General features: G+C 44.0%; 1 protein-coding gene across 1 annotated transcript; it reads right to left on the bottom strand.

Moving 5' to 3' along the window:
- Positions 1 to 76,614: 76,614 nt before the first annotated feature.
- On the bottom strand, positions 76,615 to 142,817 carry st8sia1 (ST8 alpha-N-acetyl-neuraminide alpha-2,8-sialyltransferase 1). Its single transcript, XM_041201868.1, has 5 exons — positions 142,636 to 142,817; positions 117,582 to 117,726; positions 116,984 to 117,093; positions 88,635 to 88,727; positions 76,615 to 80,666 (listed from the first exon to the last, which is right to left on the bottom strand). The coding sequence occupies exons 1-5, from the start codon at positions 142,815 to 142,817 to the stop codon at positions 80,192 to 80,194; spliced, it is 1,005 nt and encodes a 334-aa protein (XP_041057802.1). The 3' UTR covers positions 76,615 to 80,191.
- Positions 142,818 to 144,179: the final 1,362 nt, after the last annotated feature.

Raw genomic sequence — 144,179 nt, 5'->3', positions numbered from 1 at the left:
AGACTCATATGCAGGGGTCTTGCAATGTTTTTATCCTTGTTGCCACTTTTATGTCTTGGGTAAATGAGTTCGATGGCCAGCCAAACTCTAACTGCACGCCTTCCTATGTACTCATCAATTGCTGCTTGTAATCAATAATGAGGAGAGACTGATGTAAGAATAAACACTGATGGTTTATTGAGACATGGGGCAGAGCACCAGATCATATGTGTTCACTCAGAAATCTCCAGAACTAGATTTACAGTTCCTAGTTGCTCATGTTATACTGTGATTTGTCAGTGCTGTCACATGAACAGGACACTTGCATTCTCTTAAAGGTACAGGGTACCTCACTTTACCAAACAAGGGCAGGCTTGTTGTAATCATATCCCATTTACTGACTCAGGACAACAACATACTGCCAAGGAGTCAGCAATATCTCAATGTTCATCACACTCGCCTTTGTGACAGAAAGTTGTAGGTTTAAATCCCAGTCCAGAGACTTGAGCACATTATCTATTCTGACACTCCATTGCAATACTGAATGCTGCACTGTTGAGGTGCTACCATTTGGATGAGACATTAAACTGGGCCTCATCTGTCTCCTCAGGTAGAAGTAAAAGATGCTATGGCCTTACGCAAAGAACATGTGAGTTATCTTCAGTATCCTGGTTTATACTTATCATGCTCTACAGAGAGCCAGCATGGACTCAATGGGCTGAATGGACTAATTCTGTGCTGTAAACAATTCTGACTCTATGGCTGGAATTTTACAATCCCATGGGGGCAGGATGGCAGCTGGGGGAGGGATGTAAGATTGGGTGCCATGGCAGTGATGTCATGCCCTCCACCTGCCCACCACCACTGATTTTTTATCAATGGCGGAGGAGGTATTAGGCAGCCCACTTTCCCTCAGGCCTATTGAGGCCCTTAAGTGGCCAATTCATGGCCCCAGCAAGATCCCAGACTTACCTTTAAGTCCAGACGCCATCGGCATCTCTTCAGAGTCCTATTTGACCCCGAGATAAGATAATGACCACACACCCACACCATCACAATAAGACCACCTGTTTTCACCTGAGTAACATTTCTGACTCCTGTCTCAGCTCAGCTGCTGCTGAAACACTCAGCCATAATTCACTACGTCTAGGTTTAACTATCCAAACACGCTGCGGTTTGGCATCCCGCATTCTAACACCCGTCACCTTGAAGCCATCCAAAACTCTGCTGCTTTTACCATTGCTCACACCAGGTCTCGTTCACGCATCACCCTTGAGCTCGCTGGCCTATATTGGCTCCCAGTCAAACAATGCTTCAATCTCAAAATTCTCATCCACATTTTTCAAATTCCATCTTGGCCTCGCCCCTCCCTATCTCCATAATCCACTCCAGTACCACAACCCTCCGAGATCTTTGTGCTCCTCCAATTGTGGTCTCTTGACCATCCCTGATTTTAATTGGTGGCCACCACCTAGACCCAAACACTGGAATTCCCTTCTTAAAACTCTTGGCCTCTCTAGTCCTTTCCTCCTTTATGACGCTCCTTGTAACCTAGTTTTTTGACAAGCTTTTGGTCATTTTATGTGGCTCAGTGGCAAATTTTCCAAATCATGCTCCTGTGAAATGTCTTGGGATGTTTCATTATGTTAAAGTCACTATATAAATTCAAGTTGTGTCAACTGGTGCATTCTCCATGGCAACACCTCTACCAATCAGAGTCCACTTGCCAAACAATCAGCACTCTCTTCTCATATAGTATAAATATGTTTCTTCTTGGACATTGGTCTTTTCTTGCAATTTGTCCTGATGAGTTCAAGATGAAAGGTTTCGACAAAGAGTGTCTCTTTTTTCAGCAATATTCAAGCCATGGCTGTTATTGAATCTACACTGCATATTGTCCAAAGTCAAAATAACCTTTCTGAGACGTGGTGGCTAGGACCAAACATACAGCCGCAAAATCCGAGTAGCCAGAATGTATCCATCTGTAGTATATTTGATGGAGTGCACTGGTGCAGAGTGGAATCACTATGAGTTTAGTGAGAAGGGAGTTAAATTTTAAAATTTAAAGATTAATCTTTTATAAAATCTAGTACTGCTTGCTTGCATTTTACTTAAATTTACTGTTTTAAGTTTTAAGTTTCTTAGAGGCTTGGGGGCAGGCTAATCGAGCAAATCAAGCACTCAGCTGAAAAGCAGGTGAGATCAGTAAATTAAGTAACTGGCGTAATGTGGTTCTGTAACTACCTGATTCATCTCAATCTCAGTAATATAAATAAGGTGGGGTTCAGTGCCCTGTCACGGAATGCACTGGTGCTGAGTGGAATCACTGTGAGTTTGGTGATGAGGGCAGGGAGGTGCTCCTTTCTTTTTCTTTCTGTATCTCCTGCAGCCTCCAGGAACTGAAAGGCTATAAGAGAGGGGTGATTTTTGAAGACATCCTAGAGTGACAGGGGAAAACATAAGTACATCAAGCGGGACCAGGAGACAGTGCAAGAGGAGTGGTGGCCTTAGTAAGTAGAATCTGCTGAGTAGTTCTACTGTCCAGTCTTTAAAGTAAAAATTGGTCTTCAATTTAGTTAAGTAGTATTTAAAGTATAAGAAGGAAAATATGATCCCTGGTATATATTTAATATTCTTTAAACTAGAGAATATAATAGTAAAGGGAGTAATTTAAGGGTAAGTCATGACAGAGCAGCTTGGCTAAGTGGAATGGCAGCATCGGCGGAGAGGAGCACTGTTAATGTTTTGAGTCCGCATGACTTCAACAGAACAAAGGAAAAATAGAAAAGGGGTGAAATATAAGCTGGTTTATATGAGAGACCAAACGCAGACTGGGTAACCACTTTGCAGAACACCTTCGGTCTGTCCGCAAGCATTATCCAGACCTTCCTGTCGCTTGCCATTTCAACACACCACCCTGCTCTCATGCCCACATGTCCGTCCTTGGCTTGCTGCATTGTTCCAGTGAAGCTCAACGCAAACTGGAGGAACAGCACCTGATCTTCCGACTAGTCATTTTACAGCCTTCCGGACTGAATATTGAGTTCAACAATTTTAGATCATGAACTCTCTCCTCCATCCCCACCCCCTTTACGATTTTCCCCCTCCTTTTTGTTTTTTCCAATAATTTATGTAGATTTTTCTTTTCCCACCTATTTCCATTATTTTTAAATGTATTTCCATCCATTGTTTTATCTCTACCTTTTAGCTTTTTTCGATTCCTTCACCCCACCCCACCCCCACTAGGGCTATCTGTACCTTGCTCGTCCTGCTTTCTACCCTTAATTAGCACGTTCCTTAGATAATATCACCACCTTCAACACCTCTTTGTCCTTTTGTCTGTGACATCTTTTGGTTCTCTCCACCTATCACCGGCCCTCTATCCAGCTCTTCTTTCCCCCCCCCCCACCTTAAACCAGCTTATATTTCACCCTTTTCTATTTTTCCTTAGTTCTGTTGAAGAGTCATGCGGACTTAAAACATTAACTGTGTTCCTCTCCACAGATGCTGCCAGACCTGCTGAGTTTTTCCAGGTATTTTTGTTTTGTTTTGGATTTCCAGCATCCGCAGTTTTTTGCTTTTATTTTGGCCATGTGGAATGCTCCTTCTGTGACATGCAGGGAGTCAACAACACTTTCAGTGTCCAGGGTGACCATGCGTGCAGCAAGTGTCTCCAAATGCAGTTACTCGATCTGCATTTCGGAGCTGGAGCTGCAGCTGGAGTCACTGTGGAGAATCCACAAGGCTAAGATCTTCATGGATAGCACATCCAGTGAGGTTGTCACACTGCAGGTAAAGAGTCTGCACAGACAGGCAGGGGATGGGTGACTGCCAGACAGAGTAAAAGCACTAAGCAGGTAGTGCAGGGGTCCCCTGGGTCCATCTCCCTCTCTAACAGATTTTCCAATTTGGATACTGCTGGGGGAGATGGTTTCTCAGGGAATGCAGCAAAAGACATGTCCGTGTCACCACGAGTGACTCAGCTGCACTGGGGGGAAGTGGGGGAGAAAGAGTGGAAGAACTATAGTGATAGGGAATTCTATCATCAGGGGAACAGATAGATATTTCTGTGGCCACAGACATTACACCAGGATGGTATTTTGTCTCCCTGGTGCTAGGGCCAAGGAATGTCACTGAGCAGCTGCAGGGCATTCTGGAGGGGAGGGTGAACAGTCAGAGATTGTGATCCATATCAGTACCAACAACATAGGTAAAAAGAGGGATGAGGTCCTATAAGGAGAATATAGGGAGCTAGGAAATAAATTTAAAAGCAGGATCTCAAAGGTAGTAATCTCAGGATTACTCCAAGTGCCACGTGCTAGCAAGATCAGGAATAGGGGAACAGACCAGATGAATGCGTGGCTGGAGAGAAGGTGCAGGAGGGAAGGATTTAGATTCCTGAGGCATTGGGACGGATTTGGGAGAAGATGGAACCTGTACACGCTGGACAGGTTGCACCCCAGCAGGACCAGGACCAATATCCTCACAGGGGTATTCACTAGTACTGTGGGGGAGCATTTAAACTAGAGTGGTAGAGGGATGGGAACCTGAGCAGGGAGACACAAGAGAGGGAAGCAAAGATAGAAATGAAAGATAAAAAAAGTAAAATCGAAAGTGGAAGGCAGAGGAAACAAGGGCCAGCAGCAAATAGGGCCATACCACAAAAAATGTATAAAACTTAAAAAGACAAGTCTAAAGGCATGTATTTGAATTCATGGAGCATTCGCAATAAGGTAGATGAACTAACAGCGCAAACAGATGTCACTGGGTATGATATGATTGTGATTACAGAGACATGGCTGCAGGGTGACCAATGCTGGGAACTGAATATCCAAGGGTATTCAATATTTATGAAGGACAGGCAAAAAGGAAAAGAAGGTGGGCTGACATTGTTGTTAAGGATGACATCAGTGCAATAGTGAGAAGGGATATTGGCTCAGAATCAGTCTGGGTGGAGCTAAGAAGTAACAAGGGGTGGAAAATATTAGTGGGAGTTGTCTATAGGCCTCCAAGCTGTAGCGGCAAGGTAGGGAATGGCATTAAACAGGAAATTAGAGATGAACATAACAAGGGTGCTACAGTAATCATAAATGACTTTAATCTACATATAGACTGGGCAAACCAAATTAGCATAAATACTATGGTGGATGAATTCCTGGCATATGTATGAAATGGTTTTTTAGACCAGTACATCAGGGAACCAACTAGGGAACAGGCCATCCTAGATTTGGTATTGTGCAATGAGGACGGATTAATTAATAATCTTGTTGTGCAGGGTCCTTAAGGGGAGAGTGACCGTAACATGTTAGAATTCTTCATTAGGATGGAAAGTGATTAATCCAATCCAAAACTAGGGTCCTAAATCTAAACAAAGGAAACTACGAAGGTGCGAGCTGTGAGCTGGCTATGATAGATTGCAGAACTTCATTTTAAAGCATGATGGTGGATCGGCAATGGCTGATACTTAAGGAACAAATGTATGCATTGTAACAGTTACACATTCCTTTCTGGTATAAAAACACAACAGGAAAAGTGGCCCAACCATGGCTAACAAAAGATATTAAGGATTGTATTAGATCCAAAGAGGAGTCATATAAAGTTGCTAGAAAAAATAGCAAGCCTGAGGATTGAGAGCAGTTTACAATTCAGCAAAGGAGGACATAGAAGTTGGTCAAGAGAGGAAAAATAGAGTGTGAGAGAATGAGAGTAAACTTGCAAGGAACACAAAAGCAAACTGTAAAAGCTTCTATAAGTACATAAAAAGAAAAAGATTTGTGAATAATGTAGGTTCCTTACAGTTCACAGCGTGAAAACAAATAATGGAGAACAAGGAAGAGTATTCACAGAAGAAGACACAAATAACTTCCCAGAAGTACAATGGAACCAAAGGTCTAGTGAGAAGGAGAAGTTGAAGGAAATTAGTATTAGTAAAAAAATAGTGCTGGAGAAATTAATGGGACTGAAAGCTGATATATCCCCAGGGGCTGAATCTACATCCCAGGGAAATAATGGATGCTTTGGTTGTCATCTTCCAAAATTCTGTAGATTCTGGAATAGTTCTGTCGATTGGAGGATGGCAAATGTAACCCCATTATTGAAAAATGGAGAGAGGGAGAAAACAGGGAATTACAGGCCAGTTAGCCTAGCATCAGTAGTAGGGAAAATGCTAGAGTCTATTTTGAAGGATGTGATAACAGGACACTTAAAAAATATCAACGGATTAGACAAAGTCAACATGGATTTATGAAATGGAAATCATGTTTGACAAAACTACTGGTGTTTTTTGAGGATGTAACTACTGAAATCAGCAGATGTGGTTTATTTGGACTTTCAGAAAGCTTTTGATAAATTCTGACATAAGAGGTTAGTGTGCAAAATTAAAGGGGTAATATGTTGGCATAGATTGAGAATTAGTTATCAGAGAGGAAATAGAGTAGGAATAAATGGGTCTTTTTCAGAGTGGCAGGCAGTGACTAGTGGGGTACTGCAGGGATCAGTGCTTGGGCCCCAGTGATTCACAATATATATCAATGATTTGGATGAGGGAACCAAAGTAATATTTCTAAGTTTGCTGATGACACAAAACTTGGTGGGAATGTGAGCAATGAGGAGGGTGTTAAGAGGCTTCAGGATGATTTAGATGGGTTGAGTGAGTGGGCAAATACATGGCAGATGCAGTATAACATGGATAAGTGTGAAGTTGTCCACTTCAATAGGAAAAACAGACTGATAGAGTATTACTTAAATGGCGATAGATTGGGAAATGTTGATGTTCAAAGGGACCTGGCTGTCCTCGTACACCAATCACTGAAAGCAAGCATGCAGGTGCAGCAAGCAGTTAGACAGGCAAATGGTATGTTGACCTTCATTGTGAAGGTCATTTGAGTACAGGAGCAAGGATGTCTTACTGCAGCTGTACAGGGCCTTGGTGAGACCACACCTGGAGTATTGTGTGCAGTTTTGGTCTCCTTACCTAAGAAAGGATATACTTGCCATACAACGAGTGCAGCAAAGGTTCACCAGACTGATTCCTGGGATGGCAGGATTGTCATATAAGGAGAGATTGGGTCGACTAGGCCTGTACTTACTAGAGTTTAGAAGAGTGAGAGGAGATCTCACTGAAATGTATAAAATTCTGACATGGTGTACAGGCTAGATGCAGGGATGATGTTTCCTCTGGCTGGGGGGTCTAGAACAATTGGTCACAGACTCAGGATACAAGGTAGGCCATTTAGGACTGAGAGGAGGAGAAACTTCTTCACTCAGAGGGTGGTGAACCTATGGAATTCTCTACCGTAGAGGGCTTTGGAGGCCAAGTCACTGAACATATTTAAGAAGGAAATAGATTTCTAGACTCTAAAGGAGTCAAGGGTATGGGGAGAGAGTGGGAGTACGGCATTGAGATAGATGGTCAGCCATAATCATATTAAATGGTGGGGCAGGCTTGAAGGGCCGAATGGCCTACTCCTGCTCCCATAATTCCAATGTTTTTTATTCTAGATGCTTCGTGCTTTTAATAATTTTCACACTTGGACTCCTAAATCTCCCTGCACCTCCATTGTTCTTCGCTTCTCACATTTAGAAAACACTCTGATCAATCTATCTTTGCCCAAATTAAATGATTTCACACTTTCCACTTTGAATTCTACCTGCCACAGTTTTGTCCACTTACTTAATCTACCAATGTTCCTTTTCACCTTCCTTCCTGTGCCACCTAGCTTAGCACAATCAGCAAACTTGGTTATCAGGCCCTCTGTCCTCCATCTATGTCATTGATGAGTACAATGAGAAACTGCGATCCCAGTATATAACCCTGGGGGACACCATAAGTCACATTCTGCCAATTGGAGTACATACCCACTAGCCCTACTCTACCTTCCCTCCCACCTCTCCCCATGTGAATAGGATAGTGTCGATCTTGCCAGGCCCTGCACAGCACCACAATTCTAAATTCTGACAGGAGAGGATAAGCTATTGTATGAATTTCTGTGTGTGTCTCCTCCATACAGACATCTTATTCATGGTTTAATTTCTCGCCAGAACTCCTATCATTTCTTCCTGCCTCTAGTCAACATAGTCACTTTAATGGTTGGAAAATTGGGCAGCCCTCAAAATGGATCTGCCAACCTCCATGACCTGATATCCTGATCTATTCTCCCATCGCATGAAGCTGGATGTCAGGTGTTCATTCATATCTACCCCATAGTTGCCAATCAAACATCTCCAATGGACTCATCACCCTGCCGCTGCTCTTAGTGGTTTAAGCAATGTGTAGCTGGGCCATGTGGACTAGGGATGTTCCAACCCTTTAACCCCTGGCTCTGTGTTGACTCAACTGTTCTCAGTTGAGGCACTAAAGTGGCTCAGCATTCGTGGTTAGGGAGGGCGACAGTCAACCAGTCCAATAGCCAATAGAAATGCCAGTCTGCAGAGAGGACCTAAACAATAACAGAACACTTACCATTGTCACACTGGCTCCCACAGTTACATAGTCTGCTACCACTCACTGTGATAATAGTCCTGAGCCAAGGTACTAAAAGGGGCCCCAGTGCCTGGGGAACCATACCCCACTCAAAGTTGGTTACAGGGAGAATTTTCTGTGCCCGCTGGTGTCGGACGATATGTGAGCAGACAATATGGTGGGAGGCCAAAAATCACAAAACCAGTTTGCAAACGTCCGCTTGGCCCATCGATGGCGGGCTGCGTTTCCTGCTGCCGCACATTGGGAGCTTCATTGTAATATATCTTTATATCATTACAAGCCCAGCTTGCCGGAATCATCCCCCACATCAAAGTTACCGCCCACGTCGGCAGGAAAACATGCCGGTGCAGAACACGTCTTAACAAGTGTGATGTGCAGAAGTCGGGACTTACCGCCAGGGCCTTGCTCATATCTCGGACATTCGAGGAGCAGAAGATGCTGGAGCACGACAACAACAGGACCCTGGAGGAATGTCCATCACATGCTGGGTGGATTCTGATGGACATGGCTCTGCTGCGAAGCAGCTCATGGGAGGTGGAAAATCATGGTTGTGGGTCTGCTTTGAGACTTCAGTGTCTTGGCCATGGTCTGTTACAGATGATCGTTGAGGGGGTGGAGAGGAAGATCCAGCTGTGAGTGGGGGGAGGAAGATGTACCGGGGGGTGGGAGAGGAAGATCTAGGTTCGAGTCAGGGGAGGAGGTGTACTGGAGGGGTGAAGTTGAGAAGGGGGAACGAAGGTGTCAGGGGGTGCAGGGGGCAGGGGTGAGGTTGGCAGAGGGGAGGGATTGGGGGGGGGAAGGTGGTAAAGGGGCGAATAGGAGCAACTGGGGAGATAGATGTAAGGGGAGGAGTCCTGAGAGGGGAGGGAGTAAGAGTGGAGGAAGGAGTTGGGAAAGTTGAAGGAGTCTGTGGGCAGGGGAGGGAGAAAAGAGTCTGGGGGCAAGGAGGAAGGGGTTCCAAGGAGGGCGGGGGAGGGGGCAGGAGTCTGGAGGGGCAGATGTCCAGGTGAACGTGCAAGAGAGGGGTCTGTAGAGTCGATGACTGCCTCCTGAGGAGCGAACTGAGGAGGGGCATGATAGGAGGGAATGGTGAGGTTGACCAAGTGAGGCGGTAGAGCAGTAGGGTGCGACAGTATTGGTAGAAGGGATGGCGAGGGTGATTGGTGTGGACTTGGAAGCAATCACAGAGCCTGGGGGTGGGAAGGACAAGGTTGGGGATGTTAATGTGGATGAGGGTGGAATTTCCAGGAAGGTAGGGAATGTGCACTGTTCACCTGGTCATTCCCAAAAGAAAAGGGTTGTGACTGGTAGGTGTTGGTGAAGAGGTGTAATCTGATGCTGGGGGAGTCAACAGTGATGGGGTAAAGGAGATAGGTGACTGGGGGAGGGGAAAGGATGGGGGACCTGAAGAAGAATGTTAAATGCACCATGCTTGCAAATCCTAAAGTGAAAGAAGCCTCGTGTAGGCCGGGCACAGGTGCTGCATGGGAGTGTGATCAGTGGGTGGGCAGAGATACAGGTTGGCTCAGATGGACAACTGAAAGAGAATCCCAGCAGGCAGCGTTGAAACTGCCCAGGGCATTGGGATGACTGTGATGGGGGTAGGATCCGTGTGCGCGGGAGAGTGCTTGCTTGAGGCTCCAAAAGGCCCTGCCACACACACACTTCTCCCTCCCTCATGGGCTGTCTGCAGGCAGCTGAACTGCTAGTGGAGGGGGGTTGGGGGTGAGGGCGTGATGGTGGGGGTGGTAGTGGGCGGGATGCAGGGGGATGACTCACGAAGCCTGTAAATGCAGCTGAAAAACACCATTGCACATTATTCAGTGAAAATAAATATATTTCAGATCGTAACATGTGTTCACTTGTGCAACCAACTATGATTAGAGTTTTATAACTTCTGAATGTCTGAGGCTGCTAGGTGCTGCCCTGACATCCACAGCAAGGGTGGATTGCGAGTGGTTGGCCCTGTTGCCTCTGATGACTTTGGCATGTGTCCTCTAGAGAGCTGAGGTCTTGGGGCCCCGGCTTGCTTTGGCTGTCCTCCTGTGGGCCAGCTGCTCCCTCTGAGGTGACAGAGGGTGAGGTTGAGGGGGTCACAGACAAAGGGGCCTCTGATTCCTGAGTGGATGCACCAGAAGTGTCCAGCTGCTGCTCCTCCTCCCTCCAGGTGCCCGAGGGCCCTGACCTGACTCCTTGACTGGAAAGAGCATTGGGAGGGATGTCGAGGTACCCCATTTTCCTCTTGCGTTGCAAATGCAGGATCTCATCCATGACTACCACAATGGAGTGCAAGTCTGAGCACATCTCCATGTTCTGCTAGACCAGGGTCTTTATGGTGTCCACCATCCTTCCTGTGGATACCTCCATACACAGACATGTGTGCACACCACTTCATCAGAGAGCAGGCGGACACACTCCTCTGACTTGGATGCCACTCTGAGAGCTTCCAACAGCTCTGTGTGATGTTCCCCCGCCTTCTGCTGACTCCACGATGGGTTGATAATATGGAAGGCCAAATTCAGAGGCTCATCATCTGACTCGGGCCTCACAGATGCATCTTCCCCAGCAGTCCTCCAAGTGCCAGGGAGCTTGGCTGAACCTGCCTCCTCCTCCTGCAGACACATGTCTGTGTGGTGACCACTAGACTGAGAACCTGAGCCTGCTCTAGATCTAGGTTCCACCGAGATGTGTGTCACTGCGCTGGTGGAGTGTGTGGGTAAGTGCTGTGACGGGTCTTCCAGGCTGCTTATTTCCAACTCTTCAATGGAGGAGGTGTCCCATTCACTAGAGGTGAGGGCCAGGATGGAGCTGAGGGACTGGCTGGCTGAGGGTGTTGGTCGCTTGGCAGAGCTCCATGTGAATCAAAGTAGAGATAAGTAGTGCATGGCAGCAGAGTCAAAAACGAGAGAGCACTCACGGTTGCATTGAGAGAGGATGATGAGTTGCAGGTGTTTGTCACCGACCTCAGTTTCCATAGGCACGGTCCACATCCTCACCAGTCAGCACAATGGCACACTCTTCAAAGTGAGTGAGGGGCCTAATGTGGGGCACTCCACCCCCAGTCTGGGAGCTCTTGCTGCTGTTGTGAGCCAGCTTCTCCTGCATGAAAATAGATGGAGAGAGTGTGAGCAGGACACATGGCACTGGGTGGAATGTTTGTGTGGTGAACAGAGCCATGGACAGGATGAGAACATGAGCTCCAGAGGATATGAGCCTGCTGGAGATGTGAGGGTGTCTGTGAGAGTTGTTGGTGTTGTCCCTTGAGGTGTGAGATCCCTGTGGGTGTGTGATGGGTTTGTGAGTGTGTGAGTTGATAATTGATGAGAAGAGTGATTTACCCTGATGGAACGGATGAGACCATTCATCCTATTTCAGCACTGGGTGGTTGTCCTCTTTTGCAGGACGTTGGGGTTGACCACCATTGCTGGCCTTCACCCAAAGCAGGGGGTAGAGGACATCACAGCGGGCCTCCACTACATCCAAAAGATGCTCATGAGATGCATCACTGAATCGGGGGCTGCAGTCTTCTTGACTTTTGGGGCTATATCTTCTGTGCCACAGTCCTGGGTTGGAAGCTGAGATGTGTTCACGTGCTGTACTTTAAATATGATGTCCGGTTTGTAGAAACGGTGAGGTGACGGTGTGGTGGGCGAATGAGAGCCCGCCCACCAGCAAAACAGCGTGTTTTCCAGGAATGCATGATTAATGAGGTAGGCTTGGGACGATACAGTGTGAAAAGTCGTCATTGCAGCCGACAGGTAAAATGTTCTTTTTCCCACCCACTATCGAGCCAAATGCAAATCTGGGATGATTCTGCCCTACGTCTTTAGGACTGGGATGTGAAGGAAAGGGATGAAAATGCTGCAATAGCTTGCTATATAACAGATGGTTGTAATATTGAAGCAATTAGAACTCTCAAAATACTGTAGGCGTTAATATGAGAGACAGCTTCCTGTGAAGAGATCGATTTGAGTTCCCAAAGCTTTGTTTTGGTTCTGTTGCTTCTTTTAATGAATGATTCCAAATAACAAACTAAAAAATAATAATAATTTCTTGCTCTTATGGGGATATAAATACAATTAAGTAGTATTCACTTCCAACTTATTAGATGTGTTTTCTTTGTGAGATGACATAACATTAATAGAAGCTTTTGAGCGTCAAACACAAAATGCCACACCAGAACGCCTAGCAACCATCATACCTTTTAACAACGCCACTGTATTTAATCATGAGATCAATGTTTTTGCATGTGGGTACATCTGTAACCAGCTAGGGCCATACTCACCAGATGTTGGATGCATCCTGAACAGATAGGTTTCAGCATGAGACCATGAGGAAATTATTATGGCACTTGGTGGCACCTTTCTGAGAAAAATTGCCAGGTAGTTCTGCTAATTATGTATCTTGCTTCTATTTTTTTAACTTATGGTACAGATGGAGGCCATTCAGCCCATTGTGACTTTGCCAGCTCTTTGAAAGAGCTGTCCAATTTATCCCCACACCCAAACTTTTGCCCCACAAAGAGGAATATCAATCCTCTTCAATTGCTTTCTGAAATTTCCCGTGGAATTTGTTTCCATCGTCCTTTCAGGTCCTTCCAGCCCATTTCAGGTCCTGACAGAAACTTGAATTTATATGGTGTCTTTAACATAGCAAAGCGTCTCACAGTGTTTCCAAGGAGTGTTAAACAAAATTTGATACTGAGCCCCATGAGGAGTATTAGGACCAGCGACCGAAATGTTGGCCAAAGAGGTAGATTTTAAGGAGTGTCTCAGAGGAGGCGAGAGAGGTAAAGAGGTGGAGAGCTTTAGGAAAGGAATTCCAGAGCTTATATATGCAGCCAAAGGCAGGGTCCCTAATGGTACTTAAAAAGAAGTGAGGATGGACAAGAGGCCAGAGTGGGGAGAGTTCCTGGGAGGCAGGGTCAACCAACAATATTGCAGGAATGCAGGTATATCTCAGGATTGTGGGGCTGGAGGGGCTTACAGAGATGATGAAAGGTGAGACAACGGAGGGATTTGAAAACAAGGATGAGAATTTTAACAATTGAGGCACTGCTGAACCAGGAGCCAGTGCAGGTCAGTGAGCACAATGAATAGGATTTGGTATGAGTTAGGATACGGGTGACAGATTTTGGGTGAGTTCTTAAGGAGAACAGAAGCTAGGAGGCTGGCCAGGATTGCATTGGAATAATCAAGTCTAGAGATCCAAAGGAATGATGGCTTCAGCATCAGATGAGCTGCAAAAGGACTGGAAATGGATTGTCATGGGGATCAAAGACAGTGTCTTTCTTGTGCTTCCTGCATCTCAATTTCTCCCAACAAACTTATTCCATGAATTGTAAGTTGTGCATTGGTGCCAAGTAACTCATGGTGTTATTCACCAGTGAACAGTCCCAGCTGGACTCTGGAGTCACAGTCACTGATGTGTCCAGAGAAGTGACTGATTTCTCCCATTGGCCTAATGTTCAAGTGGCTCCTAGTAGCAGAGTATTCCTTGTACACAACCAACACCTGTCTATTTGTCAGAGAAAACAATGACTTCAGTCTTCCCAATGTTTAATTAGAGTACTGGATGTTGGACAAGAATGTGACAAATCTGAGACAATATAGGGGTTGAGAGTTGGTGGTGAGATAGAGCTGGGTGTTGTCAGTGTGCATGTGGAACCAGTGCACGTGTGAAAAAACTTCTCCCGATTTCCACTCTACTCCCTTTGCCGATTATTTAAAATCTACAATCTCTGACCCTCTTGCCGAGGAAACAGTTTGTCCCTACTTGATCTATCACAAACCCCTCATAAGTTTGAATACATCTATCAAATCTCCATTGAATCTTCCCTGCTCTAAGGAGAGCAATCCCAACATCTCTGATCTCTCTCCTTAACCAAAGTTCCTTTTCTCTGGTATTATGCAGGTAAACTTCTCCTGGGCTCTCTTCAAGGCCCTAGCATCCTTCCTAAAGTGGTGTCCAGAACTGTACACAATACTCCAGCTGAAACCTAACCACAGATTTGTAAATGTTCATGACTTCCTTGTTTTTGTATTTAGTACCCCTATTTCAAAGACAAGTATTCTGTACACTTTCTTAACCAGCTTCCCCCAATCTTGCCACCTGACTTCAAGGACACCCCACAATTGAAGCCCTCTCCCTGGTATTGCAGCCTCAAGCAATGACCACTGCTGTTGTTGACGCTGCTGAGCTGCCAGCCCTCTGATTGGGCCAGTAGCTCTTGGGGGTGGGTCACAGCCCTTAATTGGATGGCAGCCCCGGCACTGGCCTCTCAATTGGCCACCACTATATGCCACCCCAGGTCCTGCCAATCACCCGAAGCAGAGTTTCCTCCCACTCTCGCCCCTGGCAGCTGTAGAGATGTAACAGCAATCAAATTTGTTTCGCCAAGCTTGCGAGCGCTGCCTGACAAATCAAAACTGGGCATAATATGGCCAAAAAAGATCCAACAGGCCTTGCAAATTCTGTGATCAGCACAGTGTGCGTTCTGTGAAGACCAGAAGTCAATCAATCTGGTGATAAGTGTTAAACTCTTGATAATCAGGAGGTGAAGGATGAAACCAGAGCCAATCTTTGCTCATTTTAGAGTTATTCACAGACTAAAATATTACAAATATATTCCTCCCAACCCAACCACACCCCAGTGTCAGGAAAGGTCTATTTATATTCTTGAGTAAATCAAATAAATTGACTAATTACCAACCCTTAAAGGGGTACTACAACTAAAACAAAAAATACAAAGGAATTATCAAAGTAAAATAATGTTCCCGGGGCTGATGATGTACTCCAGCCCCAATGCAGCAAAAAAATAGACTGACTGTTTCAATAAAATATGGAATGGATCGGTGGGAATTGACAGAAACAAGTAGCTGGTGCCCTCCGGCAGTGACAAAACATGAGGTAGCCTCCACACAAACCACAAAGACTCACAGCCCCATCACTTGAAATCTTCAAAACCCATCTTTAGATTATTTGCATTTAATAGCTTTCATTATCAGGGCTGCCATCTCAGCAGGTTATGTCTGGTTTAGCTAACACTACTAGGGGTGTAGTGCTGCCAGGGTGCACTGGAGTGCCACTCGGGCACCCCCTGTTCTGTTGAGCACCTGCCGATTCCTGAGCCCAAGGTCTGTACTGGTGTTGCCAGTTAAAGAATATGGAGGTTGCAGATCGGATCGGGACTTTGAAGGCCGGAAGCTACATTTCACAGCAGGCTACAGCAACTCTCAGGACTTTGACTCATGCACCAGATGGGATCTGACCAGTACATGCACAGTTTGTGTTTTATCATTCCTCGGGCTGAAGAACGGCCCTGTGTGCCTGTGCAGAAGAAGAGGGCTTAAAGAATTGAAACAGCACAAAACTGCAGGTCAGGTGACCTGAGCAGGAGCACCATTAGAGAGAAGGTGTCCCACAGTACAGGACACAGGAAGGGGGAGAGGGAAGATCCCAGAAGTAAAGTCCCAGGTAAGGGACAAAGATAGGGATCAGAGGTAGATCCCATTAAGTCAAGATAAATGATAGGAGCAGAGAAAAAGGCTCCAAGTTAAAGAGAGAGCTGTGGGGAGCAGACTTGAAGCAAAGTGGTCTTGAAAGTAGCCCTGAAGATCTGAGGAGGCAGCCAAAGATTAGCGATTCCTTACTAGTGTTCTTTAGAACAACGGTGTCCTGCTTGACACGGCTGAAGATCTGAAAGTGAGCTTGGAAGTGAAGCTTGAGTGTACATGGAGATCCAGAGGAACCACTGAAGGTGTGGTTAAAACCCTGGAGGTGAACAACGCGTCAAAACTATTTTCCATTTCTGGCGCTGTTGCATTGCATGGCAGTCATCACCTGTTTAGTGTCTATGTATTTTGTCGTTTTCCCCCAGCGGCCGGCTCTCAATGCCTCAAAGTGGCAGGTTAATGGCTTTTAAAACAGCCTAAAATCCACTTGCCTACTCAGTACTCACTGCCAGCCTGAAGGGAGAAAGGCCTCTAAGAATTGTTAACAGTTGCCCACAGGAAACAGGACAATTTGAAAGGGCAGAATTCTTCCGCCAGCGTGAGGGGGCAGGCCAGACACGCAGACATGTGAAATGAAGCATGATGATGTCAGGCGTGCGTCCCGACATCACCGTGCGTCATCGCAATATTTTGGAGGGCGAGTGCTATGAGTTCCGAGGCACGCCCTCCATTAATTAACGGGCCAGTTAAGGCCTTTGAGGCAGTAATTGACAACGATTTTTCGCAGCCTGTGCAATTTTCAGATTGTCGCATGGGCACAATGGGCAGGCGGGTAGGCCACATTTTTAAAACCCTCATCCACGGGTGGGATAAAAGGGGTGAGTGGGCTTACAACAATGTGAATTGTTCGTACTTTAGATTATAACTTACTGCTACTTGCTTGTGTGAACAGGACAACTTCAATTCTCTTCAGAGCAAGAAAGAACAGGCTTCAGCTGAGGACTCTGGAGGAATCATAACACTTGGCACTTTCCAGGTTTCAGACAGCCTTCTCTTACCCTGGGAATGGAGGTTGTGCTCTCGGCTGGAGGCACCTCCTCTGAGGAGAAAGAGAGGGCCAGAAGGGGGTGGAGGCCAGGAGTCCATATTCAGCATACAGGGGAGCCACCTGTGGGAGGACAGACGAAGGCACAAGAGCCATAAGGCCAACAAGTGCAAGGCGGAAGGGGCCGCAGAAGATGCCACTATCCTGCTGCCAGGGTGTACAGGCGGCAATGCAGTTACCTCAATATGTCTGAGGTGCAGTGCCGAAGGAGGCTCCACCTCTCAAGGGAGACAGTGACCGCCATTTGTCAGATGATCGGCCCTGAGATCAGCACCAATTGTGTGGGTGGACACCCCATGCCAGAGGCTCTGAAAGTCACGGTTGCCCTCAACTTCTATGTCTTCTGGTCTTTCCAGGCTTCAATGGGTGGTACTTGTCGAGTCTCCCAGTCAGCTGTTCACAATTGTGTCAAGCTGGTTACAGACGCTCCGTTCAGGCGTGCATTGAGTTTCATTCAATACCGCACGGACGAGGCCAGCCAGGCAGAGCGAGCCAGAGGCTTTGCAATGATTGCTAGGTTCCCCCATGTCCAGGGTGCAATAGACTGCACACATGTGGCCATCAAGGCACCAGTGGGTGAGCCGGGAGCATTCGTCAATGGGAAGGGCTTCCACTCCATGAACATGCAGATATTGTGTGACCACAGGATGGTGATTCTACAAGTCTGTGCAAGGTACCCAGGCAGCACCCATGACGCCTACATCCTGAGACACTCCCAGGTGCCGAGGCTCTTCAGTGCTCCAGCCCAGGTGGATGGATGGCTGCTGGGTGACAAGGGCTATCCCCTCAAAAGGTAGCTTATGATGCCTCTCTGCCATCCAAGAACAGAGGCCGAGCAGTGCTACAATGGGAGCCACGGCTCCACAAGGGCTGTCTTAGAGAGAACCATCAGCTTTCTCAAGATGCACTTCCGATGTCTGGACCATTCAGGGGGTGCACTCCAATACCCCCCCAGATTGTGTGGCACTGATAGTGGTTGCATGCTGCACTCTCCACAATATGGCGCTGGAAAGGGGGGATGCAGTGGAGGACGAAGATGTAGAAGCAGATGCTCTGGCTGCAGGCAATGAGTCCAGTAGTGAGTTTGAGGATGAACACACACAGGAGAATGCTGAGGGGATAGACGCTGACCCGGGGCAACCTCCAGGGAGACAGGGACACCCAAGAGGATTTGATCCAATGCTCCTTCAGCTAGCCTACCAAAGATGAACCACCAACACATGCCAGGGCTGCAGGCTCCATACCCGATACCCGACAGCAACATTTGCCTAGTCAGCAACATTGACTATGTGCCTTGTCAATAAAGCTCAATGACAAACAAGTTACTCATAATATCATGGGTTCCCCTTCACCTACTGAACTAATCAAGCACCCAGAAGCTTGTTGAGAATCAAAACATTTAATGATTGGCAACTTGGCAGACAGAAATCAAAGTACATTAAAAGGTGTTGAACAGCACACCCACTTAAAAACAACTGAAACAGGGAGCAAAAAAAAACCACCAGTGATAAGCCCATGGTGTGCCAAAGGTGATTTACATTTAAGATTGTGAGTGCTACGTCTAGGTGCTCCCCCTCGCTGGCTTTGGAGACAGCCTCTCACTCTGCTGTCCTGTTGGCCTTGATGACCTCGGCGGGCATCCTCTGGCCCTTGGAGCCTGTGCTGGCCCCACCTGGGAGGGAGCGGCCAGTGCCACAGCTGTCATCCAGCCACCGCCATACGGTCACTGGCAGAGGGGTGGAGGAGTGGCTGCCTTTATCCACAGTGCCCTGAGAGGAGCCCACAGAGATGATAGGCAGCTTGTGCGCCAACATGAGGTTGCTTTGGACCTCCCTGCTTGCCATTGATAGACAGGAACCTAGCTGGGATACTGGGTGCCCAATCCATCTCCCACATTGACACTGACCAGCTGAGGTCAATGCCACTATGCAGCCTTGCAGGTCCGAGCGAATCCCCAGGAAGCCCTGATTGTTCTCCTGGAGCTCCCTGTCCATGAGAGTCGTCACTCTCTCCATGGAGGAGGCAGTGCGCTCAGCCATGAGGGTCATTGCATTGCTCATGCTCTGCATGGACTCCTCCATCACGGAGACCATGGCACGCATACCCTCATGTATCTCTGCCAGATCCTCCCGCACACCCTGATGGACATCCAGCATCTGCTGCCTCACAGACGACTCCAAAGGCCCATCACCAGCTACCGACTGAGCATGTTCCTGGTGCCCAGGAGTACTCCCACTTCTGGCGCCCTGGGCACTCTCTGTCTCCGCCTGCACCTCAAGTGAGTGTGAAGTGCCATCACTGCTGGGCACTGACATACTAGCCAACGAAATTATCCCCACCAAAGTGCTGGTATCTGCAATGGTGCCTGCCTGGCTGAGAGGGTGTGACGCTGGTGCGTTTATATCTTCTGGGCCCTCAGGTTTCAGCGGCAGTCCCTCTGCTTCCTGAGTGTGGGCTCACTGGGCGTGGTGAGGCTGAAAGGAAGAACAAGGACATTTGATTAGTTGAAGTCATAACACTGCTAATGTGCATGCCTGGCACCTGGATCAGGATGCGCTCCTCCTTCCATTATCAATGGGCAACCCATGTTGGAGGCTGAATTCAATATACAATCAACAGTGGAATGGTTGTAATGACAGACATTGTGACGTCAGTGCACGGCACTCTTACCTCCCAGTGGCACCCCAACCTCACCGCGGCCGCTTGACCTGGGTGCATGGTGCCTCTCCAGCTCGAGAGCCTCCTGCTCGTATCTGGTGATGATGAGAAGTTGGGGCTGCCTCCACCAGTCCACAGTCAGTCGGCATTATTGAGGCTGCCTTGTCCACCCTGTACCTGCAGCACCACTGCAGCCTGGCCAACCCCACCTGCAGGGCTCATCTGATTCATGACCCTGGAGCCGCCAAACACACACTCCAAGCAGCCGGGCTGATCCCACTGCCCAGATGCTGCCTCCATCACATTTGCATGCGTACTCTAAGACCTTCCAAACCCACGAGCACTACCACCTATAAGGACAAGGGCAGCAGATAGATGGGTACACCGCCACCTGGAAGTGCCCCTCCAAGTCACTCACCATCCTGACTTTGAAATGTTTCAGTGTTCCAGCACTGTGGCTCGGTCAAAATCCTGGAGCTCACCCCCTAACACTATTGTGAGTGTTCCAGCACCACGTGCAGCGGATACAGAAGGCAGCTCAGCACCTGCCTCTCAGGGGCAACTAGGGATGGGCAATAAATGCTGGCCCAGCCAGCGAAGGCCACATCCCGTGAATGAATGAATATAAAAACAAAATTCTGAGTTGGGCGGCTGGCCGGGGTGGGAGGGCAACCTAACTGCTGCGGTAAGTGATCCATGCTAACACAGTAACCCTTCCCAATCGCAAGAGATCATGAAACCATTTGCAGCCCTGCACCCAGGTGCATCTCACCACATCGTGGGAGCTGGCCTATTCTACCACCTCCTCCCAGGCACGTTTTATTATGTGGGGGTGGAGGGCCTCCTCCTCCTGCCCCCGACACAAGGATCTCGCAGCGTGCTGCCAACTCCTCGAGGAGGGCAGCAAGGCACTCATCCACCTGCCCCGCCGACCTGCCCTCCCGCCCGGCCTGATCTCCGACAACGCTATCCGACATCCTCCTGTGCGACATGGGTGACAGCCTTTGGGAGGCTGCCTGCACCGTTTTTGAATAGGCTGCCGGGTCGGCCATTGGACCCAGTGGTCATTGGCCCCCCTGCTGCCGCCCGCCCCTTCCCACAGATCTCAGGAGCTGCAATTCACGCTGAGCGGGCCTTAATTGGTCCGCCCGCATAAAATGGCGGCGTGGAGCCGATCGCGGGCAGCCATAAGTAAAATCCTGGCCAAAATGTCTAAGCCAAGAACCTGCTGATTGTTTTTTCTTCCCTCAATTACACAATCAACCTTCAAACCCGCCTGGTAGCGACACAATGACCACAAAACAAAAAAGTGTAACCCTCCTCCTTTCATAGAGAAAATGAAGAAAGTAAAGAACATTCAAGTACTGTCATACTGAGTGACGATGGAGGGGAGAGCTCCAGTGCTTCAACTGCCTCAGAGTCAGAGTCAACATTGACCACACAGTGTACATTTGAAACTGAGCTTGATACAGCGACAGGTCTGTATCCCTGTACGGATGTGCGGACAGAGGACAAGGGGAAGTGGAAAAAAAAGACATATCCTTGATTAGGTCAGAAACAAGAAAAACTTGGGTGTAAAGTGTGTGCAGGTATTAGTAGCTTATCACTTTTCACGTCCAAGGGATTGAGACTTTCGAATGAATGGTTTGTGTACCAAGTGACATACAATGGATCCAGCTGGGATGCATGTTTAAAATCACTCAGAAAAAAATTGTAGAACACAAGCTTTCGAAAGCTCACATCAGTATGCAACATGTCGCTGAATAAGCAAGGAAGACCCACTTGGAAAAATTTGTGACAACCTGAACGCATCTCATCTGAAGGTGACTTGTGCAGTTTTCCGTTTCTGCGTTCTGCCCTGCTCAAAACAACAGACCTTACTCTGACCACTTTGGCTTGGCTGGAACTTCAAAGGGCAAATAGTGTTGACACAGGAATTGGATTGCATTCCTGCTACAATGCTACAGAAATTATTGACCCACATGAGGAAGAAAATTTGCCAGCAAATCAAAGTAATCAGGGTAATACTTTGATTCTTATTGATGAACCTACAAACCTAAGTGGCAAGACCTCTCTCGTAGTTTAACTGAAATGTGAAAGTGAAATAAGGTTGGTCCACACTTCATGTTTTTAAATCTGATTTGAACTTCCAGATCAAAAGCTGATACAATAGTTAAGTATTTTATTGAATATGACACTGGCATCTACCCGGCTATGTGGAAAATTGCCCAGGTCTGTCCCGTCCACAAAAAGCAGGACAAATCCAACCAATTACTGCCTCATCAGTCTACTCTTGGGGCAGGATTTTTCACTCAGTGTGTGGGCGCACGCCCGAGCGTAAAATAGCGAGCATCCCGACATCATCACACACATGCCCACCGAAAAAATATCATTCAGGTGCGAGAGTTGGCAGCGTGTCCACCAACAATTAAGAGGCCTATTAAGGCCATCATTAATGTATTAATGAACTTGGATTTTTCGCTGTCTGTCCAATGGTTATGGCTGGTGGATGGGCAAATCGGCCAGGCGGCCTTTGGATTTTTGAGGAAACGTCACCTAAGGGTGGGATAAGGATTCTGATATTAATTTTTAAAAAATAAAAATGCTTACACAGAATTTTTATAATCTATATGTTTAGGTGAGTGAGTCCAATGTGTGGACATTTTTTTTGCAATTTAATCGTTATTTGATGGTTTCAAATTCTTCATCTCCCTGAGGCAGCTCTCTGCCTTCAAGGAGCTTTCATTGAGCGCACCCCCGTGCTGACTTCAGCGCTTGCCCTCCTCCCGCCCCCACCCCGGCAGCGCTGAGCCTTTCAGCGCACATTTCACACTGGCTGGCCGTTATTTAGCTAGCCAGCATAAAATTGCAGTCGGGGGCCGATTGCAGCTCCCGGGCCCACACACCGCACCCGCCCAATGACCTCAAAATTCAGCCCCATCATTAGTAAATTGATGGAAGGGGTCATCAACAGTGCTATCAAGTGGCACTTGCTAAACAATAACCTGCTCACTGACACTCAACTTTGGTTCTGCCAGGGGCACCCAGCTCCTGACCTCAATAAAGCTTGTTTCAAACATGGACAAAAGAGTTGAATTCCCGAGGTGAGGTGAGAGTGGCTGCTCTTGACATCAAAGCATTTGACCGAGTGTGGCATCAAGGAGCCCTAGCTAAACTGGAGTCAATGGGAATCAGGGGGAAACCTCTCTGCTGATTGGAGTCATACCTAGCACAAAGGAAAATGATTGTTGGAGGTCAGTCATCTCAGTTCCAGGACATCACTGCGGGAGTTCCTCAGGGTAGTGTCCTCGGCCCAGCCATCTTCAGCTGCTTCATCAATGACCTTCCTTCCATCATAAAGTCAGAAGTGGGGATGTTTGCTTGTTATGATGCGGCAGATGATGTGTGCCAGGTGGGTCAAATCCACAAGGGAAACTTGATCATGCGGTCAGACAGGTTTGCAATGTGTATTTCATTTTGAGATGCGAGCCCTGAATTCAGAAGTCAACCAAAACTTGAGATTTTTTAGAAAACTAAATCAAACCTTTATTAACAAAGGAAAAGATTGCAAGCACATATATAGTAGAAATTTGTAGACTTATAATAATGCCAAAAACCCCTAATTAATCTGGCTTCCAGTTACACCCCCGTAACTGGAACAGCAACAGTAAAAAATTAGATTTAAACAGGTGCCAGAAAGTTACCACAATACCCTGGACAGTAGAATTCAAAATGGCCTTTCCCAGCTTCAGTTTCGGTAGACAGCAGGCTTAAGGCACAAATACTGGAGACTTTTCACAATTATGGTAGATCTTACAATGCCTTCTCTGAGACATAGCCTCTTCTCCCTTTTAATGTAAATCCCATTGTTCACTTTATCTTTGGAACTTTATTTTTCTCATAATCTAAGCCTTTTCATGTTGCTAATATTATCAGTAACCTTTGGGAAAAATAAACACACTGCTTGGCCTAGCTTCTCTGACTAGGTGTAACATCCTACCATCTCTTTGAAATTCAGTCTACCCTGATTTATCTAAAAATGCACATTCTCCTTACCTCACATTCTAACATTTCAGCCATGTTAAAGTTTTTAGCATTCCAAACCTAGCTTCCTTTTATGAGTCAAAGCCTCCAGACCAGCTGTCTCCAATTCAATTAAATCCCCCCTGCCCCCCCCCCACCCCCCCCCCCCCCCCACACACACACACACACACACACACACACATGCTATCCAAACCCCACCATTAACCTACTTTTATAATAAATTACGATAATATCATGAGAATTATTATACTTCTGTGATATTGCTGAGGATTGCATAATGTTCAACACCATTCACAACCTTCAGATACTGAAGCAGTTCATGTCCAAATGCAGCAAGACCTGGACAATATCCAGGCTTGGGCTGAGAAATGGCAAGTAACATTCACACATTCACGCCACACAAGTGTCAGGCAGTGAGCATCTCCAACAAAAGAGAATCTAACCATCGCTGAATCTCCCACTATCAACATCCTGGGGGTTACCATTTACCAGAAACTGAACTGGACTAGCTATATAAATAACGTGGCTACAAGAGCAGGTCAGAGGCTAGGAATCCTGTGATGAGTAACTCACCTCCTAACTCCTCAAAGGCTGTCCGCTATCTACAAGGCACTTGTCAGGGGTGTGATGGAATACTCGCCATTTGCCTGGATGAGTGTAGTTCCCACAGCACTCAAGAAGCTTGACACTGTACAGAACAAAGCAGCCTGCTTGATTGGCACCACATCCACAAACATTCACTCCCTCCACCACTGATGAGCAGTGGCAGCAGCCTTCACCAAGGCTCCTTAGGCAGCACCTTCCAAACACATGACCACTACCACCTAGAAGGAGAAGGACAGCAGATAGATGGGAACACCCACCACCTTGAAGTTCGCCTACAAGTCACTCACCATCCTGACTTGGAAATATATCGCCGTTCCTTCAATGTCACTGGTTCAAAATCCTGGAACTCTCTCCCTAACAGCACTGTGGGTGCACCTATATCAGGGGATTGAATGCTATGCTGGGTACCAAATCAAGTGCAGCACACAGACTTATAAAGCAATAACCAGATATTATTTGGCATTGCTTGAACCATAGATTAGAACTTGCAGTGGGCGACTGGTGACAGAGGTAGTGGGGTGAACCGTTTCCATTCCTTTATGGACAAATTATACACTCTGTATAACCTCTCAATCAGAGGCAACTGGCAGAATCTGCTGCTGAAAAAGAGCAACAAATTTCCAAAATAGGCCACGTTTAAGCATCAGGTGGGTAGCAAGTTCATTTCAAACAATGTTGATTGTGTGGCGCAACTACGAAACATTATGCGTTCATTTTGAATTGGCAATCAAAGATATAAAACAAGGTCTGATGATTGCACAATGTTCAGCATCCAGAGTGTTTTACCTTGTGTATTACCCCACCATTTATATTATATTATCTCTTTATATTGTTGCTCCCAAAGTACACCACTTTACATGTATTCATGTTAAATTGAAATTGCCATATGTCTGCCCTTTTCACCAATCAGTCCATGTCCTCCTGTTGAATTTTGTGTTTCCTGAAGTCAGCTACTAACCTCTTCGTTACTTACTATGCTGTCAAGTTTTGCTGCTGAAACTCTGCCAGAAGGTCAACATTCTCCCTACCTATAGTTCCAACATGGACCATGATTCTCAGCATGCCCTGAACACATCCAGTGAGGCAACACACCAATCAGCACTCAGACCTGCGGGTCGAGATCGCTGCCCCCCCACCCCTTGACTATCACCTCTCCTAAAACAGCTGCAATTTCTGCACTTTCTTTTGCTCTCCTGTAATTCTGACTGCATTCGCACAAGGCGTCATCAGCCTCCCTGTTATTCCACATTGAATACTGGTTTTTAAATAACAAAACACCTTCCTGTACGTACTGTCATGATGCCAGTCACCCTATAAGTACAAGCTTGAGCAGTTGGCAGCATTTCCTGCATATATGATTTTTTTCTGAGTATCAAACTCCAGGAGATTTCTACACTGTGAATGTATTTCCCTTAACCTGCCTGAGGATCAACAATTTGCTCTCCTCCCAATGTTTCTGTAGCTGCGAGATGACTCTACTGAAACCTCAGGCAGGATTTTGGGTTTTGGTTCAGAACTTCGATGTCAGGATCGAATGGGGGTCACAACCCCGCACTGTGTGGGAAACAGTCAGCCGGCATTTATTTTCCCCAGACAGTGGGCTCACTGTCCAATTAAGGACAGTAGGTGGTCTCTTGAAGCTGGAGGGCCAATAGGTGAGGGTGGGGGGCTTCTGGCATTGAAGCAGCAGCAGCCTGCAGTTCAAGTATGAGAGAGAGAGGGGACACCTCCATCTTGAAGCAACCTCTCTCCAACTTTTCCATAAAAAATGGAATTGGCAGACTCAGTGTTGTGGAAGTGAGGCTCTTACCTCTCCCCTGTCCTGGAGGCTGCCCTTGCAGGCAGCTGGCCTAGTACCTGATGCCACCAGGGGCCCGGAGACTGACAAGAAAATTCCAGTTGCCCTCTGACCTAAGGTCTTAAGCGACCTTCGAATACCCTTAATTGGTTACTTGCCACTTGGGGGCGGGTAACACTTCCACCCCCAATGTCATCCCTGGGAAAAAGGCCCAGGGACAAGATGGTGCCAGCAAACCAACATGAAATGCAAATTTTTGTGCCCACGCTCCCCTGCGCTCACCCCCATTGTGGCTTGAAATTCCTGCCACTGCTATGAACAAAACTCTCAGCTTCCTGTTGTTTTGTTAGCAGTCCCCCAAACTCTGAAACTCTTAAGCACAAACTTGAGCAGTTTACAGCACTTCCTGTATATGGTTTTCTGGGACCATTAAGAGTTCTGGAGATCCCACAAGGCACAAAATGTGAATGTGATGGGCCCCAGTTGTCCCATATGTTACCTAACATTTACTAAGACTTTTTTTTAAATCTTAAGACTATTGAACTGATTAGGTAACATTAAACCCACTACCTATTAAAACCACTACCACTACTCACAGAAGGCACTTTCCACTAAACACAGTAATAAACGTGTAAATTGATTCACATTGATTAGAAATAAAACATTTGATCCTTGCTTAGAATCAAGGGATTTCCCCTGATTTCACTTCCTGGTCAGTACATTACAGTATTGGCAATTCATAAGGCTTATCATAAGAACAGAAAGAGAGGAAAAAAAAGACAGAACTTACATTTACATAGCGCTTTTCACCACCTTCAGACATTCCAATCTTTTGAGCTAGGAAGTACTTTTGAAATGTAGTCACAGTTATAATGTAGGGAAATACACAGATTGTTTAGGGAGTTTTAAAAAGAATTATGAAGTTAAAGGTAGCACAACTCTACATCTGAGGGTGCGTAGTTTTAATTAAAGAGAAATTCAGAATGCCATTCGAATGGCTGAAATAACGCTGTGCTAGTCAAAGTAAGGTTACAAGACTGTAGGAAATGATAAAAACAAAAAACTGCGGATGCTGAAAATCCAAAACAAAAACAGAAATACCTGGAAAAACTCAGCAGGTCTGGCAATGTAGGAGATGATTCTTTGTTATAAAGAGGAGTAAGTGTTGTGCTTAGCGCTCATAATTTGGACAGAATGGAGGAAGTTTTGGGTCCAAACTGGCATCCATGCTGCAGATGCACTGTTCTGGTGCGGACCATACTGAACGCCATTTTGGTAAGGACAATAGGGTGGCACTGGGATCGTATGCTGAAAGTATGCAGAGTAGGTGGATTGGGGCATGAGTCATCATGAAACTGCATTGTGCTATCGCAACACTCTGTTAATGCCATCACTGCCTTTTTCGGCCTCAACAATCCAACTAACACCACAGCAGGAATGACCCCACCCACTAGCACTGTTTTAAGGGATTATCAACTACTTTCAGGTTAATTGCTGATTGATTTCTATTGTTTGCTGTTGTTAATAGAAGAGCTTGGTGCTTTCTATTACTATTTAAAGCTGGTGAAGTCTGCAGGAAGTGGTGTACCTCTGCAGGTGATAAGACGCTGAGGACAAGTGACCTGCAGACAAGGCAAGGAACAAGGGCTCAGAAGAAGAGTTGTACGGACTTGAAATGTTAACTCTGTTTCTCTCTCCACAAATGTTGCCAGGCCTGCTGAGTTTTCCAGCATTTTCTGTTTTTATTGTGGCACAGAGCTTTGTGTACAACTTGAAGATCATCCTCTCCAGATTTGAAGGCCAAATCCATTAGTATATCAATAAACCAAAGCTTTAAGAAGCAGCTGATGGCTTATATCTCAGCAGTGGAAGCTCAGATTGAAGACATGCAAGTCTATTTTGCTGCTGCATAGGTTTAGACTCCTGCCACCATAACTGCAGATACCAGTGTGCATAGGGGCTTGCAGGGCCTTACAGCAGTTCAGCAATTCCTCCTCCAACACATTGACGGGATTGCTGAGAAACTGGCCCAGGGAGTGACAATGACTCCATGAAGCACAAACCCGCTACCCTCTCTCAAGATGACAACATTCGTCCTCCCACCACTGCCACTCTGCCAGTGGCCTTGTTGTTGCCTGTCAGCCTGTCAGCAGACTGCTGCTGCTCATATTGAGATGGCCCAACCTGAAGTCAGGCCTTCTAGGCTCAGAGCTACACAAGGAGGCCCTGCAAGGCCATTGGCAATCTTCCCCCAGTGAATGTCAGGAGCCTTCCACCAGTCATGCTGCAGCTACTGGGGTAACACTGTGTAAGAACACTAGGACAGGGAAAGGCACATGGGACATGTAGGCACTAAGGGAATGCACAAGAATAATTTGTTGATTTTGTATGAAATATTAGGTGGTTTGATTGATAAAGTTGGTTTGGAATTTTTGTTTTGTCTTGGTTTTTATTTCAGCATTGTAGCCAAGAGATTGCTATGATGACCCGTAAAAAGGGAAGGTAAGATATGAGACTGTTGGCAAATGGGAAATTGGAATTGTGTTCACCTGTACTGCAGTCACACAAGCCGATCATGGACTGCCCGGCCAGGCAGACAATATGTTTGTTGCCTTCTCCCTCCCACCTCCAACACCTTCCCCTCCTCCTCAGCTGGCCATTGAATACCTGGTGGCAAAAGTCATGCCTGCTTGATGGCAAAATTGTGCTGCATGCAGTAGACTGTAGCAAACCTTGACATGCCCTCTGGTGAGTACTGCTGGGCTCCTCCAGAGTGGGCCAGGCAGTGGGAGCACTGCTTAAACACCTCAGTGGTCTGCTCAATGATATTCCATGTGGCAAATGGATTTCATTATACACATGTTACCCATGAATGAGTCCGTTTTTCATCAGAGCCATGAGTCAGATCATTATCAGATAGGGTTTGTAGAACCTGTTATGACCGATACAATTCATGAAGCGGAGTTATTTAAAAATCCCAACGGGAAACTTTAAATAACTGTCATAACGTATCATTTTAAGTGTTATGTTTGAGATGCGACTCTAAATTCAGGAATCAGACCACTAGTTCTCCAGGCTTTACATTAAACTAAATAAAACATTTTATTAATTTACACAGGTTAAAATGCATGTACACATGGCTATAAATTACTACTATCATAATTTTTAACAAATTCCCAAACTAATCTCCATTAAGGCAACAACAGACTTAACCAAACACCAGGCAAAGCATTTTCACTTTACGGATTCAAAATGAGGCTCTTTCACTGTGGATCCTGTGGAGCCAGTTGGAGGCTTACAGCTGCCTTTTTATCTTACATTGCCTCTGCTCTGCACACCCAAAAACTGCTGAAGTTATACCTACCACCACTGATTGAATTCAAATTCTCATTGTCTCACCAGCCTCTTTGAACTTCACCTTTTAATAATGAAACCCCTTTCATAGTCCAATTTTATTACTAATATAAACATATTGCTTGGTAGCTGCTGGAAAGGCGTCAGGTTTTCACCCCACTTCTTGAATGCTCTATTCAAAAATGCAAATGCACTCTACCCCTCTGTTTACATCTCAAACTAGGACATCAAAGCACCCAGACTAGCTGGCTTTAATCCAATTAAGACATACCAACAGACTAAACCTCTACTTTAAAATATTTTCCAAAATATTATGTACATTAATAGCTTCATGACAAACCACCTAGGGACAAAGCTATTTTAGATCCAGCATTGCACAATGAGGCGGGGCTAATTAACAAAACATCCCCGAGAGAGAAATGATCATAATACAATCAAATTCCATATTAAGTTTGAAAGTGACATAGTCCAATCACAAACAAGAATCTTGAACTAAAACAAAGTAAGTTGCACAGGTATGAGGGGATAGTTGGCTAAGATTGATTGGGTACATTGACTAAAAGGTATGGCAGCAAATGAACAGTGGGAAATATTTAAATGGCAAAGGACACATTTGCCTTTATTACAAGGGGATTGAAATACCAAGAATAAGAAGTCTTGTTAAAATTGTACGGAGCTTTGCTGAGGACATGTTTGGATTCCTTTGTACAGTTTTGATCTCCATATCTAAGGAAGGTTATATTTGCTTGGAGGCGGTACAGCGAAGGTTCACTAGATTGGTCCTTGGGATGAGTGGGTTGTCCTATGAGAGGAGATGCTGAGTAAATTGGTTCGATATCGAGTTTAAAAGAATCAGATGTGATCGCATTAAAGCATACAAGATTCTGAAAGGGCTTGGCAAGGTAGACACTAAGCAGGAATCTAGAACATATGTGCACAGTCTTAGGATAAGGGGTCGATCATTTAGGACTGAGATGAGGAGAAATTTCTTCACTCAAAGACTTGTGAATCTTCAGAACTTTCTTCCCCGGGTATTGTGGATGCTCCATCATTGAGTAAATTTAAGGCTGAGATAGATAGACTTTTGGTCTCTTGGGGAAACAAAAGCTATGGATAGTGGGCAGGAAAGTGAATTTGAAGCCAAAGAGCAGCCATGATTGTATTGAATGGCGGAGCAGGCTCGAGGGGCCATATGGTCTACTCCTGCTCCTATTTCTTCTGTCCTTACATCGCCCAGCAGGCACTCTCTAATTTGGTGTGGTGGCTCAAATGCAAAGGGTTCAGCGGACCACAGTGGAATGAAGGCAATATGACTGTTGCCAAGATACTGGACACTCACCTGCATTATGCACTGAGTATGCCTGCACACCAGCTGGATATTAAGGGAGTGAAATCCCTTTGCAGTTGCAGTACATCAGAATTTGCACACAGCTCCTGAAAAATGGCCTGTCTGCACTCAGTGTCACCCTGCACCTCCAATCCTCATGAAGCCATATGCTCACTCCACCTCCGTCAGCTCTCCTTGCATACAAAGCCCGGTGACAACAGCTGGTAAACTGCAGGGTGTTGTAATTACTGCCTGCTCCAGTCTTAAAGAAACCAGATGCTTAAAAGCTCAACGTCATGGTCACATTCACAAACAACAATAGTGTCCTCACCCTGCTTTAAGGTTATGGTTTGGGCTGCAACAAGTGGCCCATTATAGTGGATACCTCCTTGGTGAAGCGAAGATGATCCTTGCTGTGGTTGCTCCCTAAAGACCCTGGATGGATATGGACTCAAGCTGAGATCTTTTCTTCCCCTCCTCTAATACCTTCCTATTTGAACAGCATGCCCTTCTCTGTGTCACCTCTACTCATTCTCCTTGTCATGATGCAGAACACATGTAGGCCTTCACAAGTCTTTCTGTGTGTATGCCCATCAGTTTTTTCTGCACGTCATCCCATCAAAGTTCTCATCTGATTCCTCAACAGCGGAGCCCCTGTGCAACCTCACCCTTTGGCTAGCTGGCACCTGCACTACCCTTGTTCCTTGCCTTGGCTGCAGGCCACTCGTTCCCATTATCTCATCATCTACAGATCCCACCTCGAAGCTCCGCTCTAAAGTATGCATAGAGCCAGTATCTGAGCTGCTGCCTGTGAGAGCGAGTGACAGCATTTCTGATTTCTCACTGTCTTCCTGCTCTTTCACCACTGCCTGACCAGCTGGCAGGTGCTAGGTGTCTGAACGGGGAGTGGCACAAAGATTGGGACATTGTGAGGGGAAGGGGCAAAGCACAAGGTCCCTGTTTACATCATCTGCAGCTTTCGAATCAGAAGAAAGTGTGGGAAGAGGGGAATTGGGGTGTATCAGGATGGATTAGGCATGAGAATACCATCAGCTTCAATGGCTTCAGCACCAGTTCTGGCCATGGCCTCTGTCATGCCTGCTCCAATGGTAGTAAGTGCCTGACCCCCTCCAGTTAGCTTCTGCCACTTCCCATTATGTGCCATCTTGTCCTGTAGGAGAGAGGGAAAAATGCGTGTGGTGCAATGTTTTTGGGTGATGCTGCTGTCATGGATGAATAGCTACCAATGTGTGCAAGCTTTGAGTTATGGATGTGAGTTTTGCACGTGTGTGAGGGAATAATTTATATGAAAGATCTCCTTGCCTGTACGGACATCTCTCCTCCTCTGCACCTCCTCAACCAAGGCCTCTAGTTTCTCTAGGAAAATCTTGGAGCACATGCTCTGCCATATTTTGTCATCATCACTCAGTGTTGTTCTTGATCACACTCTCTTCTGCAAGCTTTTCCTGCAGCTGCTGCAACCAAAAGGCACTTCCCCTTTAAGATGTACAGTCTGACTTAAATAGTACAAACTAGCTTTGAGTGGTGTTAGCCTCTCCAATTTTGCAGCCCAGTTCACGCATCCAGCCACTCAACAGCATGCTTAGAACTGGTTGCTCGCAGCAAACAGTTAAAGAGGTCAGTTGCACAAAGTTTGCAGAAATAACTGGTGTGGATTAACCCTGCATCTTGACTCCTGCGCTCTTTTTTAAGCCTCATCCAATCTTGCAACAAAAAATCTAATACTAACACAAATAATGTGCTGTGCACAGTAGAAATAAAAGGCAGAGCCTTTCTACCCTAACAGGAAGAATTAAACTCAGCTGGATATGATGGTTCTGATATGTTTGTTCTAAAAGTTAAGGGAAGGTCTAAAAACATTTCCATCTTCGCATTTTCATTACAGAATTTCCCAGACTTCAACTGCGTTGTCAAAAGATAATCAGTAAAAATACTACTGGACACGAGTGGTGCAAAATCTTCACACCGAAATATTGTTTAATTGTTCATATTTTATATTAACAATTTAGACTTTGGAATCAAAAAATTTAAATTTGCAGATGGCATCAAATTGGTCATCGAGATAAACATTGAGGGGGCTGGAACAAATTACAAAAAGACTTTCATAAACTTGCAAGATGAACACATTATTAGAAAATGAATTTTAATATAAATAAATGTGAGGATTCATATTCTATTAAGAAAAATAAGGAGACTGCATATTATTTGGAAAATAAGAAGCTAAATGGGATTGATGAGCAAAGGGACCTGCGAGTACAAAACCCTAAAATAAGTGACAGGTTAATAAGGCCTTAAGCAAGCAAACCAAGTGCTAAGATTTATTTACAGAGGGCTAGAAGTAGAGGTTATACTAAACTTGTATCGGACTTTACACCACACTTGGAATATTGTGCGCAGCATTATAAAAAGAATATAGAGGCACTGGAGGGTGTCAAAAAGAAGATACGAGAAATGACAGGTCTCCTTTTCTTTGAAAGCAGAACATTAAGGGGTGACCCAAGAGAGATCTTTGAAAAGGTTTTGATAGAGTAGATAATGAAGCCATCAATATAAGATAGTCACCAAGAAATCAAATAGGGAATTCAGAAGAAACTTCTTTGTCCAGATAGTGGTGAAAATGTGGAGCTTGCACAGGGAGTAGTTGAAGCAAAAAGTTTTGAACGAGAACATAAGAAATAGGAGCAGTCCATTTGGCCCTTTGAGTATGCTCCGCTATTCGATAAGATCATGGCTGATTTGATTGTAGCCTTAACTCTACTTTCTTGCTGCCCCTCCCATAGCCATTGACTTCCTTGATGATCAAAACTCTGTCTAACTCTGCCAGGGATAGATAGATAGTGTTATGCTGATAGAGTTAGATGAAGAAGGATAGGAGGAGCTTATGTGGAGCTGCTAAATAAATACATGTATTGACTGTTTGGGTCCAAATGGCCTGTTTATGTGCTGTATAATCAATATAATTCTATGTATCTTTGTCCAATAGTGTAAATAATGTTATGTCCCCATAAAAAGGGCATCAAAGCCTTGAAAAGGGGATGAGGAGATTTACCGGTGTGGTACCAGGGATGAGGAATTTCAGTCATGTGGACTAGAGAAACCGGAATTATTCTCTTTAGAGAAGAGAAGGTTAAGGAGATATTTAATAGAGCTGTTCAAATGCATAAATGGCTTTGGTAGAGGAAATAAGGAGAAACTATCTCAACTAACAAGGGAGGGTCAGCAAACACAGGACACAGATTTAAGATAATTGGAAAAACTTATAGATGACGAGTATGCAACTTGCTTGTGAAGCAAGTTATTAGGATCTTGAATGCACTGTCTAAAAGGATGATGGAAGGAGATTTGATTAATAACTTGGAAAGGGTAATAGAATATATACTTGAAAAGGAAAAATAAATTGCAGGGCGATGGAGAAAGAGCAGGGAAGTGGGACTAATTGACTTGATCATCCAAAGAGCGGACATATGCAGAATAGGCTGATTGGCCTCCTTCTGTGTAATTCCAAGAAAAAGGCCTGAGATCCATATGCCCTTTCCCCATTTGTATGGAACTTATCCCCATGTACTAACCTCACCTGTATTTCCAATTTCTAGGGAAAGCAAAAAACAAAGGTCTTGCAACCAATTCAATAGTCATCGGCCAAAAGAAAATCTTCAATCACTCAGAGGCAAGCAGAGAGGTCCTTGCAGAACACAAAGTCACTAATTATTTTACAAAATGATTAACAGCACGCTTCAAAAATTGGGCACTCTCTTTAACTGTGAAGAGCCAGTGTTCACTACAGTCTCTTGGAATCATGTCACAGAGACCAATCAGCCAATGTGCTCATTTGCTTTATCCAATTTCCCTCACCATTTCACATTTTATACCAGTGTCCTCTAGTTCTATTCAACTCTATCATGTTGAAAATTCTATCAACTTGTATCATGCCAATGCATTTAACAATTTAAATACCCCTCCAAGCCTTCATCAAGTACATATTTATAAGACATCAAGCTTATCTTCATGGATCAAAAATCTCAGGGAAGAGATTATCCTTGGAAATTGATTTCAGCTTCACCTGCCATGAATGTGGCCTACAAACTAACCGCCACAGAAGAGATAAGTTTTAGTCAGTTTTAAGAACTCAATTGGAGCTAGGAGGGGAGACCATAACATTCCTGCTGGGCACTGTCAGTGGGTAGAAGGCCTGAAATTAGTTCTTCTAGAGTGCCTGTGACAACAGATAAGTTGTAGCAGCTTGCTAAGATTATTAAAATGAGGCCTGAGGCCCAATTCTGATCTAGATTTGGGTGTATGTTGTTGCCTTCATGCCTGAAGCCAAGGGCTGTGAAATTTCTTCCTGATTTTTTTCTTAAGAGATCTAAGTGTTTTAATCCTGGCCAAGGTTCTATTGAACCTTGACGAACCTGGGTGTGCAGACTTTTGGTCACTGAATCAGATGCTAACCATGGAAGGTCCAATGTTCCCACAATGCTGCTTGAGCTACCCATGATTCTTAGCACCAACTCCTTCTTGTTTTCCCACAATTCAATAGGATTGTAGCAATCGCAAATTTTAGGGCCAGTTCTTTACAGGGCCTGGCACTGAGACCCTGGTTATCCCTATTCATGACCAAAACCCATTGGAAAGCTATCTTGTTTAACACCACCCTTAAGAAGTCCTATCTCCATGGAAATGTGCCCCCCTCGTGGGTGAGGGTGATATGGAAAGTTTAATATTCAATGTAGTCACTGTGCCATTTGCACATCTGTAAACTTTTTCTTTTATATGGAGACATAGGTTACATTGGATTACATTGAATGTATGGCACCGAAACAGGCCATGCGGCCCAACCAGTCCATGCAATTCAGAGAAGGCTTACTTATAATACCTAGAATGGGTAGGTTGTCTTATCAGGAGAGGTTAGACAGGCTAGGCTTGTATCCACTGAAGTTTGGAAGAGTAAGAGGTCACTTGATTGAAACACATTAGATCCTGAGAGATCTTGACAGAGTGGGTGTGAAAAGGATGTTTCCTCTTGTGGGAGAATCTAGTACTAGGCGCCACTGCTTAAAAATAAGGGGTCACCCATTTAAGACAGAGATGAGGAGAAATTTTTATCTTTCAGGGGATGGAACTTGCTTCCTCAAAAGGCAGTGGAAGCAGAGTCTTTGAATATTTTTAAGGCAGAGCTAGATAGATTCTTGATAAGCAAGGGTGAAAGATTATCGGGGGTAGGTGGGAATGTGGAGTTGGGGTTACAATCAAATTAGCCATGATCTTATTGAATGGTGGAGCAGGCTCGAGGGGCTGAGTGGCCTACTCCTACTCCTAACTTGCATGTTTGTATGTTTGTAAGCTGCATGTTTAAGCTCCACGCAAGCCTCTTCCCTCATTTAAATCTATCTTTGTAACCCTCTATTCCCTTCTCCTTCAATTGCTTGTCTAGTTTCCCCTTTAAATTTGTCTATACTATTCACAAACCACTCCCTGTGGTAGTGCGTTCCACATCCTCACCACTCTCTGGCGAAGGAGTTTCTTCTGAATTCCCGATTGGGTTTCCTGGTGACTATTTTATATTGATGGCTTCTAGTTTTGCTCTTCCCCACAAGTGAAAACATTCTCAGTGTATCCATTCGATCAAAGCCTTTTGTAAATTTTAAGACATCTATTAGGTCACTTCTCAGCCTTCTATTTTTACAAGTGACCAAGCCTGTTAATCCTTTCCTGGTCTATATGCCCATGCATTTCTGGTACCATCCTTTAAATCTTCTCAAGTGCCTCTATTTTTTTATATAATACGGTGACCAGAACTGCATACATTTGTTTATCAGATTTTTTAAAATGCATTCCATTTTTCTTTCAATCATTCTCACTCAGTTCAATCCTACAGTTAACTGCTAGGAAAGTTCTTTTCAAATGTGTAAACAAAGGCTTTTAAAGGTATATACTATTATGTCAAAACTGGCTATGGTCCCTATTTTAAATATTATAATTTTATCCATTATAATCTTATCTGAAAGTTGTCATTAGTTACACATGCACATATGTGTGTGACTATCCAAATGATAGAGTGATGATAGGAAGATGTCATCAGACTTACTTCATATATTAACACCTTGGTAGCCTGAGCATCAAGAAGATGCTTGTGCTTCTGGCACTCAGCATTGCTAATACATGGAGAGGGTTTAAATATTAGGTAATATTAGTTTTGTCGAAGGGTCATGAGGACTCAAAACGTCAACTCTTTTCTTCTCCGCCGATGCTGCCAGACCTGCTGAGTTTTTCCAGGTAATTCTGTTTTTGTTTTAAATATTAGGTGACCAGATAATCAACTATGGTGTGCAGGGACACTCTTCAAAAATTTAAATGCAGGCAAAATGACATGTCACCCATGTACAGGGGGGTTTCTTCACTATTGCACTATACCACAGCAGGTGCTTCAGTGGGACTTTTCTTCCCCCTCTTTAAGCCTTGCTATCATTCTGGTGAACCTATGCTGTTCCCCTCCATGGCCAACGTATCCTCTCTGAGGTGTGGGACCCAGAACTGAATGCAGTCTTCTGATAAGGGTTTGATTAAGACTTCCACCAGGGGCACTATCTCATCACTTTTGATCTCCAACATTAGCTTTTTTGATTATTTTTGTACCCATGCATTGGCATATAGTGCCTTGTGTACCTGGATACCCAAATCTCTTTGCTTCTCTTTTGGTCTGTCGCTATTAAGAAAATATTCTGATTTTTCTTTCTCTGATTTAAAGAGGATGATGTCATACCTTCCCACACTGAACTCTTAACTGTTGCCGTTTTTCCCAGTTATTCTCTCTTTATAGATTCCTGCTACTTTCTACGCAAATTACCACCTAACTTAGTGACATCTGCAAACTTTATATATAACTATCTATTCCTTCATCCAATCAGTTGGTAATACAGAACTTGAATATTGCTGAAAAGGGAGACATGTTGCTGAAGCTTGTCATCTTACGCTCATCAGGACAACTGCAAGAATGCCAAATTTCAAATGCTCACAATTTATACTGCAGGAGAAAAGGGGTGCTGATTGGTTGGCAATTCAACTCTGATTGGCTGAGGTGTTGCCATGGAGAAAGTAATGGGGAACCACAGGCTGCCATGCTCCCAGGTAATTCAGAAAAGATGCGAGGCTTGAATGTCATTGCCAGAGATCATGAAATGATGAAAAGCTGAGGCCACAGTAGAGATCCCTGGGGAACCTCACTTGTCATATCCCACCAATCAAAATGTTCCCTTTATACCAGACGCAGGTTTTCCACGAGATAGCAGCTTCCTCCCACTCAATGGCACATTTTTTTCTGTAGTCTTCCAATGGACAGCTGACAATTTAACCTTCTGACTCAGCCAGCAGACTCATTAATCCATGATGTACATTGGATCCAATGGCATTTAATGGCCTATTGCCTGATTCAATCTATTTCTTTAAACCCCAAAAAGGTACTTAAAAGAATTGAAAGAAATTCAGGCAGTCTCCTGGTGATCAGGGTATCTTTTATGGCTATACAGCCAATGGAGTACTTTTAAAGTATAGTACCACTTCATTGTCAGGAATGCAGCTGCCAGTTTGCATTCAGCAAGGTCCCAAAATACCAATGAAATAAATGTCCAATTAATCTGCTTTAGGTGTCGTTCGAGGACATCAGGGAGAACTCTCCTGTTTTTCTTCGAATAGGGCCATGGGTACCTGAGAGGCAGACTGCTACTCTGTTTAACATCCCAGCTAAGAATCACCTCTGGCAATGCAGAACTCTATCAGTACTGCACTGGAGTGTGAGCGTAAGTTCGTGTGTGATCTCAAGCATCTGGGCTGGGGTTTGAACCCAAAACCATCTGACTCAGGGGTGACAGTGCTACCAACTGATCCAAGGCTGAATTATTTCGACATGTTTTATTAAAAAATGATTGCGCAGGGGGAGGGCAGACATTATCACACTGCGATACCTCCCCTGTTGTCCTTCTTTAAGCAGAAAAACATTCAAGCTAGTCTACTCTGGGTTCTGTTAACTGACTGAGTATTGCAGTTGGATCAGTTACACAAGCAAACTTAATTTAGGCTCCGGATTATAACGGAGTAAGAATGCCTGAGGGAGTTGACCAGATGTGATTACACCCCAAAAAGAAAGCACAGCTCCTAGAGATAGATTGAAGCTTTGGGGAGTGGGAGGGCTGCGGCAGGGAAGGAAAGATCAGGATGTGAGATTAGGGGTGGCAGGGGTTGACCAACCATGGCACTGACAAAAGGCCTTGGTCGACAGAAGGGCAATTGAAGGCTGCTTTGAGGAGCTGGGGGAAATCATTACAATCATTCCTGCTCCTCCTGGTCCGCAAGGAGTGCAGTAAAAATCTTCTGCAGACGGCAGCTTCCACCTTTATTTTGCTGCCAGTTTCTTGACCCCTGGGAAATTTGAGCAGCAACAGTTAAAATTTAAAGCAGGCTGCCATGTGCACAGAAGGAGTTTGATTTAAATGTTATAATGAAGTTGCCCCCTCTTCAGGACAGGAGTCTTGTGGAATTTGTTACCGCAGAGGGCTATAGAGGCTAGGTCGTTAAGTATATTCAAGGCTGAGATCGACAGGTTTTTAATCGGTAAGGATTATGGGGAAAAGGCAGGAAAGTGGAGTTGAGGATTATCAGATCAACCATGATCTCATTGATTGGCGGAGCAGACTCGATGGGCCAAATGGTCTACTTCTGCTCCTACGTCTTATGGTCTTATGGACCTTGGAAGGCATAAAGCAAAGAATCACCAGAATGATACCAGGACTTAAAGAAGTCCTTTGGGCACTTGAAAGGTGTCATTAAGTTGTTTTATGTTTACATGGGGGGTTGGTGGCATAGTGGCAATGTCCTTGGGCTAGTAATCCAAACAGCCAGCTAATGATCCAGGGATATGAGTTCAAATCCCACCAGGGCAGCTGGTGGAATTTGAATTCAGCCATTAAATCTAGAATATAAAGCTAGTCTCAGTAATGATGACTATGAAAATACGGTCAATTGTTGCAAAAACCCATCTGGCACTACCACTGTGCTAAATGGGATAGATTTAGAACAGATCTAACATACTGGGCATCCATGAGGTGCTGTGGGCCATCAGCAGAATTGTACTCAAACACAATCTGTAACCTCATGGCCTAGCATTTCCCCCACTCTACCATTACCATAAAGCCAGAGGATCATCCTGGTTCAATGAAGAGAGCAAGCCAGGACTAGCATCAGGCATACCTAAAAATGAGTTAGCAACCTGGTGAAGCTATAAAAACAGGACTACTTGCATGCCAAACAGCAGAAGCAGCAAGTGATAGACAGAGCTAAGCGATCCCACACCCAACGGATCAGATCTAAATTCTGCAGTCCTGCCACATCCAGTTGTGAATAGTGGTGGACAATTAAACAACTCACAAAGGGAGGTGGCTCCACAAATATCCCCATCCTCAATGATGGAGGAGCCCAGCACATCAGTGCAAAAGATAAGGCTGAAGAATTCGCAACAATCTTCAGCCAGAAATGCTGAGTGGATGATCCATCTCTGCCTCCTCCAGAGGTCCCCAGCATCACAGATGCCAGTCTTCAGCCAATTCGATTCACTGCATGTGATATCAAGAAACAGCTGAAGGCGCTGGATAAGACCATAAGACAAAGGAGCAGAAATTAGGCCATTCGGCCCATCGAGTCTGCTCTGCCATCCAATCATGGCTGATAAGTTTCTCCCATTCTCCCGCCTTCTCCCTGTAACCTTTGATCCCCTTACCAATCAAGAACCTATCTATCTCGGACTTAAATACACTCAATGACCTGGCCTCCACAGCCTTCTGTGGCAATGAATTCCATAGATTCACCACTCTCTGGCTAAAGAAGTTTCTCCTCATCTCTGTTCTAAAAGGTCTTCCCTTTACTCTGAGGCTGTGCCTTCGGGTCCTAGTCTCTGCTACTAATGGAAACATCTTCCCCACGTCCACTCTATCCAGGCCTTTCAGTATTCTGTAAGTTTCAATCAGATCCCCCCTCATCCTTCTAAACTGCATCGAGTATTGATCCAGAGTCCTCAAACGTTCCTCATATGTTCAGCCTTTCATTCCTGGGATTGTTCTCGTGAACCTCCTCTGGACCTTCTCCAGGGCCAGCACATCCTTCCTGAGATACAGGGCCCAAAATTGCTCACAATATTCTAAATGTGGTCTGACCAGAGCCTTATAAAGCCTCAGCAGCACATCCCTGCTTTTATATTCTAGTCTTCTCGAAATAAATGCCAACATTGCATTTGCCTTCCTAACTACCGACTCAACATGCAAGTTAACTTTAAGAGAATCCTAGACTAGGACTGCCATGTCCCTTTGCACTCCAGACTTCTGAATTCTCTCCCCATTTAGAAAATAGTCTATGCCTCTATTCTTCCTACCAAAGTGCATGATCTCACACTTCTCCACGTTGTATTCCATCTGCCACTTCTTTGCCCATTCTCCTAACCTGTCCAAATCCTTCTGCAGCTTCCCCAACTCCTCAATACTACCTGTCCCTCCACCTATCTTTGTATCATCTGCAAACTTAGCCAGGATGCCCTCAGTTCCTTCATCTAGATCATTAATGTATAAAGTGAAAAGTTGTGGTCCCAACACTGACCCCTGCAGAACTCCACTAGTCACCAGCCGCCATGCTGAGAAGGACCCCCTTATCCCCACTCTCTGCCTCCTGCCTGACAGCCAATCTTCTATCCATGCTAGTACCTTGTCTCTAACACCATGGGCTCTTATCTTACTGTGCGGCACCTTGTCAAAGGCCTTCTGGAAGTCCAAGTAGATAACATCCATTGGCTCTCCTTTGTCTAACCTACTCGTTACCTCCTCAAAGAATTCTAACAGATTTGTCAGGCATGACCTCCCCTTGATGAAACCATGCTGACTTTGCCCGATTTTACCATGCACTTCCAAGTATTCTGAAATCTCATCCTTAATAATGGACTCTAAAATCTTACCAACGACCGAGGTCAGGCTAATCGGCCTGTAATTCCCCGTCTTTTGCCTCACTCCTTTCTTAAATAGGGGGGTTACATTAGCGATTTTCCAGTCCTCTGGGACTCTCCCTGATTCCAGTGATTCCTGAAAGATCACCACTAATGCCTCCGCTATCTCTTCAGCTATCTACTTCAGAACTCTGGGGTGTAATCCATCTGGTCCAGGTGATTAATCTATCTTTAGACCTTTCAGTTTTCCTAGCACCTTCTCCTTGGTAATGGCCACCATACTCACCTCTGACCCTCGACTCTCTTGAACTTTGGAGATGTCACTCATGTCTTCCACTGTGAAGACTGACACAAAGTACCTATTCAGTTCCTCCGCCATTTTTTTGTTCCCCACTACCACTTCTCCAGCTGCCCAATGTCCACTTTTGCCTCTCTCTTACCCTTTATATATCTAAAAGAAACACTTGCAATCTTCTTTTATATTACTGGCTAGTTTACCCTCATATTTAATCTTCTCCCTCCTTATTTCTTTTTTAGTTGTCCTCTGTTGGTCTTTGTAGGCTTCCCAATCCCCTGGTTTCCCACTGCTCTTTGCCGCATTGTATGCTTTCTCTTTAGCTTTTACACTGTCCCTGACTTCCCTTGTCAGCCATGGTTGCCTCGTCCTCCCTTTAGCATGCTTCTTCTTCCTAGAGATTAATTTTTGCTGTGTCTCCCAAATTACTCCCAGAAACTCCAGCCATTGCTGTTCCATTGTCTTTCCTGCTAGGCTCATCTCCCAGTCAATTCTGGCCAGCTCCTCCCTCATGCCTCTGTAGTTGCCTTTATTCAACTGTAATACCGTTACATCTGATTCCAGCTTTTTCCTCTCAAATTGCAGGGTAAATTCTATCATATTATGGTCACTTCCTCCTAAGGGTTCCTTCACCTTAAGCTCCCTTATCAGTGGTGATGTCTGAGAACTGGAGAATTGCAAATGTTAATCCTTTGTTCAAAGAAAGGAGTGCGGATAAACCCAGTGTTACAGACAAGAGGGGGTTGAATTTAAAACAGCCCTGATTTCTCCTTTCCCTACCTATCCATAAACAAAGAGGTTTTATTTTATTTTTGACTTCCCCCTTTATACATGGTGGAGTATTTTCCCCAGCCCCTCAGTTTTGGAGTGATCAAATCCTCTATTAATAACCCCACATTAAACTCAATATAGGGTAAAATCAGAGGGTTAGTTTATTTTACACACACTCAAAACAAGGGGAGGGGTTGAGTGTCGCTACGGAACCCCAGTACACTTACACAATAAAAGAGGGTTGAGGGAAAGAAAGCGGTACAGGGAAAGACCACATACAAAATAAGGATTATTGTTTCACGTGAGCCCAGAGTCCAGAATCTAAAGTCCAATGGTGTATTCTTTCAGAGAGCTTAGCAGGCTGAAACTGATGTGCGGCGATCCACTTTTCCACTAGCACTGACTTCCACGATGGGAGAAACACGTAGAGATGAATCAGTCTTGCAGTAGGCACCAGCACTGAAGTTCAGTAGAAAACATTGTAGATTTAAACCTGGATGAAGCTCCATTTCTGCTGTTGCTTTGTTGTTGAAAGATGACAGACTGCCTGGATTCAGCTCCATAAGGCAATATTACAGGTTCTAGCGACATGTTGGTGGAGGGAGGGGGGGGTCATGTGATATAGCTCCTATTTCTTCCCCTTGGTTTGGACAAAGGATGTATATTCCTGGTCTGGACACCACAGAGGGCACAGATAGGCTGGTGGAATGGGTGGGCACATGGCAGATGAAATTTAATACAGAGAAGTGTGAAATGCTAAATTTTTGTAGGAAGAATAAGGAGAGACAATAGCAAAGAAAAAGGATACAAGTCTAAAGGAGGTGCAGGAACAGAGAGGACTGGGGGGGTATATGTGCACAAATTGTTGAAGGTGGCAGGACCAATTGAGAAAGTGATTAAAAAGACGTATTGGAACCTGGGATTTATAAATAGGAACATGAGGCGAGATGATTGTGGAGTCGGGAAGACTCCACAGACCTATAAAAATGGTGAACAGGGCCCAGATGTCAAAATTCCATTCCCATTTTTAACAGATCCAGTTTTTGCCACTGGGGGAAGGGGTTGGGGCATGACTCACACAGCAGGGAAACCTGACTTCAGTAGGGTCATTTGAACTCAGTGCTGGGTTCAAACAGAACTCATTTTGACTCTTACATAGGCCTTAGCCCAGACTGTGGAAGTCACGAGCTGATGGAATAGATGCAGACACTCTTGAAGGGTTGATAAATTCTGTATAATTGCTACAATCTGATCTATTTTAAATCCCCTGCTCTTTAAACTTAAAAAAAACTGGCTGCAGCTGTCAGTGAGAATTAATAAGACCCTCTGCTGAACTGATTTACAGACGTTGGTGTTTGGAGTTCACAGTTTGATTGACAGCTTAAAGCATTATTAAAGGATTAGCTGTCTTTGATGTAGGACCTGAATATAAAGTTTATTTTATTTGCCTTAATAATCGATTAATCATGTGAGAAGACCTAAAGGTTTTGAATTGATTTTATGAATGGGAGCTTTTTTTCCTTTACCAAGTGTGGAGGAGTGAGCATTGCATTAGATTGTTAGGGGGCTTTTCTTCATCCTCACATGGCTTCTGAGGTCTACCCATGTTGGATACTGGTTGAATGATTATGGAGGTGGCATAGTGAGTAGGAGGGAGCGGGGCGGTGGGGGGGCGGGGTGTGGGGGGGTGGGGGGAGCGGGGGGCAGTTGCTGGAGTAAGTGAGTTGGCATGGAGTTTGTGAGGGGTTATGAGGAGGTGAAGGGGTGTTAGGAGTGAGAGATAGAGGGCCTAACAGTTTCTAAAGCAACTGGGACAAAGTTACAGGGTACAAAGGCAGGCCAAAGGTCAGCACTTTCCCACCTAGGGTCTGCTTCTGGGGTTGGCAGGTCCAACTCCATCCTGCACCCATTCCTGCTGCCACCACAAAAAGACATGGCTGGGGTTGGCACAGGACGTCAGCAACAGAAATGTGGTTCCACCCTCCAGGATTCAGTGCAGGAACAAGTTTAATGACCTAGCCAAGTTCACATTGCTAGAGAAGAAGAATTTCCTCCAAATCCTCAACCCCAAGACATCACTGAAACTCAGCACAGCCTGTGATCATGCTGCATCCACTCTCACAGTTCATCTTTGCTTGTTTCCATCTCCTAATTCTACCTTTGCATTGGTCCTTTAATTACAGGAGTTGAAGTCACGTCATGTAGGTGTCCAGGTCAAATCTTCCCTCAATGTTCTATTTTGTAAGGTGAACAGCCTCAAATTCTCCAATCTGTCCACATGGTCCTGCATCCCTAGAACCATTCTCATGTATCTTTTCAGCACCCTCTCTAAAGTCTTCACAACCTTCTTGAAGTATGGTGCCCAGAATTGGACATAATCCTCCAGTTGAGACTGAATCAGTGTTTTATAAAGGGTCATCAGAGCTTCCTGGCTTTTGCACTCTATGGGTCAGATTTTTGCTACCCAGGCAAGTAGTGGACCTGCCTATTAAAAGTGCCCTGAATCACATAATTTTCTTTCCAGGGGTTAGGAAAGGTGAGTATAGTTGCACATCCTGCTGGGTACATCCCCACCCCAACTCACTCTGACTTCTCAAGCATACTCCATGCCATCACTTATGATCCATACTCACCGATTCTTCTCTTTCAATGTACTTCACAGCCTCCACCTTCTTGCCACTCCCCACATTCCTTGACTCCTTGAGGGATCTGTCCATCTTGGCCTTAAATGTACTCAAGGATGGAGCATCCACAACCCTCTGGAGTAGAGAATTCTAACAATTCACAACCTGAGCAAAGAAATTACTCCTCATCTCAATCCTAAATGATCATCTCCTTATCCTGAGACTGTGCCTCCACTTTCTAGATTCCCCAACCAGGGAGAAACAACTTTTCTCATCTACCCTATCAGGCCCCTTCAGAATCTTGTATGCTTCAATGAGAACACATCTCATACTTCTAAACTCCAGAGAGTATAGGTCCCATTTAGTGAGCCATTTATCATGTAACTACCCTCTCCTCCCAGGAACCAATGTGGTGAACTTGCACAGTACTGCCTCCCATGCAAGTATATCCTTTCTTAAAAATGGAGACCAAAAATGTGCACAGCATTCTAGGTGAGGTCTCACCAAAGATCCGTATCTAACAATGACAGAATGAGTCAGTTCTGAATCATAAAACTGTGCGAAACTCTTGGCTAAATGTCAAATAGCCCTTGGCACAATAGGGTTATATCCGCATCAGGAATGTAATTTTAGGCTGAAATCCTAAAGTCTGTCAACTTGGCAATTTACAATGTTCAAAATGTGAGATACAGAATATTTGATTTAGGGCATGGCTCCAAATTTCTCAGACTTTGTTCTAGATCTATGGCTGGAAGTCTATGGAAATTCAGGGCCAGAAGCTACTGCTTTTGTGAATTGATAGGGAGAGCAGTTTGTTAGGCTCCACCCTCCTGACTGGTAGCATTTGGCTATTAAACCAGAATTGAGCATATGAAAGATGCTAAATAAATGAAATTTCTTTATTATCTTCTTTCTTCAATATTCCAGGGAAGCATGTTCTAGAAATTAATGAGCCCCCAATATCATAACAGTGACATTGATATGTTCCTTTCAGGCACTTAGGAGTATTTTCATTCACCCATTACACAATGTCAGGTATACCTACAGCTTGAATTCAACTTGTGGCTCAATGGTGGCACTATCAACTGCGAGTCAGAAGGTTATGGGTTCAAATCTGCCTCCAGAGACTTCAGCACGCAATTCAGGCTAACACCCCTGTACAGTATCAAGAGGGTGCTGCACTGTCAGGCATGCAGACCGACTTTTCGATGAGATTTCAAACCCCTAGGGCAGAATCTTGCCCTCAGATGGCATGCGGTCTCCACCGGCTCGGTGGCAGGCAGGCAGCCATTCCCCCACCACTGAAATGGGGCCTGCCACCATTTTAAGTGGGCAGGCCAATTAAGACCTGCCCAGCGGCATCCCCGGTGGGAAGCGCATAGCACTTACTGTGCGGCGGGGGGGAGAGATTTCCCCCTCTGTCAAAGTGCACTCTTTCACCCATGCACACAAAAGAGCGCACTTCTCCCTGAGATAAAGTCCTGTCTCAGGGAGAATACTGACAGTGGAGAAAACTTTAAAAATAGAAACATTAAAAAATTATTAACATGCCCCCCTCATGTGACAATGTCACATGAGATGGGACATGTTAATAAGAAACACATAAACTTTATTAATTTTTTACAAAACGGACATGAAACTTCATCCTGCCAGTGGATAAAGTTTCATGAATAATCTGGAGCCCCCTGGGGCTCCTGGCCTGCCCGCCAGCCTTAAGGTTGGCCGGGCAGGTCTTTAATTACTTTAATTAGCTTGTCAATGGCCTCAATTGGCCATTGACAGGTTGGCGGGCGGACAGCTGATTTCGCTGTTCGCCCGCCTTCCTAAAAATTTAAATGGACCGGAGTTCCTCCCGACCTCATCCCGCATCATTTTCCCCTCGGTGACCGGGCCCTGCCCCCAAATCGCCGTGGGGAAAATCCTGGCCCAGTAGATGTAAAAGAAACAATCTAGTGAAATTTTGCTGTGCTGCTTCCACTGTGGTAAAATATTCCTCGGCACTATTTCACTGAAGCGCAGGGGAGTTAGCCATGGTAAACCATAGTCCCCGAATGGCCAAAGGCATCTCTCTCTGTTAGAGGGCGACAATTAGTTATGTAGCTTGAGGGGCACTACTCTACATCAAGCATGGGGCAAGACAAGGAGACAGACCTCCAGTGTCCTGGCTAATATTTATCTCTCAACCAACAGCAGTAAAACAGATTATCTGCTCATTATCACATTACTGTTTGGGAGAGCTTATTTGCACAAATTAGCTGCCACGTTTCCCACTTTACGACAGTGATGATGCTTCAAGAAGTACCTCATTGTAACGCATTTTGGAAATTTCTGAGGTCACGAAAGGCTGTAGAAATCAAAGTCTTTCTTTAAGCTTTTATATAACTGCTTGTGTTCAGGGCTCTTTTGTGTTCTCAACTTTTTGGGGAATGTGGCAGCTTTTTTCCAGCATTTAGCCAATTTATTGAATGTTGTACATATTGGCAACATGTGATGAATGAAAATTAATGACAGCATCATCATGAATTTTATATGCAGCCCCTAAGTCTCCATTGCATACAGCTATAATTTGAAGCCGACAAAATCCAAAGATTGGATACACCTGGGTTAAAAGGCATGCTTGAGATTGAGAAGCTCTGGAAAAATGCCAAAGAAATGCTTTACAAATGTCTAGTGCTTGTACAATTGACAATGCACTGACAGTGAACAAACATGAAAAATAGATCTTACATTATCGTGGTGCATAACTGCTCACACTGGCCCTCAAAGGATTTTGAAACAAGTTTGCATTATGTAGGCCAACAGAAGTGAACTTGTTCCTTTGACGAGACACTCTCCACATAATGCCACCAGAACCAGTGAGAAAATGACCTTCTCTGTCTTCTGCCAAGTCTACAAAATGAAAATTGTCTGTTCCTCTTGTTCAACTCTACAATGGTATTGAGGTCAGTGCCTTAAAGTAATTATAATGCAATTGAGGTTAGTTATTGAGTAAACAAAATTGCATCAAAGTGCCAGCAGAATTCAGAGGATGCTTGCAATGCAACAAATCACATTCAGTTGTGGCTTTCAAAAGGGAATTGGATAAGTACCTGGAGCAAGGTTAGAGGAAAGGGCCGGGGAGTGGGGCAAAGAGCCAGAATAGATTCAATAGGCCAAAATGGCCTTTCTCTGTGCTGCAACTATTCTATGATGTGCTCAATTTTTTTCATCCTCCTTCTCATTTATTATTTTCTCTGTTTGGGAGTATCTGATAATTTTGCAGCATACATTATACTGCAATAGAATCTCTTTGCCAGAGGTAATCCAAGCTTTTCAAGAACTATCAAGGGAAACTATTTTCTTGTCAAACACATTGCTCTCAGACTATTCTAAGATAGGAACGTTCCCGAATAAATATGCGAAAACCAAATCTTGTTAAAATGCTCTACAACAACTTGCTTTCATATAGCACCTTTAACATAGGAAAACATCCCAAGGCACATTTCACGTAATAATTAAAACTGAAGCAAAAGGAAACATTAAGATTTGTGACCAAAAGCTTGTTCAAATAGGTAGGTTTTAAGGAGCATCTTAAAGAATGAAAGAGAGTTAAAAATGAAAAGCGATTTTAGGGGGGGAATTTCAGAGCTTAGGGCCTAATCAGTTGACGCATGGTCACCAATGGTGTAGTGAAGGAAATGGAGCAGAACACGAGGCTGGAGATGCAGGAACAGAGTGTTACTGGGAAACCAGGACAACAAACAATAACATCAACTCGAATTTTTATAGCACCTTCAACATAGTAAAAACTCCCAAAGGCTCTTCACAGGGGTGAATTAACAAATTTTGACTCAAGCCACAAACAATATTAGGATAGATGACTGATAACTTGATAAAAGAGGTAGGTGTTAAGAAATGTATTAATGGATGAGAGGGATAGAGAGGCAGAGAGGTAAGGAAGGAAATTCCGGAACTTTGGGCCTAGGTAGTTGAAATCTAGATGAAGCCCAACCTGCACCAGTTGGTAGAACTCCAAGAAAGAAAAAAAGACCCTAGCATTTATATAACATCTTTCATGACGCTTTGCAGCCAATTAAGTACTTTTGGTACATAGTCACTCTTGAAATGCTTATGACGAAGAAATATAATAAATCCAGCATTTAACATAATAAAGCCAGAAAACCCTCTGGACATTCTGCCCCAGTGTTTAAAGTATTCTGATGGTGTTGTGCACTATGAACCCAAGGAAGTTGTCACAATTACTGCTGCAGCTCACTTGGTATCAACACCATTTGAAAAGACATACACATCTTCCCAAAGAGCAGCTATCACAAGGCAGGTCCCAGGAAGAGAATCAAAGGTGGAATATGGACATAGCTTATGATCTCTTCAGAAAAAAGGGATAATTCAGAACATTGATGTATCATTAAATAAAAACAGAAAATGCTGAAAATACTCAGCAGGTCAGGGAGCATCTGTGGAGAGAAAAACAGGGTTAAAGCTCCAGATTGATAACATTGATTGTCTTGCTGATTTATTTGGCAAGAGACCAAATGCTCTTTTTTCCCAAATTTAAATACAATGTCAAGGATTATTTTCTTTTAATTTTATAGTGAAGAATCCTAACCACAATCCAAATAAATTTTGAATAACGCGATGTATGAGCACATTTGTGCTGCACTCCAGAAATTCTTTATTCTCTGTAGAGGTGAATAAGTCTTCCTAAAATTGTGATGAGCGCTAAATACAGCAAATTCTTTCTTCTTTTAGATCGATGGTCACAAGGGAATAGTATGGAACAGAGAACTGGGGAGGCCACCAGTTAAACGGCGGTTGCCTCAATATGGCAGCCTAGGCCACGAGGGCAGGAAACTCCAGGGCCCAAAGACAGGGTCATGGCTAGGGAAGGGAGGCTCTGCAACCCTCTGATTGAGCCAGCAGCATCAGGAGGCCAGCCGCCATCCTTAATTGGACAGCAGGCCCATAGGTGGCCAATTAAAATGCTGACTACGGCGTGGTAACTGGGTGTATTGCCCGTCCCTCCTGTCAATCACAGGTCATGTGATGTACTGCAGGAGTTCTGACCAGTGAGCTCTTAGCGCGGGCAATATGGGGCCCGAAGCTTCTCGTCAAGAGTCCTGGTCAAGCATGCAAACACTGCAAATGTCTCTGTAACAGAGGTTAACTGTTTCTTAATGAAACCAGTCAGCTCGTTGAGTCATCACATTTGGCGCCAAGGGTAAAATCAACTTCGGCTCTGCTCACCAACCACACCGCTGTTTGGAATAATCGATCCATATGAAGTGACTATGGAAGATTGGAGCCAGTATATTGAGTGCCTTGGGTTTTATTTTGTAGCAAACAAAATAAATGCCAAAAAAAAGTGCAAAGTGATTCTCTTAGGCATATGCGGCAATAAGGCGTATAACTTGATTCATAATCTCACTGCCCCAAACGTGCCCAACTCCAAGTCATAAAGCGAATGAGTGGACCCAGTGAAAACACGCTTCCAGCCAAAGCCATTCTTGATAATGCAGCGCTTTAAGTTTAGTTCAAGAGTTTGGGCCCTGGGAGAGTCCATCGCAACCTTTGTAGCGAACCTCCAGCAGTTAACAGAATACTGCAAATTCAGAGATGTTTTAAACTATATGCTGCAGGACCAGTTAGTACGTGGAGTCAAGGATAATATATATAGCGCTGATTGCTTGCCAAGGTCGATATCGACTTTAATCGCACCCTAGAAATCTCCTTCACCACGGAAAGTGCTGGGAGAGACTTTGCAGGCTTTGCAACACATGGATAATGGCACTGTACTGCATGTTGGGTGGGAACCTGCTGTCGAGTGTGGCCCAAAAGCCAGGCCTGCAGAATCAAAGCGCAATTCAATGGCCACTGTGAGAAACATTAAAAAGCCCAACCGAAACGCTTCATCATCAGTTTCAAAACAAAATTGTTACAACTGTGGAGGTGATCACGGAGTTGATACCTGTAAATTCAAAGATGCAGAATGCCATTACTATCATAAGAAGGGTCAGGTGGTTAGGCAATGCTGGACAAAGTTGAGCAGTCTGCAAAAGAGCAAACAAACATGGTGGAGATAATGAATGCAGCAAAGACTGAAGCTGCAGCTCCTGACGTTGACTCCTCACATAATGTCACTGCTGTGAAGACTGAGGCCGAGATTTTCCGGTCCATCATGGGCGAGGCAGTGCCCCAGCCTGAAGTCCATTGACCTGCAGCGGGACCGGACGATCCCGGAGTTGGGTGGGTGCGGAAAATCCCACCCACAGCTTATTACGGTGACAGTACAAGCGAATGAGAAGCCGCAGACAATGGAGGTGGATACTGGTGCCTCAACTCCGGTGGTAGGAGAGCACACTTTCAGATACCTTAATGAAAGAAGATAACCAATAAACTTCAAGCAGACAACTGCTAAATTAAGAACTTACACAGGAGAATCTATTCAAGTAAAGGGCATCGCCACTGTCCCAGTCTCTTACAACCAGTAGACAGCCCAACTGCCTGTTAAACTAGTGAAAGGAGAGGGACTCAGTCTTTTAGGTCAGGATTGGCCACAGAAGATCAAACTGGACTGGTCTGAGATATTTCACCTAAAATGAGATGGAATTCCAGAACTTCTAAGGGAATATAACATGGTTTCTCAGGATAAATTAAGGAAGTTAAAAGGCATGCAGGCTAAGACACATGTTGATCCTCAGGCGACACCACCTTTAAGGCCAAACCCGTGCCTTATACATTGAAAGAAAAGGCGGATGCAGAGCTGTGCTGGTTAGAAAAGCTGGGCATCGTCCAACATGTCCAATTCTAGGATTTGGCCGCACCCAAAGTTCCAGTGGTTAAGTCTGACCACACCATTCACATCTTTGGGGACTATAAATTGACTCTAAGTAAGGCAGCAAAACTAGACATTCCAAGGATAGATGACTTATATGCCAAGCTGGCTGGAGGCAAATACTATACAAAATTAGATATGAGCCATTCCCAACAACAATTAGAGCTGGATAGCACACTGAGACAATACGTGACTATTAACACACACAAGGCTCTCTATCAGCACACTCACCTACCCCTTGGAGTATCATCTGCATGCGCTATCTTCCAGAGAACAATGCAGAGTCTTTGGAAGGGCTCCCACAAGTGGTAGCATATTTGATTGATGTTTTCATCACTGAACCATCTGAGACTGAACACTTGGCCAACCTGGAGGAGGTGCTAAGAAGGTTCATGGAAGCCAGCGCACGGTTAAAGAAGGAAAAATGCATGTTTCAAGCACCAGAAGTTAATCACCGGGTCACAGGGTGGATGCCATGGGTTTGCATCCAGTAAAAGAGAAAGTTCAGGCACTAAAAGATGCACCATCACCATCCAATGTAACCAAACTCAAGTCCTTCCTGGATATGATCGACTACTATAACCACTTCTTACCTAACTTGTCAACTGTGTTGGCACCATTACACTTGTTAAAAAAAGAACCACCATTGGTCATGGGGTTCACAACAGGAAGAAGTCTTTGCGAAAGCAAAGAAATTGTTGCATTCGTCATGTTTATTGGTACATTACAACCCATCGAAAGAGCTGGTAGTAACATGTGATACCTCTCCATATGGTGTAGGAGCCGTGTTATCACATAAAATGGAAAATGGATCAGAAAGGCCCATTGGTTATGTCTCGAGCACCCTTTCCCAAGCCGAGAAGGGCTATTCTTAGGTAGAAAAGAAGATTATCAGTAGTATTCAATGTAAAAAAAATTCCACCAGTACCTACATGGACAACATTTTACCATTGTGTAGGACCATAAACCATTAACGGGATTATTCAGTGAGGACAAGGCCATTCCCCCAATGGCGAACACTGGGCTCTGACAATATGGGCAGAACTTTTCGCTTGGCGGGCGTGGGCGCACCCGACCCGCTCGAGTGTGAAATAACATGTGACGACATTGGCCGAGTGTGCCGACGTCAACATGCAGTTGCACGATAGTTCGGTAGGCAGGTGCGTGCCAGAGCTGGCAGTGCACCCACCGACAATTAAAAGGCCTGTTAAGGCCACTATGTTATCAGTTAAATAAAATATTTCACTGTCCGGGCAGGCGAAAAGGCCAAGCGGCCTTTGCTTTTTTTGGAAACCTCATCCACGGGTGGGATGAGGTCTCCAAAAGCAAATAAAAACTTTAATTTTTCATAAACAACATGTCCTTGAGTTCACATGATTGGACACGTTTTATTACATTTTAATATATTTTTTATATCTCTTCATCTCCCTGATGCAGCTCTGTGCCTCAGGGAGATTTTACAGCACCCACTCATGTGTGTGCGCAAAGCTCGCGCTCAGCTGGCTTGCGCTCCTCCCCCTTCCGCACAGGCAGTGCTCAGCGCTTAATTGGCCCACCAACGTGAAGTCGCGGTGCGGTGCCAATCACAAAGGGTGGTCGGCTTCCTGACCGCCCCCGCCAAGCCCACCTGTCAAGGGCAAAATTCTGCCCTATCTGTGTATGAGTATATCTTTATGTACTGCCCTGGCTTACACATTGCAAATGCAGATGCACTCAGTAGTCTCCCATTACCAGAAAGTGTTGTAAATACTTCCATTCCAAAAGAACTTGTGCTATTATTGATTTCTTAGATGCTTCACCTGCGTGCACGCAACAAATTAGAAATTGGATGAGCAGAGATCCAGTATTGTCTCAAGTCACAGACTTTTGCATGGATGGCCAAACTCGCCAATATCTGAAGAATTGAGTCCATTCTATGTCAGAAACACAGAGTTAAGTTGTCAAGATGGAATTTTGTGGTTGGGTTGAGTTGTCGTCCCATCGCAAGGTAGAGAACCACTCTTCACAGAGTTTCACAGTGCGCATCCAGGCATATCGAAGATGAAAATGCTTGCGCGAAGCTATGTCTGGTGACCAGGCATCGACAGTGACATTGAAAGCATGATCAAGCACTGTGTCCATTGTCAGCAACAACAAAAGTTGCTTGTTTCAGCTCCCCTGCATCCATGGGAGTGGCCTGTTCGACCCTGGGTTAATCTACATATCAGTTGCATAGGTCCATTCTTGGGTACCATGTTCTTGTTAATTAGAGATGCACATTCAAAATGGATGGATGTATACCAAGTCAAATCACCAATGTCGAACGTAGCTATAGTGAGGCTGCATCACCGTTTCAGCATACATGGTCTACCTAGAGTTGTCATTTCTGATAATAGTATAGCCTTTACAAGCACAGAGTTTCAGAAATTCATGCATCTGATTGGAATCCACCTTTTTAAAACAGCCCCTTGGCATCCTTCATCGAATGGTTTAGCCAAAGAGCGGGACAAATTTTTCAGTCTGGCATGAAAAAATTATTGGAAGGCACTCTGGAATCTCGGCTTTCCTGGTGTCTCTTCAGTTATCGTATAACACCACATTCAACTATGGGTTCAACACTGTCACAGTTACTAATGAAACGCCGTCTGCATACACATTTACACTTGGTATTTCTGAATTTAGAGGAGAAGGTAGTGGGGAAGCAGAGTAATCAGAAATTTAACCATGACAGACACAGTAAGGCTTGCACAGTGTAAGTGACATGGTATACATGCAAAATTTTGGCAGTGGACCCTGTTGGGCTCTGGGAGGCATTGTTTCAGAGACTAGTCCATTATCTTTCCAAGTACAAGTGGGGAGTAGAATCGTGTGTAAGAGCATAGATCATATCTGTGCCAGAGAGACTTTCCAACAATTAACTGATCAACCTGTGATTAACGTCAACTGTTGACTTCTGAGCTGTGTGATCGACCTTGTACAGACGTTCCAGATGTTTCAGAGGAGTTGCCAAATCCTGATGTGTTCCGATGATATGTCTCATTGGGGAGCTCCAGATCCTGTCAATTCTGTTGAGGAACCTTCAGTGGTAGAGCTACACCGCTCTAGCTGTATAAGAAGAGACTGGCAGCAACTTGGAAGTCAACTGTTGGTTCCTTTCCTTACATGCAGGTGCTGCTGTTGGAGTCCTCACTGTGGAATCTCAGATGCAGAAGTTGATTCTGGTCCACTTTTAGGTCTGTAACTCCCAGTGCACCTTAACTGGGCCTGGAATTAATCCACAGACTGATTTTCTCAATTCAGATGAATTTCTGGGGCCTGACCCTCCGCAGGCAGCTCACCTCCTTTTACAGAGGTGAATAACGGGCTGCCTACAAGTTGGAGGGAGCAGATCACGAGTACTGTTGTGTCAGGGGACCGTTCCCTCTTCTCCCTGGTCACTGGCAATGATTAATATCAGATTTTTGAAAATGTATACATGCTTACATTTCATTGGTGTTTGCAGGGCTCTGAAGAAACTTAAGCGGAGTAGATTCTACTGATTGCTGACCAATCTCAACAAAAGGATTTAAAATAGACGCAAGGCCTGTCATTCATAATTAAGGGCCTATTTAGGCTGTCTTGACTCCTGCAAAAATGCCTTTATCAATAGGATGGTGCATATCCAGATACAGTTTGGTTGATCACTGCTGTGCTCCAAAATTGACCTCCTTTGCTTTCATTTTCCATGAAGAAGGAAAGGCATAACGATGTCCGACTTCACCCCCTCTGCGGCTATTGTATTGCTGCCAGGATTCTGAATTCCTCACCCAAATTTTACCAGTTGTTCTATGCCCTCTATTTCTAATTGTACCCATTCACTTCTCCTTGCCTCCGTTCTTCCACCATCTACCCCCTGTATCAATATAGTCTGTCCAATCATGGGTATGTCCTCATTTGTTAGAGATATAGTAGCCCCCGTGTCTATTAACATTCTATAATGCCAGCTCCCTAACACTGCATTAATAAACATCCTTGTCTCTGCCTTTCTCGTCCTCGGGGGCCGAGGCTACCTATTTGGGCTGGAAGAGTTTCATTACCTCCGCCAGCTCTTACTGTGTAATGAATTCCATCCCACCTGATGTATTACTAGTGTGTTCCTGTTGATCCTTATAGGCTGCCCACTTCCTCTCACCAAATGCAGTGATGATTCCCCTTTCTTTTGATGTACTTCTATAATGATTCGCCAATTCGGCCTTACATCCCCTAATGCTTCAATGACTCCTGCCTGTAAAAGCTGAATCTTGTCCTGGTCAGATCGAGTGGTACCATCATGTCTCATTTCTGTCAGGTAGGTGCCATCACTTGCCCTGAAATTAATTTGCCCTCACTAAGGCATGGCAGTCTCCTGGTATGAGGGCATGAGCCTCTCGTAATTCATCCAATTTTTGCCAAAAATCTGTGTTCCCACTATTTTTCTTATGGATGAGCAGTTCTTTTAGTAACATCTGCCTCTCTGCAGTTGTGAACTGTTGTGTCCCTTGTTGTACCTGTTGATTTGGTTTATCTACGGTCTGATAAGGGGCCATCCGAGTCGGGGCAGAAGGTACCACGGGTCCGTTATATGAAGGTGGGTGTCCTCCTTTCTCCCAGCCTTCCCTTGCTCACTATATTTAGCTGCCTCCTCATCTAAATCCCATTCATCTTTATTATCCCCTTTAAGAAACTGATCTACCACTGTGAATGGCACAACTTCACCGAGGTGTTTCAGTATTAGTTTAGTTCGTTGCAGATACAGACTCAGAATGAGTACTGGAGCTTTCTCAGTTTTATCATTAGTCTCAGTTTCCACTCCTCCTTGGAGCATAACAGTGGGTCACTCGGCTGCCACCCTTGTTGTTCCATTTTGCTGATCAACTTTCTATGCTTCCTGGCGACATGGTTCCTTCACCTCCCCATTCTGCAATGAACTCGAGCTCAGCCTGTTCGACCATAGCCGCACACACACACCCACATTAAATGGACACACACATACACTAAAACAGGGACCCACAGTTCTCCCGAGCTCCTGGGACTCCACCGCCCCACAATAAAACAGCACTCCACCGCCCCACAATAAAACAGGACTCCACCGCCCCACAATAAAACAGGACTCCACCGCCCCACAATAAACAGGACTCCACCACCCCACAATAAAACAGGACTCAAACGCCCCACAATAAAACAGGACTCAAGCACCCCACAGTAAAACAGGACTCCACCGCCCCACAGTAAAACAGGACTCCACTGCCCCACAGTAAAACAGGACTCCACCGCCCCACAATAAAACAGGACTCCACCGCCCCACAGTAAAACAGGACTCCATCGCCCCACAATAAAACAGGACTCCACCGCCCCACAATGAAACAGGACTCCACTGCCCCACAGTAAAACAGGACTCCACCGCCCCACAATAAAACAGGACTCCACCGCCCCACAGTAAAACAGGACTCCACCGCCCCACAATAAAACAGGACTCCACCGCCCCACAGTAAAACAGGACTCCACCGCCCCACAATAAAACAGGACTCCACCGCCCCACAATAAAACAGGACTCCACCGCCCCACAATAAAACAGGACTCCACTGCCCCACAGTAAAACAGGACTCAAACGTCCCACAATAAAACAGGACTCCACCGCCCCACAGTAAAACAGAACTCCACCGCCCCACAGTAAAACAGGACTCCACCGCCCCACAGTAAAACAGGACTCCACCGCCCCACCATTAAACAGGACTCAACCACCCTACAATAAAACAGGGACTTACAGTTCCCCCACCTGTCTACCTGAGTCTCCCTGCTGAAAGGTTCGGATTCGCCTTATGTGACCTCCATTCTAGTCTGACGCGAACAACCAGACAGTATCCTTCAAAATGAAAATACTCACCAGATCATTGTTCCACCTTCACAGAGGTCCGGTTGAATCCTGCTGACTACACCACTGAAGAAGGTACTCCCTCCAATCCAGCAACTGCCACATAGGCCAGTTGAAGAGGAGAGGTTACAATCCCTGATCACACAGCGACTACAGAGACTCAGTCTTCCTTTAACCGGTTTTATTTAAGCATATGCAAGGGAGCCGCAATCCATTTCTAAGAATGAAGACCCAACTCCCAGACTGATTACATTTCATTACTTTTGTACTTTTTCTTATAATACATTTGAGTACATTTGAATACATCCAATTGATAACCGACACACTGGTCCCATGCTAACTCTATCCTATTGTGTACATAAACATGTGATTTTACTAACCAATTATTCTAAAGGTGGTATACATAATTATATTATCCAATCAAAATTAAAACACGTACGCAAAGACCTTGGTTCTCACAACTGAAGACTGTGTTTCATCAAAGCCCCTCTTTGTCCATTGTATATCTTCCCATATCTAAGCTAAAACCATCTGCCCCTTCCCTATGTGAGAGGGGAGTGCACTTAATCTATTTTATGTCCTGCTTGTGTTTTCAACCTCACTCTCAAGACTATGCAATGTTCAACTGGTAATCGTCAACTCTTAATATGCTTGGCAGCCTTGTCTGCCTGGAGATTTTAAGTGTTCTTCAGTAAATTCTTATGGTGTTCTCTGTTAGCATTTTTTATTTTCCCCTGACACCCTCAACTCATTTAAAAGGTACCTGGGTCTAAACCTAAAGTGCTGTAACCTGCAAGGCTATGGACCATGTGCTGGGAGGTGGGATTAGAATGGACAGCTAGTTTTTTTATCTTTTTTTAATCGGCCAGAGTAAACATGATGGGCTGAATAGCCTCTTACTATGCCGTAACTTTTCTATGGTTCTATATGTGATTTGGAAAACATGGACAGGAACCAGCTACTTGAAGGTAAATCAGTGTCAGAGTAATGGGAGACAAGTAGGGAGGTCAAAAGAATTCAGAACAAATATGTTCCCACAAAAAAAGAGGCTGGAACTTCCAAATCTAGACCACTCCCACCACCGTCACCCCATAGCCCAGATATCAAAGAGCATCCAAAGTAGGAAAGGTAAAAAGGGGAAGCTGAAAAGCTCAATACTTGTGAAAGCCCAGAGGGGTGTAGAAAATACAGAGGTGAAATTAAAAAGGGAATTAGGAAAGCAAAGGCAGGCATGAAAAAAAATTCACAAATAAAATCAAGGAACACCCAGAGTTGTTTTATAAATTTATAAAGAGCATGAGAAGATAATTAAGAGAAGGATAGGACCAATTAGAGACCAAGAAGATAACTGGTGCATGGAGGCAGAAGGCGTGGACATGATTTAGAATGAGTATTAGGAGCTGTATTTTCAAGAGAGAGGGACGATACAGACACTGCAATTAAGGAGAAAGAACATGTAATATTATGGGACAAACATAGCCAGAGAGGAAATATTAAGGGGTTTAAGTATCTTTGAAAGTGGATAAATCATCAGACTGGAAGAAATGTATCCCAGGCTACCAGGGAAGAAATAACAGAGGCTCTGATCATCATTTTCCAAATCTCTCTGACTATAGGCATCATGTGAGAATATTTGAGGGCTGCTAATGTGGTACTGTTATTTAAGAAGGGAAAAAGAGATAGGCTGAGTAATTACAGGCCAGTCAGCCTTACTTCAGTAATGGGCAAGTTATTGGAAAAAGATCTAAGGGACAGAATATTTCAGTATGTGGAAGGAGACAGATTAATCAAGGGTAGTCAGTATGGATTTGCTAAGGGAAGGTGGTGCCTGATTAACTTGGTGGGATTTTTTGAGGAGGTAACCAGGAGGGTCAATGAGGATTGAGTGTTTGATGTCATCCACGTGGATTTTAGAAAATTTGCATTTCAAGAATTTTGACAAAGCCCCACATGGCAGACTGATCAGAAAAGTATAACAACTAGAATACTGCATACAGTCTGGTCACCATATTAGAGGGAGGATGTGATCAGACTAGAGAGGATACAGAGGAGATTTACAAGGATATCATTAAGAATGGAACATTTTAGCCAGGAGAAAAGATTGGACAAGCTGCAGTTGATACTTTTCGGAACAGAGGAGGCTGAGCAGATGTTTAATTGAGGTGTAGAAAATTATGAAGGGTCTCGATAGAGTGGGTGGGAAGGACATATTTCCTTTAGCAGAGAAATCAAGAACCAGGAGGCATAGATTTATAGTAATTTGTGGAGGATTAGTGTCAAGTGTTGTTATTATAATGCTATAATACTTTGAGCTTACTTACTATACCAGATACAAGGCACCAATCACTCATAAGGGAATGGTAAACATGTTGTGGGTTCATTTATTAAGACTAGGCACATGAGAACAGTTATGCATAGGTATAAAGCTTGACAATATCATAGCTATATGTGTGTATTCTGCTCAATGCAAGACTGAAATTAAGACTGGATCACATGACATACTTCCCTTCTAGTGATGTCATGCTTAAAGGCACCTCCCTTTCTTTATAAGTATACTTTCCCCCTTCCAAAGAAGTATGACTATTTACAATACATGTTCATGTTTATTTACTGTTATGCACGTGCATCGACCTGATGAATCCATGAGTCTCTAAAGCGTAAAGGTACGTTGATGCGCCCAGATCTAGCGATGTCTCGTAGTTTCTTTAATTGATCACAGTGGTCTATGGGGTTGTCATTCCTGGATCTTGTTCCTGGTTGCATTTTGGATCTTGTCCTCCATGCAATAGGACTGTACAGTGGTCGAGGAGCTGGAATGGATCTGATTTGTCCTCAGTTATGTCTCAACATTGCACCTTTATGCGTAATGACTTCATAGGACCTTGGTTCTGAACAAATCCTTGTCACCTTGGCTGATTGCCACATACCATCTGTGGAATCCTGGATGCAAACTTATTATGTAACTGTAAACTTGGCAACTCTGTGCCTTCATTTTTATTGTGCACATTGGTCATCTTCTCGTGTGGTTTTAAAAGTTGCTCTCTAGTTTGTGAGAGAGTAGAATGGGGAAGAGTAGGTAAATTGGTGCGCACTGGTATGTTAAACATGAGTTCTGCCCCTGTTGGAATAGTTGCATATAAAGGTGTCGCTCTCAGATGTAACTTTGTAATGTGTAGATGTTGTTTGGTCTGTCTATATTTAAGAATTAGGGATTTCGCCATGCAAATCATTCGTTCAGCTAGGTCGTTAGATCTGGGGTAATGAGGAGAAGAAGTATTGTGATCGATATTTCACTTCTCACACATATCCTGAAATAGCTTACCAATAAATTGAGGACCATTATCCATTATGAACTCTGTAGGCACACCAAATAAACTGAAAACAGCACTTAGAGTGTGTGCAGCAGTTGTGCTTGACGTACTGTGCAACTGTCGAATAATGGGGTACTTGGTAAAGTAGTCAACGATTACAATGAAGTCAGTGCCATGGACATAAAAAGGTCACATGCAATTTTGGTGCAAGGATGGTTAGGAACTTCATGTAGAATCAATAGTGCTTAGTGCTGACTTGGCATATGCTCTTGACTTGCCTCGCACTTCTTGATGATGACTTCAATGTCATTGTTCATACCCAGCCAATAGACTGTCTCCCTTACGAGGCTTCTCGTCTGATCTATGCCCATGTGTGAGTGATGACATTGATGAAGAATATCACGTCAAAAAGGTTTGGGTATGACGACCTGGCTACCTTTAAAAATGACTCCCCGGGAGATGCCCAGCTTGCCTTGAAAAGGCCAAAGTGTTTGTGGACATGTTGTATTAAATCAATCTATCGTTTGATGATGGTTTTCCACAGTTTCTGGAGTGTAGAATCTTTTGCCATTTCTTCTTGTAGCTACTGACATTTGCAAAGTACAAAATGTACCAGATCAATTTGGAGAATCTTCAAGTTCGATGTCAATGAAATTAACTTGTAGATCAAAGTCAACTTGTAGATTGATCTGTTTTCACTGGGTTAAGCAATCTGCTCAGTGTATCTGATGTAACCATTAGGTTTCCTGGCTAGTATCGGATCTCACAGTCATAACCATGGATCTTTATCAAGAGGCGTTGCAAACTTGGTGCACTGGTCAATGGTTTTCGCGAAGTCATCTCCAGTGATCAGTCTCTACTGCAAATCTTTTGCCAAATAGATAGGTATGAAAACACATGATCCCAAACACTAAAGCTAATGTTTCCTGTTAGATGTTGGAGTAGTTGGATTGTGTCATGGACAGAGATTTTGAAGCAAATGCAATCGGTTTGCCTTGTTGCAATATGCATGTTTCCAGACCTTTCTGTGAAGCATCTAACAGCATCTGGCAGTTCTCTCCCTAAGGTCGTAAAATTACAATGTCAATGCTTCTGATAATGACTGTTGTTATGGCACAGCTAATGGTAAATGCTGAGCTGTTCAAATCCCAAAGGGAAACTTGAAACAATTGCCGCAACTATTTGACAATTTGTATTTATTTTGAGATGTGTGCCTTGAATTCAGTAGTAATAAGACTTATAGGTTTCTTACAAATCTAAATTAAACCTTTATTAATTTTTAAAAATGATTTTAAGCACATACATAGGTTTACAAATTGCGACTATGATAATTCCTAGTTCCCCTAGTTAATCTAACTCCCAGCTACACCTCCGTTAAGGCAACAGTACAACACATAGATTTTAAAAGACGCAGGCAAAATAACACAATACCCTGAACAGTCGAATTCAAAGTGAGTTTTCTTCACTTCAGTTCGTGTAGACAGCAACTTGAAGCTTAGAGGCTGGAGGCTTTTCACAGTTGTTAGAATTCCTTCCTCCCACACACAACCACATCTTCTTTATACAGGTTCCTCTCTTTTTAATGTAAATCCCATTGTCTCAATATGTCTTTTCAACTCTACTTTTCTAATAACAAAAATCTTTCTAGTACCAATTTTATTAGTAAGCTTTGGGAAAAATAAACACACTGTTTGGCTTCTTCTGGCTAAGTCTAACATTTCTCCAGTTCTTTTGAAATTCAAATTACTCTGGTTAATCTAAAAATGCAAATTTTCCCTTTATACCTCATATTCTAAAACTTCAGCCATGTTTATCTAATTAACATTTCAAACCTAGCTTCTCTTCTGACACATAAATTGCCTTCAAACCAACTGCCTCGGTTCAATTAAGACATACACACACACACAAACAAACATACAGGCACAAACTATTTCTATCTTATAATAAATTTCCATAACATTATGAAAATTATTATATTTTCCTGACACTATTTCAGGACTCCGATGAGCTATTGGTCGTCTTCGTACCATAAGAAAAGCACATCCTTTCCCAATAATTCCCTTATCAATGAAAATTTTTGAACAAAATTGGGAATGTATGGAGGCAAGAAATTAAAGAGACCTAGACATCTTCGAAGATCATCCTTGTCTTGACATGTTGGCATGTCATTGATATCCTTTATTTTAGCTGTACCGGAACATTTGTCAACACAAGAATAAATATAACCAAAGAAATTATCTGCTGCACATTGAATGCCAATCCTTCTTTACATGCCACTTGCATCAAGAAGAACAAATTATGGTCATGTTCTTGCTTCCTTCTTCCCACAACCGCTATGTCATCTGCGAAACAGATGCATCCTGGTATAGTGCATGTAATGCAGTACACGTGTGCTTGGAAGAGATCCTGACTGATAGATAGCTGGACAGCAAGTAGTTGAAAACAGTATCGTCCGAATGGGGTATGAAATGTAATCAGCTCTTGGGACTTCTCTGCGAGATGTACTGACCAGTAACCATGTTTAACATCAAACTTCAGGCAGAATTTTGCATCTACAGATTTCAGATTTAACTCTTCTGATGTGAGTATTTTGTAAAAACAATGTTTCAAAGCTGTGTTTAAACATCATGGCCAGGATTTTTCGCTGAGCGAGCAGGCGCGTGTCTGACCCACTCAAGTGTAAAATGACGCGGGCGAGCATCCCGACGTCATCGTGCACTCACACGATATTCTGGTCAGGGGGCACACGTCGGAGTTGGCAGCGTGCCCGCCGACAATTAAAATGCCGTAACAATCCAAGTGATTTAAATTTTTCGCTGCCCGTCCAGCCTTACAGTTGGCAGGCAGGTGAAAAGGCAAGGTGGCCTTTGCATTTTTTGGAAATCTCATCCAAGGGCGGGATGAGATTTTAATCCATCATTAAAAATTAAAAGTAAAATTTCATCCTAATTTCTAACATGTGCCTGCTCATGTGACAGAGTCTTGAGGGGACATGTTTTTTAATGCCTTAAAATTCTTTATTTTTTATTTTCAAAACTGTTCATCTCCCTGAGGCAGCTCTGTGTCTCAGGGAGCTTTTCCAGTGCCTGCCTGTGCACATGTGCAACGTTCGAGCTTGCTCTCCTCCCTCCACACAGGCAGCGCTGAATGCTGCAGCACGTGTTTCATGCTTGACGGACCTTAATTGGCCCACCAGCATGAAATCACGATCTGGCCGCAGGTGGCAGTCGGCTTCTCAGCCACCCCTGCCCGCCCCCGCCAAGCTCACCCAACGTGGGCAAAATTCTGCTCCATGGATCAAGGCATACTCTCATTGATCCGTCCTTTTTTACGACACATGTGATTGAGCTGCACCAATCTGTGTGCACTATCCTTCTCCATTTTGCCTAGTTCGACCTTCAATTTGTCTTGAAAGTGGATGCTGCACTTATGTGATGGATCAATTTATGGACTTGCATTCTCCTGCAAGTGTAATGTTACAGCTCCCTTGAAACTGCCAATTTTGCCAGTAGACCTACAATGACTGGGCCTTTAGTTTCCATGATGTAGAACCTCTGTGACGCCCAGGAGGATTGATTGTACTTGCCCTCCAGGACAATGGATCCTGCACAAGGAATTAGTGAAATGTTATACACTGAAAGTTTCAGAGTAGTAGGTTTCTCCATGGCCTTCCACATCTGTGGGTAAATGTCTTTTAGAATTTGCAGAGGTAATATGTTGGCACTTGCCCATGTCAAACTTGGCCAATAACGAATAGTTAAGAATTTTCTTTGGGCAGATAATTCAAATCTTGGCAAACACTTCTAATGGTATGATGGCATTTAAGTTTCCCACGAGATTGCCGGAATTAAACATGTGTTCGCCACTCTTTGTCTCATTGTGCACATCATTGTCATTTCCTAGTTTGTCAGTCACCCTATGTATATGTTTCTTATGGGATATCGGATGGTCATTCATGTTGCTTGAAAGTTCCTGTTGTGTACGATCTGTTTGGATCAGTGCACTCTTTGCAGCTGCCAATTTTAGTTTTTGCTCTAATGCACTGTTGCTGCCAATGGCCCTTTCTGCCACATGCCTTGCATGGTTGGTAGGAAGCTGGGCATTTCCTTGGTGCCTGCGGAAGGCCACACCTTCCATATGTCTTGCTAGGTTTGGGTGTTCTAGTGAGTGCATCAACAATTGGGATTGTACTAAGGACCTGTAAGCTTTGTCGACCTGTGAGGATCCTTGAGTAGCTCTTCAATGCTATACGTTTTGGGTTGTCTAGCAAATCTTTCTAAAATGCTTCCATGGGAGTGGATCACCAACTCGACAATTCTGTCTGCTAATTCTGTATTTGAAAAATCACAGTGCGTACCCTTTCCTCTGCATCTGCTGATTAAGTGGTCTATGGATTCTGTAGGCTGTTCTTGAAATGACATGAATTCTAGTCGATGAATACAGAAGTTTAACCTGGTTCTGAACTGGTCTTCCAATGTAGTCCATATCTTTTGGGGATCCTTCAGATCTTTTTCTGTCTAGACCTTCATTCCCTATTGCTAGGTGAATTTTTATGGCTTGCTTGTCTGGTTCAGGCACACCTGAATCAAGAAACCATATGCTGCTTAAATATTTTGAATTCAGACAGTAGATCAGCTGCTTCCCAATTCAAACTGGGGAATTTTGTGGACATTTTGACAATATCCCTTTGACCTTCCTTCTTCTGTAGTACCTGGGATGACTGTCGCTATAGCTGCTTTCATGCACTTTTCTGAAGCTCCAACCATGAAGACGGGTTGTGGTGGGAACGTACCATGGAATAATGGCGTCTTTGTTTTTTATTCATTTTGTTGTTCAGGAATTCCAGGTTATAATCACAATCTTATCCAGCCTGATTTTTATGACAATTTTCCTGTCTGTTTTTATTTGACACTCCCTCACTGACTATCAATCCGGCTCACACCCTGGTCATTTGCCTTTCCCAACAGAGCTAACCTGGTGCTGATCCTCTCAATGCACTGTCCCACTCACAGAACTGACAGGCTATGCTCTGCAATCTCACCACAAGAGATCCATCTGTTTAAAAGCTCTTTGTGTGAGCATTAGCTCAGTTCTGTGTCTCCAAAGCTTTTCTTCACAGTCACAATGCCGCGTTTTCAACAATCTCCAAAGCAAATATGTTGCAGTGTGACCAAAACATCAAGGGTCTTCTCATGCCATGTAGCATGATCTAAGGTTGTTCACCATGTCGTACGTGTACTTAATCTTGCTGCCACCTGTCTTGCCACCGCTGAGCACCATGTTGTATTATTATAATAATATAATACCTTGGACTTATTTACTATACAAGACATAAGGCACTGAATATTATTTGGCAGATGATGTGTGCCAGGCAGATCAAATCCACAAGGGAAATTTGTCCACACTGCCCCAATGGTTTTGCAATTTGTATTTATTATGAGAAGATGTGTATACTGAATTCAGAAGCAGTGAGTCCATTAAGACTTTTAGAGATTTTAAAAATTAAATTTAGATATTTATTAACAAAAGAAAAGATTTCCAACACATACAAAAGAGTACAATTACTGACTTCAATAACAAATCCTAAAATTCCTAATTAACCTGACTCTCAATTATACACACCCTTTAATGCAACAGTCCAAAATAGATTTTACATTTAAAAAACAAGCCAGCAAGTTACCACAGTACCTACTTGACAGTGGAATTCCAAAAGCTTGTCTCCAACTTTACTTACTGGACACGGCAGACTTATGCACAAATGGCTGGAGGCTTCCAGAAAGCTGTTTCACACAATCCTGTTAGATCTTACATCCCCCACCCCCAACATAGCCTTTCATTCTCCTTTATATATGTTTCTCTCTCTTTAATATGTAAATTCTATTGTTCCATATATCTTTGGATCTTTATCCAACATCCAAAAAAAAATCTTTCATGTTGCCGATATTGTCGGTAACCTTTGGGAAAAATAAAACACTGCTTAGCCTTGGTTATCTGGCTGGTTGTAAACATCCTAACATCCCTTTGAGACCCCATCCATGTTTATTCATTAGCATTTCAACTACATTTCTGCACCTAATTTATTTTGATAATTCCAAGCTTGCAGTCTACCTGACTCCAAGGTAATTAAATCTCACAGACAGAACCAACTACACTCACACCCATAAACCTACTTTACAGTAAACCAGAATAATATTATGAAAATTATTACACTTTCATAATACCAACCACTCATAAAGAGATTGGGTTAAGAAGTCGTGGGTTCATTTATTAACATTAGACATATGAGAACAGCTATACATAAGTATAAAGCTTGAAGGCATCAGAGCTGTGTATGTGTGCTCTGCTCAAAGCAAAAGTAAAACTAAGACTGGATCACATGACACATTTCCCTTCTAGTGATGTCATGCTAATATTCCTTAAAGGCGTGTTACAACATGAGAGAAAGAGAGAGAGAATGTGTGTGTGTGAGAGATTGTGTGTGAGAGAGAATGTGTGTGTGAGAGAGTGAGTGTGAGTGAGGGAGAGAGTGAGAGTGTAAGAGAATGTGTGTGTGTGCTTGTGTGAAAGAGCGTGTGAGTGAGAGAGTGTGTGTGTGCATATGTCTGTGCACGCACGTGTGCATGAGACAGTTGTGTGTATGAGGGAATGTGTGTGTGTGAGAGAGAGAGAGAGAGAGCCTATGTGCATGTGAGAGAGAAAGTGTAAGTGGGTGTACGAGAGTAAGTGAGTGAATGTGTCTGACTCACTCCTAGTGTGTGTGAGAGAGAGCAAGTGTGTGTGTGTGAGAGAGAGAGAGAGAGCAGGAATGTGTATGTGCAGAGAGAGTGTGTGTGTGAGAGAGTGAGTGTATGTGTGACATTGTCTGTGAGAGAATATGTGTGTGTGTTTGTATGAGAGAGACAGTGTGTGTGTATGTGAGAGTGAGTAAGTGAGTGAATGTGTCTGACTCACTCCCAGTGTGTGAATATGAGAGTGAATGTATGAGAGAGAGAGAGAGTGTGTGTGTATGTGCAGAGAGAGAGACAGAGTGTGTGTGAGAGGGAGAGAGAGTGTGTGTGAGGGAGTGGATATGTGTGTGAGAGAGTGTGTATGTGAGAGAGTGAGTGTGTGTGTGTGTATTTTAGAGAAAGAGTGTGCGTGAGGGAGAGAAAGAAAGTGTGTTTGAGAGAGTGTGTGTGTGTGTGTGGGTGTGTGTGTGAGTGTGCGTGTGAGAGAGTGTGTGTGTGTGTGTGTGTGAGAGAGTGTGTGTGAGAGAGAGTGTGTGTGAGAAAGTGTGTGTGTGAGAGAGAGAGTGTGTGTGAGAGAGAGAGTGTGTGTGTGAGAGAGTGTGTATGTGAGAGTGTGTATGTGAGAGAGATTGTGTGTGTGTGTGAGAGTGTGCATGTGAGAAAGAGAGTGTGTGTGTGAGAGAGAGTGTGTGTGTGAAAGAGCGAAAGAGACTGTGTGTGAGAATGAGAGAGAGCAAGTGTGTCTGTGAGAGAACGAGAATGAGAGTGAGTGAGTTTGTGTCTGACTAACTCCCAGTCTCAGGGTTCTTACTCACCCTCATCCCCTCACGCCAGCACATACTCACACCCATCACACAATGGGTGAGGGTGAGTGAGTGAGCACCCTGAGACTGGGAATGAGCCAGACACACACTCTGACCCTCTCACACTCTAATGGCCATCTTCATTAATTACTCTTATTAAAAATTATCAATTTATTGCTTTGACATTGCTTTATTTTTACTCAGCAAGTTGCTTCTTTTCTTCATATCTCAACTTAAAAAAAAAATCATGTTTAACGTTGTGCCAAAGCGTATCTTTCCGAAATTTTCTCATTGGCCCCTTGAGTGAGAAAAAAATTGAAATGTCACCCCTCTTGCAGAGTTTGGGCAAGCCTGCTTAAAACCTTTTCAGAAAGGTAGCACCTACGATAGTAGCATCCCTCTTTAATTACTGCACTGGAGAGTCAACCTAGGTGTCAGCTATAGCTCAGTTGGTAGCACCTCCCATCTCTGAGAAAGAAGGATATAGGCTGATCACCCCATTCCAGCACATCATCAAGGCTAACACTCCAGTGCAGGATTGAAGAAGTGCTGCAGTGTTAGAGGTGCTGTCTTTTGGATAAGACAATATATCAAAGCCCTGTTTTCTCTTTCAGGTGGATGTAAAAGATCCCATGGCACCATTTTTTGCAGAACAGAGAAGTTATCCATGGTGTCCTGTCCAATATTCATCCCTCATTCAACGTCACAAAAATAGATTATCTGCTCAATTTCACATTGCCGTTTGTGGGAGCTTGCTGTGAACAAATTGTCTGCCATGTTTCCTACATTACAGTACTGGCTACACTTCAGATGTACTTCATTGGCTGTAAAGCACTTTGGGATGTCCTGTGATTGTGAAAGCAGCTATATAAATGTGTGCCTCTCTTTTCGTGTTTCCAATCTGGGCTATATGCTTAGGTGTTGGGAGTTGGACTATGAGCCCACAGGATTCTGTCTCAGAGACAACAGAGTGCTACCCACTGAGTCAGAGCAGCACGTTCAAGCAGATGCATTATTATGAATTCCTAGACTGTTATAGACTAAACACTTCAAGATGTATCTGACCATTGTTGATCTGAGAATCCAATGAGACAGAATGAAAAGGAGCTCATGGCAAGCAGACAGACGAATCAGCTTCACTCACCAAGAGCTATAAATAACGTAGAGCTAGGCCATTCAAGCCCATAATTACTTCCATGTTCGAGTAGAAAATGTTCTTCACATGGTCCCTTTTTAAGATGCCCTAGGGGCAGAATTTTTAGGTTGGTGTGCAGGCGCACGCTGGATCCGATCGGATGCAAAATCGCGTGAGGTAATGTCGAGCGAGAGTCCCAACATCCTCCTGCACTTGTGCGATATTTCAGTTGGTAGGCGCACATGAAAGTTGGAAGCGTGCCCGCCGACAATTAAAAAGAGGCCTATTAAGCACGTTAAAGTTGTAATTGTATCCGATTTTCCGTGGTCCATCCAACCTTACGGCTGGCGGACAGGTGAATCGGCCAAGCAGACTTTGCATTTTTCATGAAAATGGGCCTTTAATTGGCCCACCAGTGTGAAATTGCAGTCGGGAGCCGATCGTGGTCGGTGGTCCATTCCCCGGTCGATCCCAGACCCGCTGATCACACCCGCCTGGCGACCTAAAAATCCTACTCCTAATATTTTCTGGCTCAGCTGAGGACCACTAAGCGCCACAGCTGATGTACACACGACCTCTCATCTTCATGCCTGATTGCTGCGAACTGTAAAGCTTTTTATCTCCTTTCTTCCCTTCCCTCACTCTCCCTCCTGAAGGCATTGGACTCTGCAGTGCGGATCCACCACTTACATACTGGGACTCCACCCTTGTGATCATTATATGTAGCTTTTACAGGGAAGTATTCGCAGATTATATTGTCAACCCATGACCCTCTATCAAAACCCCCATGGCTCCTCATACCCCCATGTCAACCCATGCCCCTGTACCCACCTGCTATGGCCCCTCATACTCCCTATGCCCCCCACATTGCCTTGGCTCTTTATAGTCCCTATGCGAACTTGGTGCCAACTCATGCCCCCACCCACCATTCTTTTGCCTTACCCCCTCCATGCCAACTCACCTAATATCTTTTGACAGTTCTTTGACAAGCTATAAAAGATCCATAGTTTAAATATAAAAGTCTATTGTTCATCTTCTTTAGTCTAGATAATATAGAAAAGATCATTGTTGGAATAGTTACATTGATACAGTGGCTCTCTTTTGAAGAATGAGGGATGTTATATTGTAACACTATTTGTAAAGAAACAGGAACTAATTGTTGTGTGGATGAACGTTCAAGGGGCCACATTTACTGCCACACTGCAGTCAGGTACCAAGAAACTTTCAGAGCTGAGATGGGTAGAATGGTGCAATTTTCACTCTAGGTGGGGTGGGGAGCAGGGGGAGGGGTGGTGCGGTGGGGAATGCTGTAGGATATAGTTGGGCCTGCTGCCTCTGGAAGCAGATCAGAGATGAGCCCAGGGATAGCCAAGTGCCAAGATGGGCTAGTTAAAAATCTCATTTGCAATAAAGGTTGTTCGGCCTTCTAGCCCTCATCCCCCTACCCCCTTTCAACCACTCCCATGGCCCTTTATACCCCTCATGCCAACTCAATGCCAGCTTATGCCTCTCCACCCAGCCCTAATGGCCCCTCCATGCCAACTCATGGCCCTTCCATACCCATTCACCCAGTACACACTATGTATAGAACCAATTAACCATGTAGTAACAATGGCATGCACGTAACCGTTCAGAAAAAAACACCCACTCACAAATCTTCTTTGAAAAAAAACTACTGTTCCCACAACCCTATAAAAAGTGTGAAACAAACCATTAAAGTAACAATAACAAAAGGTTCAAATGCTTCACACCTCTTAATTTTGTGTAAACATTGAAACATTGACAAAAGAGATCACACAAAAAAATAAGTTATTATAACCACTAAAATATTCAATCAAGTAAACAGTTCTCTTCAGCTGTCAAAACAGAACCCCAGCTGAGAAAATCCTTTTATGGGTCTGGGCTCTCAGCCAAGCATGCACAATGAGGCCATCCCATCCTACTGAAAGAGTTAACACCTGTCCTTATTGTGCATGTCAACTGTCCAGCCCACTAGATTTTACTAGACGGGCTGGTGGCCAGGAAAGGGGATGGTGCCTTCTTTTTGGGTTGAATGTGCCTAGATGAGATTCCCCCGCCAACCCCAAAAGTATTCCACACCCCAGCATTCCCCCTCTCCCTGCCCTGTCCACCCCAACCCCCATCCCTCTCACCAAGGCCTGCCAGTGTGTACTAGACAAGACCCCCCGGCCTTACCTTGAAGTCCGGTTCCATCATGGCACACTTTCCTCTGGGAGTTTCTTTAGTCCGAGCAGTGGCCACTGTTCCCAGCCATTTGATTGGCCAGCAGCTCTTGGATGAGGGCACAAGGTCCAGTTCAAGCTAATAAACTGCTCAACAGCTATTAAATGGCTGTGGGCCGAGATGGCCAAGTTGACGGGTGTGGAGGGTGGGGGGTGGGGGGGGGGGGGGGGGGGGGGGCACTGTTGGTGGTGTGCACACCTCTGACATTTGCACTGGGGAATGGGGATCCTGCCCAGTGTAAAATTCAGCCCCAAATCTCAGCTTTACTCATGAAGTCATTTGCTTGTTTATGGTTCCATTGGTCCTAGGTACCCACTCGTCATTTGAATGCCCACAAAGCATCATTGGGGTAACTAATCATGGAGGGAGAAACACATCCTGGACTAATTCTCTCCTCCCCTATATCCATTCTCTAACAAGAGTCACTCAATAGCAATCTGGCAACAGAACATCTTCCTGATCTGGGCACTTGACCAAACTGTTGCTTCAGCAGTGCTAACCACTGGCTCAGCAAAAACCATAGAGCCAATCCTGGGACCCAGATACTTGGTGAGTGGTTGGCAGGGGGGGTGGGGGGGTGGGTAGGTGGTGGATTGTCTGCCCCCTTCACTATATTTTTAAAAATTGAACAAAGTACTGAAGTTCACTTCTGGAGAGACAGAATTAAAAGGCAGGGAAGTTAGACTTGTTTAAAACCTAGGCTAGACCACACTTACAGTACTGTGAACCGTCCGATCTCCTTCGACAGCACCTTTCAAACCTGTGACCTTTACCATCTAAAAGGAGAAGGGCAACAGATGCATGGAACGCCACCAGCTGCAAGTTCCCCTCCAAACCATACGCTATCTGGACTTGGGAAATATATCGTCATTCCTTCACTGTTGCTGGGTCAAAATCCTGGAACTCCCTCCCTAACAGCACTGTGGGCGTACCTACACCACATGGACTGCAGCTGTTTAAGAAGGCAGCTCACCACCACCTTCTGAAGGGAAAATAGGGATGGCCAATAAATGTTGGCCCAGCCAACGACGCCCATATCCCAAGAATGAATAATTTTTTTAAAATTACATAAAGACTACAAAGGAGTTGGCGACAGGGCAAAGTATGATTCACAGCGTGGTACAAGAGCTGAGGGGTTATAACTATCACGCTGGAAATTTTTTCTTAGAAGGTTAAGACGCAACCTGAAAGTGGCTTTCAAGATTATGAAAGGGTTTGTTAAGATAGACAGATGTTGTGGAACAGTCAAAAATTAGAGATCATAAAGATCTTCACTAATGAAACCAATGAGGAATTCAGGAGAAACCTCTTTACCCAGAGAGCGAAAGCATGTGGAATTTCCAACCACATGGAATTGTATAGACACTTTTAAGGGGAAGTCAGATAAATACACAAGGGAGAAAAGAATAGGATAGAATGGTCGTATGCAGCATAAATATCAGCACAGAGCAGCTGGGTCAAATGTGCAGTAAATTCCATGCGATTACTTGATATGAAGTCAAGAAATTCGACAAGCTAAAGTCACATTTTATAACTTGCAGAAATTTATTGCATGTTGACACAACACGGGGCCTACCGACAGCTACAAGGCCTAAACCAGTAAGAATTCTGATCCATAAAAACTCTCATTACAAAGTTAGTCAATAAACATTGTTAGCCACTATGTTGAGCTGAGATCTGTTGAAGCTGGACTGTAAGTCACCTTCTCACATAGGTACCGGAGCGCATTGAGTCATGAACCGCCAGATGTGAGCCTGGAAGTAACTGAGAGCAACATTACTGTACAGTCATTTGGTAGCACAGAACTTGCATATTACTGAAATGAGAGATGTGTTGCCAAAACTTTTCATCTTGCACCCATTGGGACAAACAGAAGAATGTCAAATTTCAAACTTATAGTATAAATTGTTATGGTCATTTGAAATTTGGCATTCTTGCAATTGTCCTGATGAGTGCAAGATGAAAAGCTTCGGCAACATATCTCTCTTTTTAGCAACATTACTGTATGAACTCATGGCTCATTCATGAACAAATTCCTCTCTTCTAACATGAAACTTTAGCCCCTTTGAAATAAATGAGTTAGCTCCTCCAGCAACAGAGCAAGGAGTAGAAATTGATCCAAATGTTTGATAGTTAAAGGCAAGCCCAGGATTAAGAGCCACTGTTTTCAAATTAGAGCTATAGACCATTCAGAGGTGATGTCAAGAAACAATTCTTCAGACAAAGGGTAGTTAAAATCTGGAACTGTCTCCCCCATATGCTGTTGAGGATGGGGGTTAACTGAAAATCCCCAAGCTGAGATCAATACATTTTTGTTAGGTAAAATGGATAAATGGAGTTGAGAAAAAGATGAGCAATTGTCTAAATTAATGGCAGAACAGACTCAAGGAGCCGAATAACCTACTCCTGATTCAAAGTTTTCTATGCATGGAAAAATAAATTCAGAATATTTCTTTAAATTGCTAGAGTTATACAATGAGGTCACAGGTCCAAACTGGTAAAAGGTAAAATTTAGATCTAAAGTCAGGGAATTCTTCCAACAGAACTCTCGCATAAATACAGTGGAGGCAAAACGCCTGGGGTCAGTTTAACAGCCAGCTGAGTGCTACAATGAGGGAATACAGGATCTTTCTGCATCAACAAAGTAAACTGAATAGTGTTTCCTCATCTGTAATTAAACAGGAAAATGGGATGGGTTCCTTAACAAACTCCCAGTAACTTCCCCAGGTCAAAGCTCAGTCTTCAGAAAAAATTTGCCTCATGTACTAAATGTTCAGAAAATAACATTGCACTCAGTCGGTTACCAGACTAACGTGACTCTTAAATATAAAGCTAGAAAATCTGATTGCCCTCTTTGAGGCTGCTGGATGAATGTGAGGAATGGTCATAAATCTGGGGTTCATGAATGAACACCATTAAAATACAATTGGTTCTGAAGTAAAAGTTGTTCCATTTAAATTAGACGGTATCAAAAAGTATTTTGATACCAGTGATGTTACGTGTAAAATATTAAAGTCAGACACCAATAAAACCTTGCAACAACAAAAAATCTTTGCCGTTACTCTTTCGGAGGATTTTGCACAAAAGTAAATTTGTTGCCTCCCTTCAAAAATGTATTTGCATCCACGACAACAGCTCAGGCCCCTGGTAGTGTACTTTAACCAATGGTAGGTATGGAGCGTTCAGCCTGGTTGCATGTGGAATCACGGTTTCAATTCCAAGTGTACGCACTTTTTAAAAGACTACATCGACACAAATATCATGAACAATTCAAGCTGCAAAGGAGCTAAATGTTCCAGAAACAAAACAAAGAAAGGCAGAATGAACAAGAGGAGAATATTAACAAATCATGTCATCATGCAATTCTGCAATCTTGTTATAATCCACATGCTACACTTAAAATGCTAACAACCAGAGAGTGATTGTGACATTAAAAAAAAAAAAATTCTGTCCAATAACTGGACATCCATCTCATATGTCTGCTGGTGCACCATTGTTTTCAATGTGTGCAACAAGGTTTCCATAAACTCAACAAAATACAATACTATTTTCTGATTTACAAAACTAAAGCACTACAATGACTAAAGCTCCATCGTCCTAAACTGAAAACCTCGATAAGGAGACCACTAACATATACGTCTGCAAACGTCAGCTGCAATTATCTTATTTTTCTATCGTGAAACTGATTGAACCAGTAGAGGTTAAAATATGCCATAATCTATTAAAACATGAGGGGATTCATCAAAACTGGAAATAAATTTGATGCACATATTTTTGCTCAAATGTTTAAGAAAACAAAAATAGAACTGTTAATCTACTTTAAAAGCACGAATAACTCAAACTGCACCTCCGATAAATGACATGAAAATGCCCAGAATTCACTCTTTAGCAACGCAGAACCAGTCTGCAACTACACTGTGGTTCATAATGAGGAACCAGGTGTTAATGGTATGTTAACTATATTAATATAAAAACAAAAAAACTGCGGATGCTGGAAATCCAAAACAAAAACAGAATTACCTGGAAAAACTCAGCAGGTCTGGCAGCATCGGCGGAGAAGAAAAGAGTTGACGTTTCGAGTCCTCATGACCCTTCGACAGAACAAGTTCTGTCGAAGGGTCATGAGGACTCGAAACGTCAACTCTTTTCTTCTCCGCCGATGCTGCCAGACCTGCTGAGTTTTTCCAGGTAATTCTGTTTTTGTTAACTATATTGTTAGGATATGCAGGTGAAGGACATTGTTTAATTAAGTACTTAATTAAGGGGATTCCACTGGTATACTTGAAGCCTTTAATGACCGGTGGGCACTATGGGGACTGGAGTGCATTGTTGGCCCTGGGAACACCATTTTAATTTAACTAGTTAAGATTCCTTTTAAAGTTTTATTTTTGTTAGAGTGCCCCATCAGGGGCTGTCACCCCTCTTAATTGTTAATTTATTTTACTGATTATTGTTTTTGCTCAAAAGAGCATATAAATAGGGGGCATCTGGGACACTGGGTATGTGGGAGGAGAGCTGTGAGACTGAACAAGTCAATAAACTCTCTCTAAAAAGAAATGCTCTGTGTTTTGACTGCATCAACCGGCTTGCATCCTATTAACACCAGGACCTTTCATATTACTAGAATGGGTATCATAATAAAGGGGGTTCATACATTGATAGTAACATGGCATAAATTAACTGGACTACAATGACAAAGATCAATCGGTTCAAATCTTGCCCTTATATCTTCTGTCCATTTATTCCTCAGATTTGCATCCCTTTTTGTTTTCAGATGGGAGAATAATTAAGGCAGCTAGTAGTCAAATACATACCTGAGGTAGCCAAATATGAAATCAGATGAAATCATGTCAGCTGTTCGTGGTAAATGAACAGGCCAGCTAGCTGAAATATTCTCATGGTGCAGCATTATCTTACTGCAACATTTGGCTTATATACAAACTGTGCAGACAGCACACATAACACTGTTAATTGCCCCTTTAAAAAGAAAACGTAAAACAATAATGATCAGCACACAGAGAAATGCTGGTATGCACCTTAATAATGTTGGGATCTCAAGTGAAGCAATGAAGTCCCTTGGTCCCACTTAGGGAGTTTGCAGTTGCTTTGTTAATAGGCAGCTACAAGCAAGAACAACAGGAGCGAAGACATGGATGAGCATGGTTTTCTTTCACCCTTTTCAAATATGTTACAAAGTTTAAGGACAACCCTGTTTAACAAGGTAAATCAGCAAAACCCTACAGGATATGCAATTCTTCCACTAGAGTTCTACAAGATCTATTCTAAAACCTTTAAGGAACAAACGGGAAGTTTTAACAGGATAATCTATGATGGTTTGCTACAGCATTTCATAAACAACACATCCACTGGCACCCATCTAACATTCACTATCTGTGGTAACATTATTATATCCACCCAGCTGAATTTGCATTATGCACAGGCAGAACTTTCACTTGCTTTAAACATTTTGGTCACAATTGTTTGCTGCACTTTTTTAATTTAAATGTAGAGGCTCTCATTTTCCTTTTATGATAGGTTTCTCCCACTCTGACAGACAAGGGCCTGACTAGGTCATAAACTTCCTTCTGACCATTCATAAATTCTTGCTCCATGATTAGCATACAGGAAGTGTGCTTTCATAGGATGGCGATTGACCTTTGCCCTGGATGTGAAGCATTCTGCTCTATCCAACAGCCTGACTCCAGCTCATTGAATAAAGCCAAACAATATCAAAGTGGGGCAAGGGAAAGTTGCAGCCTCTGGGTTAAAAGTACAGCACTCATAACCAACACCTGGGATTGCAATTTGTGCCTATCTGAATTAGAAGTCCAACAGTAACCCTTTCCATTTGTAATTCAAGTTGAAGATCCCCTTGATTGAAAGCACAGTATTGACACAACCAAAAGCAGCTCTCTAGGTGAGTGGATTGCAATGGGACTATAGTGTTCACTAAGCTCACCCCTTTCGTATTATAAGGCAAGTGAACTCAGTCATTTAGATCACCTTAATCCTCTTACTAATGTACAAAACTGTTAACAAATTTTGCAAGTTCAAAACTTGTTTCTTAAATCAAGATTTCTTCAGAAAGGTATCCATGCAGAAGTATTTGTCATACCCAGCTTTAGTGTTCCAAACTTGGATGGCTCACTAGAAAGCAGCCAAAGAGTTGGATGTCACAATATCGTGTTGAAACTCTGAAAATGAGCCAAAATAATTTTACTAGTTGGAACATGGAACAAATGCTTCCAGGAGTTCTATTATTTCCCTGGGATTTGACATGAATTTGCTTCAAATACTACGCCAATCTGTCACTAAAACGTCGCCACAAGAGTATTCAGTACTGAAGGAGTGAAGTACTGGAAACAGTTTTAAACCTGAGTTAGAAAAAACATTTTAAAAACATTGACACCAGGCATTTCTCTTCCCTGGAATTCCAACCACAAGCCTCTTTTAACCAAAGATACCCAACCAGAAAGCAAAGGCAATATTCCCACAGGAACAAAACAGGAAAGCCAATGGTTTGCCATATAAATCAATGGTATGATGTGAAATAAGTGGCCACATCCTTGGCCTGAAATATGATTTGCTGAAAATGTACATCGTACTATTGCTGCTTGTAAGGAGTAATTTTCTACAATTCATTCCCAATGTGGCTCTGGTTACAAGACTGTGGGGGATCATGGTATCACCCTTCACCATTCCCATCTCAGGCTGGATTTCCATCTGGCAAGTCTCCACACCAGGACTAAAGCCTTGCCTATGCTGCGCACAAGACAGATGCAACAGAGATCTTTTGTTTAAAGATTCAAGCTTAAGGATATATAACCAAATAAAGACTTTCTGCCATATCCAGTCTATAAAGTAAATGATTGCATTCAACTGCTGTCAGTTAAGTGTAAGTCGTTACTCCAATTGGATTTTCATCCATTTTTATACGTTCAACAGAATCCTCACAGTCGGGAAAACAGTCAGATAACACAGTTGGTGTTTTTGTTGACTGCAGCATATTGGATAGGAACAAAAAGGAGATCACAACGGAAAGATGAAACAAAGTTGAAAGACAAACGCAAGAGGTGGAAGCCTATTCTGTATCTGCAAAGTTAAGGCAAAAACTGATTGAGATTGACTTGCTTATGCTGGTTCAAAAAAACCCATGTTGTTTAAAAAGTACAAAGCTAATTCCTTTACACTGGTGCTTGCAAATAGAATCCTATGAATTAACAAAAGTGAGTAAAAGAACTCAGCATAACTTATTTAGTTTGTGCAAATTTACGGAGCTGACTGGTGGTCTACTAGTCTGGATCTAATATAAGACAAATCCTAATATAATGGTGATCCTTTTAGCAACTGCTTCCTGTTCATTTGGGAATCTTTCAACAGCAACTGAAAACAATATTTACCTAGGCTTCTGGCGGTCTATGCATTCATAAACTATGGGTTTGCCGACTAAATGGTTTAAATGAACACAGTCCCTCAACTCTACCAATCTCTCTATACTCTTTTCAACATGATATTCCATGCACAGTGCAGGTCAAGTGTTGGAAGTACAAGTCAGTAAGGATCGGGGTCACTCCCTCACTTGTTCCAGTAAATGTATTCACAGTTTATGGCAATGAAGGGAGGAAGTTCTGGTTTCATTCTCAGTCACCATTTCTCTCTGAGGATATTGTTCAATACCAAAATGAAATGTCTTAACTCTGAAAGTTGATAGGTTATTCTCCAAGGGATAAACCAGAAACCTGTATATTATACATCTCCATTCTACTACAATGATGATTACTTCACGTTCTCCTCACATTTGCCAATCTGCATCTTTAATATACCGCTTTTATGCAAGAGCCAGAGTTGGAGAAACTCCTCCGGCATGGCATGATAGCCTGAATAAGGCATCACATTGTCATAGTAGTGGTGACTAATTATCCTCCCTTGCAGGTCCATTGAAAATGGCCAAAATCCATAAAGGGTCACATCTTCACAGAGGCCCAAGGCAACACTAACTAGGAATAGGCCCGTGGACAGGCGTTTGGCATAGATTCCCTTGCTCTTCCAGAACTTCTCAACATTGCGCAGGAAATCCGGATTGGCGAAGAGTATGGTTTGGTTGGCACTGAAGTCTGACAACGTGTAGTATGTGCGGAAGGAAGGATCTGTCCCCATCTTCATGGAAAAGGCAGGCATGTAAATGTAGCTGCGCCCATACACCTTCATACTTTCCACAAAGGATTTCCTGGACCATAGAAGGTTCTGAAATCTGAAAGATAATGAAAGAAATATTGAACCTTCACTACTAATTGTTAACTGGTGTTGGGACAACTTTGACTAAAGTGTTAATTTTACAGGTAGCAATGAATAGCACTAACCATTTAACTCTCTATAGAATATGGGTTTTCCACCTTTGTTGTTTCCTGATATTTTATGGTTTATTGAAAGTTTCAAACAGATTGATGTAGTGAACAACTAAATTCTGCAATATCCACCCTAAACCTCTCTGCCTCTCTACCTCACTTTCCTCCTTTAAGACACTCCTTAAAATCTACCACTTTGACCAAGTTTTAGGTCATCTGACCTAATATCTCATGTGATCTGGTGTCAGTTTTGTTCCCTAATGCTCCTCTGAAGCATTTTGGGATGTTTTATTACACTAAAGCTGCTATATAAATATAAGTTACTGTTGTTGTTGGAATAAGGAAATGGCAGAGATGTTAAGTGTCTCTCTTCACAGTAGAAAACACTACCAGAAATGGTGGAGAACAGAGAATCTAAGAAAGTGAAGGATTTAAAAGTAATTAATATTATTAGCAAAGAAAAAGTACTGGAGAAATTAGTGGGACTAAAATCTGACAAATTCTTAGGATCCACATCCTAGGGTTCTAAAAGAGGTTGCTGCAGATATAGTGGATGCAATGGTTCCTGTCGCCTACCATTTCAACACACCACCCTGCTCTCATGCCCACATGTCCGTCCTTAACCTGCTGCAATGTTCCAGTGAAGCTCACCGCAAACTGGAGGATCAGCACCTCATCTTCTGATTAGGCACTTTACAGCCTTCCGGACTTAACATTGAGTTCAACAACTTCAGATCATGAACTCTCTCCTCCATCCCTACTCCCTTTCCAATCTCCTTTTTTCTAATAATTATTATATATTTTTTAAATATATTTTTCTTTTCTCACCTATTTCTATTATTTTAAACTTTATTTCCATTCATTATTTTATCTCCACCTATTAGCCTATTTTGATCCCTTCCCCCCACCCCACCCGCACTAAGGCTATCTGTACCTTGCTCATCCTGCTTTCTACCCTAATGTCACCATTAGCACATTCCTTAGATAATATCATCACCGTCAACATCCCTTTGTCCTTTTGTCTATGACATCTTTGGCGATCTCCCTTTTTCCTCCACCTATCACTGGCCCTCTATCCAGCTCCACCTGAACCACCCCCCCCCAACCCCCTTAACAGCTTATATTTCACCTCATTTCTATTTCTCTTCAGTTCTGATGAAAAGTCATACGGACTCGAAACGTTAACTGTATTCCTCTCCGCAGATGCTGTCAGACCTGCTGAGTTTTTCCAGCTATTTTTGTTTTTGTTAAAGTATTCCAAACCATCCTTTGCCTGTTCTCGGTATTGTAAAGCACCCGCTGCCCCTACTCCAAAAAATAGATAGATTTGGATTCCTCAGTGCTGATGTGCTTAAACAATTTTACCTTCATAGTTAGAGTGACTGTACTTCAAAGGTGAATGAATTGGTTGCCATGTGCTTGGGACTCCCTGAGGATATATCGTTGTGCTTTATGAATACAAGTTGTTTCTTAGCAGTGGTTTTCAGTAAATTAGTGTACTTTTATAGTCCGCAATAAGCAGTTTAAATTATATATCAATTAAAAGCCTCCTTACCCAGCAGGAGTTTTTTTTAAATCAGCACTGGAATTTGAGGAAGACAGGATTTTGCAATGATGGAATCAGTTTGCAGCAATTCTGAACCTGGAGGTTGTTTGAGGGCAGGTTTAGCAGAAAGGCTGAATAATCAGCCTATCGTATCTGCTGCTGAGAGATGTATTGTCTAAGAAACAATGACAGGCTGCCTATGGTCCTTGGGGAGTGATAAAAGGTTCATGACAGATATTGAAGGGAAGAAAAATTCAGCACAGCTCAGACCCACCCCCATACTTTGTTTTCCCTCATAATAGGATTTTCTTTGCATTCAAGTCAATACGCATTGGTTTAGATGGCTGCAGTCATGATTCTGTCACTAACAAGAGCGATGAGCAATTGGTGGCAGGTCAAGCATTATTAATGGCTTCAGTTCATTCCCCCCACCCCCCTCACCCCTGCCCTCCACCACCACACCTCCCCCCCTCCACAACACCCCCCTCCCCCAACACCCCCCCCAAGAAACATTTAAATTCAATCAAGACAAAAAAAAGTTTCAGGAATTTACAGACTTCAATAGCACTTCTGTATTTTCATGACGAATAGTTGAGATAGTCAGTGACATGGGATACCCCTCTCCAGACTTTCATTGTCTGATCAAAATGTTAATTAGCACTGAGTGAACACTGCAATTCACAAGCCACTGAAATGCACCCAAACACACAAAAACGTGAGGTGCAGGACCATGAATAGCTGTCTGTGTGAACTACTGGAGATTACAGACTGCAAAAGGGTTAGTGGAGAAGTGTTGTTTATGCATTTACTGTGTGACTGAGTATTGTAGCATTTCCCGTGTGAGGCCTGGAGAGCCCACATCTTTAATTTATTCTTTCGTGGGATGTGGATGTCGCTTGGATGGCCAGCATTTGTTGCTCCTCCCTAATTCTCCTTGCATAAAGTGGCTTGCCACACCATTTCACAGGGCAGTGTTGAAAGTCAACCATGTTGCTGTGGATCTGGAGTCAGATCTAGGTCAGAATGGATAAGGATGGCAGATTTCCTTGCCTGAAGGACATTAGTGAACCAGATGGTGTTTTTACGACACCAACAATGGTTTCATGGCCTTAAATTCCACCAGCTGCCTTGGTGGGATTTGAATCCTTGTCCCCAGGACAACAGCCTGGGCCTCTGGATTACTCTGGATTAGCCTTCCTCTCCCTCCCAGAACCATGATAGGGTCCCCCTTATCCTCACTTATCACCCCACTAGCCTCCGGATTCAAAGGATCATCCTCTGCCATTTCCACCAACTCCAGCATGATGCCACCACCAAACACATCTTCCCTTCACCTCCAACCCCCCGGCGGCTTTCCACAGGGATCGTTCCCTCCAGGACACCCTGGTCCACTCCTCCATCACCCCCTACACCTCAACCCCCTCCCACGGCACCTTCCCATGCAACCACAGAAGGTGCAACACCTGCCCCTTTACTTCCCCTCTTCTCACCATCCAAGGGCCCAAACACTCCCTTCAGATGAAGCAGCACTTCACTTGCACTTCCCTCAATTTAGTCTACTGCATTTGTTGCTCCCAATGCGGTTTCCTCTACATTGGAGAGACCAAACGCAGACTGGGTGACCGCTTTGCAGAATACCTTCAGTCTGTCTGCAAGCATGACCCAGACCTCCCTGTCGCTTGCCATTTCAACACACCACCCTACTCTCATACCCACATGTCCCTCCTTGGCCTGCTGCATTGTTCCAGTGAAGCTCAACGCAAACTGGAGGAAAAGCACCTCATCTTCCAATTAGGCACTTTACATCCTTCCGGACTTAATATTGAGTTCAACATTTCAGATCATGAACTCTCTCCTCCATCCCACCCCCTTTCCGATCCCCCTTTTTCCAATAACTAAAAAAAAAAATTTACAAATATATTTTTCTTTTCCCTCCTATTTTTAAATTTATTTCGATCTATTGTTTTATCTCCACCTATTAGCCCATTTTGATCCCTTCCCCCCACCCCACCCCCACCAGGGCCATCTGCCACTAGCTCGTCCTGCTTTCTACCCTTAATGTCCCCATTAGCACATCCTTTAGATAATATCACCACCATCAACACCTCTTTGTCCTTTTGTCTATGACATCTTTGGCAGTCTCTCTCTTTGGGCTCCACCTATCACTGGCCTCCTATTGAGCTCTACCTGTCCCACCCACCCCCATCTACCGGCTTATATTTCATCTCATTTCTATATGTCTTAGTTCTGATGAAAGGTCATTCGGACTCGAAACGTCAACTGTATCAACTGATGCTGTCAGACCTGCTGAGTTTTTCCAGGTATTTTTGTTTTTGCTCTGGATTACTAGTCCAGTGGCATTACCATTAATTGACCCTCACATGCTTTAATTTATTCGTTGCTTTATTAATTCTCAGGATATGGACATCAATGGCAAGGGCAGCATTTACTTCCAATCCCTTGATAGGCTCCTTCAAAGTTAACCACACCAATGTGGGACTGCACTTACATATAGGATAAGAACAGCAGGTTTCTTTTCCTAATGGACATTGAATCATCTGGATTTTTACGACAATGTGGCACTTTCACAGTCATTTTTACTGACACCAGCCTTTCCTTCCTCGAATTTGTTCTTAACCAGAATACAAATTCTCAAGCTGTTCTGGCTGTGATCTGAATTCACAATCCTTCAGTTACGAACGAGTCTGTGATGCTACCACTATACGGTCTGCTCCGCCATTCAATCATGGCTGATAAGTTTCTCAACCCCATTCTCCCACCTTCTCCCCGTAACCTTTGATCCCCTTACCAATCAAGAACCCACCTGCCAACCTGCCCCCAGGGCACAGTTGAGGCCAAACCAGCATTTTATACAGGTTTATCATAACTTCCTAGCTTTTATGCCCCATTTATAAAGCCCAGGATACCGTATGCTTTATTCATCACTTTTCATCACTTTCCCAACCTGCTCTGTCACCTTCAATGATCTGTGCACATATATCACACAAACTCCCCCTCCATACTCACTCCCCCCCAGCGCCATCAAATCTCTCCCCACTCAATTCCCCCCCCCCACCCCCCACCAAACCCCTCCCTCTGCTCTTGGACCCCATTTAGAATTGTGCCCTTTATTTCATATTGCCTCTTCTCATTATTCCTTCACACTTCTCTGCATTAAATTTCATCTGCCATTTGTCCATTCATTCCACCAGCCTGTCTATTTCCTCGTCAAGTTTATCACAATCCTTAAGGATCACAATACTTCCAAGTTTTGTGTCATCCTCAAGTTTTGAAATTGTCCCCTGTAAACCCAAGTCTAGACTATTAATGTACATCAAGATAAGCAGGGGTCCTAATGCTGACGCCTCAGAACTCCCCTATAAACCTTCCTCCAGTCCAAAAAACCTCTGCCATTCACCTCTGCTACCTGTTTCCTGTCAATCAGCCAATTTTGCCTCCATGCTGCTATTATCCCTTTTATTCCATGGCATCTATATTTGCTGACAAGCCTGTTGAGATACTTCATCGAAGCCTTTTGAAAGTCCACATCACATCGACCACAGTACCCTCATCAACCCTCTCTGTTACCTTATCAAAAAGCTCAATTAAGTCAGTTAAATTTGATTTGCCCTTAACAAATTGGCTTTCCTTAATTAACTCCATTTGTCCAAGTATTGTTAATTTGTCAGGAATTGTTGCTTCTAGAAGCTTCCCCACTCCTGGGGTTAAACTGGGTAGTCTGTAGTTGCTGGGCTTATCCTTACACCCATTTTAGAACAAGGGTTCTGTTGTTGGATTTTGTTGCGTGTAAACTGGCTGCTGTAGTTCCTGCATTTGATTACACTTCATAACGTACTTTATTGGCTGTAAAATGCTTTGAGACATCCCATATTCATGAAAGGTGCTATATAAATTGCTTTTATTTGTCACACATTATTGTGATAACAGTGGTAGCTCACAAAAGCATGCTGGAAATCTGCAATAAAAACAGAAAATGCTGGAAATACTCAGCAGGTCAGGCAGCATCTGTGTTCAAGTTTCAGGTCTGTGACTTTATTTCTGTGGTAGCTTATTAACTTAATACAACAGTGATATCTTTTGTGGATGATTGGAAGATGCCTCTAACAAGAAGGCTTGGGGCAGTGATGGGCTTCACAATCACTGGTTGTACAGAATGCAGGGCGTGACCGACCCCGCAGGTACACACGGACACCTGAGTCAACAACATTCCTGCTGACCTTCAGCCTCATCAAGTGCGTCTCCCTGTCATCCCCAGGAGCTAACTCTGGTTTGGGGGGATACCCTATATGGGCTGCTTCTCCTGTCAGTCCCATTGTCCATCTTTCCCTATGTCCGTAGAGCTGGCAGAGAAATGAGGGCCATCAGTGTTGGAAGGAATGGTAAAATTCCAGACAGAAGTAATGGTACTTTAAGTGGGAACTGCAGTTGACACTCGCAGGCAATTAGATGCAATAGTTTAAATGAAATACAGAATGCACATGTGTGAATGTTATCTGTAACTTCTTGTAATGTATTTATGTATTGTGTTACTTGGCTGTTAGGTGTAACTGGTATTCCTAACAATCTAGTAAAGACACTAGTGTTTCTTATGGGTTCTGAGTGTTGTTTATTATTTCTTACAAATCTCATGTCCAAAGCAGAACAACCAGTCGCGGGTGAGAAGTCACATCTTACACCGTGGGCCTGACATAGTGCTGAACACTCCTTGTTCAATCCTCTCAATTGCGATAATAGTGCAAAATCTGGCCTATTTGTGAACTTGCATCTGTACCAGATCAGACCTGGAATTCAAACTCCATAACACTATTGCAAAGAAGAGCAGGAAATCAGGGTTCTGATGAAAGGTCATCGATCTGAAATGTTAACCATGTTTCAGGATCTACTGAGTCTTTCCAGCATTTTCTGTTTTGAAAACAGAAGGAACTTGGCTTTGTATAGCAGGAACTCTCCTGCTCTTCTTTGTAACAATGTCACAGGTTCTTTTACATCCACCTGAGAGGGCTGTTGGGGTCCAAGTTTAATTTCTAATTGAAAAGAAAGCACCTCCAATAGTGCAGCACTCCCTCAGTACTGCACTGAAGTGTTGGTCTGGCTCATGTGCTCAAGTCCAGACCTGAGCCCACTAACTTCTGACTCAGAGTTGAGAGCGCTTAGTCACCAGGGCAGCCTGCAAACTAAGAAGCCATCACAACTGAGACTCATTCTCGTCTCATCAGCATTGCATACTTCCAACTGGCACGGGAACCCACAGCAACTGTAAGGCCCCATGGTCACCCTCGTCAACAGCAATTTGCTCAGTGTAGACCAGCGACCAGATCAGAAATCCTCCTACTCTATACCAACTGAGTTACTGGGCTCAGTGGAGAAACTTCACCACACCACAGTCCCCCTTCTAACATAGAGAAAAACTATTTCCCGTGTTGAGTGAGTCCAGGACAAGGGGCATAATCTTCAAGTTAGACCTTGCTGTTCATGGGTGATGTGGGGAGGCATTTTCTCACACAGGGCTAGTGGAAATCTGGAACTCTCTCCCTCACAAAGCTGTTAAGGCTGGGTATCAATTAAAAATTTCAGAACTGAGAGTATTAAGGGTTACATAGGAACATAGGCACATAGGACTTAGGTGCAGGAGTGAGCCATTCAGCCCTTCAAGCCTGCTCCGCCTTTCAATAATATCATGGCTGACGATGATTTCACCTCCGCTTGATTAACTTGGTTACAGAACCAAGGCTGGGAGGTGGAGTTAAGATGCAGATCAGCCATGATATAATTGAATGGCAAAACAGGCTTGAGGGGCTGAAGGGCTTCCTATACTGCTGTGTTCCTAAAACAGGAAGGAAGAAAATACAGGCCCTTAGAAAAAAAATCTAAACAACATCAAATCAAGTTGCACTCAGTGCCAACAGCCACTGCTCTTCAACAAGTGAATAAGCAAATGCTATCCTTCAGAATGGAACTGCCCTGAGGGCATTTTACTGCTTTCACTCATTGAATTGCTGGGGTTGCTATCGCTTAATGTTTGGAACTGGTTGCAAAAGGCATGATGATTTATAATTAATGACATGGTACTTTAACTGCTGCTGGACTGGTTTCAGGTCACTGTGTTGATCAGAGTTGAAGGCACAGACCACCAGGGCTTCTATGCTTTTCCTTGTCCTCCTTAGTATAAACAATGGTATTGGTGTTGTCCTACTGAAGGTCAGCAAGAAGACTGAACAACTTGGTGCCACACAGGCAGGGAGAACAAACCAATTCTGCTTCACTCTGACTTTCTGTTTTCAGTTACCACAAGAATACTGCACCTTACCTTTTCTCGATGATGCTTGGGTTTGCAGTCACTAGGTGTGTCCTGTACCCAGCGTCCCTGGTGTACTCATTAGATAGAGGAGGAAGGTTACACCTGCAAAGAGAAACAGATGTCTTTTAACAATCTAGAACTGCATGCTCTTTACTTGTCCACAAGATAGAATCCACCCTTGTTTCATTAGAACACAACAGGGTGTATGTTGGTCAGGATCTGTTTCTCAGACCTAGACTCGGTGCTGCGCCTGAACTGAAAGGTTTGAGGTTTGTTGGAACTTGGTCCTTGGGTCTCAGCACACACAGCAACCTTTTTTTGGAAAAATATACTTTATTTGTAAAATATCTGAAAGAGCATTACAAAGCATTTCAAAATGGCCATCACAAAAATTGCAATCATATTCAAGTTTTCCACATAGATCATGAGGTGCTTCAATACAATCAATGAATATTGCAGACATTTCAACATGGTCTTTACAGACAGTCAGACAGTACAATGGTATTTAAGTTATCTGCCTAGGTTATGTTGCACTCTGAGGTGCTTCAATGCAATTGTGATACATGTAGTATTCACTGCATACATTTAATGTGAGTCATACAGCCTGAGGGATCTTTAAAATTTCCAGCCCACGGTGCACTGTGGCAGAAAGGTCTTAGACAGCGACCTTTCCCCATTGCGCCTTTGTGGCGGCTGCCCCAAGGTTTAGTGCGCCCTCAGCACGTAGTCCTGGACCTTGGAATGTTCCAATCTGAAACACTCGGTCGAGGACAACTCTTTGCACCGGAAGACCAACAAGTTTTGGGCAGACCAAAAAGCATCTCTCACTGAGTTGATGATCCTCCAGCTGCAGTTGATGTTTATCTCAGTGTGTATCCCTGGGAACAGCCTATAGAGCACAGAGTCCTGTGTCACAGAACTGCTCGGGATGAACCACGACAGAAACCACTGCATCTCTCTCCAGACCTTCTTTACAAAGGCACATTCCACAAGGAGGTGAACAACGGTCTCTTCCCCACCACAGCCACCTCGAGGACAACGTGCAGAGGGGCTGAGACTCCTGGCATGTAGGAAGGATCTGACGGGGAGGGCCTTTCTCACCACCAGACAATCTACATCTTGGTGCTTGTTGGAGAGTTCTGGCGATGAGGCATTCTGCCAAATGACTTTGACAGTCTGCTCGGGGAAGCATCCGACAGGATCCACAATCTCCTTTGACCACAGGGCCTCTAGGACGATACATGCTGACCACTGTCTGATGGACTTGTGGTCAAGTGTTTCTCTGCATAAATTTTTCCACGGGGGACAGGTGGTACGGCACGGTCCAACTACTTGGAGCGTTCCGCGGCAGCATGGCCAGACTCATCCTTCGCAAAACTGGGGACAGGTAGAACCTCAGCAATGTAGTGACACATGGTGTGTGCGTACCCAGGGTCTATGTACAGCTTGATGCAGCCACACACAAAGGTGGCCATCAGGATGAGGGTGATGTTGGGCACGTGTTTTTCCCCCTTTATCTAGAGGTTCCTGTACATTGTGTCCCTGCAAACATGATCCACTTTCGATCTCCAGGTAAAGCGAAAGATGGCTCGGGTGGCTACAGCGCAGGAGTGAGGAATGGGCCAGACCTGCGTATAGCAACAACGAGGGTGCCTCACATCTGATGGCCAGGTTCTTACCTGCAATGGAGAGTTCCCATATGGCCAGTTTTCTTTTCACCATAGCCACTCACTCCTTCCAGTTTCTAACACATGCCCTGGTCCCTCCGAACCACCTGCCCAGCACCTTCAGGCAGTCTGACCTGACAGTGAAGGGGATAAAGGATTGGTCAGCCCAATTCCCAAAGAACATGGCCTTGCTCTTGCCACGATTTACTTTGGCTCCCACAGCTACAGGTGCTGGTCATGCCTCTACCAGCAGCTTGCCCAATCGGAGACGTCAGTGATTGGTCATCTGCCTCACTGGCAATCACCTTCAGGTAATGTTAAGGGGTAGGGAAGGGTTATATTCTTGTTCCTCCTAGCTTCACAGGAACACAGTTTAAAAGAAAGGAATATTTAGCTTAACTTTCATTACAGCTGTGGAAGCCTTGTAGACTCCTGAGGAGTTTAGGCTCAATGTCCGCCTTGCCCATTGCTGACTAACATCCGAATGCGATTTTTCACAGGCACCTCATTTGCATTTTTAAGGCATCTAATGCCTGTTTAGGGGGACCACCTGAGGCTTCTAAAGGAAAGGGTTCCTAAAGGGGGGACAATCCATGTACAGAATGGACACAGGCTGGCCCAGTATAAATTGGTTAGCTTTACATCTGTTTTACACTGTTAAAAGACATGCCAGTTTCTAACCCCACACATACAAAAGAGTGTGTGTCTAGTGGACAAAAACACCATAATAAATGTACTATATAAAGTACATTTATAGGACATTGACTTCTGTAAGTGTCACCTACGTATTACTTCCTGTAATACCACCGCTATCTCACACTGTTATAACCCACTATGGTGAATTAATGCTGAAGACATCACGGCAGATCTGGTCAGCAGTTAATTAAGGAACTTCAATATTGCTTTACAACAACATACATTTATATAACTCCCTTAAGATAGAGTGAAGAAAGGACCAAGGCAGTGCATGGAGGCGCAACGGTTAAAGTAGGGGGTATTCAGAGGGACCTGGGCAAATGCTTGCACAAAGAGGTGGATTTTAACAAGAGTCTTAATGAAGGAGAGGGTGGTAAAGAAGTCAGACAGCCTTAGGGAGGGGATTCCAGTGCTTAGCCCCTGAAATAAAAGAAACGGAGAGTTCAAAAGGACACCGAAGATGTTATTGAGATAAGGATGGACAATTTAAATGTGGGAATGAGAATTTTTAACCTGAGGCTTTGGGATATCGGGAGCCAATGTCGGCCAGTGAGGGCAAGGGTGATGGGTGAGCAGGACGTAGTGGGAGTTAGAGTCCAGGTAGCAGAGTTTTTGATGAACTGAATTCTATGCAGAGCTGGAGGTGGGAGGCCAGGTGAAGCAGCACTGTAGTTGTCTGGAGGTTACGATAGATGGACTGAGGCGGGTACAGAGACGGTGATGTTACAAAATGGAGGTAGGTGGTCTTTGTGGTACAAGGATGTGGATTTGGAAGTTCAGCTCAGTGTCATTGAGATTACACATGCTCCAGTACAGTCTGGAACTGGAGTCAGGGAGGGCAAGGGAATCGGTGACACAGATAGGGAGTTCGAGGCAGGGGCTCAAGGCTTGGGGTCTTCCCACTGGAGTAAATTGTTGTTGATACAAGAATGACAGTGGAATTGTCCCAGATTTGCACTAAGAGCAGTAGCAGGTGGGTAAAATGTTTTACATGCCTGGGCACAATGGTGGGTTTACACCCGTTTTCGTCCAAAACCTACTGCATTAGTTATGCATTCCCGGGAAACATGCCACTTCAATGGTGGGCAGGCTCTCATTCGCCCGCCACACATAACTCGCCGCTCCATCAAGCCAGGCACCATATTTAAAGTCTAGCCGCATGCACACATCTCAGTGCTTCCAGCCCACGACTGCTGCACGGAAGGTGTCCACGAAAGGCAGAAAGACTGCAACCCCCCAGGTTTAGTGACACATCACTGGAACGCCTTTTGGATGCCGTGGAGGCCCAGCTCGATGTCCTCTACCCCTGCTCTGGCTGCAGGATGGCAGCAGTGTGATCAACCAGGATTGGTAGGCGATGGCAGCAGTGATCTGTGCCAATGCAGCACAGAAGACGTTGGCCGTCCAGTGCAGGTAGAGGATAAAAGATCTCATCTGTGCAGCCAGGTTATGGCAACCATCCCATCTCTCTAAACTCACACACTCAAGCCCATCACACATTTACTGGTATCTCACTCACTGCCAGCTCAAGGGACATCTCCACCCATTCTCACACACACCTTTGCATCTCCATCTGGCCTCAGCTCCTCTGGAGACTGCCTCCTCAGCCCTCACCATCTTGAGGCCACTTCCACAGATCAACATGTGCCCCCACACACACCCTGGGATACCCAATACAACTCTTGTCCTGCGCCTCTTCCCTTGTCTGAGGCCACTTCTCCCCCTTTGCCAAGCAAGCCCTAGCCCTGCAGCCATTGAAAAGCCACCCACATATGGTTGATCTGGTAGATAGAGACCTGCCGTGAGCCCCACCATGAGACCACGTAAAAGTGATGTGGTGCCAACTGTGAAGCCTGGCGCTGATGACTGAGAGTGCTAATCAAAGCAAGGTAGTGCAGCTCGCCAGGTACATGTCGCTTATGTGTTGTTGTGAAACACACAGTATGAATGGACGGTCCAGTGGAGGTGGGGGCGGGGTGGGAAGGAGAGTGTGTGGAGGGGGACAATTCCGGCGGGCAGGCCTAATAATATGCTGATGTATTACAATGAGGTTCCCAACGTCCGATGGCGGGGAACATTGACTGAGTGGACGATTGCCAACTGGTTTCACATCATCATGAAACCGATCGAACCATATTGTCCACTCGCCACTGAACACACCCGACACTGGCGGGCACAGAAAATCTCGACCTGAATGTCTGACATTTGAAGCTGCACTTGGCTGGAGTACAAGCAGTTCTGAATGATTTTGAGTGACCCATGGGCATTTGTTAGAATAACATGGAAAAGGCCCAATCGACATTTATATAAAACCTTATTGTAAAACATTCCAAGGTGTTTCATAGTAGGATTATCAAATAAACTGTGACACCAAGCCGCATTAGGAACTATTAGAGCAGATGACCAAAAGCTTGGTCAAAGATGTAGTTTTTAAGAAGTGTTGTAAATGAAGAGAGGGAGGTAGATTGCAGTGAGGAGCACCCTGACAGAAGGATGGCACCGAGCAGCGAATATGCAGTGAGCAAGGAGGCCCTCGGAGCCAGTGACAACACACCACAGCCCAGTCTGCTCAACACACACAGGCTCCTGGCATCAGCTGAGACTGAAGGAAGCTGCATGGGCTTAAAGTTTCCACTGTTATTTCAAATCATATTAATTTAGGGATCAAATTTCAGAGCTTAGGGCCTAGGCAGCTGAAGCCATAGCGGGGCCGTTCAAATTGAGGAAGTGCAAGGTGCTAAGATCAGAAAAGCACAGGTATTGTGGAACGCTGGAGAAGGTTAGACAGGTAGGGAGGGTCGAGGCCATGGAGAGATTTCAAAACAGGAATTTAAACTTGAGGAGTGGATGGACCAGGAGCCAGTGTAAGTCAGTGAGTTGTGGGAGACCAACCAGGAGAGTACTGGAATAGTTGATTTGAGGGGTAACAATGGATGCTAGTTTCAGCCGCAGATGAGCTGAAGCAAGGGAGAAGAGGTTTAGCAGAGATTAGAACTGATCCTGAACCTCAGTAGGTACTTAAGAGTGCAGCGAAATGTATGTAAGGGAGCAGTGTAAGCAACAGATTCCCAGCATTAATATTAATATCTCCATGCCAGTACAGGATTAGACCAAGCAGAAACATTGAGGAGGGTGGGGATTTTCAAACCCATTTCCATCCATGGAAAGGATCTCTGCAATGAAGGAAATGGCAGCAGTGATATCATGAAGTAGTATGGCCAGAAACAAGTTAGACGTGAGGCTTCTACTGTTTTAGAGCCTCACTATATTACCCTTTTCATATATCTCTTTTCCTAGTCTATCATTTATCACAATGATCTTAGGACTTCTCCCAAATACTTAGTAAAGGATTTGCACCTTTCACAACCTCATGATATCCCAAAGTGCTTTACAGCCAGTGAAGTGTGCTTTGGAAGTATAGTCACTGTTCTGAAGTAGGAAACACGACAATCAATTTATGCGCAGCCAACTCCCACAAACAGCAATGACATAGAGCAATTTACTTAACAGTTCTTCCTTAAAACTTTATCTGGAAGTTAGAGTCCATGTTACACATGGTAACAAATCAAACCGGGTTTTTTCAAAACTGGTATTTATAAACATAATATTTGAAAGAAATGATCAAGAAGCTACTGGTAAGTCTTGAGATTTTTTATATTTATTGGAATTATTTACTTTCTGTAGCATAAGTCTTCAGTACTATTGCCGGACTGTTGTCAGGGCCAGTATCCAGTGCCTTCAGCCGTTTCTTGATATCACGTGGAGTGAATCGAATTGGCTGAAGACTGGCATCTGTGCTGCTGGGGACTTCCGGAGGAGGCCAAGGTGGTTCATTCACTTCGCACTTCTGGCTGAAGATTGTAGCAAGTGCTTCAGCCTTATCTTTTGCACTGGTGTACTGGGCTCCTCCATCATTGAGGATGGGATATTTGTGGACCCTTCTCCTCCAGTGAATTGTTCAATTGTCCACCACCATTCCCGACTAGATGTGGCAGAGCTTAGAGCTGATCCATTGGTTGTGGAATCACTTAGCTCCGTCTATCTCTTGTTGCTTATGCTGTTTGGCACGCAAGTAGTCCTGCGTTGTAGCTTCACCAGGTTGACACCTCATTTTTAGGTATCCCTGGTGCTGCTCTTGGCATGCCCTCTTGCACTCTTCATTGAACCGGTGTTGATCCCTGACTTGATGGTAATGGTAGAGTGGGGGATATGCCGGGCCATGAGGTTACAGATTGTGGTTGAGTACAATTCTGCTGCTGCTAATGTCCCACAACGCCTCATGGTTGCCCAGTCTTGAGTTGCTAGATCTGTTTGAAATCTATCCCATTTAGCACGGTGCTAGCGCCACACAAAATGATGGAGGGTATCCTCAATGTGAAGGTGGGACATTGTGTCCACAAGATCAGTGCGGTGGTCATTCCTACCATCTGTCATGGACAGATGCATCTGTGGCAGGCAGGTTGGTGAGCATGAGGTCAAGTATGTTTTTCCCTCTTGTTGGTTCCCTCACCACCTGCCACAGACCCTAACTAGCAGCTATGTCCTTTAGGGCTCAGCCAGTTGCGGTGCTACCAAGCCACTCTTGGTGATGGACACTGAAGTCCTCCACCCAGAGTACATTCTGTGCCCTTGCCATCCTCAGTGCTTCCTCCAAGTGGTGTTCAACATGGAGGTGCACTGATTCATCAACTGAGGGGGGACGGTATGTGGTAATCAGTCGGAGATTTCCATGTCCACGTTTGACCTGATCCCATGAGGCTTTATGTGGTCCTGAGTCGATGTTGAGGACTCCTAGGGCAGCTTCCTCCTGACTGTATACTACTGTGCTGCCATCTCTGCTGGGTCTGTCCTGCCAGTGGGACAGGACATATCCAAGTTTGGTGATGGTGATGTCTGGAACATTGTCTTTAGCTTAATTGGGTTTGCTCACTACTTTGGTCAATAAGCGTCACTTTGACTATGACATTGTAAAAGTCTAGGTGTTTATTATTTATGGCGGTAAAGCGAATTTGATTTTTCCTTCATGTTTGCATTATATTTAGGGGTATATTATGTTTAGAAAATTATGGTATATGACAATGTTGATTGACAAATAAATGTTGACTAGGACACTGCTCTCCTACAAATAGTGCTGTGGGGCCTTTTACATCCAGCTGAGAGGGATGGCGGGACCTCAGTTTAAAGGCTTTTCCTAAATACAGCACTTCTGACAGTGCAGTACTGCACTAGAGTGTCAGCTTTAGATTATGTGCTGAAGTCTCTGCCATCACTCAGCCCTGGGGTGTCAGCATTGTGCTGTAATGTGATAACATGATATCAAATGCTGAAGTAAATGTGGAAGTGAGATTTATTAATCTGCGAACATCTGTTAGACCATTCGTAAAAACAAAAAACTGTGGATGCTGGAAATCCAAAAACAGAAATAGAAATACTGGCAAAACTCAGCAGGTCTGGCAGCATCGGCGGAGAAGAGCACAGTTAACGTTTCGAGTCCTCATGACCCTTCAAGAGAACTAAGTAAAAATTGGAGAGGGGTGAAATATAAGCTGGTTTAAGGGTTTGGGGGGAGGGGGGGGGGGTGCGGGTGGGAGGAGAAGTTGTTGTTGGGACAAGCAAGCAGTGATAGGTGGAGATAACCAAAGATGTTGCAGACAAAAGAACAAAGAAGTGTTGAAGGTGGTGATATTAGGGTAATAATTTTAGATAATATCACCAATTTCAACACCTCTTTGTTCTTTTGTCTGTGACATCTTTTGGTTATCTCCTCCTATCACTGCTTGCTTGTCCCAACAACCACCAACCCCCTCCCCAAACCAGCTTATATTTCACCCCTCTCCTATTTTTACTTAGTTCTGTTGAAGGGTCATGAGGACTTGAAACGTCAACTGTACTCTTCTCTGCCGATGCTGCCAGACCTGCTGAGTTTTTCCAGGTATTTCTATTTCTGTTTTTGTGTTAGACCATTCATTTGCCTACTGTATAATATTGAATCATATTTAATAATCTGCCATTCATCACAGAAAAATCATGCAAACTACCCAAGAACAAGTTTAGATTTTGAATAAAAACTGGTACAGATGAATCAGAAGAATATTTATATCTACAATCTGTATTCAAAACTCTTTTACATGTACAGGTTTTGAGATGCATGGGTCATATTTAATGTGTCACATTCATATGTGCAAATTTCTGTTGCATGGAGCTGAGGTCTTCGACTTCCTTGTTAGTAATTCTAGAAGGTTTTCCTAATTTTCACTCTAGGATTAAGACTGGATAAGGCCTGCATCCTGTCACTTAGGTACAAACTGATCCTTTTAGTCAGTATACTTACTAATTAACAAAATATCAAGGTCTACATTGAAAAGAATATGAACCCAAGCCTTTGTTTGCTAATAATTATTCTCTGTCTATGTGTTTATCTAAAAAAACTAGGGCTTGAATCAGTTTTATTTACATTAAGTTTAATAGGTCAGAATGGAGAGTGGAGAGTTCACACCAAGCGGGCAGAGTGCTAGATCTGAAGTGATAGTGTAGACGTTTGTTGCAAGCACATTCCTATGATGACTTCGTGTTATCCTGGCTACTATCAATAAACACTAAAAAACGGATCACATTGCTGTTTGTGGCAGCTTGCTGTGCCTGTTTTTATCTCCTACATTACAATAGTGGCTGCACTTCAGAAAAGGCTGTAAAGCACTCTAAAGTGACCACTTGTATATAAATAGAAGCTCTTCCTTATTTTTGACCTGTATGTGGCCTCTTCCACACATTCCCAAAGAGCCTGCTCACTCTACCAGGCTTCACAGGTGCTCATGTTGTTGCATTTGACATGCTGAGAGGGTGTACACTGGCTGGGGCCATTGAATGCAACAACATTCAAAAAAAACTATGACTTGCCAATTGCTGATGTACTTTCTAGCTGCTTCAGTAGTGTTGAATCAAGTGATCATATAGAGTCATTAGGGTATAGATGGAGACCAACAAGTCCATACCAGTCCTCTGCTGAGCAATCCAGTCAGTCCCTTTCTCCTGCTCGCCCTCCAAACTTATTTTCTCCAAGTGAACATCTAACTTCCTTTTGAAACCATTGATTGTCTCTGCTTCCACCACCCTTATAAGCGGAGAATTATAGGTCATTACCACTCGCTGCTCAACACTACTCTGCCAATGTTTTGTTAACAGTGCAAAATTATCCATCTCCTCGCTGCTGGCTTCTTCCCATCCTTGTACCTTGTAAAACACCCACAACATATCCAGCTCTGCAAACTGGTCCAATCTCATTTGGAACCACAGGGTAAGTTAGACTTCATTCCCAGCCTGTGCCTCAGCTAATGAAAAGATCATTATCCACAAGATTCTGGGAGCTTGCTTCAAATAATTTACTTTTCCAAGTCAGCCAAATAATGGAAGGGTTTCGGAGAATTCTCTGTTCCCCATCCGATTTCCAACTTTTGTTTTCACTCATCTGATTCTTCCACACATACCTGATGTCACTTTAGCTGCCATTGAATGGTTTCATGCCTCCCATCTCCCATTGTGCCAGTATATTTGGTTTCAATTCTTTTTACTTCCCAGGACAATGTACAAGAGACAGTTTGTTGTCTGATTCCTCTCGTATCTGTTGCATCCTTTCTCCATTTTATCAAGTATATTGTGGTCAGCAATTTGCTGAACCTCCTTTCCTTGTGGCTTCTAATCTTTGAAAGTACCATCCTTCACATGCTCTCAGCTTTCTGCACCTTCCCATTAACACCCACCTCACATCTCTTCTGCACGCTCTCCAAGAACCTCAGAAGTGTGGAATTCCATGGTTTTTGTTATATTCATTTATGGGGTGTGAGCATCACTGGCACAGCCAACATTTATTGCCCATTCCTAGTTGTCTTGAAAAGGTGGTGTTGAGCCATCTTCTTAAACAGCTGCAGTTCATCAGGTGCAGGTAAATCCCAGGTGCTGTTAGGGAGGGAGTTCCAGTACTTTGGCTCAGCAACAGTGAAGGAACAGATATATTTCCAAGTCAGGATTTTGTGAGACTTGGAGGGGAACTTTCAGGCGGTAGTGTTTCCATGTTTCTGCTGCCCATGTTCTTGTAAGTGATAGAGATTTCAAGTTTGGACGGTACTGTCAAAGAAGGCTTGGCAAGTTGTTGCAGTGCACCTTCTACTACTTGATGTGATAAATTACTACAGCTACTCTGCACCAGTGGTGGAGTGAATGTTTAAGGTGGTGGATGGGATGCTGATCAAGTGGGCTGCTTTGTCCTGGATAGTGTCAAGCTTCTTGAGTGTTGTTGGAGCTGCACTCATCCAGGCAAGTGGGAAGTATTCCATCACACTCCAGACTTGTGCCTTCTGGTTGGGGACAGGCTTTGGGGAGTCAGGAGGTAAGCTACTCATCACAGAATTCCCAGCCTTTGACCTGCTCTTTTGATCACAGTGTTTACGGGGTGGTCCAGTTCAGTTTCTAGTTTGGCACAGAAGTTCAAACAGCACCAATAGCAAATCAGCTGCCTGTTTTAAAATTTGTCCAACTTTCTTTCCCATAACTTGACCATTGCCAAAGGCCAATTTCACCCCCTCTGTTTCCAATGGCCATTCCTTCCTCCTACAATCGTCAGGCTTCAAAAGTCAAATCTCGATCTTCACTTTTTTCAACCTCATTGGAGATTCGGACTTCACCTTGTGTTCTCAATTAAAAAACAAATGTATTTTAATCAGTTAGCTGGCCACAAGTTAGAGGAGACACAGGCTGGGTTTTTGCTTCAACACAGAGGGGACATAGGGAGTGGGGAGAATATGTCAGGAACTTGCTCTGGAGCTTAGAAAAACAAAAGAAAGGTTGCAACAGTAAACCAAATAACAGCCTCCTCACAATATGGTGCATTTCTGGATTTCGGACACCATCATTGGATATCCTGGCCTGTTTCACATAATTGTTCATTTAAAATACTTGTTCACCTAATTGTAATTAATTTTCAGTATTTATGGTTTCTCTCCCAGTGACCCATCATGCTTTTGCCAAAGTTGCAGCAGGAGATTGAGAGAGAATTCATTATGAAAACACATGGCCTAAACTTCAAAATGATCTATAAATGTTTTCATTTATAAAAGGCCTTGATGTGATAAATTACAAGGATAAAATAGACGCAAGGTCACAGAGAAGCTTGAACACAGAAGATCTTTCCATTAATTTGATTTGATTCTTCCAGAACAACAAAGCCATTATCTTCCTCTTACAGCTTCTGGTGGTTTCCTCAAGCAGTCCAGGGCATCCTAATATTTCCCTTGATCCCATAACATAATGTTTACCTTCATATTTTATACTTACTTTGACAGGTATATATGAAAAGCTCTAACATTGTAAAGCTCTGGTGATACTCGAAGGGTTTATTATCCACTTAGATGTCCCTGATGTTTTTTGAGTACACTAGATATCATGAAGAAAGACTTGCATTTATATAGAGCTTTTTATAAAACTGGACATCTCAAAGTGCTTTTTACAGCCATTGAAGTACTTTTGAAATGTTGCCACTAGTTCAATTTAGGAAACACAGCAGCCAATTAGTGCTCAGCAAGCTCCCACAAACAGCAATTTGATAATGACCAGCTAATCTGTTTTCTGATGTTGATCAATGAATAAATATCGGTCTGGACGCCAGGAATAACTCCTCTGTTTTTCTTTTAAATAGTGTAATGGGGTCCTTTATGACCACCTGATAGGCCAGATAGGGCCTCGCTTTAACATCTTATCCATAAGGTGACATCTCTGACAGTGCAGCACACCCTCAATACTACACAAGACCTCCCAAACTCTCAACCTCTACCATCTAGAAGGACAAGGTTAGCAGATGCATGGGAACACCATCACCTGGAGTTTCCCCTCCAAGTCACTCACCACTCTCACTTGGAAATATATCGCCGTTCCTCCACTGTCACTGGGTCAAAATCCTGGAACTCCCTCCCTAACAGGACTGTGGGTGTACCTACACCACATGGACTGCAGCAGTTCAAGAAGGCAGCTCACCACCACCTTCTAAAGGGAAGGGGTAATCCCTGTGGGGACAGACAGGAAAGAGAATCCTGCCGGGGATAAACAGGAGGAATTTCTGCAGGGGACGGACATGAGGGTAATCCCTGTGGGAGGATGTATAGGGATCAATATTGGCCAGGATAGGGGGAAATCTTCCCAGATCTGCATCACTTCATGTTCAGTATCAGCCTCGATTTTTGACTCAGGTGTCTGGAGGCTTGAATCTACAACGTTCTGACCAAAGGTGGATGCAAAAAGATCCAATGGCATTACTCAAAAAAGAGCAGCAGAGTTCTCCCCAGTGTCCTGGCCTATATTTTCCCTCAATTAACATCACTAAAGAACACATTGGGCTGAATTTTCCATTCGTCAGGCGGGCGGGGCTGACCCAATCACGGGCGGGCGCGGAGCCAATCGCCAGCAGCCGTGCCGCCTTTTTGCATGGACGGACCAATTAAGGCCCGCCCAGCACATTTCACACTCACGTGGAGAGCGGGATTTTTAAAATTGCGGCAGGCATGTACAGACCACCGGTTCCAATGGGGAACCGGCAGTCTGTATAAAGAAAGGCTAGGAACCTCCTTTAGGTTGATCACCATGGCCAGGTGCAGGGGTTCTGCACAGCAGGTGGAAGACAGGCCACAGGAGGAGGGCAGGCTGCAGGATAGGCCAGCCGGGGGGCCAACTTCTCCTCACTTCTCTGATGCCTGCCTTGCTGCCCTTATTGAGCAGGTGGTATCACGACGAGAGGTCCTGTATCCCGAGGATGGGAGGAGGAGGGCCCCCCACGTCACGAAGTGGGCCTGGCAAGAGGTGACGGAGGTGGTCAGCTCCCCAGATGCTGTCCATTGAACAGGAGCCCAGGGCCGCAAGCGCTTCAATGATTTGTTGCGCTCTGGAAGAGTGAGTACCATGTTGGCCTTGGCCATTTAACCCAGCAGGTAGCCTTAGCCTTTGAAGGCCCCCCTGCCCACGTCTTAGCATCGTTACTGCATTGGGCATTTGGCGCACACTGGGTGGGCAAACAGATAGTGACCATGCTTGCATCAGCCTTAGTGGTTGAGGAGAAGATGGGTTTTCCCTGCAGCATATGTTGGTGTTTGTTGTATTTGAGCAGTCTGGGGACAACCTGCAGGGGAGGCAGCTAGACACATACTCAGAACTCCAACACATATCTTATTGATGGTGATAAGATGGTGCAAGGGCAGCCTCATGGTGTCGTGGCCAAGAACCATCTGCTGGCCTCGGCGCCGCATCTAGTTGCGCCTCCTTGCCATGGGCGCTAAGATCCGTGTGTTATTGAAAGTGATGGACGCTGAATGTGTCCAAGGTGTCCGTTGGGGGAGGAGGTTGGGAGCAGCTGTTCTATCTTCTGGGGACTGATCACCAGTAGTGTGGACAGGAGCCGCTAGCGGCCTCAGATGGGCCACTGTAGTTGGGGAGCGGCCTGCGCGTGCAGAGTACATGAGCAATCAGCCCCAATAAATGGTGTTCTCTGTTCTGCAGGCAAAAACCGCGCACAACACGCAAGAGTGCTTGTGCACTTGTGGTGGCCAGGGCGTGCTGCACACACTGACCCACTCCGAAGAACATGTCATGGAGCTGGAAAGGAGCCAAGTCGCCAGGTCGGCAGGTGTCGGTGAGGCTGGGGTGCAGCAGTCGGGTATTTGAGGCCCACAGTCCCATCCACTTTGTCTCCCCGCCATCCAAACCACTGATGATTGTTGCAATTGTTAATGCAGCAACACTGCTCATTCACAGACTGATAAAGACCTGATGTATGGGTCATACACAAAGGTCCCTTGGCCCCCTGAGGATGTGCATCTCTAGCACCTTCCAAAGTTGCCTTATCCCATTTGTGACCACTATCCCCATGGCCTAACATGCCATGGCATCGCTGCTGCACATCCAAATACTTATATCATCTTAGGAGGGTTTGTACCTCCACCACTCTTTCAGCCAGTGTGTCTCACATTACTCTGTCTAAAAGGTCCTCAGCACCTCACCTGTCAACCTCATGGTACTCAACTTAAATAAATGCCACTATGTTAGTCATCCCTGTGCCAAGGGGAAATGTTGCCTTCTGTCCACTCATTTTATGCCCCTCATAACGGTATGAAGGTCAATAATGTGACCTGTCAATCTCCTGTGCTCCACCGCAAATTTCACAAGTGTTTGCAATGTTTCCTCATAACTCCAACTCTCCAGGCCAGCATGTATCCTGGTCAGGAACCTCTGCACTCTCCCCACTCCAAAGCTATCCCTCCCATGAAGCACAGGTCACAACTGAACGCAGAAGTGTAGCTGTGGCCTCGACAGCGTTTTCTGCACTTGCAACATGACCTCCCTTTTCCTACATTCTATTCCTCGGCTAATAAAGGCACGTCTGGATTTTACCTTGTTAAACGCCTTATGTTGCTGTCCTGCTACCTTAACGGGTCTGCCCAGGAAGGTCCCTGTAATCGTCCTTACTTTCCACGGTCCTACCATTTCTCCTGTATTCCTGTACCTTGTTTGTCTTGGCCAAGTGCCTAACTTCAAACTTATCCACATAACCTTTCAGGTGGTATTCCTTAGGCCATCTGACCAGCCTGTCTGTGTGTGCGTGTAATGTTTGGGCCTCCTCTTGACTATTTACCACCCACCAATGTTCATCTCCTTAGGTTCTTGAAGGTTGAGCACATTATGAGCCTAGGGGGGAAAGGGATGAAAGGTGTTACTGACTGAACGCTAACTGATGCATTGTGCTTATTGTTAATTTCAGCATCACCACTGCATGGTCGTCCCCAACAAGTCCAGAGCCCTCCCTCCACAACTGAGGGGCATCAATTGGCACGAGCAACACATCATGTCAGCGAGCCAGGCACCAGCGCAGCGACTACCACATCGGTGGGGAGTATAACATCGGCTAGTTTCCCGGGTCACAGTAGGGAGGGCACTTCACAATTGCTGGAGGAGATGGCACGGACAGAGAGTGCCGATGACGCCAGCAGCCGGAGGACTGCAGAGGACCAGGCACGTGCTGAGTCCGGCAGTGATGATGTACCTCTGGAGATGTCACCAATGCAGCAGTTGCAGGACAAGCGGCAGGATGCGCGGGAGCTTCTGGCAGGATTGCATGAGGGTGTGCTTCACTTGGTCTCTGTGGTGGAGGAATCCAGGCAGAGTGTCAGTGAAGGTATGAACCTCATGTCAGAGCATCAGGCTTCCTCCATGGAGAGATTGGCGACTCTCATGGAGAGGGGCTTCCAATGGATTGATCAGCTTCTGATTGGGTTACGCTCTGACCTGCAAGCCCTCACAGCGCTAATGGCCACAGGTGGTCATTGCCAATGTGGGAGATGTTCTGGGCACCAAGTGTCCCAACTCGGTGCCCATCCATTTGCGGTGAGCAGGGAGTTCCAATGTGACCTCACGACGTAGCAGCAGCTGCCTGTCATCGCTGTGAGCTCCTCTCAGGGCGCTCCGGATGAGGGCAGCAGCTCCTCCACCTCTCTGCCAGGGACCGTTGCATCCGTTGAGGCTGCGACAACTGGGGAGGTGCCAGTTCTGGAACTAGCCACTCCCTCCCAGGTGGGGCCATCACAGGCTCCATGGGCCAGAGAACGGCCGCCAAGGCGATCGAGGCTAATAGGACAGCAGAGTCAGTAGGCTGCCTCAGAAGCCACTCCGAGCAATGGGGCAGCACCAAGACGTAGCACCTGTAAACATAAGTATAAGGCACGTTAGGCACATCACGGGTTCTTACTGGTGCTCTTCTGTTGCCCATAGATTAGGGAATTTATTTTTGTCAACGTCAGAGCAACGTTTTCTTTTGTTTTGTTTTTGTGGCACCATCTGATGGATGGGAATAAAGTCCACATTTCTGACCATGGCTGAAGGTGTCTTCTTTGTGCTGCATTTGTATGTTTCACAGACATCTCATGAGTGTTTGAGTGGACATTGATGTTTTTGTACTAAGCCCTTAGTTGCAGCTGATGAGGTGGAAGATGTAGCGTATGGATGCGCCAGGCAATGCTGATCCTGCAGATCCATGTGTGTGGAGCTAGCTGAAGGTTCGTTGGATTGAAGTGTCCCGGATGTCCCTGCCTCCTTGGTGTAGTAGCGGGTTGGTGTGCTGCCCCTCATCATCACCCTGTGCTTCCTCATCCTCTGAGCCATCGCTGGATTCACCATGTGCAGCCTCATCCAGTGCGTCAACTGCATCCCCCACTTCCAGCACAAGATTGTGCAGAGCGCAGCATGCTACCACTATCACAGAGACGCGATCTGGGGGGTACTGGAGTGCGCCCCCTGAGCGGTCCAGGCATCGGAAGCACATCTTGAGAAGACTGATGGCTCTCTCCACGACAGCCCTTGTGGAGGCTCCTATTGTACCGCTGCTCAGCTTCTGTTCTTGGATGGCGAAGAGGCATCATGAGCCACCTTCGCAGGGGATAGCCCTTGTCACCCAGCAGCCAACCATCCAGTCAAGCCGGAGCCGTGGAACCTGGGAGTGTCTGAGGATGTAGGTGTCGTGGGAGCTGCCTGGGTACCTTGCACAAACTTGTAGAATCAGCATCCTGTGATCACTATCTGCACGTTCATGGAGTGGAAGCCCTTCCTGTTGACGAAGGCACTGGGCTCACCTGCTGGCGCCTTGATGGCCACATGTGCACAGTCTATTGCACCCTGGACACGGGGGAAGCCAGCAATGGCCGCGAAGCCTCTGGCTCGCTGTGTCTGACTGCCTGGTCGCAGTGATAGCGGATGAAGGTCAATGCCTGTCTGAACAGAGCATCTGTGACCTGCTTGACACAAGTGTGCACAGCTGATTGGGAGACACTGCAAAGATCACCCACTGAGCCCTGGAAGGAGCCAGAGGTACAGAAGTGGAGGGCAGCTGTGACCTTCAGAGCAGCTGGCATGGGGTGTCCACCCACACAGTTAGGAGAGATCTCAGAGCCAATCATCTGTTTCCCTTGACAATCGGAGCCTCCTTCGGCACTGCATCTCAGTTATATTGAGGTGGCTGCTTCTCCGCTTGTATACCCTGGCAGCAGGATAGTGGCGCCTTCTGCGGCCCCTTCCACCTTGGACAACCTCTTGGCCCTGCGCCTCTTGTGCCTGCGCCTGGCCTCCCAAAGGTGGCTTCCCCGGAGTCCACTCCTGGCCTCCTCCTTATTCTAGTCCTCCCTTATTCCTCAGAGGAGCTGCCTCCAGTGGAGATGTCCGAACCCGTACCAAGGCTAAATGGAAGCCTCTGGAAATCTGCAGGCCCGATAAAGATTCCTGACTGCAGAGAGCTGAGCTGAAGCTTCAAAGTACAGAGAAAGCTGTTGGAAATCGATCTGAACTGGTAACAATCACACAGGCAGTTTAAAATACTTGCTGCAATAAATACTTCACATAAAACATTGACAATCCAACTGAGCTCACATATCCCACCCATGGATGAGTTTTGTTAAAAAGTCACTTACCCACCTGCCCGTTGCGCCTGTGCGCCGAGCCGAAGATTGCACGGGCGCCTCAAAATGAGCGTCGATTGCCGAGTTAAGGGCTTTAACTAGCCATTTAATTAATGGTGGGTGCGCGTCGCACTTCATCGCACACCCGCCCAATTAAACATCACTGTGACGTTGGAACGCTCACCCTAGGTCAACACGCGCCATTTTAAGCGCTGGCGTTCAGGGCCCGCACCCGCATGTCACCCGGAAAATTCTGCCCATTATCTGATCATTATCTCATTACTGTTTGTAGGACCCTGCTGGGTGAAAATTAGTTGCTGTGTTTCCCGCATTACAGCAGAAACTACAAATCAAAACTACTTCACTGACTGGAAAGTGCTTTGAACATCCTGAAGTTGTTGTTAATGTCTTGTCAACTACATTGTTCAGATTTGTTAAGGTTAAGAGAAACAGGTGATGGATATTAATTGTCTTTGAGCATGTATATATAGGGCATACCCCAGGGAATGATATTTTCGTTTAGTTAGTTAAGTTTCCTTTGACATTTTTATTTTTGTTACAGTGCCCCACCAGGAGCTCGCATCCTCTCTCATTTATTGATTTTTTAAAAATTTATTGACATTTGCTTTACTAACAGTATAAATAGGGGATACCCATGGGAATGAAATTTTGGTTTAGTTAGTTAAGTTTCCTTTGATGTTTTGTTTTAGTTACAGCGCCCCATTAGGGGCTTTTTACCTCTGCTTTCACTAGTTTGATTCACTGATCATTTGTTTTGTTTCAAAAGAGAATATAAATAAGGGATAGCTGGGACACTGGGTGGAGTATAAGCTGTGAGACTGAACAAGTCAATAAACTCTCTCAATAAAGAAAAGCTCCATGTCTTGGTTTCAGCTTCACCAATCAGCTTGGATCCTATTACCAGTTGTGATATGCACTATATAAATGTAAGTTGCTTCTTTCCTAAAATGAATACCCCCTTGAGTTTAGATTTGATTCAATATATATTTTCAATACAATAGCTAAGCAGTCATTGAACACATGGTTAGACCTTGTTTTGTAATTGTACCAAAGTAAGTCTGAAAACACTTTCAAAATCCTGTGGGATATTGGGTGGTATTTAATGGAGCTGACCCACCAGTGGGCGAGACCCCCATCACCTCTCTTAAGGAAGATCCGCCAAATAAGGTGCCACTTAGGCACTTAACTAGGCAACAGTGTGCCTTCCTTGGAATTTAGGACCCCAGGGGTGGAGGCCCCCCTGCTGAGAGCTGCTGGCCAATCAGAGACCTGCAGTTCTACTGAATGCAAATGCCACTGGGGAGGCAATGGCTGCTGTCGGTACAACACCCACACAAGGCCTTGTATCATCGCTGGATCCCAGGCCACGGGTGTGTGACGGCAGGAGGAGGGGTCACGGGTTGGGAATTATATTGGGGGAGGGAGTCGGCAGCAAGGGCAGAGATGCAGCTCTTTGTCACCCACACTTCCTGATGCTGGGCCCCTCGTTCAGGCACTGAGTGCCTTCGAATGAGGACCCCACCTGGGGCCATAAATCCCACACCGGTTTGCTTGTCGTGCTCCCCATATGGCGAGCCCACTGTCCACTACTGGGTTAATACCAGCTGTGACAAGGTAAGGCCCTTATGCATACATTATTTGTCCATCTAGAGGCCTTAATTGGCAGAGGGATGGGAAAACCAACCATGGTCCTCGCCAAGGACTTAATCAGGATGGAGGCGGGAAGGTGGCAGGGTTCCTACCTACCACTGTTCCACCTGATTAAATGCCGCCTAACCCACCACGGGGAGAGCATTAAGTGTCTCCTATTATTTTTTCTCACTTAAATGGCTGATCTCAGTTCATTTTGTTCAAATTGATGACTATCTCTTTGTGGCAACCTTGAAACTCGATGTTAAATTTAATTTGCTTTTGCTGACAGAGGACATTAAGTTATAAATAATTCTTAGGAATGATGTCAACCATTATTTGAAAAATACAAGTACATTTGGATAGAAATTCACTTTCCTTTTAAATAAGCAGCAAAATGTAATGAAATAAAGAGGGGTGTCCTTCAAACAAAGTGGAATGATGAGAGAGAGAGCAAATGGCATTACTGGTTTCCCTGCGTCATTCTATAATCAAATTGTCTTATGACCTTTATCTTATGAAAGATATTTTCTCATCTGAGAAAGTGAAGATCTTTGGAATACCATCTCAAGACTAGTTATTTTACTCATTCCCAGATAGACTCAAGACTCGTTTAATTATATGTTACTGCCCAATTCTATGTAGTTGTCTAGGTTAGGGTTTCTCAAAAACAACTTAAATTTATTTAACACCTTTAGTGTAATGAAAATACACCACATCTACTGGTTCCCCTTTATCTACCCTACCAGTTACATCCTCAAAAAGCTCTTAAGAAATTTGGCAACAGGATTTCCCTTTCGCAAAACCATACCGACTTGTTCTAATTATAGTAATGCCTGAATTTTCCCACGTCGGGCGGGCTCGGCGGGAGCGGACGAGGGCGGTCAGGAAGCTGACCACCGCCCACCATCGGCTCCGCACCGCCATTTCACGTGGGCGAGACAATTAAGGCCGGCCCTGTGTGGATCACGAGCAGTAGCCTGTGGGGGCAAAGGAGAGGAGGGAGAGCGGGTCTGTGCGGTTCACGGTTGCAAGCAAAAGAGCGCTTCACTCTTCCTGAGGCACAGAGCTGCCTCAGGGAAATTGAAGCGCTTTTTGAAAAAATTAATAAATACAATAAAAAGTCAATGAAACATGTCCCCTCATGTGACTGTGTCTGATGGGACATGTTTTTAATTCAAAAGAAGGTTTTTATTTAATTTGTATTAGCTTTAGGAAACCTCATCCAGCTCATGAATGAAGTTTCCTAAAAAAATGTAAAGGCCGCTTGGCCTTTTCGCCTGCCCGCCAACCATTAGGTTGAACGGGCAGCGTAAACTTCAATTTCATTACCTTCTTAATGGCCTTAATAGGCCTTTCAATTATTGGCGGGCGCACAGCCAACTCCGGCGCGCACCCTCCAAATGAAGTACCGCAATGGTGCACAGTGACGTCGGGACACACGCCCAGCGTCATCACACGTCACTTAACATTCCAGCGTGTCGGGCATGCGCCCGCACACCAAAGGTAAAATTCTAGCCTACGTTTTCCTAAGCGCATTGTTAAAACTTCCTTACTAATAGGTTCCAGCACTTTCCCAATGACTGATGTCATAGGCAATATTCATCCTGGCTGTTGGTTTACTTTCATTGATGTCATTGGTGAAAATCCAACGTCACAGAAGTAGATTGCACTAAATGAGACCAACACTGTTAAGGCTGCCGAGGAACAGTACTGCATTCAACAGAAACACAGCCAACATGATCCTGCTTCATGTGATGTCCACAACGCGTTCCTTCCAGTAGGCTCATTGGGTAGCAACCAGGAGTGGACATCGTGAATGACTTTATTTTGTCCTTCAAACAGATGGGGGAGGCACACATACTGCCGTTTGACGGCTTACTGAGTGCAACCCAGGGATCTAACCAAGACTGTCCTGGTAGTATCACATTGGCTTAGTGCACTTGCCAGCGATTCAACAGTAGAGGCCTATATGTTGGCTATACATCTACAGCCAATACAGACATCCAGTACAACAGGATGTATTCCCAAGAATTACCTTGATTAGATTGTAAGAACAGATCAGCTTTCATTTTTTACAAACTTATGTAAAAATGTCTAAACTAAACATGCGCACACAACCGTCTATGAAAGCAAACTAATACATCATTTGTACAGATCCCCAGTAAGCCAGCAATCCCGACCACGTATACTGCTTTTTCTAGCAGTTACGCCATCTTTAACCCTCCCCCTCACCCACATATATTTTCTCCATAGTCAACTATGCTTAATGGACACACCTCAATGAATATAAACCCAGCAAATGCTCCTTGTGTTTATTCCTCAGAAAGATACTGGAAAAGAAAACTCAAGAGAGAAAGAAACTGAATCTGAGATTGTTTGATCGGGTAAAAGAACAAGCAATTTAAAAATAAATATATGACAGGAGCTGGACTTCGCGGCAAGTGAGAACTAAAATCAATCAACAGATAAAAGATGGGGCATTTCCTCAGCCTGGTCTCTGTTTGAGATCTTTTCTTGCGAGGTTAAATTCTAAGACAACGCTGACATTATTAGAACAAAGAAAAATCAATGTAGATTAAACAATGTGATCAAGATCGCAGAACACAGGGATTAAATGTGTGGAATCAGTCAGCAACAACCAGAACGAAGGCAAGAAGGAACACATTTCCTTTCTGAAGGAAATGACTGATAAAAACGGGCATGTGTTAAAAGCAAGTCTTAGAGAGGATTCAATCAATCCAATCCTTAACAAAAACAAAAATAGCTGGAAAAACTCAGCATGTCTCACAGCATCTGCGGAGAGGAACACAATCAATGTTTCGAGTCCATATGTCTGTTTTAAAATCAGTGCTGGATGGGCTTTAATAAACTGCAGGGAAAAGTACGTGGAGCTGCGAGGTGCAGGGGGTCAGGGAAAGCTTTGTGTTTGAGTATTTGTTACGATTTCTGTGGGGAAACCATAAGCTAAAATAACTAAATTTACCAAACAACCCCCAAATGAAGTAGTTGCCACCAAGCAAGCCTGAAGCAGCAGCGGTAAAATTGTCCAATTCACAATCCCTGCTCTAACCCTTTCATTGGCACACTTCACTTCACAGGATGTTCCAAGGTGCTTTATAGCCAATGAAGTAATTTTGTAGCATTGTCGCTGTTCTAATGTAGGAAGCACTGTAGTCAATTTGCACACAGCAAGCTCCCACAAGCAGCAATGTGATACTGACCAGAAATCTATTTTTGTAATATTGTTTGAGCACTAAATATTGTCCAGGACACCTATTCTACTTACCTTGGTTGGGAAGGATCTAAACTAAATTGACAGAGGGTGGACACCAGCACAGATAAGCAAGGAAGAGGAATGTGGTGCGTGAAGGAGTGAGAGTGTTGGATAGTGCTAAAGAAGAAAGTAGTACCATATTACATAGCAGCAGACTAAGAAGGGCTGTAAGGAATGCAAAGTCAGGTTTACAATGGCTGGCCAGAACTTTAAGGCCCCACCCCACTGCAAAGGGACTGAAAAATGCGACAAGTTGTTCTAAACTCCATTGACTCCGACAGGACCGTAAAACTCCCCTGTCACAAAATTCCACCCACTGTGTGTAAATTTATAAACTGTGGTGGATAGGGTTGGTGAGCTCCAAGCACAAATAACACCAATAACTTTGACATAGTGGCAATAATGGAAATGTGGTTTAACAATGGTGAGGAGTGGGTGTTTAATATTCACAGATTCAAAGTGTTCAAAAAAGATGGGGAAGGAAAAAAGGGAGGTGGTGTGGCAGTACTGATTAGGGGAGACATCTTCCTCCAGGTACCATGCCCTAAGGGGTGTTGGCAAACATGGACTTCCTTTGGATCGGTCCATGATTTTGCTTGGCAAAGTACTGCAGTGGTTGGCCGTTGCTTTCTGCATAATGGCTGACCAGGAAACTCTCCCGTTCTTAGTGCCTGCCATCAGGCGTATTGGAGGGATTTACAGGCTAATAATAAACCTGTTTGGCCATGTTATGAACTAACCTTCCATGGCCATCAAGTTGAGGCGGTACTTGAACCAAGAGGTATGGATGCTACCACTCCGCCCCAAGACCTCTGCAGGGAAGATATCATAGTGTTCAAAAGAAAGAAGTCCCTGAGTGGGCAAAGACAGAATCCATTTGGTTAGAGTTGAGAAGCAAGAAAGGTATGATCACACTCCTTGGGTATCATAAAGGCCTCCAAATAATGAGAGAGGGATAAGGGAACAAATCTGCCAGGAAATCACAGAGATGTGCAAGAATTATAGAGTGGTGATATTTGGGGACTTTAAGATTAGAGTAAAGGGAAAAGAAGGGGGGAATTTCTGAAATATTTTCAGGAGAACTTACTTAACCAGTATGTCAGTATGTTCTTAGTGCAACTAGGAAGAAGGCATTAAAATAAAAGCAAAATACTGTGGATGCTGGAAGTCTGAAATAAAAACAGAAAGTGCTGGAAATACTCAGCAGCATCCGAGGAGCAGCATCAGTTTTGAAGAAAAGTCATATTTGGCTCAAACCGTTAACTCTATTTTTCTGTGCACAGATACTGCGAGACCTGCTGAATATTCCCAGCATTTTCTGTTTTTATTAGGAAGCAGGCTTTGCTAGATCTGGTGCTGGGGAGTGAGGTGAGCCAAGCAGATCAAACGTCTGTGGGGGAACAATTAGGTAAGAGTGATCATCATAAGGTTTTGATTAGTAAAGAAGAAGAACAAAGGACAATCTAAAGTAGAACTTATATAGAGGGCTAGCTTCAATGGGATAAGAGGGGATCTAGGATAGGTAAGATGGAAACAAAGACAGCAGGAAAAAAGGTAACGGAACAATGGGTGATCTTTAAGGAAGAAATGTTTCAGGTACAGGCTAGGTACATTACAACAAGTGGGATAGGTATCCAAAAACAGGAAGGTAGAGATTATGATTGAATGAAGGGAAGGGCGAATGATGTAAGCCAGGTGGATTCTTCTAGCAAGAACCAGGCCAAATACAATAATTGAGAGGGGAAGTGAAGATAATAAGAGAGAATATGAGAATAGAATGGCAGTTAACAGAAGAGAACCCAGTCGGACCACAACTAGAGTACTGCATCCTGTTCTGGTCACTTCACTTTAGGAAGGATGTGAAGGTTCTTGAGAGGATTCACAAGAAAGTTACCAGAATGGTACCAAGGATGCGGGATTTTAGTTACAAGGTTAGATTGGAAAGACTGGGGCTGTTCTCTTTGGAACAAAGGAGGTTGAGAGGAGATTTAATAGAGGTGCACAAGATTATGACAAGGTGGACAAAGAAAAGCTGCTCCCATTAGATAATCGTGCAAGGCCTAGGGGACACAGATTTAAAGTTTCATGCAAGAGATGCAAAGGGAATATGAGAAAGAATTTTTTTACGCAGTGAATGGTGAAAACCTGGAACCCAGTGACAGTGAAAGTGGAGCCAATCAATGCTTTCGAAAGGAAATTGGATACACACTTGAAAAGGTAAACTCACAGGGCTTCGGGGATAAAGCAGGGGAATGGAGCTGATTAGATTGCTATATAGAGAGCCAGCACTGTCTAATGGGCAGAATGGCCACCTTTTATGCTGTAATGGCTCTCCTTCGAATGGGTCGGGATAGTCTACGTTCACCTGAGCGAACAGGCAAAGCCTTGGTTTAATATCACATCTGAAAGAGGGCACACCTCCATCAACAAAACACTCCCTCAAAACTGGGGTTCCAAGCCTGGATTTTGAGCTGAAGTCTCTGGAATGAGACTTGAACCCACAACCTTCAGATTCTGAAGAGACAATGCTACTCATTGAGCCATGTCTTCAGCCATGAGTTATTTCCTCATTCCTGGAGAGAGGCAGGAGCTGTAACAGGGAAGAAAAATCTAAATGAAAAGAAACTTGCAATCAAATGACAACTCTCAGCATGCAACGCAGGACATCTAACCTGTGAAGGAAAATAAGAGTGGGACTTCAACTGATTCACTAACCAATTTGTTTGTTGGACGAGCCACAAATTAGTGTAATTTCTGTTTTGATAAGAGACATTGTGATAACTAATATCTTTGCAGTCAAAAGAAAAAAGAATTAATCTGAGGTACCACACAGCAGACACATAACTAAGGTCAGAGAACACGGAGTCAGGGAGCAAGTCGTATAATGGATGGTAAAACTGGCTACAAAACAGAAAGTGGGGGTTAAAGATAGTTCCTCAGACCAGCAGAAAATTGGAAGTGTATTCCACAGGAATTGGTGCTGGGAAACAAGTTGTTCACTATTTACAAAATTATTTGGACTCGAGAATCAGAAGCACAATCTTAAAATTTATGGCAGGCACCTAATTGAAGGGTATAGGTAATCCTGACGAGGACTGCAATAAAACACAGGAAGACATTTACAAAAAAACAGAATGTCAATGGCCAATGAAATTTGCAATGGTGCATTTGCTGAGACAAATATGGAGGTCATATCCATGGAGCCAAGGCACATAAGGAGGGAGACAGTAGTGTAATGGTAATGTCACTGGGCTACTAATCCAGAGGAAACAAAAACAGAAAATGCTGGAAAAACTCAGCAGCTCCAACAGCATCTGTGGAGAGAAAAAAAAAGTTAACATTTCGAGTCCATATGACTCTTCTTCAGCTCTGAAGAAGAGTCATAAGGACTCAAAACATTAACTCCATTTTTTTCTCTCCACAGATGCTGTTAGACCTGCTGAGTTTTTCCAGCATTTTCTGTTTTTGTTTCAGATTTCCAGCATCTGCAGTATTTTGCTTTTATCTTAGTAATCCAGAGGCCCAGACTAATGCTCAGAGGGCATTGGTTTGAATCCCCACCATGGCAGCTAATGGAATTTAAATTCAATTTATAAAATAGTGAATTGAAAGCTAGCCTCAGTAATGGTAATCATGAAACTAACATTGAAGGAAATCTGCCATCTTTACCTGGTCTGGCCTCCGTGTGACTCCAGACTCACAGCAATGTGGTTGACTCTTAAACACCTTCTACATTGGCCTAGCAAAGCACTCAGTTCAAGGGCAATTAGGGATGGGCAACAAATGCTGGCCTTGCCAGTGATGCTCACATCCCATGAAGGAATAAAGGAAAAAAAGAGATCAGGGCACTGTTACACAACTTATTAAAAGTTGTAGCACATTTTAATCAAGTCCGTTCAGTCCATAAGCATGATCCTGAGCTTCTGGTCACCTGGAATTTTAATTTGTCGCTTGATTCCCATTCTGACTTCTCTGCCCTCGGCCTGCTACATTGTTCCAATGAAGCTCAACGTTAGCTCAAAAAACAGCCCACATATTTTGATTAGGCAGTTTACAGCTTTCCAGACTCAACGATGAGTTCTACAATTTCAGATAATAAGCACTGCTCCCATGTTTTTGGAGTTCTGATTCTACTTTCCCCATTTAGACCTTTTTTAGACCCATCTTTTGTTACTTCACTTGTCCCATTATTCCCTTCCTTCACCTTGCACCATCACCCCTTTTGCCAATTAATCTCTCCTGCCTTCCACCCTATCATATCCCTTCCCCTCACCCCCATTCCCTGCCTTCATAATTACTTAAGACCTGGTACATCTCTCATCTTTTTCAGTTCTCATGAAAGGTCATCGAACTGAAGTGTTAACTTTGGAGAAAATTTTACACCCCCCTCTCCCCGTCCTCAACTGACATATAAGGTGGGGTGGCGGGGGGGACATAAAATAAAGCGGCTGGCCAACCCAATGACTTCCCGCCCAGTCCCAAGCTGTGCCCCATATTTCAGTGGATGGGTGAGGCTTGCCCACCCTTAGGGCTATTGAGGCCCTTAGGTTGCCAGTTAAAGGCCTCTTTCTGCCTCTACCACCATAATACCGTGGGCAAGGGAAAGCAGAAGGAAAGTGGCCGACCCACTATTTTACCAACTTGGGGTAAAAGGCGGGAGGAAAGAGGGGTATTTCCTTAGGGGGGTCCCCTGTGTCCATCAGGAGCACCCCCCAAGATGGCACTCTGTGCCTCATCCCCTGGCTTCTAAAACCTGACCTCCGCTCCCCTTACCGACCTTGGTAGGGTCCCCAATCTCTCCCTGACCAAACACCCTGGACTTAGCTCAAAATCCAGTATCCTGGGACGGAATTTTACAGTCCCAATGCAGCAGGGACGGGGCCAGAAAATGCAGCAAGTCGTTCAAAAGTCCATTGACTTCGGCGGGACTGGAAAATCCCACTGGCAGGAGGGTTCATAAAATTCCGCCCCAGGATCCTCTTCTCGGGACTCCCTTGCAGTCCCAGGCATGGCCACTACTGCGTTCTGGCAATGCTGGGACTACTCAGCTGCCAGCCAGTCAGACTCCTGTGCCTGAGTGGTGGAAGTCCCATTCTCAGCTTGTTAAGGCTGCCCGCAGCATATTGCTGTGGTGGGGCAGCTGGTTTTAAAGTTGGCGAGCTGCTGACTGACTTTTCTACCGGGACGGTGGGGGTAAGGGGGGAGAAATACACCCACCCACCCCATAAAATCCTCTCCTTTTTCTCACCACAGATACAGCCAGACCCCCTGAGTATCTCTAACATTTCTATTTTCATTTCTGATTTCCAGCATTTGCAGTCTTGTGTGGCACAGGCTTTGTCGGGTTTAATTAATTCTATGTGCCGTATATACAGTCCTCCCCCAACATCTTTGCTTTGATTCTATCACCGTTACTTTAGTTCAGGATCCACTTTAACAGTTCAGACAGGGATATATTAAACAAAAACATCAAATGTATTAGAAATGGTGTGCAGAAGGAAAGGAAACACAGGCAGGGCTAGAATTGAAATTCAAGAGCAGGAGTTATTTCTTAACTGCAGACAGGAATCATTAAAAAAAAAAGCCACTTACCGCATGACAAAATCTGCCTTGTCAATCTGCCTGCCACAATCACTCTCCTTCAAAATTCCGCCATTTCCCACCACCGAGCACTTTTTCAGTGGCAACTGGAATGGTGTATCCTAGCAACAAAGAAAGCTGCTTTCAATTACTGGATTCAGCTTATCCTCCTTTAGATCTTTAGTATCCTTTGACCTTTAAGGCCTGGTAGCTTTTTAGGGAAATTCTAAAAGCATTTCCTTTACACAATGTTATTTTTGCTTTCAGGTCCTTTAGAGATTATATCATTATTAAGATCCTTGATACCATGAGTAAGATGTCATTTAAAATTGCTTATATGCTATGCCAGGTATAAAATGCTTCATGCACTTCCAGGTTTAAAATCCTTCATACTATCATTTGTTTAAGACCCACTTAACACAACAAAAAGAATCGTGCCCTGTTGGCAATACTAAAACATGCCTAGGAACATCTTGTTTTACAAATTGGAATAACTTTCATCTCTGTAAATATGTAAAGTTTACATATCCACTTTAGTTCCTAGTTTATCTCCTTTTCTAAGAACATTTTGACTGAGTTTAGGGCTGAAGTCAAAACATTGATTGTTAACCTGTGGAAACATGGAGAAGATTTCATTGTTGACAGTGAGCGAGTAGAGGAACTCTCCATCAAACCTGAGGCTCTTTCCCAAGGGAGAGTTCAGCTTTGTTACAGCAAACAGTCGTTGGGCATCACAACATTGATCGAGTAGCTTCCTAAAATGAAATGGGAAACAGGCATCATACATGGAGATGTGACAGCAAATTTCATAAATCCCTGCTCCCGGCACAGGGCTTTCTCTGGACAGCTAATTTAAAAGGGAACCCAAGAGTCTTTTATAAACATGTCAACAATAAAAAGGCAGGCTATGAAAGGGCTGGGGTAGTTAGGGATCAAAAAGGAAATATCCTTGTGTAGGCTGTGGTGCTAATTGAATATTTTGCATCTATCTTCACTTGAGGAGAGGGTGCTGCTATTGTAGAAGTAAAGGAGGGAGGCAGTAGTGATAATGGATTGGATTGTTAAAAATACAGAGGACGTAAAATAAAAATATAGCTTGTTGGGATGAATTTTATTGATACTTTTACTCATTATTCATGCTTAGCTGAGAGCCCAGACTCCCATAAAAGTATTAACTTATTTTGTTGACACAGCTGGTGAGAAGGTTGACAGCTTTATATTATAATAAGCTTGTTTTTCTGTGATCACGTTGGCCAATGGCGCAATTTTTATTTGCACAAGATAAAGAGATGTCAAGTGCTAGTTGCTTCTGTTACTGATACTTTAAAGGTCTGGTTGATTGACACTTTTAGAGTTGTAACCATAGCTGTCAAACAAGAAAATTATGAATGGGTGCTTTTGTAAGCAATTCCACACATCCCATTGTTACTATAGGGTACATTGGTTCTGTATAGAGTGCATACTGGATGAATGGGCACAGAAGGGCCATGAGTGGGCATGGAGGGTATGAGGGGCTAAGAGGGTTGGTGGGGGTCATGTGTTGGCATGAGTTGCATGGAGGGGGCATGGTAAGGCCTTTTGACCTTCCCTTTCAAAAGGTTCCCGAATCCAGACTATAGTTTATGACTCCTTTGAGGGGCTGTGAACCACAAGTCATGGAGAAACTTGCCGGACTCCACAAAAATTGCAACAGGCTAGGAGATGCATACCGCCACAATTGAGGCGGCCAGGTCAGGAGTGCAGGGTGCAGGCTTGCCACCTGCACTCTTATCCTGTGCCGCCAAAAATTGGTGGCACTGAGAATGGGGCTGGGAACCCCGGAATCGGGTCCTGCCCCCACTTTTAAGTGACTCGAGGCTGTAGACTTCCGCTAAAATCCGGCTCTTAATGTCTTTCACTTTGTTCCAGTGATAGGCAAAGTGGCCTGCATAAATTGGTCGCAGCCCAGCTCACTACAGACTCTATGTGAGGTTGATATTGTGTAGCCTTCATATACATGCAGAGATACAAGAAATGTCCTTACAGCCTCTGGTAGATACAGGCATGAAGCCTTTGTCAGGCTGAAGAAGGAACAGCTAATGTGATTTTACTCTGATCCCATATGCTTAGGGTTGCCATCTGTGATTAAATGCATTCCTGGATGTTCCATTACATGAATTGCCCCCATGCTCCAGTCATTAGTCGCCCAATACATCCATCCTTGTGATCTACTCCCTTCCTATGCCAGTTGGCAACCAAAAAGACTCAATACCCAATTGGGTGATGCTCATCTGTCAGCCAAACAGCCGTTCTTTTTGTGGTCATTTTCAATATTTTTGCATCTGGTAAAGAGAAATGTCTAAAGAAAATTACAAAAAAAAATTTGTTTTTAATGTCCCGATGATTTTTCTCCAGGCTTGCACCCAGCAGTGTCCTGGAGATTGATCTTCAATTCCTGGAGAGTTAGTAACCCTATTGTGCCTTGATTTTGCATTGTAATGGATCTGAGAGGAGGTAACAAACAAAATAATTAGTTTGCAATTAACCATCTGACGAAGCCATAGCACAGATTGCGTGCATTGTTTTAGAAAAGTTAAGGATGAGGTTAAAGTAGGGGTCTTTTTTTGTCCAAGCGCCTGTTGTGTCACCACTTGAATTGCTGGAATTTTTCACGCTGTATCTCATGCCAGGGGAAGGAGAACAGGTAGGTGCTGGATAATAAAATTCCTCCTCTGGCAACAGCATAAAGCAAAAGTCTACTGGGATTCTTCGAAGGCTTTGGACTTCAAAATCATTCGGAATCATGAAGAAAAAGCTTAAATTTATTAAGCACTTTCAGAACTTCAGGATATCCCAAAATGCCTCACACCCAAGGTGAGTACTGGTGGTGTCACTATGGTTTATAAAAATGTTGCACTTGATCACTCCTGTAACGTCAAGAATGAAGCTATCTTTTGGACAGTCAAAATTGGATGAAAATCCACCAACCTATTTTCAAACTAATTAAACCATTTTGTTGTTCCCAAGTCTAGATAACTCTGCAAAGAAATGGAATTCTGATACCAATAACTGTGTCAAAACTAAACAGGCATTTTCTGACTATACCGTCTCTATCGTGGCAGTATGCATCTCCTAGCCTGCTGCAACTTTCGTAGACTTCTCCATGGCTCGTGGTTCACAGACCCTCAAAGGAGTCATAAACCATAGCCTGGATTCGGGAACCTTTTAAAAGGTAAGGGCAAAAGGCCTTACCATGCCCTCTCCACGCAATGCATGTCAACACATGACCCCCCACCCAGTCCTCGCAGTTGCCCCATTTCGCTGGCCAGTAACATTATAGGGCTAGTGCTACATAGCTGTTTTCAGCTGGTTAAGCACAGTGGCAGAATTTAAGCTTACCCACCACTAGTTCTTTTGAGTAAATAAAATGTTATGGTCTCCACTTTCTTTCTCCTGTGTTTCAGTTATGAGATGTTCGTCAAACCTGCAAAGTAATTTCTGGAGGCATAACTGTGGTCTGCAGATTCAGTTTCTGCTGCCTTGTCAGGAATGGCTCGGAAAATAAAAACCTTTATTGAGTATGGTCAAAGTGTATAATCAAATTGCCAAATCAACTACAATTTACTACAAAAATTGGCGCTCGACACTCATTGTTACTGTGAGATGAACAGCTGGCTGCCCATGCACCGGATGCAACAGTTTGCCATGTAAAATCACAGCTTGCTGCATTTCAGTAGCGGACTTTTTGTACCATTTATTCCTTTGAACAATGTCTTCCCGTGTGTGTGCACCACAATTACAGTAATTTCTGTTTTATTTAAAGGATTTCATTCAAAACCTTTTGCTCCTCCAAAGGGTTAATACAATTTGCTTAGGGGATCTGGGTAACTATTGTCACTCCACCTGACTTAGTCAAGTTTAAAAACCATAAATTCTTACTTGAATATTCTGCTGTTCAGCAATACTTTATGGGCACAGTGGCAGTGGGGGGTGGGGGGGTGGGGGGTGTGTGTGTGTGTGTGTGTGTCGGGGGGAGGGGAGGGTGAGGGAGGAAAGTTCAGCTTAAATAATTAGTGGCAGTGAAGTTATTTCCCCTTTGAACATTTCGCTACAATTTTTTTCCCAATCCTGTTACGCCAAGAGACTCTGTAGATGCTTTGATATACCAACTTCCTGCACTAATTGTAATATTTACTGAGGTGATGATGGAGGGGCACATGTTTCTATTTGAATGGAAACTTGCAAAACATTCAGTTTCTCCACCACTGAGGCACAGTGGCAGCAGCGTGTACCATCCATAAAATGCATTGCAGCAACTCACCAAGTCTCATTTGACAGCACCTTCCAAACCTGTGACCTTCTACCACCTAGAAGGACAAGGACAGCAGATGCACGGAAACACCACTACCTGTAAGTTGCCCTCCAAGCTACACACCATCCTGACTTGGAACTATATTGCTGTTCCTTCACTGTCACTGAGTCACAATCCTGGAACTCCCTCCCTAACAGCACTGTGGGTGTACCTATACCTCATAGGCTACAGCAGTTCAAGAAGGCAGCTCACCACCAACTTCTCAAGGATAATTAGGGATGGGCAATAAAACTGCTGGCCTAGCCAGCAACCCAGGTTCCATTAAAGAATAAAAGAGAATTGCCTGCCCATTAATAATGAAGAATGTTTCTTACTAGCTTTTGGAATAGAAATAACATGTACATTGCAGGTACAGAGTTTGGTTTGTTCCACATTTCACCTTTGGATAGATATCGTCATGTACAATGGGGTTTCAGCTTTTTTAACATTTATCTTTTTAGGTTGTGGCTTTCATTCTGGAGGCCTACAAACATCTGTAAAGAATGACCTTCTATGGGAAATATCACTTCAACAGCAGTTGGTGTCAATTGAAGGTTCTGCTTAAACATTCAGGGCCTTTTATTAAAATCTTCCCCTGAAGTGGAATAATAGCACAGCTCATCCAAGAGCTCGCCATTCTTTATATGTATCTTTAGTTTTCCCGAACACTTCACGATTCTGAGATACAACAAAGTAAATGCAGCTGGTGTACCCATTTTGAATGCATCACAGCATACCCACAGATGCTCTGTTTGGTTTCTTGACCCAAATATGGAGCTTTGAAGTTCTGATCTGTAAAATGCTTTCAATTAAAACTTTCTTTCGCTGTATTTTGTGAATACAAAATCTTTTGATAAATTCTGTGATCAACCATTCACAGTGAAGCTGCATCGTGGTGAGATTTTCCATTATTCCCTGGCAGGAAAAGGAGCAGGAAAAAAGCAGCTATGTGCTTTAGAAAGGAAGGAAGATAATCAGCTCACCAGTTCTAGTCAGCCCAGGGCAATCATTATGTTTTCTGTATGTGACAGAAAGCAAACATATCAAACAGAGGGACTTTTGCTTCTGCAGCAAACTAGCACTCAGCCTTCTTCAGAAGATGCCTCATGTGGGTGCTCCTCTCGGGCACTGTTTCGGCATTATCCTGACATCAGAAATCTCGATTGCCTGGTGTGACACATATAGGCCAGTCCAAGAATGGACACAGGTTTCCTTCCCTAAGGGGAATCAGTTGGGGTTTTTAAACGACAATCCAACAGCTTCATAAACACTTAATTTAAATTAGAATTGAAGTTTTCAAATTGACATAGATAAAAGCAAAATACTGTGGATTCTGGAAGTCTGGGCCCAAATATTGCCGTCAGCGTGTGGGGGCAGGCAGGACACACCGACGCACAAAATAACGCATGATGACGTCGGGTGTGCGTCCTGACATCATCACGTGTCATTTAGAGCTTTCGTTCGGCGGGTGCGCACCCACCGAGCTGTCAATGGCCTATAAAGGCCATATAAAAACCAATTAAAATTGTTACCAATGCTACCCGTCCAACCTTAAGGTTAGCTGGCAGGTTAAGAGCCCAAGCAGCCTTCGCGTTTTTCAGGAAACGCCATCCACGGGTGGGATGAAGTTTCCTGAAGGTTTAATTGAAGATTTCCATTACCAATTTAATCTCCCCGCAGCAGCTCCGTGCTTCAGAGAGATTTCTGCCTTCTTTCGCGCATGCAAACAGGCCCCAACTCTCCATCCTCCCACCGACCGCAAAAGTAGCGCTGAGCGGGCCTTAATCGGTCCACCCCATAAAATGGCGACTCAAAGCCAATGGCCGCCCACAATCGGCTCCTCGTCCGCTCCCACCTGGCCCACCTGACACAGGTAAGTTTCTGGTCCTGAAATAAAATCAGAAAATACTGGAAAAACTCAGCAGGTCTGACAGCATCTGTGGAGACAGAAACAGAGTTAACGTTTCAAGTCTGTATGACTCTTCAGAGCTAAAGAGAAATATAAATATGATGGATTTTATACTGTTTAAGAGGGGGTGGAGCAGGTGGAGCAAAATAAGTCAGGGATAGGTCGGAGCCAAGGCGAAATTTGACAAAGATGTCATGGACATAGGACAAAGGGAGTGTTAATGGTAGTGTTAAAGACCAAAGAAAGTGCTGATAGTGACATAAAGGTAAGATAGCAGAATGTGTTAATAGCAGCGTTAGCGCTCTGTGAAAGCACAACATAAAAACAAGTGACAGATGGCTCTGTTTGTTGGGCAGGGGAGGAATTGGGGAAAAGGGATAGGAAAATAAATTTTTTTAAATTATAAAAAAAATAAACATTATTAAAATGGATAAAAATGGAGGAGAGAGTTCATGGCTTGAAGCTGTTGAACTCAAATGTAAAGTTCAGAAGGCTGTAACATACCCAATCAGAAGAGGTGCTGTTCCTCCAGTTTGCGTTGGACTTCACTGGAACATAGCAGCAGGCAAACGACAGACATATGGGCATGAGAGCAGGGTGGTGTGTTAAAATGGCAAGCGACAGGAAGATCTGGACATCACTGGCAAGGCCAGCATTTACTGCCCATCCCTAATTGCCTTTGAACTGAGTGGCTTGCTAGGCCATTTCAGAGGGCACTTAAGAGTCAACCACATTGCTGTGGTTCTGGAGTCACATGTAGGCCAGACCAGGTAAGGATGGCAGATTTCCTTCCCTAAAGGATTTCAGTCAATCAGATGGATTTTTATGACAATCGACAATGGTTTTATAGTCATCATCAGACTTTTAATTCCAGATTTTTTTTATTGAATTCAAATTTCACCATCTACTGTAGTGGGACTTGAACGTGGGTCCCTAGAGCATTACCCTGGGTCTCTGGAATACGAGTCTAGTGACAATACCACTATGCCACTGTCTCCCCTTAAGCATGAGGTCTCTCCTCTATTTTTATGCAATTTTTAAAAATGTTATTTATTCTTTTTTATATAATTTAAAAGAATTATTTCTCTATCTTCTTTCCCCAAAACCACCCCCACCCCACACCCCACACCCACCAAACTCACACACAAAGGGCCATCTGTCACTTGTTGTGCTTCCACGAGTGCTGATCCTTGTTCTGCTATTAACACATGCTGCTATCTTACCTTTATGCCACTATCAGCACCTTCTTTACTCTTTACCACTACCATTAACACTCCCTTTGTCTTGTGTCCGTGATATCTTGGTCAATCTCTTAGCTCCCACCTATCCCTGACCTTCTATCATGCTCCACCTGTTCCACCCCCTCTTAAACAGTACAAAATCCATCACATTTCTACTTCCCTTTAGCTCTGAAGAAGAGTCATACGGACTCAAAGCGTTAATTCTGTTTCTCTCTCCACAGATGCTGCCAGACCTGCTGAGTTTTTCCCAGCGTTTTCCGTTTTTATTCCAAATTGCCATGGTAGAATTTGAGCTAACTTTCTCTGGATTTTTAGTCCAGTAACATAACACTACAACCCTGTAGCCAGATTTACATGCTAACCTAATCACAACACAAATATACAAATGCCTACAAACTGCTTGGGACTTGCTCAGTTCCAGGCAGCTGCCATGTTTCATGTATTCTGATTGGTGACTGTCCCATTGGTGCTTCTTCAATATGCAGCTGAATGGAAGCTACAGCTCCACCATATTTGAGGATTCATTCTCTCACCACTAACACCAAAAATTGCACTAGCCCTTCATCTCAGTTACCCATTGTGCCCTTGAGGAAGAGACCCAGAAGATAATGGCTGGGACTTTCCCTGAAATGCGCAAATGGACGCGTGAAGAGGCAGCACTTTCTGATGTCTGATGCTGGAACACCATCATCCAGGTAGCATCTCATCTCAGTTCGGACACATGCCCCCGAGGCTTGCTCATCTTTCACAGCACCAGGGCTATGTGAACATTCTGAGCAACGATGCACTGTCATCTGAAAGGTCATGATCATGCTGACCCATGACAGAGGAGAGCTGTCTGGGAGGATCCTCAGTGCATCTTGTCATCCTCCTCCTGAAATCTGCTGGTAATGAGGGTCTCAAAAGCACACCTGCCTCATCCGGCCCATGCAATGGCCTCTATGCCTGCATCCTCGGCTTCCAAGACCTCATCCCCATCACCACCTTCAAGATCCTCCTCACCTGCCAAGTCCTCCAGCCGTTTGTAGTGCCAGGTGTGTAGGGTGCATCAAACCACGATGATGCATGAGACACATTGGGCAGTGTTCCAAAGTGTTCTGCCTGATCTGTCCAGGTATCAGAATCACATTTTCAGGATCCCTATGGTGTGTTCCACCAATATCCGGCTTGTGGTATGAGCCTCGTTGTACATCCTCTCAGCAGGAGTCTGAGACCACTGCAGAGGCATCATCAGCCACGTCCTTTGCAGGTAACCCTTGTCCCCAAGGAGATAATCCTGCATTGTGTATGGTCCCTCAGAAATGTCAGGGACCTACTCAGGAGGTACAAGGCGTGGATGCTACCTGAGAATCTGGCCCACACCTGCACAGTACGTTTGTTATGGTTGCAAACCAGCTGCACATTGAGCGAGTGGTCGCCTTTCCAGTTGATGTTCTGGACTGCCTGTTGCCAGGGAGTTTTCATAGCCACATGAGTGCAGTCGATGGCACCCTGCACCTGTGGGAAACCGGGAGGCTCTGCATAGCCTAATGCTCTCGCGTCCTGGCTTGCTTGATCTCTTTTGAAGTGGACAAAATTGTGGGCCTTTGCAAAAAGGGCTTCAGTGATCTCCTGGATGCATCTGTGGATAGACGCTCGGGAGATGCCGCAGAGGTCCCCAGTGAAGCCTTGGAAGGAACCACTGGCGTAGACGTTACTTGTGGTGGTCACTTTCACAGCCACTGGCAATGGATGCCCTTCAAGTTCCCATGGTGCCAAAGCCTCCAGAATGTGGCAAACATGGGTCACTTGATCCCTTGACATGTGGAGGCGTCTGTGACACTGGTTCTCACTCATCTGCAGATAACACATGTGACAACTATACACCCTGGGTCTAGCGAGGCGCCCACGAATTACGGCTCTCTGAGGATCATCCCCTGCGTCCGGTGGAGGACCTGCTGCCCCTCGGTCTTGAGGGCTCTGCTCCTCCCTTTGGCAAGCCAGGTGTCTCTGTCGCCTTCTTCACATTCTTCTCTCCTGCCAAAAGCAATAAGCAGGCAGCAGTAACACCAGGATCCAACTCCCTGATGTTCCCCTCACTGCAGTATCAATGAGAAACACGCAAGAGTCGGTATTTGTTGCCAAAGGCTTTCTGTCTGTGACAGTGGGCTCAAGGCCTTTTCACGCATGCCAGAGAGCACTGGCCCCTGAAATGATGCCCAGTGAGGGGTGCGCATGAACATTCAACATAAACCCCACCACCAGCCCACATGGCCGACTAGCGACAGTTTCGACAAGGCAGCTGGATGTTCTACTTTCAGCCGAGGCGCTGGGATGATCATTAACTGCACTCCCAGGCTGCACTGTTTGGGCTAAACATGAGGGTTAATGTTCAGTGAGTACATGAGATTAATTTATTGGCCGCACTCTTTCTGCTGTCTGTGATTATTGCCTAGGTGACTAGATTTCGCTGTAGGATTAGAAAGGTGTAGGAGCATAATTCCCCAGGCTTCATACAATTTGTCAGGTTTTGCATTAGATATTCTCGTTCACCACTACCAGCCACACTTCACTGACAAATATCTATATAGACAGTAATGTCATCCAGGGATGATAACACGGAACCCTTGTACAGTGTACTGGCTAATACAGTCTCATACATTGCACACTGGTTAATATTAACTCACACATCACATCACATATTCTTCTATTCATTATCTGCCATCTATTCATGGCCTCAATCTTAATTAAATGTAGGAGTGAGCCAACTGTAACTTAAAAGGTGCACTTTATACTGAAAATCAATAACGCAAAACTCAAGCGAATATGGGACAAACTTACATGTGCCAAACCATGCAATCCTACCTTTATAGAAGGTTAACTTAAAAGCTCTCTAGCCAGGTGATACATGAGTACCAAACCGCTAGTCTGTTTTTCAGAAAACATATGAATGAATAGACTACAAAGTTATAAAATACTGCAAAGTATTTCCAGGTCAGAAATAGGCCATTCAGCCTAACTGGTTTATGCCAGTGCTTATGCACCACGAACATCTTCCCACCCTTCATCTAACCTCATGACATATTCATCTATTCTTTCTTTCCTTCATGTGCTTACTTAGTTTCCCTTGAATTACAATTTTCGCATTGACTATTATCAATTGTCAAATGCTTCTTATACTATAAGAGTAGAGTTGTTCCAAAGTTAACTACTGCATTAGGTTACAAGGAAGGTGGGTTTGCTCTGCTGCTGTGACATCTCTGCCAGAGTGTGTGTTCATGTGTGTAAAAGTCTTCATTCTGACCAAAGTGTAACCCCTTTGATATGGAAACCTCTAGCAAGTAAGTGACTATGTATGGACAAATGCCTTTCCTGATTTAATTAACCAACATTGGGTATTTTACCCAGATTAACTGAATACAAAGGAGCCAAATTGTCATCTTGGTTCAGTATTATTTAAGGCTGTTTATTGGAACATAGGAATATAGGAACAGGAGTAGGCCATTCAGCCCCTGTTGCCTGCTCCACCGTTTAACTAAATCATGGCTGATCTTCTACCTCAAAGCCATCTTCCCGCACTATTCCCACATCCCTTGATATCATTGGTATATAGAAATCTATCAACCTCTGCTTTGAACATACTCAATGACTGAGCCTCCAAAGCCCTCTGGGGTACAGAATTACAAAGATTCACTAACCCTCTGAAGAAATTCCCCCTCATCTCAGTTCTAAACGGCCTTCCTCTTATTCTGAGACTGTGTCCCTTGGTCCTAGATCCCCAACCAGGGAAAACATCCCTTGTAAGAATTTTGTACACTTCAATGAGATCACCTTTCATTCTTCTAAACTCTAGAGTATACAGGTCCAGTTACCTCAATCTTTCCTCATAGGACAATCCTGCCATCCATGGGATTAGCCTGGTGAACCTTAGTTGCACTCCCTCTATGGGCAATACATCCTTCCTTCGGTAAGGACGACAAATCTGCACACAATACTCCAGGTGTGGTCTCACCAAGGCTCTATACAACTGCAACAAGACTTTTTTACTCCTCTACTCAAATCCTCTTGCAATAAAGGCTAACATACCATTTGCCTTCTTAATTGCTTGCTGGACCTGCATGTTACCTTTCAGTGACTCATGCATGAGGACACCCAGGTCCCTTTGGACATCAACACTTCCCAATCTCTCCTCATTTAAAAAATACTCTGCCATTTTTCTTTTTCCTACGAAAGTGGATAACTTCTCATTTTTCCACATTATATTCCATCTGCCATGTTCTTGCCCACTCACTTAGTCTTTCGAAATCTCTTTGAAGCCTCTTTGCATCCTCCTCACAACTCACACTCGCATCAAGTTTTGTGTCATCAGCAAACTTGGAAATATTAGATTTGTTGCCCACATCCAAATCATTGAAATAGATAGTGAATAGCTGGGGCCCAAGCACTGATCCTTGCAGTATCCCACTCGTCACACAGCCTGCCAACCTGAGAATCATCCTTTATCCCTACTCTCACTTTTCCGCCTTTGGACTAGCTGTGTGCAAATTGGCTGCCAAGTTGACGACATGACACCAGTACAAAAGTAATCCATTGACAGCGGAGCTCTTTGGAGTGTCCTGAGGATGCGAAAGATGCTTTATAAATTCAAGCACTTTTTTTTTCTTTCATGTTGGTTGACAAAGATGCTTTTTCAAATTATATGACCTTTTCAACTAATCAATCCTGGAGTCTTCGTCATCATCTCAAAGCTACAGAAACCTGCATAAGGGTAAAACTGACAATATTCTCCTCGGACTATGCAAGTGAAACCCAAAATTTGACTTTTCCATTGAAGGAATGATGATTTCTAATAAGATTCTGCCTAATTTTTCAGCATTCGTTAGCCGTCTTCCCTTTATGGTCTCTCTGTCCCTCAATCTCAATTAGATGCAACAGTCAGCCAACTGTAAATAAAAAAGGTGCACTTTATACTGAAAATCAATAATTCAAAAATCAGGAAAATACAGAACAAACCACTGGCTTTCCATCTTCAGCAAAATTGCTACAACAGGACTTAATGGTATCAGAGAACTTCTGGCTCTGTGTCATGAATGAACGTAAGACTGTCTATACAAGCTTTCTTGCTTGACCTGAATGATGGGACAGTCCCTCCAGGATTTCCCTTCTTTAGGTAGGTGGGAGTAATTGTACTATTGGAGCAAACATTAAGGTGTATGAATGAAAACACAAATTAAATTTAATAAATTTAATTCCAATGCTGGGTAATAAACCAAGTAAAAATGGTCATGAAACAAATGGGAAAAGAGAAAAAAACAATGAAGATGTGCTTGCATTAATACAGGAGGCCTGGTAATTAAGATACATGACCCGAAATATCTTGCATAGACTGGACATCATTAGCATCACAGAGACCTGGTGGAATGATTCCAAAAGTTGAGATGCATAGCTGGAAGCATATAAATTGTTCAGAAGGGACTTTGATATCGATTGTATATTAATTGTGTTTAATTGTATTCAAATAGTGGGCATTAACTGGGGATTCACTTGAGCTCCTATTAAAAGGAAAATGCTGAAACTGTGGTTGTTGGGTCTGCCTTTGTAATGTGTATCTCTAAATAAATGCTTATACAAGTGTGTAAAGATAGGCTGCAGTTCTGTCCTTTACCACCTGGCTTTCTGGAATATAATGTGGTAGCAGAGGATGGTTGTCTAAAGGTGAAGGTTGGAAAACATTTTCAAACAGGAAACTGAAACCCTAATGGCCATTGTGGAAAATAGTAGACAGAAAGTGTAAATTGTTAGGGTGTGGTACGCTCCAATGTCTTGTGATTCAGAACCATATGACAAGTGGAAGAAAGAAGTGGATATTTGGACACGGGTCATTTCCAACTTGCTGCTTCCTACAAGGAGTAAAGTCATAAGTAAGTACCTTGTGAGATGGATGCCCGTCAGTTGGATAGTGATGAAGGTTTGGACCTTCTATTAGATTTCTTGGCTGAGATCTTCATGAATAATCTCTTCAGTGCCTATAAGGCATGCTCAGATTTTGATAAATTTTGGAAAACAGATGGCCATTTTGTGGAAAAATATATCATGGACTTGAAAGATTATATAAAATATTGTCAAAATTCAATTTGAGGATTCCTGGAATGCCACTAACATTTAAATTACTGGGTTCTGCTAAGATGTCTCATTGACTATTGACTATAAGCTATTGATTCTAACTCCTGTTCAGTTCTCAGGAAAGGATCAGAAGTCTGCTACTTTAAAAAAAACTCACAGGGAAAAAGTCATTTTTTTCAGAACAATTAAGATTCAGTGATGATGCAAACAGTCGAGAACCTAAATGATTGCCAGATTTTGAAATGGCCCTGATGCCAGATGCAGGTGCCAATGCAATTGAAAGATTAAAAACAAACAGAATGAAGATAAAAGCATCTTTAGCAGATCTTGCTATTATAGCAGAAGACGAAATTGGAACAACAATAATTGACTAATGAACCCCAGGAATGCCCAAGGACCAGTTAATTGGTGATTCAGGTGTGACTCAAAGTACCATTATGCGATGAGCTGCCTAAAGCAAAGAGGCATACCTCGAAATGACACACAACAAAGAGAATTCTGAGGAAGAGGATGAAAATAATGATGAATCCAAACAAATTATACAGGTCACAAGGAGCTTTAGTCTTTATGTGTTAGTCGCAGACTCTCTTAACCATGCAGTACTAGACAGAACTTGTACTTCAACAGTATGTGGGACAGATTTAGTTAAAATGTTATCTTGATTCAGTGCAAGGTTAAGGAACATGCTTTAGATTTTGCAATGACAACAACTTGAGGTCACTAACAAGAGTTATAATTACATGTAAAACAGCTGGAGCAAGCTGTTTTATCAGCAATGGTGTAGCCTCCAGTGAGATACCTATGCTGTTGAGTAAACCTATGAAAAAGGAACAATTAGAACTTGACATGGAGCATGATAAGGCAATTATTTTTTATAACAGTTGATTTGTCATTTACCCTGTCCTCAGGGTAGTATTCTAGGGCTTAATCATCTTCAGCTACTTCATCAATGCCCTTTCCTCCAACATAAGGGCAGAAGTGGGGATGTTCACTGATGATTGCATAGTTCAATACCATTCACAGTCCTCAAATACTGAAGAAGTCCATGCTCACATGCAGCAAGACTTGGACAACATTTAGGCTTGGGCTGCTAAGTGGTAAGGAACATTTGCGCCACACAAGAGCCAGGCAATGTCCATCACCAATAAGAAAGAGTCTAACCATTTCTCCTTGTCATTCGATGGCATTACCAGCTGAATCCCCTACTATCAATATCCTGAGGGTTACCATTAACCAGAAATTTAACTGCACCAGAAATATAAATACTATGGCTGCAAGAGCTAGTAAAGGATTGGGAATTCTGCAGCGAGTAACTCACCTCCTGACTCCGCAATGTCTGCCTACCATTTACAAGGCACAAGTCAGGAGTGTGATGGAATACTCCCCACTTGCTTAGATGAGTGCAGCTCCCACAACTCTCAAGAAGTTCGACTCAATCCACCATCAGCACACAATGGCAGCAGCATGTACCATATGCAAGATACACTATGGCAAATTGCCAAACAAGCAACTCATCCCCTGACTCCCCAAAGCCTGTCCACCATCTATAAGCCATGTCAGCTGTATTCTCCAATTGCTTGGATACGTATAGCTCCAACAATACTAAAGAAGCTAGACTCCATCTAGGGCAAAGTAGCCCACTTGATTGACAACCCATCCACCACCTTAAACATTCACTCCCTCATCACCATGCACAGTGGGTGCAATATGCACCATGTACAAGATGCACCTGGGTAGCTCACCAAACCTCCTTCAACAACACCTTACAAACCTGCCACCTAGAAGAGCAAGATAGCAGACCCATGGGAACCACCACCTGCAAGCTCCCCTCCAAGCAACACACCATCCTAACTTGGAGCTACATCAATGTTCCTTCACTGTCGCTGGGTCAACATCATGCAACTCCCTCCTTAAGAGCATTCTGGAAGTACCTGCACCACACGTACTGCATAAAGTTCAAGAAACCAATCTTCTCAAAGGCAATTAGGGATGGACAATAATGGTGGTCTTGATGCAACATTCACTTTTCAATAATGAAGTAAGAAATGAGACTTGTGAAATCTGTAAAAATTGCCGGAGGAAGCTGCTTCGTCCTGATGTAAGCCTTCACTTGGCACACGACTTTAACAAAGTAGCTGCCATGGATCTAATCATAATGTAGATCCGGCAATCATATTTAGTCTTTCTACAATGACACTTAGTAAGGACCAAAGGGTGATTATAGATCAAATCACGGAGAGATGGATAAATACTAGGGGCATTAGTGAAATTTCTGACTCATAATGAAGGGGAATTTGCCAATGACAAGTTCAGAGACATGTGAAAACATGAATGTCATGGTATTGCATAGCACAGCTGAAATTCTCTGTGAAAGGAATCACACAGTAATCGTCAAAATGCTGCATAAAATCTTAGCTGATCATTCATGCAAAGAATTCACTCCAGATGTTTGGAGGATATAGACCCTATCAATTAGTCCATGGGCAAAATCCCAAATTGCCTTCTGTTCTGTATGATAGTCCTCCAGCTCTAAAAGGTACAACAATTAGTTCTATTTTCCTTGCTTTTTTAATGTATTTCATACAAGGGCTTTCATCAAGGCTGAGATCTTGGAGAATAGTCAGAGAGCACTGAGGCATGCAATGTGGCCATCAAAAACAGACTGTAATTCAGGAAATTTTGTATACTGTAAAAGAGAGTCATGGGGAATAGAAAGGCCCTAGTAATGGGATAGGTCGTGATGGTAAGACAATACTTATCAACCATGAAAATCACACTGTTTAGGTTCAATCCTCATTGGTAATTGGAATTAATTACAAAATCTTGGACTCTGAGCAGCTGATAGAAATAAATGAGGCATCTTGTACTTCAATTGCTCCTGTGTTTAATGATGAAGTCTTGAGGAAAAGAATTCAATAGATAGATGGTTTGATAGTGGTAATGAGTCATCATGACATGCATTATAGGGCTAACACATCCACAGGCCAGCCACCCATAATGCATACTTAGGTGACATATATCCCAGAGGGGTCTAGTGAATGAAGGGGTGTGATAGTTGTGGGAAGCGCAGGAAAAGCTATTGGGAAGTTTAAATATTGGTTGTATGCTCAGGATGATGGCCAAGTAGTGAGGTCCATGAACTGGCAGAATAGGGTAAAAGAATGGAAAGTGCAATACAAATTCTGATAGTGGGTTTGGAAATAAATCTTAGATCAGGAAACAAGCATGTACTGGAGAAAGAGTCCGCGATACTGCTAGAGGAGGGTCTCATACCAATAGGCCTGACAGGAATAAAAGTGCAAGCAGAGGCTATAGCTTGAATTGATTAGACAATGAAACAAAGGCTATAGTACAATCTCGGATCTGGACCAGAAGCAGAAACCCTCGTGACCGTGAAGTTTAGGTGACTGCCAATAAGCTCGAGGATAAACGATTAAGAGAGGCAGAACAATTGGAGTTAGATAGTTGGAGAGAGTTTGAAGTTTATCCTGAAGTACCAGATAAAACTCAACCAGCTTTGCCACATAGGTGGGTTTGTACTAAAGAAATCCTTGCAAACAGGACTTATAAAGCTAAAATGAAGCCAGTTGCTAGAGGTTTTGAAGTGCAACTGGGTGATACAAATGTTACAGTGGACTCTCCTAGCTGCAAAAGTAATCTTTAAAATATTTTTAGCTCCTTTGACTACATAATCTTGGGAATTTAGATCAATCAACATGAAAGCCATGTTTCTGCAGGGCAATACTTTTTAGGCAGAAGTGTTTCTGAATACCCCTTCCATCCCCCATCCCCTGAAGAGGAGCAGATACAACTGGTAAACTATAGAGACAAAAGATATGCATCTATGGCTTGAATGATCCCTCCAGGATGTGGTAGTTATCAGTTAGATCTGTTTTGCTGCAAATAGACTGTGTTCAACTAAAAGCAGATCCTGCAATGTCCTTTGGTATCAAAAAGGAAAATGTTCAGGCATCATGATGATGCATGTTGCTGATTTCTAATGGGGTGGTACTGTGGAATTCGAGAAAGGATTAGAATAGGATTTAAAATGGTTTTTAAATATGCTGGTTTAGATTTTAAGCAGAGTAGGTCTTAAACATAAGCTTTCCACATCTAATGACTCATGAGGCAGTCAAAATATATACTTATATCTGTTTCCATTGCTAGTTTTTTCCTGGAAGAAGTCACCAGAGGCTGTAGCTTGAGGGACACCTCTCTACATCAAACATGTCCGACCAGGAATCTCTCCCACTCATACCACCATCCATAAGTTTATTGGAAGGGTTTACATGCTGATAATCAACTTGTCCAACCACATTATGAAAGCACCTTCAGTGGCCGTCAAGTCCTGGAGTGGAACTTGAAGCCGGAGCCTCTCACTCAGAGGCAGGGATGCCCACTGCACCATAAGACCCTCAAAGTAGGCTTGGAATGGCTTTAAATCAACAATCTTATTTAGAGAGTGTTACTCCCTTCCCAAATGATCATACCAGGTCAATACAGAAAGATGAGGTTATTTCTAAAGAAGGGAGAGTAACTGTGAAGTTTAATCAGTCGAACTGATTGTTCAACAGACTAGACAAGTTTTGGTCTGTTGGAGTTAAGTACAAAAATGAAACACCCTAAAGCAGAGAATATTTTAAGTGCAAATAAAACATTTTAAAAATTAAATCTGCATAAATGCATACCTAAGTTTCTATCCTTGGGTAGCCCAAGGAACATGAAATTAGTCATTTTTAGTGATGTTTTCCTGATGGGTATTCTAGTGCAGCTGGTTTTATATTTCATATGGGCGAAAATGGGAAATGTTGTCCTTTAGCTTGGGAAGCTAATAAAATCGAAAGTATTATTAAAAGTACTCTTGCTGCTGAAACACTGGTTCCTGTGGAGGCAGTGGATATGGGATGCTATTTGTCAAATATTTTAAATGAGATTCCATACAATGGGTGTACCGTATGTACCCATCTAATATGTAGATAATTGTTCCTTATGGGATAATATACACTCTATAAAATGTATGAGTGAGAAACAGTTATGGATTGACCCTGCTGGCTTGAAACAAATATTGGAAAGAAAATCTTTCAAATTAAGTGAGCGGATGCATGTCATCAACTGCTGAACTGTTTGACAAAAAGGCATGCATGTGCAAAGAAATTGTTAGCTGTCCGAGAGGAAGGGTATCCCATGATATAATGCTTTGTACAGAATATGGAATCTTTTGATTTGTTTTGAAATTTTGGTTTTACACATAAACTCCAATTTTTATTTAATTTAATTAATTGTATTGAATTGTATGCAGGTTGAAGTGTTAGGAATCCAAGATTTTATAAGATGGTTATGTTTAAACTGTCTCTTCTAATTTAAGGTAAAACAGAATTTCTAGAATGGGGGATAGTGCTCCACATTGAACTCTGCCTGGAGGCAAGTCCATGTGATTTGGTTGTCATGAGGACAGAGGTCCAGGTTGAAAGCTATAGAAACTTAAGTGCCAGTTTTCACACCTTTGCACAAAAGAGGGGCAGCTAATCTTGCTGGACACAGACTTTCACACTCAGTCAGACAGAGAGGCCCTGGAGAGAGAGGAGAGAGAGAGAGAGAAACTGTGAGAAGCAGAGGGAAAAAGACTATTGTGTTATACCAAGCAGAATGCTGGTGAGAATGAATTCCCTGCGAGAAGGGACAGGACTTGTAGATTTAAAGACCAAAGTCTCGCCAGACAATGTCTTGCTGCTGGAAATCAGTTTGATTAAATTCATGAGATTGAATAAAGGGACTTTCAAAGGGACACTGAAAGTCTCGTCCAAATGTGGCAGGGAGATGGGTGCCTACTGTAATGCTGGGAGGAGTTTGGGACTTTATCTGCTCGGTTACATATCTGCCAAGAGTGTGGTGTAACATAAAGATAGTGCGGAGCAGTCAGCTGTGTTAATTAGTTAATGGGGAGAGTAGATTTTCTGTAGTTTAGTGTATTAGTTGCCTACTAAGTAATACTTAGTCTCTGCTGATATTAGTGTGTTTGTTACAGTAAAAGTCTTAACACATGAAATCTTATCCTACAATGCTTTCTGTCGGTCACTGAATAATTCATATCTCTTTTTAAAAATTATTGGTCTCTACAGGGATTGTAACTGTAGGCATTAATTGGAATTACTTGTGTTCCTATAAAGAGGAACAGATTAAAAATGTGGTTTGTTGGGTGAGGAAGTATGCATGTGTAATGTGTATCTCTGTAAACCAATGCTTCCAAAAGTGTGTAAAGATTGGCTCCAGTTTTATCCTTCACCTACTTAACACTGCAGATGTTTATATAAACTCCAGCATTGAGAGAGGATATAAAAAAGGAAACATTCTATTTTGGATAGAATGAATTAAGGCAAAGTATTACCGAGATATGCTGTAGATTACCACGCCAGTGTGAAAACCTTGATCCCGATCTGTATGCTGAAATAAAGTAGTAAGGAAACGATTGTAATAGTTGGATCTTAAGTTAGCAGAAATTGAGTGGCACAATAATATCTCGAATGGTAAGAAAGGGATGATCATTCTAAAGAGTAAGGAAGATTGCTTCATGATTCAGTACATGAAAGTGCCAGTGAGGGAAGAACACATCTTGAAATTGATTATAAGGAACAGGGGTAAAGGAACTTTCAATATAAAAGGGAGTTATGTCTTTAAGCATGAATGATCACAACATGATGTCATTTGAAACTACAATAATTGATGAATTTATGAAAACAAATGAAATTCCAAATATTAAAGTGCTTGAGGGATCTAATCAGTATGGGCCAGGGGTGATGTGGAGGTGGAGGGGGGGGTTATAATATGACTGGCGGAGTGGAGGAGCTATGAAGTTCCTTCAAGGATGTTGGTTCTGAATGCAATGGATCAATACTAGTCAGAGGTGTCGGCCATGGCTCAGTGGACATCACTTTCCCTGCTGAACAGTTGTGGGTTCAAGCCCCACTCCAGAAACCTGCCCACACAATCTAAGCCAACATTCCAACATAGACACTGAGGGAGTGCTACACTGTCAGAGGTATGACCACCAGTTGAGACATTAGATGGAGGCCCTGTTTGTCCTCTCAGGTGATTGTAAAAGATCTCATGGCACTATTTAAAGAAAAGCAGGTAAGTTCTCCTCGTCAACATTTATCCCTCAAGCAACATATTGCTGTATGTAGGAGCTTGTTTTGCGCAAAGTTGCTGCCGAATCTCACTACAATACAGCAGTGGCCAGGCTTCAAAAGTATTTCACTGGCTTGTGAGGTGCTTGCCAATGTCCCAAGATCATAAAAGACATAATAACCCAAGCCTTTACTTTTTAACTACATTTCAATTTAAAATGTTGTTGCAGAAAAAATGCTCGGACTATTTACTAAGCTATGCATTACTGTATAAATGGCAACCTCAACATAGTGTGACCACTCTTAGGCTTTGTCCACCTTCCTCGCTGCATTGCCACCCATCAATGCTGCTGTATGTGGGAGTCTGGGGATTGAGTGTGGACCCTTACTATCAATGTTACTTTATGTAGAGGGGAGAATGTTCACCTGTCAATGCTGCTCGAATGTACATGACATGTACTTCACCTATTGAGTCTGCTGGTTTTAAGAAGGTTCAATTTTTAGTGGCTGCCTCATTTGTTTGATTTTCCCTGATGAGATGTTACAGCATTTTTTCGTTCTGATCCAATATCACACCGATGCTGGCTGCTAACTGCTCAATATTACTCTGAATAAATGTTCAATTGCTTCTTTAAAACTTACCCTCCCATTTTTGTGTTCTTATCATCACGGGGATTAGTCCACAGAATAATTGCTCCAAACTTCCTCCACATGACTGGCGGAACTTCAGGGAAGGTGGGGTTGAAGGGTTGGGTCCACTCTTATTTATCCAGACATAGGCAGAGAATTACCGGCAATGGTTATTCCTCCAGCTCCTGCACCATTATCTCTGGAGACCGCCAAGCATCTGTCCTTAGCCCCCCCCCCTCCTATTTCTCATCTATATGGTGTTGTTTGATGACATCATCTAAAAACACAAAAGCTATTTCCACACGTATACTGACAGTATCCACCTTTACCTCGGCACCGCTTCTCTCAACCCCTCCACTGCCTTTGATTTGTTATACTGTTTATCTAATTGAATCATCAGTAATTTCCTCCAACTAAATATTGGAAAGACTGAAGCCATTGTCTTCAGTCCCCGCCACAAACTCTGTTCCTCAGCCATCAACTCCATCCTTCTCCCTGCCCAAAGTCTGAACCTGAGCCAGATCATTCTCAAGCTTGACGTCTGACCCTGAGCTGAATTTCTGATTCCATATCAGCACCATCACCAAGATGTCTACTTCCACTACTGAACACTGTGTGTCTCCATCAGTGCCTCAGCGTATCTGCTACTAGAACACTCATCCATGCTTGTGTTTTTTTTATTCATTCATGGAATGTGAGAGTCGCTGGCTTGGCCAGCATATGTTGCTCATCCTAATTGCCCTTGAGAAGGAGGTGGTGAGCTGCCTTCTTAAACTGCTGCAATCCATCTGGTGTAGGTACACCCACAGTGCTGATAGAAAAGGTTAAGCCTGAAATTCATTATTCCAGTGCACTTTGGCAGGCATTCCTTCTTGCATCTCCATAATCTTAAACTCATCTGAAACTTTGCTGCCCATATCTTATATCGCACCAAGTTCCATTCAGCCATCACCCCTGCGTTCGCTAACCTATACTGACTCCCAGTCCAGCAACATCTTGATTTTAAAATTCTCATACCTTGTTTACAAATCCTTCCATTGCCTCGCTCCACCCTTTCTCTGTAATCCCTTCCAGCTTTCCAACCCCCATCTTCCCCGAGATCTCTGCACTCCTCTGGCCTCTTGTGTGTTCCTGATTTTAATTGCTCAACCTGTAGCTGTGTCCTCAGCTGCCTATGCTATAAGCCCTGGAATTCCTTCCCTAAACCTCTCCACCTCTCTCTCTGCTCCTTTTAAGACATTCATTAAAATCTATCTCTTTGACCAATGTTTTGGTCACCTTTGGTAGCTTGGTGTCAATACCAGGCCACCCATTAATTTTCAGTCACAGTGGTTTTAGGGCAAATAATTGTGTAAATCAAGTAAATTGGCAATCATCAATGGCTGCTACGGTGGACTAGGTGTCCAGAACAAACTTTTCTCAGCTAAAGCGAGTCTATTGGTAGAGTGGCACAAAATGTCCCAGCAAATTATGGTGCATTGCAACTCATGGCAAGACTCACTTACTCCATTCTAGTTTTGGAACTTACAGGCGTTATTTAATGGCACCTTAATGTATTGTTACTACGGCACAGGTTTCCAGCAAATTCAAGTCTCTCATTTCAATGAGTGAGAGGTCAATCTTTGGAACAAGCTCCCTGGGGAGAGGGGAGAAAGGCGAGTATTGAGTCATTCAAATGCAAATTAGATACATTTCTTTGAGAAAATCACATCTTGGGATTTGGTATATAAGTAAATTTAGACATAACAGGTGGTAAGTGTAACATGCTTGTGAGGAACAGATGACTTTGGACCTATGTTTTCCACCACTCTGTGCCACTGGGGTTTTCCTCACCTTACATCTGGGTCTATTGTAGACCAATTGTAAACTAATTGATTGAGATTGATTGCTATAATTAGTCAATAACTGCATTACCGTTGTTTAAACATTCACTCCCTCCACCACTGACGCACAGTGGCAGCAGTGTGTACCATCTACAATTCTATTCCTAACAGCACTGTGGGTGTACCTACACCACAGGGACTGCAGTGGTTCACCACCACCTTCTCAAGAGAAAGTAGGAATGGGCAATAAATGCTGGCATAGCCAGTGATGCCCACATCTTGGGAAAGGATATTTTTTTTTAAATCATGTGACTACCAGGCTAGCAGAAGGCGGACTTGGTCCTTTTCTATCCTGCAATTCTGATGGTCTTAAGTCAATCCTTGTTGTTCTTGCTTTTTTGGTCACTCTCAGTTGCACAGGAATAAAACTGCTTATAGATCCAGCAACTACTCGCAAAATTATGAACAAACTATTCAAAATTTCCACGTTTGCAAAGTGCTGGTGACGTCTGGAAGCTACCTTAGAGTTTCCCATGGGAGATACATGGGGGCCTTCAGTATTAAACAAACACCCGGGCAAGAAGCCCTCACAGGTAGATTAGAATTGTTGGGTCATTGAGAGCAGGGTTAAGATGACACTATTGGGACTTAGGTGGTAGGTGGACCAGACTAATTTCTAATTAGAATGGGGCTACAGTATATGGTCTGAGTTGGCTATGAGCCCTGTCAACTTTAAAGAGTTGATCATCCTTGTGGAAAAATATAATCTATTTTGCAACATATCTTGTGCTGGTTTGAATAAAAAAATATGAATTCCCTTCTTGGGATGTTACAAGACATCAACAAGGGAAACACTGAATTGTGCCAAGGTTGTTCTGGCTGATTGCCACTAAGGCTCTGTGTCTCCATTCTTACTGTGCTCTCCCTGCGTAGGGGGTCCTTCCTCCAGAGAGTTGAGCAAAAATTTAGGCTGACACGTCAGTGTAATACTGAGGGCTCATTGCACTGCCAGAGCTGCCATCTTTCAGATGTGATGTGAAACCCAGTCTTGTTTGCCCTCTCAGGTGGGTATAAGATCCCAAAACACTATTCAAAGAGGAGCAAGGGAGTTCTCCCTGGAGTTGTGGCCAATATTTATGCTTCAACCAAGATCCATACCAGATGAAATAAAAACAAAAAGTGCTGGAGTACTCAGCAAACCTGCTGAGTTTTTCCAGCACTTTCTGTTTTTATTTCAAATTTCCAGCATCCCCAGTATTTTGCTTTTGCCTCCTTTTCTGACATAGTTCTGACGAAAGGTCATCGACCTGAAACGTCAACTCCCTTTCTCCCTCCACAGATGATGCCAGGCCTGCTGAGCAATTCCAGCCTTTTCTGTTTTCATCTCAGATTTCCAGCATCCACAGTATTTTGCTTTTATCTACAACAGATGATCTGTTCATTATCACATTGCTGATTGAAAGGCCTTGCTGTGTGCTATTTGGTTGCCGTGTTTCCTACATTACAATACTGACGACACTTCAATAGTACTTGATTGGCTGTAAAATGCTTTGTAATGTCCGGAGGCCATGAGAAGTGCTACTTTAACGCAAGGTCCTTCTTTTCATTGCCTAAGGAGAAGACAGATTCCTGCTGCCTCTTTTTCATATCGAAATGTTGCCCCAGCCTGACATCTAAGCATGCATTCAAACTTACATGTACTGACTACTCTCCTAGCTGGGGGAGGCGGGTAGGAAGAAGCTCAATTATCGTCTATTTCCTGAGTTTTTAATTACTGACCTTCTGCAACTAGAAAGCCAGGTGGTTTTAACTAAAAGGAGTAGGGTGAACGATTAAATGTTCCAGGGGGTAGACTCACAGCTAAACTAAAATCAATCCATCTCACCAGCCCAGGAGGCTCGCCATGGTGGGCTCACAGTAAGATTAAAACCTCTTTGAGATACACTGTGAGTGTCAGCTGGTTTTGCCTCTCAGACAGCCTGAATTCTGGCGAGTGAAAGAATTCTTCAGGTTACAGACAGAGAACAACATGTGTGGAGATATGGGGCTCTTTACTGAGAACTGCTTGCTTTGTTAATGATCTTAGACTCAGTGCAAGGTCCAGTGTGTGCGTTTTGTATGTGTGTGCATTTTTATATATATGTGTGTAACTGAGATTATATAGAGGTGTGTTTTACATTTTTGTATGTGTTATATATCTATACCTGTTATATATATGTGCTGTATATAAGTGTGTTATGTGTTTGTATGTTATATACACTTGAGTGTTGTACATATAGATGTGTTACATATGTGTATGCACGTGTTTGATGGATGTATACGTGCAGTTATATTTTATATATATTTGTGTGAGAGACTTGTTTTTTACTCTATCTAATGCAGTCTGAGAGCTGCTCTGATTTTCCTAGTCTCATTTTACCTTCCTCAGCCCATTACTGTACCGTTATCTGCTGAATCTTTCCCCTGTCTCAACACCTCCCCACCCCCACCTCCTCCCCGTCCTACCTGAATGCGGCGATGGCTGTCTGATTCCTCTTCCACTTTGCCTGCTGCAGGATCTCGTTGACGATCTCCTTCTCGTCGGGAATCCTGTAGACCGGGTAGACGTACAGCCAGCAGAGCACAAAGACACAGAGAGCCACCCCGACCGGGATCCGGGAGCGGGGGCACAACCCCCTCCACAGCATGTCTGATGCTAGGCCGGGGGGAGGGGAGGGGAGGGGGGAGAGAGAGAGAGAGAGGGGCTGGCTGGCTGGGGAAGGGGGCGGCGGCGGGTGGGGGGTGGAGGGGGGAAGGGGGATAGAGTGGTGGCGGGGATCAGTTTCACATGGTCTTCAGGGTCTCTGTCCCCCCATAAGGATGGAGCCGCTCAGCAAGCTTGCAACAATGCAGCAGCATCTGGGGGGCTTTCCAAGGCGACAGCTCCCATTCCTTCGGTCACGAATCGCCAAAATCAACCTCTTCCCGTTGAAAGAGAAACAGACTCGGATTCCTCCCCCCACCCAAGCCCCCCTCCTCAACCCAACCCAACCCCCTCGCTTAAACTCGTTGCATCGCCAGTAACGTGGGACGGAGGGCGGCAATGCAAAAAATAAATAAATAAATCAGAAATACGCAGCTCAGGTTAGCGAGGGATCTGCCGCATGCACAGAACAGGACTGCTGCATCCATGGAGAGCGAGGCACAGAAAGAGAGAAAGGAGCTCTTGTGGATTGAGGAGGGGATGCAATGTTCTCGCCCACTGCACAAAGCTCCCCTTGTGTGGGAGTCACATCCACCGGCCGCTTGCCTCTTGCCTTGTCTGCTCTCAGTGGGAGGGTTTCCACTCTGGCTATTTCTCGCTTCCCCACCCTCACTTGATGACAAACGCTCCAATGCTCATTCATCAAGCTATTTCAAAGCTTTGATTTCTACATTTAAAAAAGGATAAATGTAAGACATGAAGAGGTTTATATTTTCCCCTACCCAACCCCTAATGTTATATTATTACAGGGATTTCGCATCCTATGTCCTCTGAAGTTTTTATTTAAATCAATGCCTATATAATTCTGTCCGAATTACTGGGCTGGAGAAGGGGCGTTTTGCCGATTTATACACAGCTCGGAATATCAAATGCATCCGGAAACAGCAAACGCAAAAGGTTTAGCCTCACTCAAACCCCAACAATGTACTGTACCTTAGACCCAATTCTAGACGAGCACCCTCTGCTGCTTCCTCTCCGCCACCCACTATTGTTTATCTAGATTTAACTCCTGTTAGTTTGTGGCATATGAGACCGTTTTGTACTTTGGGCAACATCAAATGTATTTAACAATCAGTTCCCCTTACAACAATCTGCACTTATACAGTGGCTTTAACTTACAAAAATAACGCCCCAAGGTGCGCCATGAAGACAAAGCCAAATTAATGGTCACTCTGCCATAGAGGTGGACATATTTGGAAGGAGGAATCAATGTTTGGAACTAAGAAAGACTTGCATTTACAAAGCGCTTTTCACAGCACTGGATGACTCAAAAGGTTTCACAGCCAATAAAGTGCTTTTTGAAGCA

Source organism: Carcharodon carcharias, chromosome 13, assembly GCF_017639515.1.
Source record: "Carcharodon carcharias isolate sCarCar2 chromosome 13, sCarCar2.pri, whole genome shotgun sequence".
In the NCBI taxonomy this organism is placed as follows: domain Eukaryota; kingdom Metazoa; phylum Chordata; class Chondrichthyes; order Lamniformes; family Lamnidae; genus Carcharodon; species Carcharodon carcharias.
The sequence above is the reverse complement of the archived record's forward strand: the minus strand, read 5'-3'. Positions and strand labels throughout refer to the sequence as shown.

Coding starts and splice junctions, on each gene's coding strand:
- st8sia1 (XM_041201868.1), bottom strand. CDS start 142,817: ATGCTGTGGAGGGGGTTGTGCCCCCGCTCCCGGATCCCGGTCGGGGTG. Junction 117,727..142,635: donor ACAGCCATCGCCGCATTCAG/GTAGGACGGGGA, acceptor ATTTCATTTTAG/GAAGCTACTCGATCAATGTT. Junction 117,094..117,581: donor TCTTCTCCATGTTTCCACAG/GTTAACAATCAA, acceptor CTTTGTTGCTAG/GATACACCATTCCAGTTGCC.